Here is a 144,179-nt window from a genome sequence, read left to right as displayed (position 1 = left end):
TATCCCTTTAAGAGACCAAAGTCCAATACACACAACTAAACAGCTTGATCTGACAAAAGAATGTAGACCAGTTCTGAAATGGGTCTAAAGAAGACCTTGGTTACTCCGTCTTAACCTGTTAAGCCCCGAGCCTGTTTTTCAGGTCTCAGGCTCGAAAATGACATTCCCAGAACAAATGGCCATATCGTCCCTTCTAAAAGGGTTAAATTAATCTTTTTTCTCAAAGCAAGGTTACACCTGTGAGTTGGATGTAGAAGTGTCAGAATCAATATAGATGTTTTTATTTTAAAGTAAATTCAGATTAAATATAGTAAAAGAATGTCAATTATTGTGCCCGTCCAAAAAAAATGTATATAGTTTTATAGTGAAATCCACCCTTGAATGATGTGATAGTAGACTAAAAGCTTTATGAATCCAAACTACAACATATAATAAGTACCCTGTATCAAGATTGATGCAAAACAAGTGAAATTTGACCTTTTTAGAGAGATTTAGAAAAAAACACACTTCTGGGGTCATTTGGGTGCATTTCATCCCCTCGTTCGATTTTGATGATTGACATCTCTTTTTAACCGTTACAGCCAATAGAATTGAGGGTAAGTTCCTAAAATCCATCTAAAAATTACCCATTGGTGAATGAGTGCTGCGCAGACAGAATGCCCCGGAACCGGAAGCTGCGATACACTCTGGTGGCTACTATTAGCAGCTAATATAAAATCTCCGATTTTTACATAAAAATGGAATTATGGATTATCAATACTTTTTTCAAAGTGACAGACACATTGGATTAACCTTTGGATTAACCTTCAGCCGCGTTTTTATCGTTTTAATGCCATTGAACACAGCTTTTGATCAGAATAACAGCTAAGGTGATTTTGCTCCGTAATGCTACGTGTTGTGATGTCTGTGTTTGCTTCCCCTGTCGCGGGTTCTGACCGTTCAATGATGATACTATACCTATATAATCTGTGGAATCTCAGCTTTAATCTGATATCTTGTATGTGCAGTTACGATATGTATTAAGGGTATTTTTACCTTGAGTTCTGTGCTAAGTGCGTTAGCATTTTTTCGCTCAGGGGTCATTTAGACGCTTCTTATGAGACTTGTGTTTTTAAATATTAAGAAGCCTGAGACACAGTTTCGTGAAAATAAAAACTGCAGCCCCCTCCACCGGGGGCTCTCGGCCTTAACAGGTTTTAAGAGTTGCTGGATACAACATAGAGTACGGTATCTTGCGTTCTTGGAACTGCTTCTTCACCATATCAAACTTCCTACGCTGCTGAAGTACCTCCTGAGAAAGGTCCTGGAAGAAGGAGATTCTGTTGCCCTGCCATTCGACTCTCCTCTTGTCGCGGGCGGCCCGTAGAACGGCTTCTCTGGCGCTGAATCTCAGTAAGCGGACCAAAATGTGTCGGCTGCGCCGGTCATCCTTTTTCGGTCGAACACGATGTGCTCGCTCAAGTTCGAATCCCATATCCACTTCCAGGTCCAGCTTTTCAGCAAATATGCTAAGCACAAAAAAAAACATGTACAGTAGCAGCATTTTCTGGTATGCCCGTTATACGAACGTTATTCCGCCTCCCTGCATCTTCTAAGTATGTCACTTTATCTTGGAGCTTTTTCACGTGTGCTGCGGTGGAATATATGCTAGCACCTCGGCTGTTGCTAACGTCCTCTAGGTTAGAAATCCTGGCTTCAGCCTCCGACATCCTTCCTCCAAGCTTCTCCACCGTGCTCTGTAGTACTTCCAGGCCCATTTTCACACTGCTCACATCTGCTGCGATTCCTCTCAGGAGGCTGTTGATGCTTGAAAGTTCAGATTGTGTGTCGTCGGCACGTGTTGCCTGTCCGCCGCCTTGAGCTTCCATCTCTGTCGGGCTCTTCTTCGGATTCCTTCTTGTTCGAGGTGGATTTTGCTTCAGTTCCTGTCACATCCTGGCTTATACCACTATCTGAGACTATTTTAGTAGAGTTTGGTCCAGTTTTCTAACTGTGGCATGGGGGCAGAGTAGCTCAGCGGAGCAGAGCAAAGGGCTGAGCAGCCATGATGGTCACTCTCTTCACCGGAAGTCCATGAACATTTATTTTTAAAAACATTTTTGTTTTGAAATATATTGCAATCCTTAATCTTTCTATGTAACCCTGCAATCCCCTAAAGTACCCCTAGGGGTCCTCGCACCCCCACTTGGGAACCACTTACTGCTATCAAACCGTGACACACATTGAGCGCTGATAGAGAATCCCTGACCTTTCCTCTAGTGCCATCCTCAGGTCAAAATGTGAACTGCTGAAATAACACAGATTAAACCTGATGTTACCCTATGACCTTTCCTCCCTCTCCCCTGTATCCTAGATGTTTTTCAATTCTAGATATATATATATAGAATAGATTAGAGAATGTAATGTACAAAGGTTTATTGTTTTTTTTGCACTTGAAAAAAATACACCAAAATACCAATAATGAAGGAAGAAACAGGTAACCCACTGGGCTTATTTGAAGCCTCCATATTACTAATATTCAAATGTACATCAATATGGAGAATAATATAGATTAATATACTGTACAACAAAATAACAGATAGTAATGACAAAATAGTGTGTGTCTGATTCTCTGGATGTGTTTCCAGTGAGCAGAAGGAGGCCGCCATGCAGACCTGTGGGTACTCCTGCTCCCCCCTCAACGTGGTGGATCTCGTAGTGGACATCATGTTCATCGTAGACATCCTCATCAACTTCAGGACTACATATATGAACTTCAATGATGAGGTGAACAACCCCACCTGTGTGACCTCTGGCTGCTCAAAATGTAGCAATAATCCAAATCTAAAGTCACCACGAGTTCAAGTTCATGTTTAATTTATTAAAAGCTGTGTATATGTGCTTTCATAATAAGTTTTTACTATAAATTATTGTAGTGTTTGTTTTATATTTCATATTTTTAGTAAAATGCACATATGATGAACATGCTACAAAGGCTAAAACCTTTTCATAAAACGCAAATATAAAAATGTGCCAAACTTTTCAAATTGTAACTGTCACTGGAATTGAACCTGATATATAACCTGAAGTTTTATTGGCATATTATAACAATTGATTGCATGATTCCTTACGATATGAGTTTCTTGCAGCGTTTGGTTTATGCAGCGCTTTTAGTAAACGCTGCATACTTTTTGTCAAATTGGTGAAGATGTTTCTTCATTTGTGTTTTTGGCACATTTGTCTTTTTTTATTTGCTCCTAATTGAAATGTTTTGAGCCGCTGCATTGCGCTTGCACCGTACACATGATAATGAAAGGGTTACAAATATGCAAAGGAAAATGGTGTGACTACATTTTGCAACCCATCCCACTGAAAAACATGTATTGAAACCAAATAGCTGACCAGAGGTTTCTTTGTCCTTGAAAAAACCCAGAATTTTGCACCACAAATGAATAAAAAGCTCAAAATATGTGAAAAATAAATACTTCATTGATCCCTGGGAGATCCAATTCTGAATGTAAAATATCCATATTTATAAATTCATTTGACAAACTGGTTGGATTATGATTAGGATATGTGTGCTCTTGTTTAAACACGTGCGTCATGCTGTGTGTATGTGTGTGTGTGTGTGTGTGTGTGTGTGTGTGTGTGTGTCTCTGTCTGTCTGTTTGTCCTCTCCTCAGGTGGTGAGCCAGTCTTCTAAGATCGCAGTGTACTACTTCAAAGACTGGTTCCTCATCAACATGGTGGCCGCCATTCCCTTTGACCTCCTCATCCAACGCTCCGGAGAGGAGGTGGTTAGGGGAGGTGGAGAGGGAGAGGTAAGGAGGAGGGAGGGAGGGCGGGAGAGAAGATAGACATGTTAGGGAGGTTTGGGTAAAGACAGGGGTTGCAGGGAAACAAGGGGGGGAGAAAAGAGCTGCAGTAAAACTCACCTTACATTTTGCTCCAGTCACTGTGTCCCGCCCCTCACAGACCACCACTCTGATTGGCTTACTGAAGACAGCAAGGTTACTGTGATTGGTTCGTTTAGCCAGGAAGTTGGACCGTTACTCGGAGTACAGAGCAGCTGTCCTCTTCCTCCTCACATGCACCTTCGCCCTCATCGCCCACTGGCTGGCCTGCATCTGGTCAGTACTGGTGCAGTGTTTCCACTGTGACTGTAAACAGCTGTTATGTCCAAATCTGTCATGGTACCAGCAATGATCCAAGGATGGTTCTAGTACTAAGTAGTTGGCCAAATTAATCTGACCATATCTGCATTCCATTCATATGTCAGTAAAATCCTAAACAGTGCTAAATTAGGACATAAAATGTTGCAGAAGGAAAATTAAAGAAAAGTAAGAAGATAAAGGTAATAATAATAATAATAATAATAATAATAATAAATTAAACACAAATATTCATAATGAAGTTAAGAAGATAGGCACACATTTACAATCATCTATTTTATGTATTAAAATGTAATTGCCAACATTGGTAATATATTTCTCTGGACAGAAAGGATTTTAAACAATTGTAAAATAATGACTGAATATATTTTCTTTTTTCTTTTTCAAAAATGACATCTACACGTCTTGAGGTGTGACTGTGGCAGGATTTCACCATAAAATGACATTTCTATGTTTATGGTGGCTTTTGTTTTTTATTTATTTACAATGAAAGTATGTTTGTTGTGCTCAGATGGTCATAAAATCAGATGCAGTATTCCAGAGCTCCATATATCTTATATGTCAGATTTTCAGTCCAAGAAATGTTTCCCTCTGGTTTGTGTTCATTATCATATGTAATATTTTTGTGGGGATAAAAAATGGACAAAAAATGAGATTAATCTGCTAATGTATCACTTTGGCAGATTACTTTATTATAATATGATAAATTGTAGACCTTCCATTTGTCAAAACAATCTGGCCCCAGGCACGCCATCGGTAACGTGGAGCGCTCCACCTCTGCTGGGATTGGCTGGTTGGACAACCTAGGCCAGCAGCTGAGGAGGCCCTATAACGAGTCCGTCAGCGGCTCGGCCCCTCCATCAGAGACAAGTACGTCACCGCGCTGTACTTCACCTTCAGCAGTCTGACCAGCGTGGGCTTCGGGAACGTCTCCCCTAAAACCAACTCTGAGAAGATCTTCTCCATCTGCTGGTCGGAGCTGAGTGCTGCAAAATACTGTCTGGAAAACTAGTGAAGCTAAAGCAGCTTCTGAGGGCACAGCTAATGATTTAGACTTGAAGCTTACCGTAGTCAGTCACAGACAGGTTGAGGAGAGAGCCATTTATACAAAATGCTTTTCAGATCTTGAATCTCCTAATAAATTGTCTTGTCAGCTGGTCACTGATCTGTGAGCTGTGAAATAAAAACAGCGGATCCAGCATTACTTACTTACATCATGCTTCGTTTTGTCCTGGTGTTTGACTGAGGGTGTTCTCTTGGTCTGGACTGAGGGGAACACAAGTTGTTGCATTTTAGTTCTGGTCGTGCATTTGTTCACGCTGGCAGTTTAGAAACAAACCAAGAGGGGGAATCACTAGAGACAATTTAAATGGGATTACTCCAGCTGCAAGGGCACACTTAAGAACCCTCACTTCTGTTACGACTGGAGCACACAAAAACTGATACAGTAGGACCCAAATGCACGACTCCAGACAAAAGATGATTCAAAAAAGGTTTTTACTGTGGTGATAAGCAAGGTAATCCATTCTCAGGGTTCAAAACCGATCTGGCACTGAGCACAGGGAACACACAGAATATATACACAAACAAGGGACTCTACAGGTGACAAGGAGTCGAACTACCTGAAAAATGAGAAAGGAAATGGCAGACAACAAAAAGGGTAGCAGACACGGACTTAAACTAACCAGAGAAATAATATGAACAGATCTGCCGAGACACAACAACTTCTGATGATCAAACCTGATCTGTGCATTTCCATCACAGCCTCCCAGTTCCTCCCTGCCTTATTTGTCTACTTCACTCTTAGCTGTATTCAAGTTCCTGCTACTGCAAACGGATCCTTACTGCTTCCTCTGCCTTACACTAAAAGCTTCTCACTTTTATTTTAAATACGTTTCAGAAAATGCTAGTCCCCATGAAGTGGAGACTCATTAGTGGTGATGTTACACTCTGTGCTCGACCTGCATGTTAACCTTTTCTTACTGAGGATTAGCACAGTGTTTATGTTCTGAGAATATTGAATGAGAACACATAGGATCATATATATTTGTAAACAATGAGAAGGCTTTTTAAAATACATTAAGGGAGATTAACTTCATGCCACTTTCTTTGTATTTTGTTCTCCGTGCCATCATGTTTGAATAACATCTAAATGATGCCTGGTCTGCTCTCTTCCTCAGCTCTAATGTATGCCAGTATCTTTGGGAATGTGTCAGCCATTATCTAGCGGCTGTACTCCGGCACAGCACGCTACTACGCTCAGATGATGAGGGTCCGAGAGTTCATCTGCTTCCACCAGATCTCCAACCCTCTGAGGCAGCGTCTGGAGGAGCACTTCCAGCACGCCTGGTCCTACACCAACGGCATCGACATGAACGCTGTGAGTGTGGAGCGCTTTCCTGGGATCTCACTGGGATTGTTTTCAATATAGATTTGAGACAGGCTTGTTTGCAGAAAGTTTCCAAAATGATTATGCTGACTTTTGTTAAAAATGATTTTATATTGAAATGCGTCCTTTCTTTGTGTCCTCGTCCCAGGTTTTGAAAGGCTTCCCAGATTGTCTCCAGGCAGAAATGTGCCTCCACCTCAACAGGTCACTGCTGCAAAACTTTAAGATTTTCAAAGGTAATATTGTTTTATATTACAGATGAAAAGTAGATATTTTATTAACACAATAAAAGATTACCAATTTAAAAGGGGGCCTATTGTGCTTTTTGGGGTTTTCCCTTTCCTGTAGTGTGTTCTATAGGTTGTAGTGCATATGGTCTGCAAAGGCTAAAATCCCTGTGTTCCCTCCAGAGGGAGTTTCTCTCCCAAACACGCCTCCCCCTTGCTTGAAACGCCTCCATTGGACTCCTTTGTTTACTTCTGTAACTTAATGACTTCACTATGTAACACTCACGCTTCTATTGTCTTAAATGTCCGGTTAGGATGTATTAGGATGAAATCTAAAATGAAAATTGTAAATAAGCAATCTGTATGTAAAAAACCACCTGTATGTAAATTGTAAATAAGCCATCTGTATGTCAAATATGTCTTATATGTTGTTACGTTCCCTTCTAGATCTAGGGGGTACAAAGGGAAGTAACAACACACAAGGATGACCAAGCACGACAAAAGGAGAGAAACCCGATCTCTGAGTAACGAACAAGTCGTTTAATGAACACAACAGGAACACGGGCTCACCAGCCAACTTGCACAGAATAACACAGCATCAATATATATCACGGAGCTCCCCTCCTATCAATCGGCAAGACACAGGTCTGCACACATGCAGCCAGAGGAGGAAACAAGGAGAGACCACTGCAGTCCTCCTCCGGTCCTATATGGAGGCCCTGATTAGGAATTAGGAGCACCTGGGGAGAGGCTGCACCTGGGGACAATCAGGCTGCACCTGGGGAGTCAGAGGGAGAGAGAGAAAAACACACACACGACCACACAAACACTACGGCACGTAACACTTCCCCCATAAAACCAAACAAGTGTTTGGTCACAGTTACCAACAACACTCATTACATATTTCACAAGCATACTATTGGATGCTTGGAAGCTGCCACCTGCTGCTTCCAAGCCACACACTCCGCCACTAAATGACCAGGGTCAAGACAATAGAAACACAATCTCTAAATTTGGGAAGCACAGCAACTGGAAAAAAACCAGTAGCCAGTTCAGACTGGACATGGACATTGTGAAGATGTGCGGGCACAGAACCCATTTCAATACCTCTCACCACCATATTCGCATCACAGGCAGACTCAGCACTCAGGGGCAGGGCACCGGCAAGGATGAATGACTGTGAGCCACCACTGTCTCGCAACACCGTGACCTGCCGCTGGTCCTCCACCTTTCCTGACAGAGAGACAAAGGCAGTAGAGATGAACAGCTTAAAACACTCATCAGGCCCTTTGTTAACAGTGGCCCGTCCACTAGGACACACTGCTGTAACCAAACCCACCCCTTCTGGGCGCTTGCCATCCACTGTCTGCTTTCTCTTCCAAGCTGCACAGTCTGCCATCCTATGACCTGCTGAAGGGCAGTCACTTTCTGCTCATTCAGGTAGACTACCTTACGCTCCGGTACACAGTGTTTAAACTCCTCTAACATCATTAGCTCGCACACTGAAGCAATGTCATCCGCTTTACACGCTCTACACCACCTGTCAAAGAGGGCTTTCTTCTCCCTCGCGAAGTCCACGTACGTTTGGCCAGAAGTTTTCTTCAGGCCGCGAAAACGCTGCCTGTAGGCCTCAGGCACAAGCTCATATGCCCTGAGAATAGCACCTTTCACATTGTCATACACCAAACTATCCTCGACAGAAAGAGAAGAGCAAGCCTCTTGAGCCTTGCCGACTAGCTTGCACTGTAAAAGAATAGCCCACACCTCTTCTGGCCAGTGCAGAGCAGCAGCAATGCGCTCAAATGCACAAAAATAGACTTCCACCTCTGATTCACGAAACACAGGGACCAAAGAAATATGCCTGCTCACGTCAAAGGAAACAGCAGGACCAGAAGGTGTAACTGCGGGATCACCCACCACAGCTGCTTGGAGCTCTAGCTGACGCATCCGGACAGCAGTGTCTGCCTCCAGCTGCTGCTTCCTGATCTCCAGCTCCTGCTCCTGCTTCCTGATCTCCAGCTCCAGCTCCTGCTTCCTGATCTCCAGCTCCAGCTCCTGCTTCCTGATCTCCAGCTCCCTCCTGAGCTGAAAATCCCTATCTCGCTCCTCCCTCTCACACTGGAGACGAGCCATACGGACTTTTACCCTAGCATCTAATTTAGACCCCGTAGGTGAGGATCCTGCCGAGAACGAGCCAAACTGAGGTGTGGTGAAAAGTTTTGCCTGTTCCGTATCACTCTGAACACCAGGAGTAACACCAATGCGGCCTCCACCCTGAGATACTGCTGTTACAGCCCCGGCGACCGCGCCAGGAGATTCCACTAAAGTAGGCCGACTCAAAACCCCCTGTTCAACTAGTCCAGTTAGCAAAGTAGCCTTGAGTTCACTTTTAACAAGAGCAGAGGAGACAGAAACGTGATAATGGTCAGCCACTAACCGCAAATCAACCTTCCTACAGCAGTCTAGCTGACCCACAGTAGGACTGGCCACAAACTGCTCCAAAACAAAAGCCATCCTTAGCAACGGCTACTTACAAATATAGAGAGAGAAAAACACACACACGACCACACAAACACTACGGCACGTAACATATGTCTTAAATGATATGATGAATTGGAAATGGGGGACCCTGATGTAAACAAGACGAAAGTCTTTCTCTGGTCTTGCTCTGAGAGAGAAAGATGATTTTAAAAGTAAGCAAAATAAAGTCCGCCATATCGCGCAGAGTAAATTGCACAGACAGCAGTTAATTTACCGAAGACTAGAAATGGTTTGAAAACTTTTGTCACATAGTGATCGTCTTCTCAATAGAACATCTTTGATAATGTATTCTGGCCAATCAGAATCAAGATAACGGCGTGGTGTTGTTGCAGGAAGTCCCGACGGAGAATACTTTTGCGGTAGTACATCTCTATATACATCGATACAACATTACGTGTTGATAGAAATCAACACGTAATGAAATAAGACCCCACGGTTTGATGATTGATAGGTGTGTGGGCTGTCTTTCATTTTGACACACAGAACACTGGGGGCTATCCACCCTTATCCACAATGTAAAGTCATTCACAGCCTCTTCCTCTTCTCTCTGTGAGGAGCAGCAGGTTCAGCTTTCAGAACAAAGTAACACAAAACTAAAATGGCATTCATTTTTTTAAATATGTTGTGTAGTAATAGATGTATTTATTTTTCTTCTCAAGAGAGAACCAGAATGTGTATGTTGTGTTAGTATTTCAAAAAATCTCCTGGGGGAGAATCCCCTGCAGGGGTTGGGTTTTCAGCATGTTAACTCTTTCACTTGTGGGGAAATTGCAGGATTGGCTCCAGGTCACCCTTTTTATTTACTACAAGACAAATGTGCCTTTTTATTTCATACAGTTCAATTTGGATTGAGACAGGGAAATAATCTAAACCTCACGCGTGGCGTTTCACTGTCAAGGGGATGTAGCCTAACTGATGTCTTCTAATGTGCTGGCGCTGAGTTGCCATATTCCTTTCGTGAACCACTTCCTGATATCCATTGTTGCAGATAAATATAAATGATAATAGCCAAACTAACCTAGCAAGAGTAAAGTGACAGGTTGCTGTGCTGCATCTCACTCAAAACCCACACGACTCAACCCAGCGAAAAACCAGTCTCGCGCGCAGCCTTTCATTCAGAATTTCATAGCAAAATAAAAAAATGATATTAAACTAATCTTTCAACATAGTTTAAAACAAAAATAAATATTAGGACAAAGCCCTACAAATAACAACAATAAACATAATCAGTGGCGGCTCCAGAGTATTTGTGTTGGGTAATCTATGGTAGGGCTAACCCATGTATATAGTGCATGGTGGGGCTCAAGTCAGTATTTGCAATGTAATTAGGCTACGTTACCAACGAGCTAGCAAGCCAGCCAGGGACAAGGGAGGTTGGCAATCAATTATATTTTGAAGAGAAATTGACTCTCAAGCCGGCTCTCTCACAAACTCCTGCTCTGTGCGCAAGCAGACCGCTGCACACGCTCTCTGCCTCGCTCAATCTCTCTCTCTCTCCCTTTCTCTCCATCGCTCAACCTCACTCCACCTCTCCACCCTGTGTGCGCTCCTCAAGTTTGCCTGCGTGCTTGCCCAAGTTGGCAGAGCATTACAAATGTGCCACAAAACCAACCAATGGATGTAGCCTATAATAAGACCGTCAACAGCCTTATGGCAACCTAAACCCCCCCCCCCGTTGACAAATCTCGAGATTTCCCGGGAAATGTAAGTTTCGGGGTGGGCCCGCCCTGGTAAATCAAATGCCCGCCCAGAGACGTATGTCTGCCGCCGGGTCTGGTGCAGGTTATGGAAAGGAGAGAGACATGGAAAATGAATGTTGACAATGTCTTGTGATCATTTTAGCCTCTTCTGCATGTCCAGATCATTAATAGTAACAATCAACTGATTCTTATGCATTACACTTTCAAAATAATTGATGCTGACATTGTCAGCCTACTGACATGGTTTGAAATCAATATATTATCCAATTTGTGACCCCCCACAGGACTTAAAAAGCACCTAACTAGATCATGTAAATCCCAAAAATCTCGGGGGGTATACCCTGAACCCCCTTGGCATGTTTGGACCTCGGTATTTAGGAAATCCTGGATACGGCCCTGTCTGCTGTAACCCTTTAACAGGCAAGATGCATTCAAGGCAAGATGACTTAAACATTGTGTATACACCTCAACCTGCCTCTGTGTGTCTCACTGTGAATGTGTGTGTGTGTGGAGCAGATGCTTTCTCAGGAGTGTCCAACATCTTTACCTTCTGGGGGTCAGGGAGCAGAGAGGCCCACAGCCCCCCCACCTTGCCTCCTCAGCCCCCCACCTTGCCTCCTCAGCCCCCCTCCAGGAGTTAGAGAATAGGCTGGAGGCCCTGAACAGACAGATCAGCAGGTGAGCACCGTGATCATAGCTTTATATCTGAGTCAGATTTAAAGTCAAATACCAACCAAATAATTGCTAGAGTCTTTACTCTCCATGTAATCAGTACATCACTGTGTATTACTCTGTGTATGAGACAGAGTTTGTACAGAGAATTTAATTATTCTTATTTAGTTCAACTAGGGGACAAGCTCTCAGCTGCTATGAAGCTGTGATACTCTCTGGTGACCCGTTCCGCCGTGAAGGGAAGTTTTGCCCATGGAGGGTTGTCACAGAAAGGGCCGATTTTTGGTGCGCTCTTGTGTGAGCCCGCACTCCACCATAATGTCCCCTTTACCACTACGGTAAAGTGCATTAATTGGAGTCTTTGCTCTAGGCGTAGTGTGTTCCCTGAGAGTAATACGCCGGCCATAATGCCCCTGTACCCGCATCGCGCTCTGATAGCACTTCCTGCGGTTCATCCCTCATCTGCGCATGCCCACAGCTACCTCCTTTACAGGAGCTACAGCTGGGGCAGCGAGTGGGGAATTTGTACGGTTAACATTGTGTGTGAGTGTAGAATTGTGGAAACAAATGACACTCAGACTGGTTATGAACAAGACTTCATTTTAAAATAGGGAACATGTTCTTAGATATAAATACCTAATTTTGACACAATTAACACTTAGTTTCATGTCTTGTTACATAAGAAGAGATCATATTTGTTAAGTGTCATTATGGGAGAATAACTATTCTTAACTACTGCCTTATTAGGCCCATATTGAGCAGAGCATATTAAGACCAAAACTCATGTACAACAACTTCCTTACTTGCAACAAATAAGGACTAATTAGAGGGTTATTGAGGAAAAACTCTCAACTAATGGCTTATTACCTGTAGAATATGGTCATGTAGAATAAGGCATTAATAAGTGTTTATAATGACTAGTAAAGAGCCAATATACTGCTAATATGCATGTTAATTAACAACTAGTTGATGGTTAATTTGTGTACCTTAATATAAAGTGTTACCGAAAAAAGTGTTTCCAATCATAATAATATCTTTTCTTCACTCTTTAATGGAGGTAGAAATAGAAAACGAACAAAAAACACTAACCTTGTCATTGTAAATGCACTGCACTATTTCTGATTCATCCAAAAATCCCTCCAGCAATCATAATAATATAATCATCCAGGATCAAACGTGCACATCAGTGAATAAGAGTTTGTTCCTGCATGATTCACTGATGTGAACATAACGGATCTATACGCAGTCACAAAACATACAAACACTTTTAATGTATTATTATTTTTTAACCCATTGTAACGGTGTAACCACAATTGAAACCAAATTAGAGCAACCAGTAGTGACGTGTCGGTCGCGAACGAGCCGGCCCTTTTAAGTGAACGACGGGAGCCGGCTCGCGCCCACCAACGAGCCGTTAAGTTTTTATTTTATTTTTTGTTGAGTAATACTTAAGACATAATGATATGATGATCTCCGCGCTACAGCTGCTCCGTGCCTGCATGCAGCGACATGTAATATCCAAGGATTAGAGACTGTTGGATGCTGCTGTTTTGAGCATTGCAATATATTCATTTTCATTATGTTATTTATTTATGATTATTTTTAGGCTCAGCAAAGATTTGTTGTCAGTTTGTATAAGTGTTGCTATCTTCTTCTTTTTTTAGCGTGGTTCTACAATCAGAGAGTTACATGGGTCTGTACATGCAATGATTTAAGTGATATATGTGTACACATATAAATCATTAGTCAAAACAGGGCTACATGTTATTGAATTACAAAAGGTACATGTACAGTTGCAAGAAAAAGTATGTCAACCCTTTGGAACTACCTGGATTTCTGCATAAGTTGGTCATAAAATGTGTTCTGATCTTCCTCTAAGTCACAACAATAGACAAACACAGTCTGCTTAAACTAATACCACACAAACAATTATATGTTTTCATGTTTTTATTGAACACACCATGTAAACATTCACAGTGCAGGGTGGAACAAGTATGTGAACCCCTAGGCTAAAGACTTCTTCAAGAGCTAATTGGAGTCAGGAGTCAGCCAACCTGGAGTCCAATCAATGAGACGAGATTGGAGGTGTTGGTTAAAGCTGCCCTGCCCTATACAAAATACACACCAGTTTTGAATTTGCTATTCTTAAGAAGCATTGCCAGATGTGAACCATGACTCGCACAAAAGAGCTCTCAGAAGACCTACCATTAAGAATTGTTGACTTGCATAAAGCTGGAAAGGGTTACAAAAGTATCTCTGAAAGCTTGATGTTCATCAGTCCACGGTAAGACAAGTTGTCTATAAATGGAGAAAGTTCAGCACTGTTGCTACTCTCCCTAGGAGTGGCCGTCCTGTAAAGATGACTGCAAGAGCACAGCGCAGAATGCTCAATGAGGTGAAGAAGAATCCTAGAGTGTCAGCTAGATCAGTGGTTCCCAAACTTGTTGTGCCCAAGGCACACCAAAGGACAAGTAAACATCTCAAGGCACACCTATTGTGCAAAATAGCTCTTATAACACGTGTTATCACGCATATCATGTAAAATATCTGTAAATGTGCATAATTATTTACTAATGCCAAATAAAATGTGACAAGACAACTATATTACTCATGAAATATTTATTAACGAAATATTTCAGAAATTAATTTGAAACTTTATCAAATTAGGCTTCATCAAAGCAGCAACACACTCATTTAAACCAGACAGGTCACAACATTAAAAATGAGGCAAAGGAAACTCAGCAGAAATTCAGCACAGAGAACTGTCAATGCAAGGAAGCTGCATTGTCCATGGTGCTGAACTACACATTATAAATGTAACATTTCAGCAATCAGCATTGAAACATGTGCTATTGTAAATATTTTGCCGACTTACAAATTAGTGAGATACTGTGCCTGTCGGGGCGCGCAGAATTTTTTAATCCTTGGTGGCACTGAGGAGAGGGCCACTCGCAAGTCCTGTTCAACAGAGAGCCGTGACCTCCTGTTGTTCTTCATGTAAATCAGAGTAGAGAACGCCAACTCCAGAGATGGGGTCGTTACTAAAAAAAAGTAATATATTACATATTACTTTAAAAAAAAGTAATATATTAAACTACTTCGTTACTATCTACATAAAGTAACTCGTTACTTTACTCGCCGAGCACGTACGAACTGCGTATGCGTGAGTGGCAATAACTTTCCTTACCAGCAGGCGGCGGTAGTGTGTATTTGTCATTCAAAACAGACAACAACCGGAAGACAGAGAAGAAGAACAGACTTCGTGATATATCAACCCAGTCTCACGGCATTTCGTGTTCACCAACACGATTTTTAATCTATTGATTCGTGTTCACCAACACGATTTGCCCCTTTTTTTTTCGTGTTGCACAGCACGATTTTAAAAGCAATGTATTTCTACTGCCTGCAGCACGTCTTTTTCTCCGGTCGGGTCGAGGAAGACCGGAAGCTGTGTGGTTCATAAAAACATGTTCTTACTCAATATCAAGCCACAGTTATTGCTTTTATTTGAAATCGTATAATTTCGGACTTTTGTTGCCGTCTGTGAGGAAAATAAATGGGGCTCAGAGCCTCAGAATACTGAAATCTGTATTTTTTAATATTTTTTTCCTTCTAATTCGATATTCTTTTCAAAATAACACACTGTTATTTACTCACCAATAACACACAATTATCCTTGCTTTTATTTATTGGTTTAATTCCATAATCTCGGGCTTTTTTGGCATCCGTCAGGAACTGAATTTCAAAATAAAAATAACCGGAAACAGACGTAGGCCTATAAGGGACATTTCGAGCATCATTACGATTGTCAACATTTCTGAGTTTAGGATGGCCGAAGACACTACACTACCCATAATCCCCAGCTATCATTTAGGACTACAGTCCCCGTAAGGTTACGCAGAGCGTCAAACAGCTGTGTGAAATGGAACGAAACCACGCCAGACTATCCAAAACTGGAATCGAACGCCCCCCCAGAACTACACATGCTGGCTATTGTGTTTCGCAAAATGTTCTATGGGACGTCTCTACTGAACGTTTTCGTTTTCCCACAATTAGAAGTTGCCAGTATTAAACACATTGGTGTTATCAAATGTAAAACATATAATTAATAAATGGGTGAAAATCGCTTGTGTCCATAATGCACAGCATTAATACCCACATGACAGCTCATTGTTACTTTGTAATTCTACTCCACTACAATTCAGAGGTTAACCAGGTATTTTTACTCCACTGCATTTATTTGAGTTACTTTGCAGATTCTGATTAATTATGTGAAATATAAACAACCCTTAAATCAGACTTTAGTTACACCTGAGTAAAATTCAGGTAAGGTGATTGCCAAGTGCCAACAATCAGGAGAGATATTTGATAGTTGGTGCTTGAGAAGACTAAACATGTATCTGCAATTGACATGAATGGAAACGAGTAATAAAGTATATTCATTACTCGTTATTCTCTACTAATAGTTCATTCAAGACTGTATATTATGGCTATTTTGCACATCCCTTTCAAGATTTTCAAAGGTTTATTGACATATCATATACACAACTACGGTGTAGTTATGCAATGAATGAAAAACTTGGGTCACAGGTTCCTCAACAGTGCATTACAAGACATCTATCAATATGTGTGTACCTCCACCATTAAACTGTCATATTCTGCACATTTCTTATTCTATCTACATACATAAGAGTATAATTCATATGTATAATATCAGTTAAAATAAGTGCTTCAACATAGTTAACATTGCAGGAAAGCAATATATTAGACGTTAAGTACTTTCTCAGGCTTAATATTTATCTGTAGATAGATACCCCCAAAGTTGTTTTCTTATTTAAAAGAAGACCTTAATCTGTTATTTAATGTTTAAATAAAGGTTAATTCGTTTTTCTGTTTTGCACCTCCTCCTATTAATATCTTTGTACATTCTGCACTAAACTGTTTTATTGTAGAGATCACTTATAGTATCTTAATGATTTTTTATATTCTATATTTATACTTTCCCCCTATGAAAGTATGTACTCTTAATATTTTTTTAATCAAATAAAACACAATAATTCAATAACGTGCTTTAACCACTAAGCGGTACACACAGCCATAATAACTTTGTATTATTAGTGTAGGACACTTTTGTTTTCGTACAACATCTGAAGATGTGTAGTTTTATGCATGCTTTCACATAATTTTACAGCATATTGCTATACTATTTCAGACTTTACATTCTTACATTCAAAGAAAATCAGTAATATCTTTAAAAACTACAGTCCTTTTCTATCAGCTGTGCACCGTTATGGTGTAAATATAACCTATCTGTGAATTAGATCAAATGTAAAAGTCAGCCGAATTAGTGTTGATACTGCAAGGAGACGTATTGTGTGAAGAGAAATTGAAGATGTTGTTTAATTGTTGAATATATTTATGATCCACGTCACGTATTCAGTTTCGGCGGCATTTCTTCAGTTTTTCCAAAGGTCTTCTCATCAGGGCTCTATAAATAAAGAACTACGGCAGATCTGTAATATACAATGCAGCCGAACCGTGTATTACAATGCCGTTATGTGATGACTTTCAAAGAGAAAAGCAAGAGCGCTCGGAATTAAGTATTATTTTATTCTTTTAAAATGTTTTCCGGATTTTATATCATATAAACACCAAATCCCAGCATGCATTGCGGCTAAAACATCCAATAAGCGAGCTGAAAACCATAGCTGAGGATCTTGGGTAATCGCTCGAAATGCCTACGTCTGTTTCCGGTTATTTTTATTTTGAAATTCAGTTCCTGACGGACGCCAAAAAAGCCAGAGATTATGGAATTAAACCAATAAATAAAAGCAAGGATAATTGTGTGTTATTGGTGAGTAAATAACAGTGTGTTATTTTGAAAAGAATAACAAATTAGAAGGAAAAAAAGATTTAAAAAATACAGATTTCAGTATCCTGAGGCTCTGAGCCCCATTTATTTTCCTCACAGACGGCAACAAAAGTCCGAAATTATACGATTTTAAATAAAAGCAATAACTGTGGCTTGATATTGAGTAAGAACATGTTTTAATGAACCACACAGCTTCCGGTCTTCCTCGACCCGACCGGAGAAAAATACGTGCTGCATGCAGTAGAAATACATTGCTTTTAAAATCGTGCTGTGCAACACGAAAAAAAGGGGCAAATCGTGTTGGTGAACACGAATCAATAGATTAAAAATCGTGTTGGTGAACACGAAATGCCATGAGACTGGGTTGATATATATATATATAAACAAACAACAAATAGGTGTGCGTTAGCTTCACCTTAGCATGTGTTCTTTGCAGGTGTGTGTTGAGGTTTGACGTGGTGTTTCCAGCAGTGGATAACAGCTTCTGGCCTGGACACAGTTTGCACCTCACCGTCACATTCCTGTCTATTCTTCGGATGAACTCAAAGTAATGGGCATACCTCCACCCATCGAGAGTTATCGCTGACTCAGCCATGTTTATGCAGCACTGCACGTGGAGATGTGGATGCGCAAGTCGCGCAGATTACGTACATATAAACCTACAAAGTACTGACATAGTAAATAAAAAAATTATTTTTGTGTAGTTGTATATTGCAATAATAACGTATGGTTGTCACAAAATCCCACTTGCCTCACGGCACACCAGTGTGCCACGGCACACCGTTTGGGAACCACTGAGCTAGAGACTTAAAGAAATCTCTGGCACATGCTAACATCTCTGTTGACGAATCTACGATACGTAAAACACTGAACAAGAATGGAGTTCATGGGAGGACACCACGGAGGAAGCCACTGCTGTCCAGAAAAAACATTGCTGCACGTTTGAAGTTTGCAAAAGAGCACCTGGATGTTCCACAGCACTACTGGCAACATATTCTGTGGACAGATGAAACCAAAGTTGAGTTGTTTGGAAGGAACACACAACGCTATGTGTGGAGAATCCAAAGGGTTCACATACTTTTTCTTGCAACTGTATATTTCGCAGATAAACCTATTTACCCCTCCCCCTTAAAAACGGCTCTTTTGAACGGCTCTCGCAAAGGAGCGGAGCCATAAGATCCGGCTCCCTTCAAAGAACCATAATTCCCTAGCAACCAGATGAGAGTTTATGACTGACGTTAATCAGGTGGACAGAAACGCAAATGCAAAAGAATGCTGATGTTGCTACGAGTGTAGTCAAACCTGGTCGTCATTACAAACCCTCGTGGTGTTAACATGTCAATGCAGTTTGTTGCAGAAAAATAAGACTGCCCCCCCCCTTTCCCTCCTTTAGAGAGTGAGTGCATGCCACTGTCAGACAGTAGCATCCTCTGCAGTCGGCTGACACACTTCATTTCCATTGTGTGTGTCTGTGTTTGTGTCCGTGTGTATAATATATATATATATAAAAATAATAGTTGCCATAGTGACATTTTGACCAGCCAATCAAAGCTTTGTCTGCAGTGTGTGTGCAAGCACGTACACATTAAAAACACATCTATTTTATTTGTGCTCAGAATAGTGTAATAAAGCACATCTCTGTCTACCGCCCACCTCCCGTCTGTTTGGTCTCAAGGCTCTCCCTCGTGTTATTGCCATGGAAACTCGGCTAAGATTGTCGGGTTGCTGCAGTGAGAGAGCAGGAGGGCAGAGACAGAGGAGGTAAAATGAGGTAAAAACAGATAGAAAGTGTATTGTGAAGGTTGTTTTTATGTATTTTAAATCAACAAAGCTGTGAGTCTAAGTCACCATTATCCTGACTCTCCCTTTCTTTCACCGTCTATCTTTTCTTGAGGCTCTGTATTCAAGTCATCACTATCTCAGGTCCTCTCTAATCTCACTGTTAGAAATCACAAGTCTCTCCTCTCTCAACCTGCATCACCACCTCTGTCAATCAAGTGTAGACCACTCCCCCACCAAAGTCTTTAAAGCTCCGCCCTTCAGGCCAGTCACTCACTTCCTTCCCACCAGAGACTGAAGAACAAAGGAACTGTGAGTTGGCACATGGAGCTGAATTGTTTGTACTTAAATCAGTTGATGAAATGTGTAGCTTGACTTTAACAGACTGTTTTGTTTGTGTTAGATCTGCCTTCTCGATTCCCTTTGACCCATACCTATGTTGAAGAAAATAGTTTAATCCTGTGGATGCATGAAATGATATAAGTGGAATACTAAACCTTTGTCAACTATCATTTGAGAATAAAACGTTAAAACGACCTGCTGGATCCAGTGTTTAAATGTGCACACCAGTGGCAGATTTAGGATTGTAGGAGATCTGGGCCTCAAATCAAATCAAGTTTTATTTATATAGCACATTTTTAAAACGATTTTTGGTCGAGCCAAAGTGCTGTACATTTAATAATTACCTTACAGTAAGGACACTTTACAGCAAATACAACAGCACAGATTGTTCAGAATATCAGTATGAGAAAAACGACACCCTCTGTCCTTAGACCCTCACATCGTACAAGGAAAAACTTCCAGAGAAAACCCACAGTTTAAAGGGAACATGGGAGAAACCTCAGGGAGAGCAACAGAGGAGGGATCCCTCTCCCAGGACGGACAGACGTGCAACAGATGCCGTGTGTAAGAGATAATACATTAGACCGAATGTTTGGAAATGCATGTCTATAATATGAAGATGAATCCACGAAGATGTCAATGTATACATACTAACATATAAGGGTATACTTAGTGTGGTTACTCCATGTTTACTAGCTATAAAACATTAACGTTACATCACTCTTTTTCACTTCTTACTCAGTCAGCCAGAGTGCAGATATCACCATTAGATTCACAAACCTGAAACATCCATTTCTTCACTGCTGGTGATGACATTGTTGTCAGCAGCTGATACTGCTGATGATGCAGCTTGTGGCGCCTGCTTCGATGAAAATAACTTTCTAATATCCATAACTTTATACTTAAAACATTTTTTTTTAAGTGAAACATCCGGTGAAACACCCCCTAGCGCCGCCACTGGTGCACACCACATGGGATGTTCGATGACTCCAACAAATTATAGTTTCTTCACTCACGTCTCTGTCCCTCCCTGTCTGTTTCACTTATCTTCCCTTCCAAAAACCCCTTGTGATGTCGCACTGCTTCCACACACAGCATGGCTAAATATGTGTTTAGCCTCTTCAAAATGCTCACCCTCTAATGATGAGGAGTGATGCACGTTTTTTATGACCTAATGTTATTATAACTAGGTCTGATCCAGGCCCGGCTCCAGGATGAAATGACTGAGGGGGCTGTTAAGAAATCCGAGGGGGAGATTTTTATTTTTTTTCTCACAACAACGAAAAATACTGGCAAGTCCCCTGGTTTGTCTCTGGAGTCAAACTGCCATGAGAAAAATCAAATCAATGTTCCACAATCCGCCACTTTATCGTACAACAATGTAATACAAACCATTGAGGCATAATTCAGAGTTAAAAAATGTTGTTGATTCAGGACAAAAAACAGCTTAGTTGTAGAATACATCCTGCAGATGTTCTGGAACACATGGTCAGTGTTGTAACCTGGGGTCATTGGGTGTTTCAGGTCTCTCCTTCAACATGTTACCCTCTCACCCAGGCGGCCCAGCCGGGGTTGATCAGATCCAAGCTAGCGTCCCAGCATCATTGGCCCACAGATCTGCCCTCTTTATCCAAAAACTCCTGGTCCTTTGTGTGCTCTGTGAGTTCGAACAGGCCCAGCTGCTTGGTGGACTTCTGGTCAGAGCAGTGTTGAAGTTCTCCGGGCTGCTTACCTAGATCTACTTCCTGTTGGCAATCAGTGGTGGTGGTGAGGAGACCGGAATGAGTCCTCCGTTGTACCCGAGGCTTCTCCCTGACTCTGAAAAACGTGTTTTCGGCCTCTCGTGGCCCTTGCTGGTGCTGATGGCCGTGGTATTACTTGGCCAATTGTCTTCAGCACTTGGTCATGGTGCTAGCATTGGTGTGTGTCTCCAAGGGCTTTTGGGCAACTGCTGAGGAGGTGTCCCAGTGATCCACTTCCAGAACAATGTGGGTACCTCACTTTAGCCCCAGACGTGTAGGTTTGCAGGGCTTGGTTTATATCTGAATGGAAGCGACAATATATCTGAGTACTAGTAACAATAATTCTGAGTATGAGCATACAGTTCGAGCACAAGCGAAAATCTAAGCGCGAGCAGGGGCTATTTGAGTATGGAGGCATGGTTTTGGGGAAAAACATTAGAAAATCTGTACGTAAAGTCGAGTCTTGCTCTTAAACTGAAAATGACTCTCTTAAATAAGGACCGTCTTGCAAACTTAAGGCCCTCAAATGGTCAGTTGATGTTGTGCTTCATTGCTGTGAGATCCTTGAAGCTTTCTTTGTTAGTTGGTATGATTACCATCTTTTCCCAATCTATAAGTTTGCTTTCACTTATATGTACTAAATTATATTCAACATATCTCTATCAGGCTAATCAATGTACTATTAAAAAAACTCTTCCTTTGTCCTTTCTCTTTCTTTCTTATGCTCGCATATCTCTAAGCCTTTGAATCATGTTGACAGCTCTCCTGTCTATACAAGCAGAAACTCATCCAGGTGCCAGGGAAACAAAATGAAAAGGTACAAAGACACTGAGACGGACAGATTTGATATCAAATATTTATTTAGTTACAGAGAAACCACTGGAAAAGAGAAACGTAAGGATGTCTGTCATTATCATTACACTGTTGTACATGTCAAATGTAACAGCCCTCAACAATATGGTACACTAAAGTCACCCCAGTTCAAATGCAAAGCAATACTTCAGGTTGTTTTAAAAAAAAGTTCACATCTGTCCAGTCTGTGGAGTATGACTGTTGGCTCATGTGTCTAATTAGAAATAGCTAGCTAACAACGGGTTGATTTATGGTTTCACATGGATCTCAAAATCTGGTGTCCTGTGTGTGTCCATTGTCACTCTTCATAGTTCTACAATAAAGGTCAATATGGGTTGTAATAAGCTGCTTGTACAAACGTACTAGTATTGGTTATTGTGTAAAGCCAACAATGAAATACATGTACTGTACAACTGATTAAATTACACAGAATAGTGTGCACGTAAAAAGAGTAATTGAGAGGAAACCACACAGAAACGGAATGCCAATAATACTCAGAGAATATTTGTATAATGACTATTCGTCCCAAGTTTGAGTCATTCTGACGCTTTCCATGTATCTCTCTTCATTAATCCTGCTGATAGCTGCAGAGCACACTCACACAAATGTTTCCCACCATTTACTTATTTCTGAGTCAATGGTTCCTACAGCGATCAGCATAGTGTGTGTGTGTGTGTGTGTGTGTGTAGAAAAGTACATCTGGAGTTCCAAGATATTCACATAAAAACAACTTTTTTACATCCACTTTCTATTAACATGTTAGAAGTGTACCAAACAGACGTAAGGCCTGGGTTTAAGTTAAATTGTAATTACAGTAACATTTCTGTCTTCTTGCCGACTGAAGAAGAGATACAAATCTGATCAGTTTGAGTACTGATGGACTTGTGGTGGATTGGCTGAAAAATGTATTTTTCCACCGAGTGACCATCCAAAATATCATGCTGGGCTCACAAACAGGATATACTGATGGGTATAAAGATACAAATGTCTATGTACAGCATCATCATTAGAAACAGCTAGTAGCTTATGTCAACTGAAAATAAATGTTATAGAAAAAAGACAACATCAAACCTAAACATACTTCAAGAATCCAGTAAGAATCAGTTCCGTGTAATATTCTGTAACCATTCATTTTTAATCCATGACATTATATCAGAGCGCTGTTTTAGATTCCAGTAGCATGGTAACAGTCCACTGTCGTGATCATGTTAAGACATAGTGCCACACTGTGGGACATTTCTGCTTTCTTTCCAAGAGAACTGTTCAAGTGTATAATTCATACAAAAAAGTATCTTGTTATGAACAGAGTGACGTATTGTACTTTAGATGTGTTGCTAGGTGTATTTTTCAACCCTAGACATAGCCAGAGTAGCAGTCTTTATGCTAAGCTATCCACACCCTGACTCCTAGTCTTTGTGCATTGAGAATGATAGTTTCTGCTCATATTACTCTTTGCATTTTTTTAGAGTATTTTCCCAAATGTATACCTTTTTTCCCCACTTTTTTAGAGTGGTGCCGGAATGAGTCCTACATTCCAGAAATGTGTTAGCGTTTTACCACTGTCTGTTACCTTAAAAGCAAAAGTTGTTGGTTAGCAAAAGCTAAAGATATCGTCAACTTTTGTACTGAATAAAATATCTAAGAAACACCCCCAATTGCTTATTTGTGTTATAAAGACAGCTGTTGCTAACAAGTGACTAAATGAAACTACTTTACACTTTCTTTATAGCCTAACGTTAGCTTTTATATATGGCTATTGCATTACACCTCATAAATCATAAAGTGGTGTTAATATGTGGAGATTATCATGATGAAAAAAATCATAAACATGTGTTTTTCACGTATCTTACTTCCTGCAATATTCAAAAATCCAAACGCAAACTTACATGACTTTATGTTGAGTGAGCCCCTGTGATGCTAACTTCTGGGCTGGCCTACACAAATACATCACTGCACCACTCTATTATATATTTGTTCACATATACAGTATGATCAACTGCCGTCAGAGTGCTTCCTGTGGGCTGATCTGACCTGCTATACTCATTCACTTGCAGCAGAAAATGTCCATTATATTTGATCGCTGTTAGGATCCAGAATATTTCCGACATGGCTGCTAGTATGAGAGTTCCTTCTTGGCTGGCTAAAGGATTCACCGGCCATGCACCCGAATTAGTGCAGATGGTTGCCATGGCAATTAGCAACATATTTGAAAAGCAGATATAAAAAAAGTCTCTTTCACATACACTAATCCAAAAATCTGAATATATATCATATACATATATATATAAATATATATCATAAATATATCATATACATATATATATATATGATATAAATATATCATATATATATATATATCATATAAATAGAGACTCACTAAAAGAAAAAGACAACAATATGCGGTTATTACAAATATGACTTAAATATTATCCGTGGATCATTCACAGTCCGTCTGATATTTTTATAACAAACTTTCATCCGCTGGTTAAATCTATAAACATGTGTCGTAACAATAGGTAGTATGAGGGCTAGCTATGTAGCTGCTAGCATAACAAACAACACCAACCACTTTGTATGCAAGTGAGCTAATAAAGGTGCTACTCACATTCCCAAACTAAAGACTCATATTATTCATATACATATCATAGATCATCATTTAATATAATAGTATCAAGGGAGAAATAGAAATTTGAGTGTTAAGGCTGCTTGAGAGTTCCAGGGTTTACAAGATGAAGTTAATAATGCAGCTAGCTAAGCACATCATTAGCCTAGCCCATCATTAGAAGGCCTTCAGCGATAAATATCAGAATTTCAGTAAATATACATTTCTGTAATAGTTATACTACTAGAGGGACTTGCAAATGAAGCAAGTGGTTTCCACAGTAAACAGTGGTGGGACAGTGCAGTAATGACCAGGCGAGGAACAGTCTTCCAGTAAAGTGCTCATTCTCTAAGATGTTCTAAAATGTTCCTCCTGGTGCTCCGACCATATGTTAGCACACGGACAAGTTTATTTTCACAGGCTGAACCTCTTTGTCTTTATTCAAAACAGTTCTATTAGCGAAATCATGATTTTAAAATGACCAACAAAGGAACTGTGAAATAGTACCAAAGTCTCTTCTCATGTTGATAAACACAACAGAATACTAGATATATGAATTCACATGAGAACTACAGTAATATTAATAAATGGAGTCTAAGAATATAACACTGTCAGGTTATTCTGCCAATACATTGATTATTGATTGATTGCCATTCTTCATCAGTATTTCAAAAATGTTGTATATAGCATATCTTACAAGGCTCAGCATAGTCCCTCTTAAATAAATAGTGTCCATTAAACATACAGTATGTCTTTGTTGTTCTGGCTAAAAGCTCATGAAAGTATACTTAAAGGTACAGTTCTGAAACTGAGATAGTCACTTAAACAGGTTTCTACTGCATACACGTAACTGAAATAATAATCCACTGACATGCTTTCTTGAAATTAGAGTTTGAATACAAAGCACAATCCACAATATCTATCATATCAAAATATATTTCTCTATCTCCATCACAATACAAAGGGGATAACGCAACAATACGTGTTGTTATTTATTCTTACAGGGAGTGATTCATCACAGTATTCATGTTAAACATGTTGTGAACAGGAATAGGCCTCATCTACGAAATGTATGGTTGCACAAATTTAAAAAATAGTCGCCTCTAATGGGTTAGGGTTCCTTACATTCTTCTAGATTCTGTTAATAATAGCACATGTTTAGGCATAAATAGCAGCTTTGGTTAAGGTTTGGGTATGTGCAGAAAATTCAAACTGTTAAGTGATGAAAGGTGAAGCCAGGTTCCTCGTACATGTACATCTACCTGTTGTTTCAATATTACGTTTGACTCCTGTGCTAAACTTGTTGTGCTCCCACCAACCTCTGCTGCAGCAATATTGGTGGAAAACATCTAATAGTAATTTCCCTGAACGAAACTGCAATTTAAATTGCAAGCATAACAAGTGACTGCTCTGTTTTCTCTTTAATGTGGCTCCTACCTTCTACATCTTTTAAACCACTCCAAATATTCATAGCAGCTATGGCCTGTTCTCTCAAAACTCCCAGTTTAAGAAAATAACAACTGAACTGGTCACTAGCAGAATAAGCAAAAACAACTTCTTTAATCTTTTTCATTGAACATTTATTGCTGTGTCTCAATTAGGAAACTTCCCGTCACAGTGAAACATTTTTAAGTGCTTACATTTTGAACTAGTAGCATTGTCTCAAGTTGCACACAGCAGCTGTCCCCTCCCCAGAAGTGACGTCAATTGTTACTAGTTGCAATTACATTTTAACTAGTACAAATACCAATTTCTGATATCAATAATTCAATTTCAACTAGTTGAAATGCTAATTGTTGATATCAGAAATACAATTTGAACTAGTTCAAAATCCTTTTTTGATATCAGGAGTTAAATTGTTACGAGTTATAATTCAATTGTTATTTATAACTAGTTGAAATTGAATTCCTGATATCAAAAAAAGGATTTTGAGCTAGTTCAAATTGTATTTCTGATATCAACAATTGAATTAGTGATATCAGAAATTGTCATTTGAACTAGTTCAAATTCCAACTCCCATTGAAATGAATGAGAAAAACGATGCAAATCTCACTAGTTAAAATCGCATTTCTGATATCAAGAATTTGCATTCTAACTAGTTAAAATTATATTTTTTATATCAGAAATAAATATTATTGCTAGTAAGAATTGCATTTTTGATATCAAGAATTTGCATTCTTACTAGTATGAATAGATTTTTTGATATCCTCCAGAAATGAATAAAAGCTAAATGTTGCAGCCCTTGTAAAGCTGTCCTGACCCCATTCATTTTCAATGGAAATATACATTTTAGGCCATGTTCCTCGATTTAGGCTGATGGTAAGGGGCTCGACACTTACTGTAGACAATATTTTTGTCGAAAAAAGAGGGCTGTATTTGGTCCCATGTCATGCTTTTCCGGTTATTACCCGTCCCCTTGTGTGTTATGAAGGTTTTTATGCATGTAAACGGTCTGCAGAGTCAAAACCCTCAAAGTACACCCTGTAGGGAGTAAAACTCTAACACAGAAAATACCTCCCCAAAACCATGGATGTATAATAAGAACTGGATACAGCGTGGGAGGCGGGCCTCATTCATTCCTATGAGAGTTGCTCATTAGCGCATGATGATAAAATGGCCCAACTTTTGAGAGAGTGAAACGTCACAGATTACCCAGCATGCCTGAGAAGTACCCGTATGTGCACTCATAGAGCATGCGCAACTTTAACCAAAATGCTCGTTCACATCAAGCACGTCAATTTGCGTACACGTAACAGCACTGCGCGTTCATGACAGCATGGTAATGGATTGTTATTATGATGGATTTGATATTAACGAGGCGGCAGTTAGCAGCTAGCGGCTAGCTAGTAATTATGCTAATGTACACATCAATCGTTATGTACTTATATTACGCTGTAACAGGATCTAGTGATATCCAAGCAACAGAGCTTCATTTAGCATGAAATAATTATTGCACTGTATATATATATATATATATATATATATATATATATATATATATATATATATACAGTGCAATAAGCTTCTTAGTGCAATAATAACCTACAGGGATGTTAATCTAACGTCGGTAATATTAACTTTATTTAATACAACATTTACGGTACAAGATTTACATCATACAGCCCATGTAGTATAATATTTTACAAATGATGAATTACAGCAAACATGTGCAATATATCCATTATTACAGCTCCGTGGGCTGGCAGTAAGGCGAAATGGGTCCGTTGTTATTGTGCATCCATGGGTAAAGATAAACGCATGTAGTGCTGAACACGTAACATGAACATGCCGGGCGGCGCGGTCCCGTTGGTTAGATGCGCGTTCATAATGCAGAGGGAAATAACTCTCAGAATAACGTTATTAGCTAATGTTTACAACTTGAGGAACGAATGTTTTTAATAAGGGCTATACAAGTGTTCATACTGGGTAGTTTATTTAGTTTAAAAAACATTATCCAACGAGTTACAGACCACTCTTTCCAATGTAAGTCAATGGGAAAAAGTGTTTCCGGGCCCAGCAACCTAAAGGAAGTGTAGTACCGCCGTTTGGCCACCACGAATATTCTCATCAGACTCCGGCACACTTCCTGGGGGCTTGCCCAAAACGCCTCGTTGGAGATACATCATTGTCCATTGTTTACTTCCTGGGTATTGTGACGTAGGAATGGCCAGTAGCCACACCCAGAGCTATGACGCGATACGGTCATGCGTTACCCGGAACCAAATGGACCAATCCGTGGAGCCGTTACGTTACGTCCGCGGAGCCGTTACCTTAAGCCCCTGCTGATTGGTCCAAATTGACCAATCCACAGACTTCCTCACACACACACTCAGTGCAGGCAGCTCTGCTGATTTCTCCTCCCTGGCTGCAGGCTCATAACAGACAGTTGGGATCGTGGCGAAATTCTCTCTGCAGACCCATTCTCACAGCGTTTATCAACCTTTTTCTTACTCAATATCAAGCCACACTTATTGTTTTTACTACGGCTGTGACTTTGTGTGTGCTCAGGATGAGTTTGGCTGTGTTTCGCTGTGTATCACTAAACAAGGAAACCACACCTTCACGGAGCTCAGCGCGATTCACAACGTCCCGACCAATCAGAGCACACTGTGCTCACAGGGAGGGTGGGGGCTGGAGCTATAGAGTGGCGAAGTCCCTCCCCTTCCGGTGGACCTCCATGGGACCTTATTTCGAAAAATTATGTATTGAAGTCAATGGAGAGAGAAAAATTATCTTTCGATCCCGTTTCAATTGTGCCACGAATTACACATATGATGTTTGTCAATTTAAAAGATGATTTTGCAAGTCAAAAAAATTAAAATGTGTCGTAAAACTGTGAAGTAACACATTTGTTTGTGTGAAACGCTCAATGAACTACATCTCTGGTCTCGCAGAACAACACACGTCACCAAGATGGCCGTCACTACTGTCTTGTCAACAAAACGATTGACTACCCTCACTATCACCACAATGAAACACGTCCAGAAGAATGTCATGCAAAGCTGCCTGCCTGCCTGCCTTTGATTCTCTCTGAACTGCCTGGTCTTTTTAGTGTTTAATGTCAACCATTTGTGCAGATAGCATGAAGTAGAAAAGATCTGCGATCGCCGATGCTAGCGTTAGCATTTCTCCCCCGGGCTTAATTGTGTATTATAGAATGATCACACCGGTGTGACAGTACTCTTCAAAGGGTTCACGAAATATGACTACTACTCTTACTGTTTAACATTTTGGGTTACTTGATGTTACTTCATGTTAAGGCTAATAAAAATGACAAGGCAGTAATGCTAACTAACATGCTAGCTACTAGCTAGGTAGCTAGCTTGATCCAGCCACTCCTGGTCCTTTCATCAGACGGGAAGCGAAAGAACGAGCAAGACCCATTGCTCGTATGATAACAACCTGGTACTAAGCACACAGGCATCTTGTTAAAGTTATCTTATCTTAGCCAGCGCCATATAGATAGATTATATCTATATGGCGCTGATCTTAGCTATCTCTTAGTGGAGGAAAACGATTGTGACATCACTTACGCGACTCTGGGATTTGTAGTCTTTCTTGTTGCGTATTTTTCATAGTCATATATTTCAACAGTTTTACGACAAACTGACTTTTTTGACATGGAAATTATTTTTTAAGATTGACAAACATCATATGTGTAATTCGTGGCACAATTCAAACGGGATTGAAAGATAAGTTTTCTCTCTCCATTGACTTCAATACATTATTTTTCCGAAATAAGGTCCCATGGACCGGAAGTAGATGGGCGTGACTTCGCCACTCTATTGGAGCTCCAACGAGCCGTTAAAGGCAGAGAGTGAAATTCAGTGAATACACGTAGTGTATGCTGTATGATAAACCAATGTGAGTTTGGAAAATTGCACAATATAAATCTATTCTAGTAGACCTCAACAATGGAATTATGATCAGTGGAAATGGCCATGACATGGGACCTTTAAGATGGAACCGGGACTTTAGTTACTGCTTTGTAAGTTTGCCAAAATGGCACTTTGACGTCGACCAGCACCTGACTGGCCAGCAGAGATGGGGTCGTTACTAAAAAAAAGTAATATTACATATTACTTTAAAAATAAGTAATATATTACACTACTTTGTTACTCTCTACATAGAGTAACTCGTTACTTGACTAGTTACTTTACTCGTTACTTTACTCTCAGGGCCGGCCCGCCCCTCCCTACAGGCAGATCACGCAGACTGCCAAAGTTTCAAATGTTCTCTTTAGTTCAGTTTCCATTGTCGCATAAGACTGATCCAGATAGCTCCTGAATGCTTTCCTATCTGACCGTGGCTGTCCTCTGTTTCCTGCTATCTGTATTTATTTTGCGCAGTATATCTCTGAACGATGGTGATTCCACCGTGCAAATGGGCAACATGTCCTCTACTATGAAGGATGCTACAAGCCGGTCCTCCAAATTCTAATTGTTGTTGCTTCGGGGTCGGCGGTGGCACACTCACAACATCCTCACTCTGGGTTCGGGGGTCCTTAGCTATTAGCTTCACCTTAGCATGTGTTCTTTGCAGGTGCTTGTTGAGGTTTGACCACGTGGTGTTTACAGCAGTGGATAACAGCTTCTGGCCTGGACACAGTTTGCACCTCACCGTCACATTCCTGTCTATTCTTCGGACGAACTCAAAGTGATGGGCATACCTCCACCCCTCGAGAGTTATCGCTGACTCAGCCATGTTTATGCAGCACTGCACGTGGAGATGTGGACGCGCAGATTACGTACATATAAACCTGCGGCGGAAACCCCTCTTGTCTGTCAGTGTGATTATGACTGATTTTAGTAAGTAACGAAGTAACGCGTTTCGGGGCAATGTTAGTAACTGAAGTGTGATTACTGAATTATAAAGGTAGCGCGTTACACTACTCCGTTACCGACAAAAGTAATATTATTATAGTAATAATAATAATAGATTTATTTTGTTAGCGCTTTTACAGGTGCTCAAAGACGCTTTACAGATATAGTGAAAAGAAAAGAAAGAAACAACAAATAAATATATAGTAAAAGTCAGTAACGCGGCCATATATACTAGTAAAAAAGCCATGGTGTGGAGTAACAACCTAGGGATTTCCTTGAACCAGATTCTCCCTGGGGGGAATCTGGATCTGAATTTCCTTATCAGATCGGGTCCACGTTTCAATTAGAAAATCTGTAATTGTAAGCTGAAAAATGTGTCTGTCGGCCTGAATTGTCCCAAACAAATCAAACCGTGAACTACATCAATTATCCCTCTGGAGTCCGGATTAAGGGTACTTTGCCTCTTGAGATTCAGGCCATGTTTTTGCCACAGAGCAACTTTCATAGGAACAAACGGGCTCCCGCCTCCATTGCAGTATCTAGTTCTCTTAATACTTCCCTGGTAAGAAGTGTCCAGCACTTTTAGACCGGTATAGGTGCACCATCCGACTACTCATAGTGTATTCTGCTATACTTAGCATTGGGACACACTGATCCACTCAAAACAGCAAATGTAAGTACAGAAGTAACAGCTTTTTGAGACACAGCAATAGTGGCAATGGACAATAGTTTTATATTGACCAATCAGTGCTAAATTCTACATGTCATTTTAATGTGTTCATTATTTTTATAGTCCTTTACTCATGTAAAGTTATTCAGTAGCAACTGTCACATTCAACCATATACACACTTGATATATATTGGCTTGTTTAACTAAAATACTCAGAAATGTTACAATATAAATCTTTTCCACTCCTTACTCACTGTATTCTAATAAAACATATTAATACCATTCACATTAGCAGCAACATCATCATCTCCAGCAACCAAATTTCCTACATCTCCATCATGGCCCTTCACATACAAATGCTGGAACCAAAAAGACACAGATATATATAAATATGTACACATCTATAATAAATGTCCACTATATTCTGCTGACACTTTCATCAAGCTGCAGTATTTGTGCTTTCTTAAATTTGACAGGATCTTAATGTTCCTCCTGACTGCTGAGTGCCTGCAGTCCAACAGCAGCACAGAATCCTGCATGTGACTAGCCCACAGCCACACCTCGTTCCTTCAGATGGCACTTGGGCTCTAAGTTAAAGAGAGCATGTAAACACTGGGCGAAGGAAAGCATGAGTCCGGTAAATAGCTGTTTCTGGTAAACAGTTGATGTTTTTCTCCAACAAATATACATGGAGTAGAAATGTGAGAATATGCTTCACTCAATGTAGAAATTCAACATGCAAAATGGAAAAATCTAAAGTTACAACAGTTGTAATATTACACTGTGTACACTGTGTATAAGTAGTGTTAAGGGAAACAATCTAAAGAATTTGTGAAAGAAGTAATAATGTTATATAAATAAGATTGTTAGGGTAAAATAAAAAAGTCCTAAAAGTATGAAAATGTGTTATTTTCACAAGGCAGTTGTATTATTACAAGACAAGAAATCACAATTATTATGAAAAGGGGTTTTAAGATTTGAGAGATTGTGTATTGTATTTCGGGGGAATATAATTGTATAATTATTTTAATATTAATATGTATTGTAGTAAACAGGTTAGAATAGTCTTCATATTAAACTGAGGGTTGTTGAAGAACTACATTTATAGCTTTCAAGAACAAAGATCTTAGTCTTTCTTTCTAAATGACAATACTAACTTTTGAATATTACTAAAACCCTTTCTATTGACATAGAAAACCATTTCCTCACAATATCATCCCTTTTTCTGTTACTTTAATTGTAATACTGCAATGCTGGGGGACGTGGTGAAAATGAACCAAACTGAAAGTTCTTGTGTATGCTCTAAGTTGGTTCAGAAGACTCACATGCTGCATGTGTCAATGTACAGTACAGTTACTACACAGACAGTTTATACAGTGCACATCTATAACACACAGCATGTCAAAAACAGAGCGCTTGTTGAACTACTTTTAAACACAAGCTGTGTCCCATGTTATTGTTCTTCATCACAAACACAATACCACCAGGATATACTGTTATTACCAAAAAGGGACACCTTGTAGCCCAGACACAATTTTCATTGTGACTGTGGGTTTAGTTTCCACTGTGGCCACCCACATTCATATGTACAAATGTGCATACACAGCACATTTACAGGTTTGAATGCAAATATCCATCTGATGACATGTGGGATCAATGTAATGTTTATATATTAATATTGTCACCTGTGTACAGTATGACAAAAAGATGAGCGCTGCACTGTTGTTGAGCAATGGGACAGAGCTAAGCCAGTCGAAGGGTCAGCACTTTACTAAGCCCATTATCCTTGAGCCTAGGAAGCAAGTGTACTACATTTTTCACATTTACGAATAAAAAGTGACAAAAAGTAAACACGTTGAATCAAACTTACCCCTCTTGTGAGCAGCAATGCCAAGATTTATGTCGTATTTGCCGGTGGGAGATCCTGGGCCGAGCTAAATATGTTACTACTCAAAAAAAGGGGAAATATAACTTTTTGAAAATAGGTCCTGATCAGCTCACGTACGTCTCCTTTAAAGAAATAACGCATTTTCAGTCAGCAAGCTGCTGGGCGTCACAATTGGCCAAATATTGTGCCCTTATTAACCAGGTGACAGGTTGCAGTTGGGTCCTAAATGTTTTTGGTCATCCGATTCCCTAATAGCTGACCCTCGGTGGTGGACAGATTTAACCAAACTTGCTCTCATATTTGTTTAAATATTGTTCTGGTCAAGAAGGACATGTTTTAAATTCCAGGTTTAGGATATGATTTTAACAAAAAGTGTATCATTCTTTGTAGGCCAACCCCAGAGTAGGTGGTGGAGTGTGAGTTATTATGGGGCGGGGTAGGGTAGGGGGAGCCGTTGGGCTGGGACGCCCAAACATCCCCTGCAACTGCCTGCTGGGGTGGTTGGGATGGTTCGGGTGGATGGGGTTTTCTTGGAAACTTTGAAAGTTTTCCTGAAAAAGGCTTTCGTTGTCGAAACGGTTACTGTCATCACAGATACGGTGGTTATTGTGGAGGTCGGGTGTGGGCCCTCGATCTGGGACATGGATGATGTGGGAGCCACTCTTCCTCCTCAGGGTTGACTCACAACTCGAAGAGGCCACGGACTGGCAGTCCGATCCACCGTCGCTGCTGGCAGCCGTTCCATCCACCGGAGTGACTCTGATGGTGGTGATGGCCTGAGGGTGGGGATGGAAGGGAGGAGCAAAGCTTGCAGGGGGGGGGTATCGTCATGTTGGAGTTGGTAGAGTTGGGGCTAAAGTTGCCAGAGTTTGGGTTAAAGTTGCCCGAGTTTGGGTTGTAGTTGGCAGAGTTAGGGTTGAAGTTTACAGAATTGGGGTTAAAGTTGCCAGAATTAGGGTTGAAGTTTGCAGAGTTAGGGTTAAAATTGGCAGAGTTTGGGTTGAAGTTTGCAGAGTTGGGGTTAAAATTGGCAGAGTTTGGGTTGAAGTTTGCAGAGTTGGGGTTAAAATTGGCAGAGTTGGGGTTGAAGTTTGCAGAGTTGGGGTTAAAGTTTACAGAGTTGGGGTTAAAGTTTACAGAGTTGGGGTTAAAGTTGACAGAGTTAGGGTTAAAGTTAAGGTGAATGTTATTAAAGTTGGGATTGTTGGGGTTAAAATTGGGGTGCTGAAAGTTGTTGGGGTTATTTGGATGTAAGGGATGTAAAGGGTGTACAACATGGGGATGGTTTGTGTATACACCTTCTTCCCCCCCTTCTCCTATTCCTCCACCCCCTCCATCTCCTCCCCCATCACTTTCCATTTCGATTCCTGTCACGCTCCTCCGGCCGTCCACTGACCCTCCGTCCCTTAGCGAATCACAGCTGTCTGTGTGTCTGTTCAAGTCGTCGAGGGGGAACGGCGACTGGCGGAGGGATGGTCGTTGATCGGGTGGTTTCCATCGCCAGGAGCCACTTCCGTCCGTGCTCGGAGGTTTCACCACAGGTTTGTTTGATCTGGACTCTGGGTGGGCATCGATACGGACTATACTTCCACTTCTTTCTAAACCTCCTGACAGAACAAGACAAATAATCAATAACTCAATAATTATCATCTACTACTAACCCTTATGACAATCAATAATAGCAATGATAATCATGATCTTGATTGTTTAAATCCATAACTCAATGGAGTGTTCATTCATTAGGTCCCACTCGTTCTTCTACATCTAGAATATTAAATTACTTAGGTATATACTTTATTCCCAGCATACCATTGCTTGAGGCACAGAGCCAACATTGATATCCATTAATCATTGGTTTCTGGAAAAGTAAGTTGTTACCGCCAATACTTAATGCTGAACATTTTAATATTTCTTGTTAAGGCAAAAAACTAAAATTAACAATTTGTCAGTGTGTCTCAAATACTTAATGATTTTATGACCTTCACTAACCAAAAGAAGGCCTACTCCTGAGCTTCACATCCGCTCTTCATAAACATCAGGGGGAAGTCACAGAGAATATGTCCATATTTGACTATGTTTGATACATACACAATATGTAATATTACCAGACATATCATTGGTAGCTCTCTTAATCAAATGCAATCTGCCTTAAACGTAGACAACTTGCAGGATAATGGTGGCAGAAAAGTTACCTATTCAACCCCAATCATTTTTACAATTGAATTGAAATCACTCTTCTATTTAGTGTTATACTACTTTATGTTGTTCTGCAATAACAGAATCTAAAGTCAAAGATGGAGGGCTTTTAAGACTACCAATCTTCCCTGTGGTTGTCATGATTGGTAAGCATAACAATTATTGATGTCATAATGCTTCACATATAGTACTACCAGCAGTACATACCTCCTCCTCCCAATGCTCCAGTGGTGGAAGCCGGCGGTGATGGGTCCTGGTCTGTCAGGGCTCTGTATCGAACGGATCCCCCGTCCTCGGACCGAGGAGAGTACAGCAGACCCTGCTGTTTGGTTAAGGCTATCACCTGGAATTAGAGGTTGACTGAATTATACAGTTTAGGAAAGACATTTGGATATGGATAACAACAAATTGTAATACAAGTCTTTATCTTGAGATACTGTATTTCACCAGAGTTCCAGTATGTTTGAAATGTTTAAATTGGCTAGTGATCTTGGAGTCGCTGTAAGTGCAGACACACTACAAACCAACTGCAAAACACAAACTGTAGGATTAACAATTGGCAAACCAGCAGTGGATTAAAATTCGTATTCCCGAAGTTAATTTGCTCACCCGGTCAACAAGGAATAATGAATCTGTAATCCATTACCAACAGGATGTGGATTGCAAAATTGGTTTGTGGATTTAGGGTAAAATCACAATTCAGGAATCTAGAGGTTGCCTACCTCTAGATTCCTGGCCAGCAGCTTAAAAAGCTCTCAGAGAATCTTAGGACAATCGAGATATGACCGTTTAAAGGAAGAGCTGGTCCAGTACGACCTGTTAAGAGGTCACTCGGGATATAACACATGGGGCCCAACAAAGACGGAGAACAAAAAATAGTCCATTGAGGGTGTTGGTGCAAGCCACACAGAGCGGTAGGCCATGCAGGCACAATACCTACAAATCCTATATGTTTCTCTAGCCCTTCAAGAAACAGACCCTTGAGATTTATTGAGATTTATTGTCCAAGTCCCTAAAAAACTAAGTGCACAGATCACTTATCACGCCGGTACCGGTCCATGGGTCGGTACCGGTCCATGGGCCGCACAGAAAGATTGAATACAAAATATATTTTTTGAATATCAGTCCGAAGTCTAATGTTTAAGGAAGACAGGAAAGATATATTCCGGCCGTGATTGGGTAATACTTTCAACTAAGGACACAGCCGTAAGTGGTGTCTACATTGACAATAGTGGATTTGAGCACGCAAAAATGGCGCATGTGAAAGGCGCCTTATGGTTACTGCAAATGTTGGTTTTACTCAGAAAAATTGTGCACTACAGCCCTGTATACCCCCATACATTGAAGGCCGGTCCGTGAAAATATTGTCTTACATGAAACCGGTCCGTGGCGCAAAAAAGGTTGGGGACCGCTGACTTAGGAATTTCATGACGGCCATGGCCGCCGTTGCCCATCGGTCTGGCCGTGATGCCCCGAAAATAATTGTACGTCCTACGGCCACCATGGCCTGTGTGCCCCTCACACTGTTAAAATCTCGGAGTTTCTTTAAAAGCGTAAGAACAGTGGTCTGGTCTCTGAACTGCATTATGCTGCATCCACACCGGACGCGATGCGAATATTCGCATCGCTCTAATCGCTCTAGTTTCACCGCGGCTGTCAGCTTTGTTTACTCCTGTCATTCAAATAGGACGTGCTGGTGAGGGGGCGGGACTTATATCCATGTAAATACTGTGGTAGAAACCAACTACAGCAAAATGAACATATTTTATCGTTATTTAATTGTAATACACGTTTCAAAATGATGCCGAAGTAACCACATACTGATAACGGTTATAAGACACACACACACACACACACACACACACACACACACACACACACACACACACACACACACACACACACACACACACACACACACACACACACACCAAAGTATTGCTTGTTCATACAGTTGAATGTTTGACCTTCACTGTACACTGCTGAATGAATTATGTGCAGAGTTTGACCCTTGAAGGCTGTTTCTTCTGCTCTGAAATTGAATATATTTGTTACATATTAATATAGTTTTAGATTTTTAGATTTTATTTAGGATTTTTGAATTGGAGAAGTTGTAGATCGAAAATATACCAAACACTAATTATTCAAAGTAGAGTTTTTCATTTTATATACGGTAATACTAAGGGGGCATAGGCCTATATGATTATAATGTTAAACATTATTGATATTAAAAAAGTGATTTGTTTTCCATGTCATTCGTGTTTGCTTATCAGAAAGTGTTATTAAGCTATTTATTTGTAAGCTCCAAATACACATTTTTCCCTCAATGGCCTTTGTGCCCTGGCATGTGGCCTTTGTGCCCCAACAAAAAGGTGTGACACCAAAGGCCAAATGGCCTTGCCCCTAAATGACGAAATTCCAAGCCTGCTGGTAACAGTTTTACAAATTGCTCGTGTTACCGCCCTTACATGCTAAACTCTTATTGTACTTTTGGCAACGAGAATTCGAGACGGTTAACCAGGGGCGCCGTAAGGGGGTGAAAAGTTAGGACGATTCTAAGGGCCCGTGACTGACAGGGGCCCCAAACATTTTTAGAACATTAAGAAAAAATGTTTAAGTAACCTTTCATCAATCATCAATAATTAACATTAATATAACGTTATATTGATGATGTACTCAATAAACTTATGATTCATTTCACTTTTTTTCTTCCAAAAGTTAATTATCCAAAGCCTCTGTACACCCCCCTCTATTTACATGTAATGGTTTGGTCCTGCCTCCAAACGCTGTGTGGCACCACACTTTCTGGCAGAGAGTGAGAGCATGTGAGCAGGGATGCTAGTACTTACGTGTGAACCATGTCTCAACGACTCACAAAGTCAGGCTTTCAAAAAAGAAAATAAAGGAGAGAAAGACAAGAAAGAGGGACTAAAGGGCGACAGTATGTCACCCAGTTTTTCAAAGAAAAGGTGGGTGTGGTGGAAATGAGTCTGTTAGCTAAGCTTAGTCCATTGTAAATAATAATTGTAATGTTTTGCTGACATTAAGTACTGTTAATATCTTCACAGAAAATTCAGAGGTTTTTCATTTCACTCCTCTTTTAGCTGACATTTAATAAATGCAGGTACATTTTTAGCAGCTATTCATACTAAATCAGTTGTCCCTCCCCTGGTGCCAGGACCAACAGATCCATCTTTAGGCTCAGCAGCCCTGTCCCCCCATAAGGCTTTGCAGTCTTGCCATGCTGTCCATTGAAAGCCAGTTGGCTAGAAAGCTGGACTTCAAGGACTTGATCAGTGACTTTGCCTGTAAGAAGGCTAGGCGCTGGGCTCTTGGTGAGTAAGGCTGAGCCAGGGCTTGTAATAACTGTTAAAGGTCCCATCTCATGGCCATTTCTACTGATCATAATTCCATTGTTGAGGTCTACTGGAATAGATTTACATTGTTCAATGTTCCAAACTCACATTGGTTTCTCATACAGCACCTCTGTATAGTATGTGTATTCACTCTCTGTCCTAAACGGCTTGTTGGAGCTCCTGCCCCCCCCCCCCCCCCCCCCCCCCCCCCCCTGTGAGCCCAGTGTGCTCTGATTGGTCGGGACGTTGCGAGGCTCGCTGCTCAGTGAGCTGGCTTACTGGTGTGGTTTCCGGGTCAGCGAGACAGCGCGAAACTCATCCTGAGCACACACTCACAGCCGAAGTAAAAACAATAAGTGTGGCTTTATATTGAGTAAGAAAAAGGTTGATAAACAGAAAAAGCTACATAACACACAAGGGGACGGGTAATAACCGGAAAAGCATGACATGGGCCCTTTAAAGGGCAAGGCTATGGTAACGATATTGGATCACTACACACAAGATGCATGATGAGAAAAAGACTGAGAACAGGTGATATGCTCTGATTTAGCACCACCATCAGGCCTTTTCACTTCCATTTCCGTTTTGTTGTCCATTTACACTTTAATACCCGCTTATTTTGTAGTTGGTATGTATATTTAATAAAAAAATCTGCTGCTAATGTTATTTTTTTATAGCATTTTATAAATGATAATATTGGTGTTAATGTTCACTTTATTTTAATTTACGAGGTCATATATATTTAAGTTACATTTATTTTGATTTATGAATGTTCCATTCAAAAATGTTATTAAAAAGGCATGTTCACCATAAGACTATTGAGATCTATTGTCAGGAATGTTAGTTATATCAAATAGTGAATTCTACTGCAGTAGAATTTGCAGTCTGCACAGTGTTATATGTTCACCGCTCAGTGTCAGTAAATATTGTGCAGTTAGTATTGGACTACAAGATAGATGCAAGCCTGTACAGGTAGAGTTATTTAAAGCATACATGAGTGGGTTGGGTTCTGGAGATGTGGTTACAGCAATTGTGCTTGGTTGGCGTGGCCCAATGTGATATATTTTCATGGGGCCCAAAATCCCTGGCGGCGCCCCTGCGGCTAACATTTAACCACACCTTGGAGCCCTTCTCTCCGCCATCTCCGCCGTGTGTTGCTGCATGTAGCAGCCGCGTGTGTGTAAACTGCCCCGCCCCCTCGCACACAGACGGGGGAGAGAAATCTCTCGTCTGGATTGGAAAGATCGAAAATACATCATAGACGCATTTTGTAGTCTGATTGCATATTAGAAACGGAGTTGGCGAAACTAAAACTGCAATATAATGTTTTTGTAGCAATAATACATATTATGACATGTTTTTTTAATGTCTCCAGTACCGAAAAAAGAAAATACCGAGCCCCTTTAATACCGGGGCTCGGTACCCATCCCTACAAATATATCACTGCTGTAGCAGCATGATTTAAACAAATATATATTTACTGTTGTAAATCGTTACCTTTTAATGTGTGAATATCTATATATGGATCTATTTATGAGTATATATTTATATATAGGTACAGGTGTGTATATACACATGTATGTATTTATGTTTGATATATTTGTATTATTTGTGATGGCTAGAAACAGCATTTCTATATCTCTGTCACACAGAGGAATTGAAAATAAAGTTTACTGTTTTTGATATTCTATCTGCTGGTGCAGGCAGAAAGACATAACAAGAGGTAAAGTTGGTGAAAAGAAGAATGATGAACCTGCATAAGACGAGGCTGTCCTCCAGCACTGAGCGGCCTGCAGGGGATGGTGGTCTTCTCGGCCACTCTCATCCACTTCTCTCTCACTGACCCCCCACCGTCCATCATGCTGTCCTCTGACTCACTCTCCTGATCCCTGCTCATGACGTTTTCCTCCTCAGGAATGTGAACCAGCTGCGAGGACCCAGGCCGGGATTGGATAGACACTCTGGCCCCACCAGCCATTCCTGTGCTGCCGTTATGTTGCAGGTGATTATGATTGGTCATAGGAACAGAGCTTGCCGCTAGTTTCATGTACTGAGCTGGGATGTGGCCCCCAGCACGCAGCTCCGTCTCCTGACAGCTGATAAGTGAAGGCAGGTGTGTTCCAGCGCGGAGCTCCGCCTCCAGGCCCATGGCAGAAGGCTCAGAGGAGCAGCGCAGCTCCATGTTTCTCTGAGGAGAGGAGGAGGTGCAAGGTCTGATTCCATCCATTACCTGCAGGGACAGCTTCCTGTTGTCGTTTTTATTCTTCCATTGGCTGAGCAGCTGTTTGGATCTGGTTGAATCCATTGATGCGTGGATGGCGGCGTGACGACGTGGATTGCGACCCTCCTCCAATGAGGAGCCTCCGTGAGACCTAGAGAAAGGGGCAAACAAACTTCATGATCAATAACACAGAAAACAATTGCAGCATAGCTATTAAATTGAAGCGTCATAGCAGTGTGCTAACCACAACCATGTGAGTTCCACAGCAGGATGTTGTCAATTAGCAAAGCTTCTTTCTAGAGTAGTTAGCACTTGTGCCTAAGTGGCTGTACAATGTGTAAAGTGGGACCTGCAGTGTGGCAGAATGACAGTCATGATGAAATCCCTCCTGCCCATTTTCCCCAAGCCCCCAGGAAGTGCGCCGGACTCAGATGAAAATATTCGTTGTGGCCAAACAGCGGTACTACACTTCCGTTTGGTTGCCAGGCCCGGAAACACTTTTTCCCATTGACTTACATGGGGAAAGAGTGGTCTGTAAATCGTTGTATAATGTTTTTTAAACTAAATAAACTACCCAGTATGAACACTTGAATAGCCCTTATTAAAAACATTCGTTCCTCAAGTTGTAAAAATGTGCTAATAACGTTATTCTGAGAGTTATTTCCCTCGGCATTATGAACGCGCATCTAACCCATGGGACCGCGCTGCCCGGCACGTTCAAGTTACGTGTTCAGCACTACATGCGTTTATCTTTACGCATGGATGCACAATAAGAATGGACCATTTCGCCTTACTGCCACGGAGCTGTAATAATGGATATATTGCACATGTTTGCTGTAATTCATAATTTGTAAAATATTATACTACTTGGGCTGTATGATTAAATCTTGTATTAAATAAAGTTAATATTGGCTTCACGAGGCTTCCGGTATGGGGTGTGCTGAATAGACGCGTGCTCGGTTGGCTCTAACTTTCCCACTCTTATTTACCTTTTAAACCTCGTCCTTTTTCAACATAATTTGTTTTCAACGGCTTTATAAGCCAGTGTTAACTGCAAAGACCTCCGGCAATGTCGAAAGCAAAGGGAAAACAAGCTGAAAAGGACAAAGGGTCTCCAGCTCCGACTCCTAGCATTACTACAGCTTCGACTCCTAGCATAACTTTGGCTGACATTAGCTTGCTACTGGATGGACATAGAGCAGCTCTCACGGCTGATTTCAAATCCTCATTCGAGTCTCTGACATCTACCCTGGACAGCATACATTCCACTATCACAGACCACGGGGCAGCGTATACATTCTCTGGAAGCTAATGCTAATGAAGTCGACCAACGTCTCCAGCAACTTGAGGACGCATGCTCCGCTTTGAAGGGGGACAACGAGACACTCAAAACTAAGGTAGCAGATTTGGAGGGACGCAGCAGACGCCAAAATCTTCGGATTATTGGCCTACCTGAATCTATCGAAGGTCCCCGTCCATCTGCCTTCTTCTCTCAACTCCTCGTTGATATCCTCGGCACGTAGATTCTTGCTTCGCCCCCCGAGCTTGACCGAGCTCACCGGAGCCTCGCGCCCAAGCCTGCCCCAGGAGGGAGACCGAGACCTGTCATCCTGCGCTTCCACCTATTCCAAATTAAGGACCTAGTGATCCGTGAGGCCCGCAGGCAGGGTGAGCTGAACTACAAAGGCCATAAGATCCGCTTGTATGATGACTACAGCCCCGACGTGTTAAAGCAGCGCGCCGAGTACAGAAGCCCCATGGCTGAGCTGTACAAGCGTGGGTACAAGCCGGCTCTCCTCTTCCCAACCAAGCTGCGCATCACCCTGCCTAACGGGGACCGGACATGGCTCATGTCTGCTCCAGAGGCCGTCAAGTTTGTTCAGGACTTGAACATAGCTCCGTAAGCAAGCTAACTGTCATGTAGTTACTCTGTGTTATATAACTGCTCTAGATGTACTTTAACTGTCAATTCAGACGTACATTGATGCAGTCCTATTCTGCTGTTAGGTTAACATTGTCTTTTTAGGCATATGTCCGGCAGGTTGCTGTAATGGCAAGGCTTAAGAGCTCTAAATATCCTGTTAAACCAGATGCACATTTCTTGAAGTGCTGTGTTTGAGGTATTTAAAAAAGGTTACATTTTCACTGTTAAAGTTCAATCATACATTGTTGTGGGAATTGAGCGATAGAATTAAGAATTAAGGAAGTAGCAAGGTATGCTGATCACGGTATCAGAGTGTTTGTTGTTTGTTTTTGCAACAACTGTGCTGGGATCCGGGTTAAGGGGAGGGGTGGGGGGAGAATTGTTTGTCCAATGTTTTTTCAGTTAGGTTTTTTATTATATTGTTTATTTCATGTTATCTTATCCTTTGCCTGTGGGCTGCTTCTACACTTAATATACTAAACTCGGTCTCACGCCACACCTTTTCTCTCCCTGTTGCTTGTCAGCGGGAGAGAGGTGCCAGGTATGGGGACAGGGACATGCAGGTACACCACCTGCCCAGTATCATTGTATGCTAAACTCTAACTCCTTAACAGCACCAAGTGGTGCTTTAAGATTTACTAGTTGGAATGTCAGGGGCCTGAATTCTTCTGTGAAACGTAACAATGTGATTAACCATCTAAAACATTTAAACACAAAAATTGCCTTTTTGCGAGAAACCCACCTCCAACCATCAGACCATCTTCGCAGAGGGTGGGTGGGCCAGCTTTACCATTCTTCCTTTTCAAGTAAGGCCCGAGGCGTTGCAATTCTTGTTCATAAATATGTCCCATTCTCTGTGTCCAATGTTATATCAGACCCAAGTGGCCGTTTTATTATCGCAACTGGCAAAATATGTGGCCCGAATTTTGACAACGAGGACTTTTTCAGAAATGTTCTTTTCTCCATTCCTGACATAAATTCCAGCCAGCTCATTCTGGGAGGGGATTTTAACTGTTGTATTGATCCTTCACTTGACCGTTCATCTAACAAGCCCTCTGCCCCATCTAAATCTTCCAAAGTTATCCAACTGTTCATGGAGCAATACGCAGTCTCAGATGTCTGGCGCTTTTTTAATCCTAGTGCCAAGCCGTTCTCTTTCTTTTCTCCTGTTCATGGTACTTTCTCCCGAATTGATTTATTTCTTATTGATAACAAATTGCTCCCCTCTGTTAGCTCATGCTCATACAGCCCTATAGGTATATCGGACCACGCAACTGTCATTGTTGACATCTCTCTTCCTGGCAGGTCCTTGTCACGTTCTCCCTGGCGCTTCAATTCACTACTACTTTCTGACCCGGATTTTATCAAAACTATTAGGAATCGCATTGACCTTTTTATTTCCACTAATGTTAACCCGGCTGTATCTGCAGCAACAATTTGGGAAGCGTGCAAGGCCTATCTAAGAGGAGAAATAATATCCTATTGCGCTTACCAAAGAAAAATCAACACTGAGAAGAGTATCTGCCTTTCCAGGGCTTTATCGGATCTGCAGACAAGATGTGTAGACTCCCCCAGTGCAGGTATTCTCAAAGAATTATTGACAAAAAAGGCTGAATTTGACATTTTGGCCTCAGAAGAGGCAACAAAATCACTTTTAAAAACACGCCACAATTACTATGAATTCGGAGATAAACCGAGCAAAATACTTGCCCACCAAATTCGACAATCCTCTTCCTCTCAGCACATCACTCAAATTAATACTGCTGATGGAATATCTATTAATCCTCAAACCATTAATGACAAATTCAAGGACTTTTATAGTTAATTATATACTTCTGAGAGCTCATCTGATGAGACACAATATGACAACTTCTTTAGGTCCCTAAACATCCCCTCCATTGACCCTGAAACATCGTCTGGGTTAGATGAACCCTTCACAGTTAATGAAATCAAAGCTGCTCTAATGTCGATGCAGAGTGTGAAGTGTCCAGGCCCTGATGGCTTCCCTGCTGAATTTTTTTAAATGTTTTCTGATAAGTTAACCCCTCTATTGCTTAACATGTTTAATGAATCGTTTCAATCTGGCACACTTCCCCCTACGCTACGTCAGGCTACTATTTCTCTTATACTGAAAAAGGACAAGGATCCTCTTCTTTGTGGTCATTTCCGCCCTATATCTTTGCTTTGTGCTGACGTCAAGCTTTTAGCTAAGGTGCAAAACGTTTAGAATCTGTTCTGACTACTATCATCTCCACAGATCAAACAGGGTTTGTTAAAGACAGACACTCTTTTCACAATGTCAGACGGCTATTTGACATATTATATTCACCCTCTTCTCCTGATTCCCCGGAAATTATTATTTCAATGGACGCTGAGAAAGCTTTTGACCGGGTAGAATGGCCTTATTTATTTCACACATTGAGAAGATTTGGGTTTGGCGACACATTTATTTCATGAATTAGGTTTCTATACATCCCCCCTAGCTTGCGTCCGCACAAATAATGATTATTCTGATTATTTTCCCCTCAAGCGTGGAACTCGGCAGGGTTGTCCACTTTCTCCTCTTTTGTTTGCCATTGCCATTGAGCCGCTGGCGGTGGCCCTCAGGTTCAGTCAGATGCAGGGCATCTCAAGGGGGGGAGTTGAGCATAAACTCTCCTTGTATGCTGATGACCTTCTGCTATTCATCTCGGACCCAGACAAATCTATCCCTCCAGTATCGGCTGTGCTGAGGGAGTTTGGGCAGATTTCGGGTTATAAGTTACATTTTAACAAAAGTGAACTGCTTCCCATTAACGCTGCAGCTACAGCCTACCCCCTTTCAAAGTTACCGTTTAAGACATCTCTGGCAAGTTTTAAGTATCTGGGCTTTTGCATGACCAAGAGCTTCTCAGATTTGTTTAGGTGCAATTTCTCCACTCTGTTGGTTCGACTGACTCAAGACCTCCAACGTTGGTCTCTCCTACCTCTATCTCTGGCTGGCAGAATAAATTGCATTAAAATGAATGTGCTCCCCAAATTTCTATATCTTTTTCAGTGTCAGTTTTCATTCCGAGACATTTCTTCCATTCACTCGATCGCTCAATTTCTCAGTTTATATGGAACAAGAAAACACCCAGAATTCGAAAAAACATTCTTCAAAAAACCAAGGAAATGGATGGCTTAGCATTGCCTAACTTTTTATTTTACTATTGGGCCGCTAACATTCAAACTTTATTGTCCTGGCGTTGTATTTACAAACAACCTCCACCGTGGCTGCAGATTGAGGATGCCTCATGTGGCTCTTCTTCTCTGATGTCCCTCTTGTGCCTCCCCCTGACGTTACCATCCTCAAAATACTCCAAAAATATTGTAGTTCAAAACTGTCTCAAGATCTGGACTCAACTTAAACGGCACTTTGGGTTCCAGGGAATACCTCTACTGTCCCCTGTGCATTCCAATCCGCTGTTCACTCCCTCCATCACTGATGCTGCCTTTTCAATATGGGAGATCAATGGGATTGTGTCTGTAAAACAACTTTACATTGATGGAACATTTGCATCTTTTGATTAGCTGGCCCGTAAATTCAATCTACCCAAGTCCCACTTCTTTAGATATTTACAAGTCCGAGATTTTATTCGTAATCGTTTTCCAAGTTTCCCTGCTATTCCTCCTTCTACCTGGGTTGACACTATCTTAAGTATTAACCCTAACCTCAAGGGTACCATTTCAAAGCTATACAATACTCTTTTCACATGCCACCCTCTGCCCTCTGATAACTTTCGAACTAATTGGTCAGAGGACCTCAATATAGAGATAGGGACTGAGGTTTGGCAGTCTATTTTGAAACGTGTCCACACATCATCCATTTGTGCCCGCCACGGAGTTTTACAATGTAAAGTGGTCCATAGAGTGCACTGGTCCAAAAGTAAACTAGCTCGCATCTATCCTGGTACTGATCCTAACTGTGATAAATGTCACCTAGGGCCAGCTAATCTCGCCCACATGTTTTGGACTGGCCCCACCCTATCTCAGTTTTGGAAGTCTGTCTTTGACTCACTCTTAGCTATCACGTCTGTTACCATCCATCCCTCACCCTTAATTGGCCTGTTTGGTGTCTTACCCGTTAACCATTTACTGCCATCCTATTTCGCTGAACTTGTAGCTTTCCTCACATTGCTGGCTAGGCGCGTTATTTTGATGCATTGGAAGAGTCCTCGTCCCCCCTCTCATAGACATTGGATAAAGGATGGCCTATACTTTGTGAAATTGGAAAAAATTAAATACTGTATTAGGGACTCAGACTTGAAGTTCACAAAAATATGGCTACCCTTCTTAGAACATATTAAGTCCCTCCAGTTGGAGTCTGTCCCCATTGGCTGAGTCGCTGAGTCGCCCCCCCCCCCCCCCCCCTGTACCGCAACAGCTCACAGGTATGCTCACAAAATGTCTCGCAGGTTTTTATTTATTTTCTTCTTTTCCTTTTTTTTTTTTAATTTTTTTTTTATTATTATTATTTTTTATTTTTATTTCATTATTACATTATTGTCTAATTGTAACTGATGTATTGTTTCTTGGGGTTGATTTGTTAGAAATCGCAGAGGTAATGCATTGTATTGCTGCTGTCTTTGTGTATTGAAAATCGCAAAAATATATCATATATAAAAAAAATAAAGTTAATATTACCGACGTAGATTAACGTCCCTGTAGCCATCCATCCATCTTCTCCCGCTTATCCGTGGTCGGGTCGCGGGGGTAGCAGTTCCAGCAGAGAGCCCCAAACTTTCTTTTCCCTGGCGACATCAACCAGCTCTGACTGGGGGATCCCAAGGCGCTCCCAGGCTAGCGAAGATATATAATCCCTCCACCTGGTCCTAGGTCTACCCCTTGGTCTCTTCCCAGCTGGAGGTGCCTGGAACACCTCCCTAGGGAGGCGCCCAGGTGGCATCCTAACTAGGTGCCCGAACCACCTCAACTGGCTCCTTTCGACGCGAAGGAGGAGCGGCTCAACTCCGAGTCCCTCCCTGATGACCGAACTTCTCACCTTATCCCAAAGGGAGACACCAGCCACCCTGCGGAGAAAACCCATCTCGGCCGCTTGTATCCGCGATCTCGTTCTTTCGGTCATGACCCATCCTTCATGACCATAGGTGAGGGTAGGAACGAAAATGGCCCGGTAGACAGAGAGCTTTGCCTTCTGGCTCAGCTCCCTTTTCGTCACAACGGTGCGGTAAAGCGACTGCAGTACCGCTCCCGCTGCTCCGATTCTCCGGCCCATCTCACGCTCCATTGTTCCCTCACTCGAGAACAAGACCCCGAGATACTTGAACTCCTTCACTTGGGGTAAGGACTCATTCCCTACTTGAAGTGGACAGTCCATCGGTTTCCTGCTGAGAACCATGGCCTCAGATTTGGAGGTGCTGATCCTCATCCCAGCCGCTTCACACTCGGTTGCGAACCGATCCAGTGAGTGCTGAAGGTCGCAGACCGATGAAGCCATTAGAACCACATCATCTGCAAAAAGCAGTGGTGCAATCCTTAGTCCACCGAACTGCAGACCCCCTCCCCCACGACTACGCCTCGAAATCCGATCCATGTATATTACAAACAGGATTGGTGACAAAGCGCAGCCCTGGCGGAGGCCAACCCTGTGTCCGACTTACTGCCGAGGACCCGGACACAGCTCTCGCTTTGGGAGTACAGAGATTGGATGGCCCTGAGTAGAGACCCCCTCACCCCATACTCCCGCAGCACCTCCCACAGTAACTCCCTGGGAACTCGGTCATACGCCTTCTCCAAGTCTACAAAACACATGTAGACCGGATAAGCGTACTCCCAGGCCCCCTCCAGGATCCTTGCGAGAGTAAAAAGCTGATCCGTCGTTCCACGACCAGGACGGAATCCGCATTGTTCCTCCTCAATCTGAGGTTCGACAATCGGCCTGACCCTCCTTTCGAGTACCTTAGAGTAAACTTTCCCGGGGAGGCTGAGTAGTGTGATGCCTCTGTAATTGGCACACACCCTCTGATCCCCCTTTTTAAAAAGGGGAACCACCACCCCGGTCTGCCACTCCTTCGGTACTGTTTCCGACTTCCACGCAACGTTGATGAGACGTGTCAACCATGACAGTCCCTCAACACCCAGAGCCTTCAGCATTTCCGGGCGGATCTCATCCACCCCCGGGGCTTTGCCACTGTGGAGTTGTTTGACGACCTCAGTGACCTCCCCCCGGGAGATTGGTGTTGATCCCCCGTCATACTCCAGCTCTGCCTCTAACATAGAGGGCGGAGTTGTCGGGTTCAGGAGTTCCTCAAAGTGTTCCTTCCAACGCCCTAACACTCCATCAGTTGAGGTCAACAACGTCCCATCCTTACTGTACACAGCTTGGATGGTTCCCTGCTTCCCCCTCCTGAGGTGTCGAACAGTTTTCCAGAACAACTTTGGTGCCGCCCGAAAGTCCTTCTCCATGTCTTCTCCGAACTTCTCCCACACCCGCTGCTTTGCCTCGGCCACGGATGAGGCTGCTGCCCTTCGGGCCTGTCGGTACCTTGCAACTGCCTCGGGAGTCCCCCGGGATAACAAATCCCTGAAGGCCTCCTTCTTCAGTCGGACGGCTTCCCTGACCACCGGTGTCCACCAGGAGGTTCGAGGGTTACCGCCCCTTGAGGCACCTAGGACCTTGAGACCACAGCTCCCCGCCGCGGCTTCGGCAATAGAGGCTTTGAACACCGACCACTCTGGTTCAATGTCCCCAACCTCCACAGGAATGCCCGAAAAGCTCCGCCGGAGGTGTGAGTTGAAGGCCTCCTGAACTTGGGCCTCCTCCAGACGTTCCCAGTTCACCCGAACTACACGTTTGGGCTTACCAGGTCTATCCAGAGGCTTCCCCCGCCACTCGACCCAACTCACCACCAGATGGTGATCAGTTGACAACTCCGCCCCTCTCTTTACCCGAGTGTCCAAAACATACGGCCTCAGGTCCGATGATACGATAACGAAATCGATCATGGACCTTCTGCCTAGGGTGCTCTGGTACCACGTACACTTATGAGCATCCTTATGTTCGAACATGGTGTTTGTTATGGCCAATCCATGACTAGCACAGAAGTCCAGTAACAAAGCACCACTCCGGTTCAGATCAGGGGGGCCGTTCCTCCCAATCACGCCCCTCCAAGTGTCTCCATCATTGCCCACATGTGCGTTGAAGTCTCCCAGCAAGATTAAAGAGTCCCCTTCAGGAGCCCCATACAGGACTCTTTCCAGGGTCTCCAAGAAGGCTGTATACTCTGAACTGCTGTTGGGTGCATAAGCACACACAACAGTCAGAGTTTTCCCCTCCATAACCCGCAGGCGTAGGGAGGCGACCCTCTCGTCCACTGGGGTAAACTCCAACAACGAAGCACCTAACCGGGGACTTGTGAGTATCCCCACACCCGCCCGGCGCCTCACACCTTGAGCAACTCCGGAGAAGAATAGAGTCCAACCCCTATCCAGAAGTAAGGTTCCAGAGCCGACGCTGTGCGTAGAGGTGAGCCCAACCAGATCCAACTGGTAACGCTCCACCTCCCGCACAAGCTCCGGCTCCTTCCCCCCCAGAGAGGTGACGTTCCACGTCCCCAAAGCCAGCTTCTGTCGCCCGGGTCTGGTCCGTCGAGACCCTCCGCTTTCACTGCCACCCTTCTGGCAGCGCACCCGCACCCGCGTCCCTGTAGCTTCTTATTGTATTTGCAATATACCATTAAAGGAGTTGAACGTTGCTGTTTGCTATCACTATAATACCACGCAGGGATAAGCCAGAGTGTACAACCTTTGCATGTGGGCACAACACGTTTTGACCCAGATTAATTAGCTATACCATATGATATCGCCCGAGGATGTCGTCATACTTATAGATATATAAATATATATGTGTCAAAGCTCTAATCAAATTAACAGTTGGTTGTACTACAACATTTTAATCATCAGTTCTTCCTCATTTTCCTCGATTGTTCATATTTGGTTTATTAAAATAATGATATTGTTAAAAAATGTCTGCTATTATTATGAGTATTATTATTTGTATAATGCACTTTCTGCCTTCCTGTCATTAGGAGTTAGACATGTAATTTGATTAGAACCTTCATTAAACTGCTGGGACATTTCGCCAATACCTTTATATTGTCTACTCTTCACTTACTACTTCATGCGAGCATAACATGGTGAAAACAATCAGTCTAAATTAACAATCGGGACGGAAATGTTCGGATTTCCAAAGGGAGGTTCTGTGAATAAATTAAAAATCAAGAACCGAAATAATTGAACTATTCATATCTTAGACTGCACTGTAACTTTTATCTTTCAATGTTTATTTTATTAGCTTTTCTTTTTAATGACTGGTTTTAAATGCCATTTTCTTAATGTCTTTCATTTTTCGTTTATCTTTTACTGTTTTTAAATGCCTTTGTCTGAATGTCTTTCATTTTTGTAAAGCACCTTGAATTGCCTGGTGCTGAAAGGTGCTATATAAATAAACTTGCATTGCCTTGCCTTACTTGTCAGCATAGGTGGGCATTGATGTACAGAGCCGACAGAAGACCGTGTTTATATTGGCATCATATTGAGCGGTGCAGCCAGTGACGCATCCTAAAACCAGGAAGTAAGCTGCTGGTTCCCTCCACAAAAAGCAATGGGATTTCTCCACAGGGTTTTGGAAAATAGCTGGAAATAAGGTCTGTGGAAAACAAACCTGTTTGATAAATGCACGTTTTGTTCAGCCGGATAATCTCCACATGTCTACCCTACTTCTATAATTTTCTAATCGTAAATCTAATCGATAGATTATAAAAGGGTTTTAGGATGCGTCACTGCACCACTAGAAGCCAACTCCATCGATCAAGCTGGCTGTAACTTTCTCTCCCTCTTCTTCTCATGCTCCCTGTCACTCTCCTTTAACTCCTCCGGTGACTTTCTTTTATTTGAAGATTGTTTTTTGCCCGGCTACCGCTGGTATTAAAAACATTTGTAGCGAATGGTTAGGTGGCGCGATAGTCTGTAGTGAAGGAGCGCGCTCCCGCTCACGGGAGCCTGCTCGCGATGCGCTCCGCAGCAAACAGCTGTTTGCTTTTCACCCAACAAGACAACCGACTCACCACACGGAACGCTGTTGTAGCGTTGATAAACGAAACAATTTAACTACATTTCTAGTCAAAATACCAATACCACAGGACCATTTTTTTAAAGCAATATTTGTAGTGGCCCGAGCGGGCAAGTGGAAAGTAGCCTACGTTATGCTGGCCCGGGGTGTCGAAATAGTGCTTCCGGGCCAGCGGGCCATTTATAATGCCGAGCCCTGCCGGTTATCGGCCGGCCCACATCGTCCGACCGGCCCACTTCAGTACCGGCCCATCGGATTCGTCCCGATGGCCAGTCCGCCCCTGACAGTTATGGCGGCAAATCTGTCATAAATCGCGAGGGCATATGAGATCCACGCGAGCACAAGTCAAGCAGCCGCGGACGTATATTATTTTCGCGAGCACTGAACGGCACTCGCGGGAGAGCAATATTGAAGCCTGCACATGCATCACATGCGTCAATATTGCTCTCGCGCGAGTGCCGTTCAGTGCTCGCGAAAATAATATACGTCCGCGGCTGCTTGACTTGTGCTCGCGTGGATCTCATATGCCCTCGCGATTTATGACAGAGATTTGCCGCCATATTTGGCCGCTTCATAGAGCATATTTTCCTAAGTAGATTGATTAAAATAGCTTTTTTTAATATGAAATAAGGTATTTCCTAACACCTTAATGTAATTCTGAGGCTACTTCATATTTTTCTATATTCGATGCTTCCAGAATAAACTGTCATAAAAAGCCATGTCTGTCCTGCCTATAGACCTCTACAAGATTCCTGGGCTGCGTAAAGTGTAGTTGCTTTAATCATGGAACAATAAATAGCAAGCTAATTTTGTCTGTACTTAAAGTGGACCTATCATGCTATATTTGAAACATATATTGTAGGGCCATACCTATATAAAGTATATAAATATATATATTTTTTCAAAATACCAAACAGATCCTGCATTTTAGCCATGCCTCATTTCGCTCCATTTGTTCTTTCCAGCCCTGTTTTTGCAAGGGGCTGATTCTGTGAGCTGCAGCTGACCACGCCCCCCTGCAGGAGAGGGGAGTTGCCAGTTCCTTTGGCATTAGGGCAGGGATATCTAGATACTTTCCAAGGTTTGACATAATGAATTGTGCTACTTTTAAAGCAAGCAGCGATGTTTTCAAATCTGTTATCAAAAAGCTCGTCAAAAACGCTATCGAAGCAGTTCCTGCCGTTGCTACGTTAGTTCAAACAGTAACAACGGACTATTTTTCTTAGCGGATGCATGTCAATTTAAATCAATACATACAACTAGGGTTGGGTACCGAGAACCGGTTCCGGTTCGGAACCGGTTCCAACATTTCAATTCCAACGGCATCATTTAGAAATGTGAATTTCGGTTCCGCTTTTCGATGCCTGAGGAAATGTTTCTCGCCGCTCTCCGTAACCTACTGTATGACTGCAGCGGGGCGGGAAATGTAGCGTTGTACCTACACTTCCTACAGCGTAACCATGTTCTCCTAGGGCGCCAGATCTGTGGAGGCGCTGCGCTGACAGCTCTGGGAGGGAAACAAAAAGTTTTGACCGTTGGGGCTCATCCTAATTTTCGGCCTTGATGTAACAACATTCATAATTAAGTAAATGTAACACCCTTTTCATCCCGGTTACACTTTTCATTTGCCCTGTACGATGGGCGCTGTAAGTGATGAAAATGGGGGATGTTGGCTTATCTGGCGCCCGCAGCTCACAGCCAAAGTGCGAGTGAGCGTGGGAGCGAGGGAGAAAGGGAGGGTGCACCGGTACGCGCTGTTGTTATTAGCATCTGGTGCTAGCTGCTCTAACGGAAGAAGAAGATGTTTCTACAATGATGTGGAGGGAGAGTCCTCTCCAGTCAGACTGAGAGGCTGATAACTACAGCTCAGTGAGGTAACGGACTCTCAGTGTTTAGATAGTTCACTTTAGTCTTTATGAGTCTCAAACGTTTTGATCACAATTTATGTAAACACATATTTCCAAGGCACTCCTTTCTAATTATTGGGTTAAAACAGGTTTGAAATCATTCCAATGTATACTATAGGACAGTAAACCAGACATATCGTTTTAAACTGGAGAGATAACAAAATATGCATAAATAAAATTGTAAAATAAGATATGAATGAACAACAAAAATAAAACACGTTACATGTATTTTCTATTGGCTATGGGTTATTGGTTATGTTCACATACTTATTTAATTATTAAAATGTAAACCGATCTTTTTCATATGGGTGTTTAGAGTTGTACCCCCTAGATCTAGTCTCTAGTCATTCTGCTTAAAGTGTACCAGATTGAAGCATTTTACTTTAAAATGTTCAAACATTTCTTCCCGGTATGCCTGAGAAGGCAGATATACTTGTTTTTCTCAATAAGAACTATTCTTTAAAAGTTGGACTGTTGCACTGTTGTAGCTTCAGTGGTTCTCAGGTTACAGTTACATAGCAGTGAATATAAACAGACTGATTAATGTGAATATTACTGTAAACTAACCTGTGTAAAAGTTTCTCGAATAAATGTAATTTTTTTGGTGGAAGAAGCATGTATCATTTGTTTACCCTGCCCCTCAAAGAATCGGAATTGAGAACCGTTAAGAACCGGAATCGAAAAGTGGAATCGGAATCAGAATCGTGGAAATTCAAACGATACCCAACCCTACATACAACTATTTTCTAAATCCATAAAAGCATTTCAATTAATATTGGGAGTCATGTAATAAGCAGGATAATGTGCAGCGACGCGGTCATTATGGGGAAAAGAACACCGACAGGCTGATCAGGAGCCCGACGCGAAGCGGAGGGTTCTAGATCGGGATGAAGGTGGGCGGGACTAAGACGAGAGGATAGGTAGAGGAGGGGGATTATATAAATGGGAAACCTTCAGAGAATCAGCACTTTTGAAACGGGGCTGAAACAGAGGGGATTATGGGATGCTACAATGATCTGTTCGGTATTTCGAGCCAAACACTTCAGAGACATGTTTTATATCTGAGAGCTATAATATATTGATGAAAAAGAGTATAATAGGAGACCTTTAAATAGAATACCATCAGTGGCGGCTGGTGGAAAATATTTTAGGTGGGGCTGTGGAAATGGTGACCAAACAATACAGAAGGTCCAGTCTACAGAAGGTCCAGTTGTGATAGACACGGTTCGCCACTGAAATCAATCGATATACTTATCGGATATGCACAAACAAGCTTAGCTAACAAGCTGAAATTCCACAGATTCTAGAAATATAAGTATCATCACTGAGCGATCAGAACTCGCGACAGGGGAAGCAAATACAGACAACACACAACGTAGCTTTAGGTAGCAAAACACAGAGATATGCTCACCTTTTGCTGTTATTCTGATCAAAAACGAGAAAAACGCGGCTGAAGGTTAATCCATAGGTTAATCTAATGTGTCTGTCAGTTTAAAAAAATTATTGATAATCCATAATTCCATTTTTATGTCAAAAACGGAGTTTTCATAATAGCTGCTAATGATAGCTTCCAGAGTGTATGACAGCTTCCTGTGTTGTCTCCTTGGATACGAGTCCAAACAACTCACAGACTGCACCGGGCGCTGACGTAGGCGCCCTGTGATCATCAGATTTGACGACGCTGATTGGTTGAAATTATGTTTCGGCGGCATAGTTTAAAGATAGCAACAGTTGGCTTCTGCTGCACTTGCTGCACTCTCGTCTGGGCGCTGTGCATAGCGCCCAGACGAGAGAGGGTAATGATACACGGGCAAGGCCAGGCATGTGACTTATCAGTAACTTCAGACATCGTAACACAATTTTAAATGAGCTTTTATTGTAGATAATACATTTTACTGATACCAATTATATAATATTTACCTTGTTTTTAAAAAATAAAAAATATATTTTTTAAATATATTTTTTTTATTTTTTAATGTGGGAAGAGGGGGGGCGGCGCCCCTATGGGCCGGCCGCCACTGAATACCATGCTAAAATAAAAGGAAGTCCTCTGTCCCTGAAAAATAAGGCATATAGCAAAAAAGCCTTTACATATGGATAAGCATGTGGCAGTTAAACAGGAGATCTGCTGACCTTGGCAGGGTGCTGCTGCTGAAGGTCATCATGTTGTCGGTGGGGCCCATGGGGCTGGACGGGGTGATCACCTCCACGTCAGCACTGGCTCGCTTCATATTCATAGACGGCTCTCGGTAGGAGGCGCTCCGAGTCAGGATGTGCTCTGGTTGGTTGAGGGACAAAGTGTGGGAGGAGGTCCTCGTGATGATGGGCTCTGGTTGGCTGGGAGCCAGGGTGTGGTGACCTGTAAGTGGATAACAAGGAGAGTCACACTCCTAATGTCAAGGTTAAAAGGGGATTCTTTTACATGAATGTTCTCATCATTAAAAACATTTGATTGACCTTTTATCTATCTATTAGGGCTATTTTATATATGTTTTACAGAGTTTTTTCATCTTGAACACCAATCGAGGGTTCTCGCTCTTTCACATTCTGAAGGAGTTTCACCGCTCAGTCAGATAGCCGTAAAGTGATAAGGAAGATAAGCTTATGGAGATACATGTACAACACTTGCCAATAGTAACATCCAGGGTATACCCAGATGATCAGCTTAAACAATTGGGCTTTTCTGCCTTTGTTATGAGCAAAAACAAGCTTCTCCTCTAACGTCCACTCTGTTCTGAATGAAAGCAATTGAAAAAATAACCTGGTGCTTAAAGAAAAACTTAATATGAGGAAGAGACAATTGACAAGCTATGGTCTGCTTCCTGTTCCTTATGCGTGCACTTGTCTGTTCTTTGGTGTCATAAAGAGCTCATGAAGAAATAACGAATACAAATCATTATTTGTAGACTGCTATGTTCCACATAGAGCATGTTTTTGCAGTAGCACTCCTGATGGCTTTTGTTTTTACAACTCGTCTTTCCTAGAAGACTGAGCACTTTGCCCTATATTCCTCTTCCACAGAATAGATCTGGGCTACTCGCCATGTCATCAGGTTTTTCTACTTGGCCTCCTTTATCTCATTGGCTTCCTCTTCTTTCTGCACTGTTAATAAAACCTTTAGCTTTTATTTATTATGATTTATTATTAATGGCATATGTTGTATTCTACTCATCCCGACAATATATCTGTAATGCTGAGAGAAACCTGTCAGGCAGGGTGTTACCTTGGTGGCTGTTGCTATGTGCTGATTGGCTGACATTTGGTAAGGAGGAGAGGGGGGGCTCTCTGAGGGTCGGGGTAGGTGCTCGATTTCTAGACCGATCCTCACTCGGCTGGAAATTCCCCACAGCATACACACCCTGCATACAAGTACACACACAGAGGAGAATTCAGCAAAGAGGTTAGCACAACAAGTGATGTTGTTGACCGATGTAGAACCACACCACACAGATTGTGCTGGCAGAGTTTATTAAGTCAAGGAATTTAAATCAAATCAAAATTGGTTTGATAAACGATGGCATTTCAGTACAGAGCTGTAGTGAGACTTGGAGAAAGTGAGCTGCAGAAAATCTTTGGCTTCCACTCAACTCCATCACCTGACTAGAGAGGATTTTTTTAAAAAACACAAACTTTTTGGGTTTATCAAAAGTAAAACTGGTAATTAACACAGGAACACAGGATCGAAAATATTGGATTGGCAACGTATGTCTTGGTTCAGACATGGGAAAAACTCCCCCATTGACAGTTTTTTTTCCTACCTGTCACTATCATTACTTAGGCAAGGGATATATAATAAAAGGACAGTTAGCTGAGATTATTTTCAAATTGAATGTTAGCTAATATTATTAGTAGTGCTGTGCAACTGACATTACCTGGTCAGTGCAATGACTTTTTTTACATGTGCTACCTTTACAATTGAAGTGGTACTGGCCTCATGTGTTGTGAATGGATCAAGACGTTCCTACATCCACAACATGGTTAAACCATACACTTCAGTCAATCAGCCAATCAGCCAACCGGATCGCTACTTCCTCGCTTCTACTTCACTTTTAGTTGGACCCAGGTAACAGCTGTTTGCTATCCTGGCTCTCAAATGATTTAATGAGCTTTACATTGACATCAGGACGGCAGAAAGTCAACACATTTTCAACGCAGACTTAAAACCAACCTGTTTCCACTGCACCATGACCAATGTGACCAAAAGATATACTTGCAGGATTCTTGTTCTGTTCTGTGTTTGTATCTTTATGGTTTATTGCGCTTATAGTAAGTCACTCAAGATAAAAGCATCAGCTAAATTAAAAGTAATTTATAGTTTTTACAAAAGCACACACATCAAGACAATAGATGCCAGGTGCTGTGAAGAAGAACGTGTGAAAATACGGAAAAATATGAATCCGTGGGTGTTGCTCCCGATAAAATGTAATGAATTAGCAAATGGTGGAATGAGCTCCCCATTGAAATCAGGACAGCAGATAGCTTACACATCTTCCGGCGCTGACTGAAAACTCATCTCTTTCGACTCCACTTCGAGCGATAGAACTATTAACAAAGCACTTTTATACTAATAAAGGGCTGGCTTATCTAAAGCCAGTTGAGTAGCACTTGAAATGTTTTTGCTCTATGAAACCTGATGTACTTATATGATGCTGTTTTCTTCAAGTTGTTATCTTCTTGGTCGAACGCACTTCGTCGCTTTGGATAAAAGCGTCAGCTAAATGCAATGGCATGTAATTACCACCAGAGCTTCAAACTGAAGGAGGCTGCAGTCTTTTCAGTTGGACTCTGATGATAGATGATACGATGTCAAACAAAGAACCCTAAAATAGCCCGGTGCAGCCTGTACTGTGCACAATACTGTCTGCAGAGTTATCATCATCATACAACTGAAGATAATCAGAGGGATCATTTCCCCAGGTCAATTATACATTATACCGAGGTGCGCTACCTTTGCATAAATCATGGCTATCAAAGCATTGTCATTTGTTCCAGCTGAGCTCAAAACGTGCACAGACTTCCACTCTTTTTGCCAAGGTGAGAGAAAATGGATATTTAGCAATCAGTGCCAACAGTTTAAATGAACTTTAATATTCAAGTTGTATAAATGGTATTTATATTTTATAGATCTGTATTTTCGTCTGTTGTATAATTGTTATTGTGATAGACACTAAGTCATGTTTTAAGTGTTTTTTGATTGTCAAGTGTGTACGTATCCAAGGACTGCAGCTAAAGCCAGTGCTATAAGGCAAGGCATGGACATTTGATTTATATAGCACCTTTCAGTACGCGACAATTCAAAGTGCTTTACCAAATAAAAACAAAATACATTTAAGAATAAATACAGCATAAATACATTATGAAATGGCATTTAAAAACAGGCATAACAAAGCAAAGATAATGAAATCAAATAAATAAGCTAAAATCTGGCATCTTCTCTTTTTGAGATTAATGTATTTTATATTTTATGCAAGGTCCTTGTTGAATAAAAACCTAATAAATACAAATGTAGTATCAGGGAACTCCGCTGGAAAAATGCTTTAATTGAAGTTATTGATTCTGCATCAGCTGAAACCATATTCCAGAGCAGAGGAGGAGAAGGCATAACAACAAATATGTAGGCAGCTGAACAGGGCTGTGTGTGTGTGTGTGTGTGTGTGTGTGTGTGTGTGTGTGTGTGTGTGTGTGTGTGTGTGTGTGTGTGTGTGTGTGGTGTGTGTGGTGTGTGTGTGTGTGTGTGTGGGTGTGTGTGTGTGTGTGTGTGTGTGTGTGTGTGTGTGTGTGTGTGTGTGTGTGTGTGTGTGTGTGTGTGTGTGGGTGTGTGTGGTGTGTACTGGACATGTATCTGAGTGTGTGTGGGCTGTAGGGTGATGGTGAGTGGGAGACATCAGATATTCTGAGCCAACATCCACCAGTTTGAGTTGAACATCCATGTCTACTTTCAGCAAAGAGTTGTACTAAATAATACACTGAAATAATACAGAATTCATTTTTCTTCTACTGGGTTTTTTCTTCTGATGCTGCGTATGCTGTTCAGTCTGTAAAGCCTATTGAGGAACATGTGTCATTTGTTTAATTGGGCTATACTAATACATCTTGATTGATGACTAAAGCACATACTGTCAGTACTGACACAAACCTCAGCCGATCAGTCTCATATTTAATTTCTTTCTGGTCAAATTCACACATATAAGCACATGCCGTGCGTCTTCTTCGGATCTGCGTTTCTGCAGAAAGAACTGGTCCGCCTTGCCCGGTGTCTGTATCAGCACAACTTGCTAAACAAACAGTTAAATAACCATCTTAATGTCAGCATCTACTGTAATTCAGCAAACACGTGTTCAATAAAAGAGCCTGGCTCAAGTATTATTTCAAAGTAGCCCTATTATGCTTTTGGGGTTTTTCCCCTTTCCTGAAGAGTGTTATGACATCACTATGCAACACTTGTGCTTCTAATGGCTATAGCGCTCCAGGTTGGCCGTTTAACGGTACTCTTATCGGTTCTTTTGAAGAAAAAAAAAGATAAATTAACTAAACAAATTGGAAATAATGTGAACTTACAGAACTGTAAAAAACAAACAAAAAACAAGTATTTACTGCAAAAATACAGCGGTACAGAGCAACACAGGTGGGGCATACATGTATGCTGCAAAAGGCCTAACGGGTCTTCAATCTGGAGGAAGATTAAGTATGAAGGTAGATATGGTGCAAAATGCGAGAGCGTGTAAAACCTGATGTGAGCCAGTGGCGAACTGTGGCCATCACAACTGGACCTTCTGTAGACACACCCACCCCCCGCCGCCGCCCCCCTCCCCCACCCCCCCGCGGCATTATAATGTCCGTCTTTTCACTGAATTGTCGTCTTGAAAAGGGTACTCACAACAATTCCGCAACAACGTCATCTTCACCTGTTGCACTTGTCATTTCAACGTTAAAAACAATAAAATGGCATGAATTGCTTCGTCGCATTCATCTAGATCCTCTGTCTCGAGCCAGTGAACTAGCGGGCCTTCTAGAATACCCTGGAACCGAGGGAAACTCAGAAAGAATATGCCCATTGCCTACAAATCAATATATGATTGGTTGATCAAACTGTCAGTCCAAACGTACGCTCTCATTCAGTGCAACGGCCAGGGCATTCGATCAAGGATGTAGAATACCTTGGTTGAAGGATATTCTACCCAGAGACCCAGAACAAGATCTGATTGGTTGCTTTCTTTTCTAACACAAAACCACTGAAATGCGTAGTGCATGGTCCGAGAAGGACAAACAAATCAACGTAACACTGTAATATTACAGATCAACAACACAGATACGATTCTCATTTATTCATTTTATATACATTTTATTTATATAATTAAATCGATTTTTTGTTTGTTTTATCTGAGTGTTCCAGGGTATTCTCTGAATACCTTGAAGGCCCTGACGGTTCGCCACTGATGTGAGCGCTTGCAGAAAAAAAATCTGAGCTTGTGTGCATACATTTACACTTGTATAAAATATCCACGTAACTGTGAACCAAATGTACACTTGTATAAAATATCCACGTAACTGTGAACCAAATTTGAAGTCACAGAAGGAAAAAAAAAGTTTTGTAGCTTGTAGAAAAAAAATGAACTTAGTGATTAAATGTTCACTTGAAGACAAATACATATTTTTTAAATATATTTTCCATTACAACGGTAACTTGGTTATTACAACCTCTCAAATCAGTCATTACAACGTCACGAATCTGCTCTGTGGCAGTATAAATCGACGAATCTGCGGCCTTTACTTTTGCTACACTTCTTGCGATAAATGTGTCGCAAAAGTAATTTTCACCTGTAGATGTGGGGGAGGGAGGGGGGTTGGAGCGAAGGGGCGTAGCTATCAGAACGAGGAGGCTCGGGTCAGTCACACAGTCACAGCCACAGTCAGGTCGAACCGGATGACTGCGGGGCAAGCGGTTCGTGTCGCTACCAGTCCGCTGACATGGCACGTCAATCAACGGTAAGTTTTGCCCATTACTTGCCCAGTTTTACTTTGAGTATTATTATTGTGATTGAGGATTAAATCCGCTTTGAAGACCACCGTTTTATATCGTGCAGTTTAGCGGTAAAATAACGTCAGTCAGCCAGCTAACGCTAGCTTTGTTGAGTTTATGCTAGCTAAAGAAGTAGTGGTTGTAGTCTACAGCAGTAATTAATATATTATAGCCTACTGCTTTGGCACTAACGGTTGATAACCGTTTATGAAAATAAAACCAATTGAACTGTACTGAAATAATGACAAGTTGTATAATTGTCTTGGGCTCCTGCTGTGTTTTTAAAGCCTTTGTAAATTATCCATGCTATTTTCTATTTAGAACGAAGACTTCAGAATCTTAAAACCCCTTAATGTTTGTATGCAATTGTGCTAAATTAAACTCTGGAATCAAGCAAATATTAATATGTTTGCATGACATTAGTTATTTATATTTTGATATCACTTAACTATACGTTTAATACATTTAAGTCAAGCTAAGGTACATGTGATGGTAACTAGTTAGTGCTCTTACCTGTGAGGCCTCCTCCAAACAGCATAATAACCAGACTGTATCATTAAAACTAAGTACCAGTTCTAGATCCTTGACTTTAGACAAACAATTCAAAAGACAAAATGTATTTAAAGACCAATCTTTATTTGAATGTGCCTCTTAACCTGAGATATTAGTTATACAGTAATAGTATTGACAATCTAAAAAAACTGAGCAACTCAACAGTCAACTTTATGTTTCTTATTGTCTAGATCAGTGGTTCCCAAACTTTTTGTGCCCAAGGCACACCAAAGGACAAGTAAAAATCTCAAGGCACACCTATTGTGCAAAATAGCCCTTATAACACGTGTTATCACTCATATCATGTAAAATATCTGTAAATGTGCATAATTATTTACTAATGCCAAATCAAATGTGACAAAGACAACTATATTACTCATGAAATATTTATTAACTAAATATTTCAGAAGTTAATTTGAAACTTTACCAAATTAGGCTTCATCAAAGCAGCAACACACTCATTTAAACCAGACAGGTCACAACATTAAAAATTAGGCAAAGGAAACTCAGCAGAAATTCAGCACAGAGAACTGTCAATGCAAGGTAGCTGCATTGTCCATGGTCCTGAACTACAAATTATAAATGTAACATTTCAGCAATCAGCATTGAAACATGTGCTATTGTAAATATGTTTGCCGACTTACAAATTAGTGAGATACATGTGCCTGTCGGGGCGCGCAGAATGTTTTAATCCTTGGTGGCACTGAGGAGAGGGCCACTCGCAAGTCCTGTTCAACAGAGAGCCGTGACCTCCTGTTGTTCTTCATGTAAACCAGAGTAGAGAACGCCAACTCCAGAGATTGGGTCGTTATATATTACATATTACTTTTTAAAAAGTAATATATTACACTACTTCGTTACTATCTACATAAAGTAACTCGTTACTTTACTCGCCGAGCACGTACGAACTGCGCATGGGTGAGTGGCAATAACTTTCCTTACCAGTGGGCGGCGGTAGTGTGTATTTGTCATTCAAAACAGGCAACAACCGGAAGACAGAGAAGAAGAACAGACTCCGTGATATAAACAAAAAAGCACGTGTTCTTTGCAGGTGTTTGTTGAGGTTTGACGTGGTGTTTACAGCAGTGGATAACAGCTTCTGGCCTGGACACAGTTTGCACCTCACCGTCACATTCCTGTCTATTCTTCGGACAAACTCAAAATAATGGGCATACCTCCACTCCTCGAAAGTTATCGCTGACTCAGCCATGTTTATGCAGCACTGCACGTGGAGATGTGGACGTGCAAATCGCGCAGATTACGTACATATAAACCTACAAAGTACTGATATAGTACATTTAAAAATAATTATTTTTTTGTAGTTGTATATTGCAATAATAACGGTTGGTTGTCACAAAATCCCACGGCACACCCGGACTTGCCTCACGGCACACCAGTGTGCCGCGGCACACCGTTTGGGAACCACTGGTCTAAAGCATTTATTATTTTCATTTTCCCCCTCTCATATTCAGTGTGGACGGATTGAGACAGCGTGGCGTCCAGAGAGCTGCAGAGACTTCAGGGAGAAACCTCCGTGTGATGGACGTCCTGTCTGTTGGTTTGGAGAGGACTGAGGGTTTTTCCTCAGCGAGGAGGACCAGGCCTGATGGAGGAGCCCATGCTGGGCAAAGCTGATACCAACTGCACAGGCCTAGTCTGTCACTTTATTTGACTACATGTGTTTACTTATACATTTAATAGGTTTACACCTTCTGTCCATATGTGCTTTTTATTTAAAACATTTGATTAACTTTTGGTTCACATTTCAATAAATTGTATTTGTATTTGCACTCCTTTCGTCCATTATTCTTACTGAAAATGTTAGATTACACATTCACATCTGACTGAAGATTGGCCCCATTTATTTGTGATGTTGCAAACTCTGCGATACAAGGCACAAGTGATGTGAAGCTCATAAAGTGAGGCAAATAGAAATAATCAGCTGATGGAGTGTAGATGTGGAAATAGATGCATCCCATCAGCTGACTATGTTTTTCGCCACACTTTATAAGCCTGACTATAACCACCCCTTCTCTGAGGTGCAGGCAGCGTCACAAACAAATGATGGTCCTGATAGACTACACAAATATTTGGTGTGCAGATCTTTGTTTTCACAATAAAAAGTAGTTTCTTAGTGAATGTCCTGTACTGGTCTTAAAATCTCATAACATCAGCTTTTAATGTTCCTCTTGGATGTTCTTCTTGACCCTCAGAGAAGGAGAAAATGTCGTGTCTTTCAGGCATGTCCTTTCCTAAAAAAAAAAATCGTAGTATACCCCCCTGGCCTCAGAATAGACAGGAAACTATTCTTTTACCGTTCTGTTTTAATTTCACAATAAAGTTATAGTAATATTTAGTTTTGATATTATTGTTTTTTTATTAACTACTAGACCGCTGGGTCATGTTAAGACCATCTTTTCTGTGTTGCTGTGGGGTTTTTCCATCGCTTTTGTGTTACAAATATCAAAACAATAACAGAATATATCCGTCGTAAACTAAACCAGAAACAGCAGTATATTTTATTGTGTTAACACTGTAAACTTGACAGCTTTTTAACCCAAACCACCTACTGGTTAAAACACGTTATTACACGTTTAGAGTAATTGCAATGCAGGTAGATTGTGTTGCTTTTTAATGACTGTTTAAAAATGCCTTTTTCTTAATGTCTTTCATTTTTGTAAAGCACTTTTTAATGTGTTATATTTGATGAAAACATTTAAATATTAAGAGTACATACAAAATAGGGGGAAAGTAGAAGGTCAATGATATAAATATAGAATAGAAAATATCAAGAAGATACTGTAAGTGATCTCTAGAATAAAACAGTTTAGTGCCTGATAGGAGGATGTGCAAAACAGACAAACTACTAAGTCTTTATTTAAACATTAAAGAATACTTTAAGTTAAGGTCTTCTTTTAAATAAGAGAAAACTTTGGGGGTATCTATCTACATATAAATATTAAGCCTGACAAAGTACTTAACGTCTAATATATTGCTTTCCTGCAATATTAACTATGTTGAAGCACTTATTTTAACTGATATTATACATATGGATTATACTCTTATGTATGTAGATAGTATAAGAAATGTGCAGAATATGACAGTTTAATGGTGGAGGTACACACATATTGATAGATGTCTTGTAATAGACTGTTGAGGAACCTCTGACCCAAGTTTTTCATTCATTGCATAACTACACCATAGTTGTGTATATGATACGTCAATAAACCTTAGAACATCTTGAAATCTTGAAAGGGATGTGCAAAATAGCAATTATATACAGTTTATAATGAACTATTAGTAGAGAATAACGAGTAATGAATATACTTTATAGAGATCTGCAGATACATGTTTAGTCTTCTCAAGCACCAACTATCAAATATCTCTCCTGATTGTTGGCACTTGACAATCACCTTCCCTGCATTTTACTCAGGTGTAACTAAAGTCTGATTTAAGGGTTGTTTATATTTCACATCATTAATCAGAATCTGCAAAGTAACTCAAATAAATGTAGTGGAGTAAAAATACCAGGTTAACCTTAAAGAAAGCCCTCAGGATTATAAAAGACCCCATCACCCGAGCCACAAACTGTTCTGTCTGCTGCCGTCTGGCACAACAGCCGCATTCTAGGAGAGGATGTGGCTGTTGTGGAGGACTACAAGTACCTGGGAGTGCACTTATGGGCTGAACTGGAGGATCAACACTGACGCTGTGTACAAGAAGGGGATGAGCAGACTCTATTTTCTGAGGAAGCTGAGATCCTTCCACGTGTGCAGCAAGATGCTGGAGATCTTCTACCGGTCTGTTGTGGCCAGTGCACTCTTCTTTGCTGCGGTCTGTTGGGGGGGGGGGGGGCAGCATAAGAGCCGGTGACACCAGCAGGATCAATAAACTGATCAGGAAAGCTGGGTCTGTCATCGGCATCAAGCTGGACCCCTTTGAAGCTGTGGTGGAGAGGAGGACACTGAACAGGCTGTTGTCCATCATGGATAACCCCACCCATCCTCTCCACCTGCAGCTGGACAGTCAACGGAGCTCCTTCTCCAACAGACTGCTGCAGCTCCGCTGTCACAAGGACCGATACAGGGGGAGACGTTCGATTCCTGTTTTGAATAGTGTGCAGTCGATGGGTTTCATTCCATTTCAAAATGCTGTTTGACGCTCGGCGTAAACTTTGCGCACTACCACTCCAACATCCAATCACAGAGCTTGAGGACAAATCACGGGGTTTGTCAAGCAAAGCACATGGTGTAGTCCCAAACGATAGCTGAGGATTCTGGGTAGTGTAGTGTCTTCTGCCAGGTCCTCCTTAGCTATTAGCTTCACCTTAGCATGTGTTCTTTGCAGGTGCTTGTTGAGGTTTGACGTGGTGTTTACAGCAGTGGATAACAGCTTCTGGCCTGGACACAGTTTGCACCTCACCGTCACATTCCTGTCTATTCTTCGGAGGAACTCAAAATAATGGGCATACCTCCACCCCTCGAAAGTTATCGCTGTTGACTCAGCCATGTTTATGCAGCACTGCACGTGGACGCGCAAGTCGCGCAAAGTTACGTACATATAAACCTGCGGCGGAAATCCCTCTGGTCTGTCAAAGAGACTTTGTAACGCGTTACACCCAACTCTGCTCGGTACCCATCCCTACTCTACATACTGATATGAAGCTGAACATTTGCAGAATATGCCCTCTTTGATTCTATTCACATATGTACCACTCTTCTCACCTGACGCTGTCGTGTTTCTCATGAATAATAAATGAACAAAAAGAGAAAAGCAGTCCAGCGAGAGTGTCTACCTCCAGAGCAACTTCCACACGAAATGAGCAATGAGAAAAGGTTACAAAGTTACGTTGCTATGGATGCAGTTTCAACCCTCACATTTAATTAGCGATGATCATTTATAGTGCAACATCCCTCTGTGTCTTCACTATGACACGGCTACTCATATTTAGTTCAGAGCACAATGGCTCTTCATGACCTTCATTATCTGCTAAGTTATGAGATGCCTCCGCCTTGTTGGCAATATCAATGCAGTGGAAATGTGTATCTGTAAGAGTCACTGTAAATGTTCTGCTATTTAAGCTACACAAAAAACTTCCAACGAAACATCCTGTGAGGGTGTTACCAGATAAACGGCGATGGCAGCTCCCAGCAGCCAGCCGCAGTACACGTCCACAGGATGGTTCCTGAACTGGATGATCCTGGTGAGGCCGGCCAGGATGGCGAGCATGATGAAGGAGAAGACGAGCAGAGGCTTCAGCAGCTTGGCCGAGTCCGTCAACACCGCGTTGAAGTACATCTGAAACACACAACCAGCCCTCTGTTAAAGCTGATATAAGAAATGTATTCCTACACCTGTGATAGTCTGCTGAGAATGCTATTTTTCTTCATTTACATTTATTTAGATTTCTAAATATGTGGAAAAGACCTGTCTGCACCTTCTGTGGCCAGATGTTGAGAGAGTGTATAATAAGCACTTACTGAGATGTAGACCGCAGCGAAAGCAGCCAGAGTTGCATGCTGGGAGGGGAATGTCTTCCTTTAAAAAAAAGAAAATAAAACAGACACAATTATCATATTCAGACAGCTAAGGTCCATGTGAATATTCATCTGAAACATGGAGGTGACTTTCAAAGAAACGTGTGTGTGTGTGTGTGTGTGTGTGTGTGTGTGTGTGTGTGTGTGTGTGTGTGTGTGTGTGTGTGTGTGTGTGTGTGTGTGTGTGTGTGTGTGTGTGTGTGTGTGTGTGTGTGTGTGTGTCCTAGCAGGTGGTGTTTAATAGATGCAGTATCTGAAGGGTAAAAGCAGGGAAACAACTCTAATGTGTGTGTTTAGCTAAGATATAAAAAAAGTTGTATAGGTCATGCTGATACTGCAGTGTATGTCAATAACCATTTCTAGTTTGGTGCACTCAAGCTCTATTCAGTAAAGATTAGTATTGGGCATAACAAAGTAAATTAATGTGGCAGTGCTTAACTTTGTAACAAAACCCTAAGCAAAACAAAAAAATGGTGCTTAAAGTACCTGGGATATATTGTGCTGTTTTCAACGTGGTGTCAATTGGTATTAAGAATTTCACTTATATTGGCATTGAACTCTAAATTTGAGTTTATGACGTCTCTTGTCCCCACAGTTGAAGTGGCATTCGCAGTTTAGTGAGAGGAGAGCAGGCTTTTAGTCGAAGCATCATTCCTTTAGCACAGTGTTTCAAAAGCACTTGAGAGACTGTTAATGAGTGTTAGCATTGTGGAGCTGCTACAAATAATGGTTTAACTGTAGAGCCCCGTGCAGTATCTGTTGCTAGATATAGCGGATAACATTAACATGCACATTATTTGCGTAGATACACAATGTCTTGCTCAGTGTTGCTTAAAGACAGGCGGAGTCATGGGTCAAATCAACGCAGCCCATCTCCCACAGTCAGTGGCGGCGCCAGAGATTTTCTCTAGGGGTGCTGTGGGGTAGCTTGACGTTTCATAGAGGGTGCTCAACATTAAGGGTTTCCCATTAATGCACCAGCGCTACAGTTTCATTTTCTACTGCAACACTCCCCACACGCACACACAGTGTACCTGCGACTGTAACAATGAAGGCTCGATAATCAGCTCACGGCATATAGGTGTAAGCAGGGGTAAAGTGCTATTTTTATAAGTGGGGGGGGACCTAACCTCCTCTAGTGGGGTCTGAGGCCTGAGGGCATGCTTCCCCGGGAAGATTTTTTTTTAAATATTGAAGTTAAAAGCATCAATCTGGTGCACTTTGAGAGCAACATTAAGAGATCTATGGATACATCTCTCAACAACACCCATATGAAACAGAACTGTAAACAGATGTTCTATTTCTTTATAGATATTTTACAAATCACTCCCCTTTTAAAACAAACCGTTTGAGACCCACTGAGATAACTAGACTAAAGTTAACTATCTAAACACTGAGAGTCCTTTACTTCACCTGAGCTGAGGTTACCTGAGACTCTCCGTCTGACAGGAGAGAGTTCTCCCTCCACCTTGTTGTTGAAAAAGCTCCTTATATCCGTTAGCTTGGCTAGCTAGCACCAGATGCTAACCACAACGATCTCCAGTAGATACCCACCGGTGCGCGAGCTCTCGCTCGCGCGCACGCACACAAAATGGCTCGTGCCACACACACACAGAGCAGAGCTTGAATGAAACACAGAGATCCAGAAGTAAGCTACTTGTACTCACGAGGCTAGGCTATTATGTGCAGAATCCCTCTCGCTTTCAGGTGGTTTTGATTGAGTGTCCACACGTGGACGTTTAAGGACTAAAAAACGATAAATGTTTCACTTTGCTGTTAGCAAATCATTTGGCGCTCTAGCTAACAGGAAGTCACTCAAGTGTCACAAAGTCATTTAGCCTATGGGTAGGTCAAAAATTGAATGGGTGCTGGCCATTGGCCTAATCATATCACCTGTGTTGGCTTTATGTTTTTGGTCAAAAATGTGTTTTTTTCACATTTGCATTGATGTAATCAATAATGTTTCTAATTTAATAATAATAATAATAATAATAAAAACAAACTAAAAAAAAACACATATTTCTTGGGGCTGCTTAGGGGGTGCTTTGGCAATCCTGGGGGGGTGCTTCAGCACCCCCTAGCTCCCCCCTGGCGCCGCCCCTGCCCATAGTGTCCACCTTCAGTGGTATCTATAATTCAAACGTGCATCAGGCCACTATAGCAGCAGGTAATAAAGCTGTGCACCAGTGGCGAGCCGTGACTTTTATACTTAGGCCCTACACTTATGATACTAACACGTAATGTTCAGCAGGATAAACCCTTCATATTAACAACATTTTTACAATAGTTTAGGTTTAAATGCAATTACCAGAATTAAAGCAAATTGTAGGCTACGGCTAAAGGCGGCTAATGTTTGCCGTGATGATTTGTAACTTTGCAAACACATGTTAGCAGTATGATACTAACACGTTTGATTCAGCAGGATTATCTCCACATATTAACACCACTTTTATTATCATTAAAACTGTTTGGTGTGACGGCGTTTAGTAGTCTCATTTAGCCACTTGTTAGCACCCGCTGTTTTAAAGACACATCAAAGCCTTAGACATTCACCAGTGGGGTATTTAGTGACGTATTATATGTCATAGAACAAAACTGGAGAATCTTGTAAGCTTGTTCTAATCAAAGTCCCTATTTTGGGAATCTAACCAAAATCTCCTTCAAAAACTTCAACACGAGGGAACTGGAAGTGCTAAAATGCTCACTCATTTCCGGGTTTACCATTCCTAAACCACTCTATATATTTAGTTTATAATGTCATCATGGTAAAACATCCATCAGAGACAGTGATGACGTATACTGTAGTTTAAAGCTTTTTTCTACCTTTCATAACTTAATACCAATAAACCCACACGTCCTCTGACACTCTAGTTCCCTCCCACAGTGACACTGAGCCTCACCTCCCAGCATTGATGAGCCCAGGGTCTTGTCCAGAGCAGATGTCCTCCAGAATAAAAGCCTCATCACAGGTGGACATGTTAATGTGGGTCAGGTTGGGCTTACACACATCCAGCCAGTAGGGGGTGTGCTGCCCGGTGGACAGCTGGAGGATGTCCGTTATCAGCGCTGTCACACACAGGCCAAAGATATGGACACCTGTGGGAAGCAAAACATTTTACACTGCATTAGTACTATATATATATATATATATATATATATATATATATATATATATATATATGTATCTCTCTTAAGGAATGGGAGGCTTCAGCTATCTTGATAAACCAGTTCAACTCTCGGTCACGAAATGGTTTACGGCTGTGGGAACACTGGCTTCGAGGCCATTAAGGGTCAGACGCAAGTGATTCAGGGTGCCCAGCTGTTTAGTCTATCTCCCCAAATATGTTGTTTACTCTCTCTGAACTAGTTAAAACATGACATGGCAACCCACTAGGTGTCCCTTTCTATCAGCTCTGCACGGTTATGGTTTAAATACAGCCTATCTACCAATTGGATCAAATATAAAAGTCAGACGAATTAGTGTTGATACTGCAAGGAGACGTATTGTGTGAAAAGAAATGTAAGATGTTGTTTAATTACTGATATATTTATGATCCACGTCACGTTTTCAGTGTTTGCGGCAGTTCCTCATGTTTGTCTAGAAGTCTTCTCATCAGGGCTCTATAAATAAAGAACTACGGCAGATATGTAATATTTAATGCAGCCGAACCGTGTATTACAATGCCGGTATGTGATGACCTCCAAAGAGAAAAGCAAGCACACTCGGAATAAAGTATTATTTTATTTAAAAAAAATGTTTTCGGATTTCACATCGCATAAACACCAAATCCCAGCATGCATTGCGGCTAAACCCTCCAATCACCGAGCTGAGGATATTGCCTACGTCTGTTTCCGGTATTGCTTATGACGATGTGCTGTGAGATGTGAGACTGGGCTGGAGAATTGCACAGGGGAAAATAACGTATCGATGCCACAATTTTAGATGCAGATTTTGTTAAACTAATACGTTTGCGCTGTGGACCAACACTATACATTAACGGGGAAGAGGGTAGCAATAAAGTTAACACCATTAAACAGTTACACAACATAACAGAAATAATATCGATAGCAGCGTCCCTAGCAACCACCTTGGTAATGTTAGGATCTGTCTGTGTTGTAGTTTTGTATGTCTGGTTATGGGTATTTTCATCCTTGTATATTGTCTGGTCCTTCTTCCTGTGTTTTTCCTCCCGTCGTTAGTTTCCCTGCGTCTAGTTGTCTGATTGTTTTCACCTGTGGCCCTTGTGTTTCTCCTCCCCTGCCCGGATGTGTCTCGTCTTGTGATTACCCCTTCCTGTATTTAGTCTTGTCTCTTCCTGTGTTCAGTGTCGGTTCGTCTTGTGTTATGAGTAAACTGCGGTGAGTGTTCTGTTCTGTCTCTGATTATTGTAGCCTTGAAATAAAGGAATTATTTTGTCACTTAAATCTGCATTTGGGTCCTGCTTCCTGCACACCGTAACATTACGAACCGACCCACAATGGACCCAGCGGATTTTAATTTTGATTTGGACTTGTTATCCCTAGAGTACACTCTTCAGTGTCATTATGCTGAATGGAGTAGAACCTTGGCTACAAGGGACAAAGAGGCTGTCCTCAAAAAGGCACAAATGGAGGTGGACAACATGCCATGGTTGAGAGGCTCATTGCCTGAGTTTCTCAGAGTTTTCTCACGCAGACCTGAGTGCCAGTCTCCATTCTCTGACCCTTTCTTGGGATCCCGCCTGGCGTTTGGAGGTCCACGGAGCCTCCAAAAGACTTCTAAAAGACGCAAGGTCAGGAAGCCAGCTCGTACTCAGGTACCGGTCCTAGCAGCCATGGTTCCGGCTCCAGAGCCGGCCCATACAGCCATGTTTCCGGCTTCAGAACGGGATCTTACAGCCATGTTTCCGGTTTCAGAACGGGATCTTACAGCCATGTTTCCGGTTTCAGAACCGGACCTTACAGCCATGTTTCCGGCTCCAGAACCGGACCTTACAGCCATGTTTCCGGCTTCAGAACCGGACCTTACAGCCATGTTTCCGCCTTCAGAACCGGACCTTACAGCCATGTTTCCGGCTTCAGAACCGGACCTTACAGCCATGATTCTGGCTTCAATTCCGGCTCCAGACCCGGCCCATACAGCCATGTTTCCGGCTTCAGAACTGGATCATACAGCCATATTTCCGGCCATGGTTCCAGACCTAGTACAGTCCCCAGCAGCCATGGTTTCAGCCCCAGTTCTGGCCCGAGCAGCCACAGTCCCCTCTCCAGTTCCCTTCTCTAGTCCCTCCTCTAGCCCCTCCTCTAGTCCCCTCTGGAATCCCCTCTCGAGTCCCCTCTGGAGTTCCCTCCTCTAGTCCCTCCTCGAGTTCCCCTCTCGAGTACCCTCTCGAGTTCCCTTCTCTAGTTCCTCCTCTAGTCCCTCCTCTCTCCTCTAGTCCCCTCTGGAGTCCCCTCTCCAGTCCCCTCTGGAGTTCCCTCCTCTAGTCCCTCCTCTAGTCCCTCCTCAAGTCCCCTCTCAAGTCCCCTCTCGAGTTCCCTCCTCTAGTTCCTCCTCTAGTTCCTCCTCTAGTCCCTCCTCAAGTCCCCTCTCTAGTTCCCCTCTCGAGTCTCCTCTCGAGTTCCCTCTCGAGTTCCCCCTTGGTTCCCCTCTCGAGTTCCCCGTTGGTTCCCCTCTCGAGTCTCCTCTCGAGTCCCTACTTGAGTCACGTCTCAAGTTCCTACCCAATGTCCTGGTCCGTTGGAGGTTCCGCTGGGGGTCCTGCCAACTCCATGTCTGTCTCGTTGGAGGTCCCGCCGTCTACTCTCCTGCCGGGGGTCCTGCGAATTCCATGTCCAGTCCCGTTGGGGGTCCCGCCGACTGCCCTTCTGCCGGGGGTCCTGTCAACTCTGTGTCCTGTCCCGTTGGAGGTCCCGCCGACTGCCCTCCTGGCGGGGGTTCTGCCAACTCCTGGTCCTCTTCCATGGGGGATCCTGCCGAGGCCTGTCCCACCAGCGCCGGTTTCTGTCCGGCCGACACCGGGTTCTGCCCGGCCTCCTGAGAGCCGCGGTCTTCGCCCTCGAGCCCGGCCCCCTGAGTGCCGCGGTCCTCGCCCTCGGGCCCGGCCCCCTGACTCTTCCTGCCACTGCCTTCGCCCCTCCATAACCCCCTTTTCAAGCTCTGCCTTGCCCCTGGGCTGTCAGCCCAAGCCCGTCCTCCAGACCCCCTCCACCCACCCTGTTGGCCCTAGTTTTGTGTCCCTCCTCTGGTCCCCCTCCGCCCGCCCTGGTGGCCTGGTGGTGCGTCCCTCCTCCGGACCCCCTCCACCCACCCTGCTTGTGGTTTTGGACGTTTTGTGGTTTTGTTTTGGGACGTCTGGGATCCGTCCCTTGAGGGGGGGGTACTGTTAGGATCTGTCTGTGTTGTAGTTTTGTATGTCTGGTTATGGGTATTTTCATCCTTGTATATTGTCTGGTCCTTCTTCCTGTGTTTTTCCTCCCGTCGTTAGTTTCCCTGGTGTGTCTAGTTGTCTGATTGTTTTCACCTGTGGCCCTTGTGTTTCTCCTCCCCTGCCCGGCTGTGTCTCGTCTTGTGATTACCCCTTCCTGTATTTAGTCGTGTCTCTTCCTGTGTTCAGTGTCGGTTCGTCTTGTGTTGTGAGTAAACTGCGGTGAGTGTTCTGTTCTGTCTCTGAATATTGTAGCCTTGAAATAAAGGAATTATTTTGTCACTTAATCTGCATTTGGGGTCCTGCTTCCTGCACACCGTAACAGGTAACAATAAAAACGTTGAATGGACACATTTCCTGAAGTAATCTTCGTAATAAATAGCAAACTAAAGATCATGTGCGTCCACTGCACACATAATCTAAAATAACAACTCATATTTCTCGCATCAAATGACATCACAACGCATTTTAATGGCCAAACTAACCTTAAAATAGGCATTTTCCACCGAGAATAAAACGAAGGTCGGCCATGTTTTATTTGTATGCGGAGAGAAATGTGAAGATCACGTGACATAGACGCCAGCCATTGGAAATGAATGGTGAAAAAAAACGTAGGGATCTTACAATTTCAGAGACATTTTGTAGAAATACTACGTCCCAAGTTGTGGACCAACGTAGTTATTACACGTTTAGATGTGAGACTGTGTTGGGATATTGTGATCAGGATATCAAAAAATAACTCTATTTCCTAACAATAAAATAAATTAAAAAGGTCTAATCAGAATACTGCTACTGTATACTTTTAAAAATGTAGGATTACTAGCAGAAAGCTAAACAGAGCATAGCCTATAGTGTTTTTTGTAGGGCTGTCAGTCGATTAAAATATTTAATCGCGATTAATCGCATGATTTACCATAGTTAATCGCGATTAATCGCACATTTTTTATCTGTTCTAAATGTACCTTAAAGGAATATTTTTAAAGTTTTTAATACTCTTAACATATGAGTGGACACATATGCTTTATGCAAATGTTTATTATCATTTGAACAATGACAAATATTCTCATGAATATTAAACACAACAACCTCTGAATATTACAAATATTCGCCTCAATTCAACCTGAGGCTTATACTACGAAGCAGGATTTTCACTTAGCCGGCTAACTTCAGGGAAAACTCTGGGTTTCCGGTCCTACGAAGCTGGTTCTCTTTTTAGCAAGCTAGATCTCCATGGTAACTTATGCTTAGCGGCTAACCTGCTCCGGAGCAGGTTAGGTTGCAGGCTAAGAGATCAACTCAGTGAAAGCACTGCCTGCTGACCAATCAGAGCTCAGTGTGCGGAGTGTTAAGCGATCAAGTCATATTACAGGAGAAAGGAAATACAGAAAAGCTGCCGTTGCAGGAAAGACGGCCGGCAAAAATCACCGACTGTATGAACGTGAACATTAATAGAATATCACCTCCATCTTCAGAGCAATCTGACTATTATAACATTAGCGTTAAGAAAGCTTACTTAAATATCTGCCACACAGTGGCGGCCAGCCCATAGGGGCGCTAGGGGCGCCACCCCACCTCTTCCCACATACAACATTTAAATTAAAATTAAAATATATTTTAAAAAATATTTTATTTTTATTTTTAATAAACAAGGTAAATATTATATAATTGGTATCAGTAAAATGTATAATCTACAATAAAATCTCGTTTAAAATTGTGTTACGACGATGTCTAAAGTTACTGATAAGTCACATGTTTCCTGCCTGGCCTTGCCCATGTGTCATTACCTTTATATATACAGTCTATATATATATCTCGTCTGGGCGGTAAGAAAGGAGCCCTCAACCAGTGCAGCAGCAGCCACTAGCAGCTGACTGTTGCTATCTGTAAACTATGATGCCGAAACATAATTTCAGCCAATCAGCGTCGTCAAATCTGATGATCACCGGACGCCAATGTCAGCGCCCGGTCCAGTCTGTGAGTAGTTTGGACACTAGTGACTCATATCCGGTGGGGTGACGCAGTACGGCAGTAGTTGATGAGGATGGCTTCATGTGCAGGTGGAGTCTCCGGACCTCAGTCCCCGCTCAATTCCGTTCTAGAGCTAATCTCCAATCCTTTCTAAAGGAGAAGTTTGGGAGATAAACTGTTGCTTAAAGACCTTGGACCAGACCAACCCGATTTGTATATATCGCAGCAAGCTCGTGAAAAAGACAAAACGTATCAACGAGGCTTCTCACGTAGCTGGTACACCAGAAAGGCATGGCTAGCTGGATGCAAACAGGTAAATGCTGTCTTTTGTTTCCTATGCTTGCTCTTCAAACAGCCGGGGACAGATACGATCTGTTCAGAAACTAGACAAAAGTTAAACAAGTACAAACCACAGACTGTCTGTGTCATGGAGAATACAGTCGCTGGTTTATTTATGTCTGTATAGGCCGTTGTTGTGAGTGTGGACGGTCGGAACATATATAACATTAGCTTAGCCAAGCTCCATTTAGAAAACACGCATTTTAAAAGGGTTTTTCGCCTGCCGTCTGTCTGCAGACTTGTCAAAGCGTTAATTCATGGTTTTTACTAACCGGTATCAGTATGTTGTTACTTCGGCATCATTTTGAAACGTGTATTACAATTAAATCACGGTAAAATATGTTCATCTTGTTGTAGTTGTAGCCCCCTTGCCAGCGATTCTCTCTCTAGTTTAGCATACTCAGCCCGACTCAGCCTGGTTGTTCCTGGCCCTAGAACCACGATTTTATGGGGCCGGAAAAACTGTGAATTAGGACCCGTTAGCCGGTACTAGGCCAAGTGGAAACGCAACCAAAAACGGGCCCCGCATGGCTCGGCATGCTTAAAGCGAGCTCCACGCTGCAGTGGAAACGCGCCATTACATCACCAGAAGTCCTAATTTAAGAGGTCATTTCTCCCAAAAAAAAATGTTTTTACTCACTATATCAACAGCCCCACCAAAAATATTTTCCACCAGCCGCCACAACATAACGGATCAGAGTAACATTAAGTACAGTCCGCGGCATATCACATCATAATGTATCATATATTTCCTTATCTGAGTCAGCTGAGCCGTATCTGGCCGTGCAACACTCACAGTGTCACATACTGTATGCAGAAGTATTATTTTAAGCAACACATTAAGTTGACGAAACACTCGAGTCAAATGTAATGAAAGTCAGATGGTGTCTTAGACGGCAGTGATATCATAAACCTGTTAATGTACGCATTCAAACACTTGTTCTGTTACCAGCTGTATTCACCTTGCAGGTGCAGCTCTGTGGCTTTGATCCTGGATCAAGTGTTTAAGTCATGGATGTTTCAAGTTTAACTTCTTCATATGTCTAATATTATAGTTGACTTTTCATTCAGGAAGTATGACGCTGCGCTGTCAGTGCGCTTCTCCATGTTTGTGATTGGTCGAATGCTCCAGATACCACCCCTTTCATGTGAACGCACACCTAACTAGATAGGACACGGCTGGCTTGAGCGATCCACTTGATAACCCGCGTCGTAGTACCGTTTAGCGAGAGCGCATATGTTTTGGATTAGGCCAACCGGCTAACTCAAACATATCCAGGTTAGGTTGAACCAGCTTCGTAGTACAGGCCTCTGGAACCTCTCATTCAATAATACAAAGTGTGTGTGTGTGTGTGATGGATCGTTGGAGCTATGTGCAACTCAAGGCATATGCTCGAACGGGAGCTGCCTGGACGCTGCAATCATGTTGCGCGCACTATCCGAGCAGAGTGTGCTGACTTTTCATACAATGTCCCACTGTCTGGCTACCTGCATAAAGTCAAGTGCTCGGCGCAGTTGTGGCGAAATGTCGCTCCTCTGTTTTCATTTTAACAGCTCCTTATATCCGTTAGCGCAGCTAGCACCAGATGCTAACAACAACAATACACGTAAGGTCTTGCTCGCGCCACACATACACACACCCTCCCGGTCCTCCCGATGGCCAGTCAGGGCCTGCCGGTGAGCGTGGAAGTGTGGTTTGCCGCAAGCGGACGGCAGGAGCATCAGTTTGTAGATGGTATTTTAAACTTGATGCGCTCTGAAACTACGGGGCGGCCGAGGACAAAAAATACACATGCTTTTATACGGGTTAAAATAATTAGTGGCGTTAATTTTTGTTTGCGTTAACGCATTAACTTGACAGCCCTAGTTTTTTTGTAAAGGATCAGATGTTCTCTCTTCTCTGTAAGCATACTCTTCTGTAGGGCAGTGGTTCCCAACCTGGGGGGGGGGCGCCAAAGATCGCCAGGCCTCAGATGATTTGAGGCCAAATATCATACATTTTAGATTTTTAAATTTTTTTTAAAAGCAATACATGATTGTCACTAAAAGCCTTGTCTCTACATTACAATACAATCCAAAAAATAATTGATTAATTAATTTGAATAACAATTCAATTAGCTATTAAAGGCATAAAAAGACAGAAATGTATAATTTTTTCTTTAATAGAAATGTTTCTTCTGCGCGTAAAGTGTCCAAACCGGGCTTTTCTGGATAAGCGCATGTTTAAAACAGTCATTGTCCATGCCGGTTTCAGTTGGATTATTTGTCACAGTTGCTCCGATCAGATCGGTCTCCTCCATTTTGTAGATTATTTACGACTTTTGAATCCACATAAACACATCGGCAAAATCCGGCTTACTTTGAGCATGTGTTTTAAACAGTTTAATCCCTTTGTGAATTGTTTCCACTTCCGCCGTCCTTTCATTTCTTCATACAGCGGGAATCCAAATGAATGAATCCCGAGTCCAATAACCATCAAAGTCACTCCAATAATGCTCCTTAATTACGCTTTCATCCTCCTTTAACAAAATACATCATTCGTCCAGTTTGTGACAGTAGTTGTAGCATTTTGAGACTTTGAAACTTTAATTACCGCTGTTTCCCCCCCCCCCCCCCCTTGTGTGTGTGTGCGGGGGGGGGGGGGGACGCAACATCCAACAGGAGTCATTTGGGGGGGCTCTTGGGAAAAAAGGTTGGGAACCACTGCTGTCGGCTAATACTCTTAGAGTGAATCTATACGCCTACTGCCTGAATCTGCTTTATGGTTTTCACTTTCTTTGGTTCTTTTGTTCTGTTTTCATTCAGCAGGGGAACCTATATGTTCATAAAATAGTGTGTGTGAGCTTAACTGTGTGCATTAAAGTAAAACGGAGCATTTTCTGTCAGCTCAGATTGTATTTCTGCTTTTTTAAACTGCAGTATGTGCTCATGTGTTTCAGTGCTGCTGCCTGAATCTGCTGAGTGAAAGACAGCTTTCCCCATCAATAAAATCATTTCTGATCCTAAATATCTTGGTTTCTTCTTCTCTAAGGTTATATTGTCAGGCTTGGGGAGTAACCCCTTACTTGTTTAAACATAGTCGATGTTCTTAAAATGTGTAATAAAACAAAATGTTATCTTTACTTCGTAAAGGCAACATATTTGATGTTTGCTTTGTAAATGAAAAAAAATGGAAAAGTTAGGCGTACTGTCTGAATTTGCCCGGTGAAAGGCATGTTTTTCACTGAGAAAGACATTTTTGATACAGGGTTTCTTGTTTTCTAATGTCACATTGTTGCGTTTTCTTATTTTTTCCATTATCACAATACAATTAGTAAAAATCTCTTATTGATATTAATTTTCTATTGTTTTTATTTGCATCTCTGATATTGAGGCGTGTGGCGCAGTGGAGTAGTCCGTTGGTGCAGTCAGCATGTCGTTGTGTCCCTGAGACACTTCACCCCAAAATTGCTCCTGTGGGGATTGTCCACAGTATTGAGTATGTAAGTCGCTTTGGATAAAAGCGTGTAATGTAAATGAAAGTAGATATCAGGATACATTACTTTAATAGTGAGGTAAACAGATTACATTACTGATTACTTTTTTACAGGTAACTAGTAATTTTAACAGAAAACACTTTTAAAGTTATCCTCCCAACTCTGGTTCATTTCATTTCAAACCTTTATTTATACAGATAAAACCCATTGAGATCATTGATCTCTTTTTCAAGGGAGACCTGCTCAAGTAGTTCCACATGAAACATAAAAACATAAATAGAACAACAAAAAGTACATCATACAGCATCATTACAGGGATTACAATTTACAATAACTATCCACATGAGCAGGTACCAACAGCTTCCGATTGAGTAGCATCCAACCGAGCTTTAAAAACATTTAGTGGCACCAGATTGTTCAGTTTCCATTTAATTTGCAGACTATTCCAAGACAGAGGAGCTGCACATCTAAAAGCTGTCTTCCCTAAGACAGTCCTAGCAGTTGGCACATTTAATAAAACCACAGCATTCGATCTCAGGCAGTAGCCACTTACAATTCTCCGTGAGATCAGGGAGCAGATATAGGAGGGAAGTTTCCCTAACATGGCTTTGTATATAAAAAGGTACCAGAGCCTCCGTACAGTTAGTGAAAGCAAACCAGCCCTTGCATACAGGGTACAGTGATGGGTTAATGCTTTACAGTTTGTCACAAATCTCTGTGCACTGTGATACGCAGCATCTAACTTGACCAGGCAATTGGCAGGTGCATTCATATACATAAAATCACCATAGTCCAGCACAGGTCAAAAGGTCACAGTGACTAGCCTTTTCCTGGCCTCAAGCGAGAAACAGGACTTGTTCCTGTAGAAGAAACCCAGCCTAACCCTCAGCTTTTTAAGCAGGTTATTCCTTTTATTCCTTGCGTAGTTACAATATCTACAACAGGCTCTGGTGTCTTTTTAGCTTTAGAAAAGAGCATTACCTTGGTTTTCTCAACATTTAAAAGAAGCTGAGTCTGAATAATGTTAAAAACAGCCTGTAATTTAACACCAGCCTCCTTAATGGAGGGACCTGCACAGTACATCACGGTATCATCCGCATACAAATGTAAAGTAGCTTCATCCACATTTTCACCTAAACTGTTGATGTAGATAGAGAATAAAAGTGGACCTAAAACAGAACCTTGGGGAACACCATTAGTAATGTTCAACCACTCAGAAGACAGCCCATCAAAATGAACACATTGGGACCTTTCAGAGAGGTAGTTTACAAACCACCCCACTGCATGGCTGGACATGCCTATACTGGCTAGCCTCTGCTTTAAAATGTGATGATCGACGGTGTCAAACGCTTTTGAAAGGTAAATAGAGCTGCACAACTCTGCTTATCATCTAAAATACTCGCCACATCATTCACCACTTTCATTGTGGCAGTGATGGTGCTGTGTTGCTTTCTGAAGCCTGACTGATGTTTAGACAGGATATCATTTGTACATAAAAACACCTTTACCTGTTCACTCACTAAGCGTTCAAGAACCTTAGCCAGAACTGACACAAAATGCTCATTAAAGCAATTTAGCATAGTAGCCCTGTCCGATATAGTGCCAGATGCTGTGGTAATGCATGGAGGTAGCTCATTACGGATATCGCCGGTGGATAACTATTTAATGGCTTTCCAAAATGTTCCAGGATTATTCAGATTCTTTGTGGTTACTGACAGATAGTACTTTGATTTAGCACTTTTGATATGTGAAGTGAAGCTATTTCTTAGCTGCCTAAAACGCAGCCATTCTACCTCTGAGCCTGATTTCCTAGCCTTTGCCCAGGCCTTGTTTCTCTCATGAAGGAGACTGGACAGATTAGCAGAAAACCAAGGATTGTCTCGACCCTTCACTCTAAATTTACGCAGGGTTGCATGTCTATCAATGATCTCCATAAAACCAAAATAAGACCATGCGGTTTCTACATCAGCACACAGATCGATTTTACCCCAATCAAAATCAAACATGAACAAAACCCATCCATCCATCCATCTTCTCCCGCTTATCCGTGGTCGGGTCTCGGGGGTAGCAGTTCCAGTAGAGAGCCCCAAACTTTCTTTTCCCTGGCGACATCAACCAGCTATGACTGGGGGATCCCAAGGCGCTCCCAGGCCAACGAAGAGATATAATCCCTCCACCTGGTCCTAGGTCTACCCCTTGGTCTCTTCCCAGCTGGACGTGCCTGGAACACCTCCCTAGGGAGGCGCCCAGGTGGCATCCTAACTAGGTGCCCGAACCACCTCAACTGGCTCCTTTCGACGCGAAGGAGGAGCGGCTCAACTCCGAGTCCCTCCCGGATGACCGAACTTCTCACCTTATCCCTAAGGGAGACACCAGCCACCCTGCGGAGAAAACCCATCTCGGCCGCTTGTATCCGCGATCTCGTTCTTTCGGTCATGACCCATCCTTCATGACCATAGGTGAGGGTAGGAACGAAAATGGCCCGGTAGACAGAGAGCTTTGCCTTCTGGCTCAGCTCCCTTTTCGTCACAACGGTGCGGTAAAGCGACTGCAGTACCGCTCCCGCTGCTCCAATTCTCCGGCCCATCTCACGCTCCATTGTTCCCTCACTCGAGAACAAGACCCCGAGATACTTGAAGTCCTTCACTTGGGGTAAGGACTCATTCCCTACTTGGAGTGGACAGTCCATTGGTTTCCTGCTGAGAACCATAGCCTCAGATTTGGAGGTGCTGATCCTCATCCCAGCCGCTGCACACTCGGTTGCGAACCGATCCAGTGAGTGCTGAAGGTCGCAGACCGATAAAGCCATTAGAACCTCATCATCTGCAAAAAGCAGTGGTGCAATCCTTAGTCCACCGAACTGCAGACCCCCTCCCCCATGACTACGCCTCGAAATATGATCCATGTATATTACAAACAGGATTGGTGACAAAGCGCAGCCCTGGCGGAGGCCAACCCTCACCGGAAATGGGTCCGACTTACTGCCGAGGACCCGGACACAGCTCTCGCTTTGGGAGTACAGAGATTGGATGGCCCTGAGTAGAGACCCCTCACCCCATACTCCCGCAGCACCTCCCACAGTAACTCCCTGGGAACTCGGTCATACGCCTTCTCCAAGTCTACAAAACACATGTAGACCGGATAAGCGTACTCCCAGACCCCCTCCAGGATCCTTGCGAGAGTAAAAAGCTGATCCGTCGTTCCACGACCAGGACGGAATCCGCATTGTTCCTCCTCAATCTGAGGTTCGACAATCGGCCTGACCCTCCTTTCGAGTACCTTAGAGTAAACTTTCCCGGGGAGGCTGAGTAGTGTGATGCCTCTGTAATTGGTACACACCCTCTGATCCCCCTTTTTAAAAAGGGGAACCACCACCCCGGTCTGCCACTCCTTCGGTACTGTTTCCGACTTCCACGCAATGTTGATGAGACGTGTCAACCATGACAGTCCCTCAACACCCAGAGCCTTTAGTATTTCTGGGCGGAGCTCATCCACCCCCGGGGCTTTGCCACTGTGGAGTTGTTTGACGACCTCAGTGACCTCCCCCTGGGAGATTGGTGTTGATCCCCCGTCATACTCCAGCTCTGCCTCTAACATAGAGGGCGGAGTTGTCGGGTTCAGGAGTTCCTCAAAGTGTTCCTTCCAACGCCCTAACACTCCATCAGTTGAGGTCAACAACGTCCCATCCTTACTGTACACAGCTTGGATGGTTCCCTGCTTCCCCCTCCTGAGGTGTCGGACAGTTTTCCAGAACAACTTTGGTGCCACCCGAAAGTCCTTCTCCATGTCTTCTCCGAACTTCTCCCACACCCGCTGCTTTGCCTCGGCCACGGATGAGGCTGCTGCCCTTCGGGCCTGTTGGTACCTTGCAACTGCCTCGGGAGTCCCCCGGGATAACAAATCCCTGAAGGCCTCCTTCTTCAGTCGGACGGCTTCCCTGACCACCGGTGTCATCCAGGAGGTTCGAGGGTTACCGCCCCTTGAGGCACCTAGGACCTTGAGACCACAGCTCCCCGCCGCGGCTTCGGCAATAGAGGCTTTGAACACCGACCACTCTGGTTACATGTCCCCAACCTCCACAGGAATGCCCGAAAAGCTCCGCCGGAGGTGTGAGTTGAAGGCCTCCACAACTTGGGCCTCCTCCAGACGTTCCCAGTTCACCCGAACTACACGTTTGGGCTTACCAGGTCTATCCAGAGGCTTCCCCCGCCACTCGACCCAACTCACCACCAGATGGTGATCAGTTGACAACTCCGCCCCTCTCTTTACCCGAGTGTCCAAAACATACGGCCTCAGGTCCGATGATACGATAACAAAATCGATCATGGACCTTCTGCCTAGGGTGCTCTGGTACCACGTACACTTATGAGCATCCTTATGTTCGAACATGGTGTTTGTTATGGCCAATCCATGACTAGCACAGAAGTCCAGTAACAAACCACCACTCCGGTTCAGATCAGGGGGGCCGTTCCTCCCAATCACGCCTCTCCATCATTGCCCACATGTGCGTTGAAGTCTCCCAGCAAGATTAAAGAGTCCCCTTCAGGAGCCCCATACAGGACTCTTTCCAGGGTCTCCAAGAAGGCTGTATACTCTGAACTGCTGTTGGGTGCATAAGCGCACACACAACAGTAATAGTTTTCCCCCCCATAACCCGCAGGCGTAGAGAGGCGACCCTCTCGTCCACTGGGGTAAACTCCAACAACGAAGCACCCAACCGGGAACTTGTGAGTATCCCCACACCCGCCCGGCGCCTCACACCTTGAGCAACTCCGGAGAAGAATAGAGTCCAACCCCTATCCAGAAGTAAGGTTCCAGAGCCGACGCTGTGCGTAGAGGTGAGCCCAACCAGATCCAACTGGTAACGCTCCACCTCCCGCACAAGCTCCGGCTCCTTCCCCCCCAGAGAGGTGACGTTCCACGTCCCCAAAGCCAGCTTCTGTCGCCCGGGTCTGGTCCGTCGAGACCCTCCGCTTTCACTGCCACCCTTCTGGCAGCGCACCCGACCCCATCGCTGTTTCCCGTAGGTGGTGGGCCCGCGGGACGGAGAAGCGGAGGTGTTGCCCACGTTGCCTTTTCGGGCTGGGCCCGGCCGGGCTCTGTGGCAAGCCCGGCCACCAGACGCTCGCCGACGAGTCCTCCTTCTGAGCCTGGCTCCAGAAGGGGACCCCGGGCTTCCTCCGGGCCGGGTATCCTCACTTCCTGTGTCGTCTTTCATGAGGTCTTTTGAACCAATCTTAGTCAACAGGTCATGGTAGTGAGTTGAACAAAATCCTGCTCCACAAAATGTTTTTTGTCTCTCTTAATGATAATGCGAGGTTTAACCTTTTGGACCTTAGTGTCCCTAATTGTGGCTACAACACAGTGATCACTCAGATAATTTGCAAATACTCCCACAGATGAATATTTATGGGGAACATTAGTTAAAATTAGATCAATTAGGGAGGATGTATTAGGGGACTTAATGTTAGGGCGAGTAGGACTGTCAACAATCTGAGTAACATTTAAAGAGATACCAAGGTTTTTAAAATCCTCTGACACTGCAGTTAACCAACCTAGTCGGAAACAGTACCGAAGGAGTGGCAGACCGGGGTGGTGGTTCCCCTATTTAAAAAGGGGGATCAGAGGGTGTGTGCCAATTACAGAGGCATCACACTACTCAGCCTCCCCGGGAAAGTTTACTCTAAGGTACTCGAAAGGAGGGTCAGGCCGATTGTCGAACCTCAGATTGAGGAGGAACAATGCGGATTCCGTCCTGGTCGTGGAACGACGGATCAGCTTTTTACTCTCGCAAGGATCCTGGAGGGGGCCTGGGAGTACGCTTATCCGGTCTACATGTGTTTTGTAGACTTGGAGAAGGCGTATGACCGAGTTCCCAGGGAGTTACTGTGGGAGGTGCTGCGGGAGTATGGGGTGAGGGGGTCTCTACTCAGGGCCATCCAATCTCTGTACTCCCAAAGCGAGAGCTGTGTCCGGGTCCTCGGCAGTAAGTCGGACCCATTTCCGGTGAGGGTTGGCCTCCGCCAGGGCTGCGCTTTGTCACCAATCCTGTTTGTAATATACATGGATCGGATTTCGAGGCGTAGTCATGGGGGAGGGGGTCTGCAGTTCGGTGGACTAAGGATTGCACCACTGCTTTTTGCAGATGATGTGGTTCTAATGGCTTCATCGGTCTGCGACCTTCAGCACTCACTGGATCGGTTCGCAACCGAGTGTGAAGCGGCTGGGATGAGGATCAGCACCTCCAAATCTGAGGCCATGGTTCTCAGCAGGAAACCGATGGACTGTCCACTCCAGGTAGGGAATGAGTCCTTACCCCAAGTGAAGGAGTTCAAGTATCTCGGGGTCTTGTTCTCGAGTGAGGGAACAATGGAGCGTGAGATGGGCCGGAGAATCGGAGCAGCGGGAGCGGTACTGCAGTCGCTTTACCGCACCGTTGTGACGAAAAGGGAGCTGAGCCAGAAGGCAAAGCTCTCGGTCTTCCGGGCCATTTTCGTTCCTACCCTCACCTATGGTCATGAAGGATGGGTCATGACCGAAAGAACGAGATCGCGGATACAAGCGGCCGAGATGGGTTTTCTCCGCAGGGTGGCTGGTGTCTCCCTTAGGGATAAGGTGAGAAGTTCGGTCATCAGGGAGGGACTCGGAGTTGAGCCGCTCCTCCTTCGCGTCGAAAGGAGCCAGTTGAGGTGGTTCGGGCACCTAGTTAGGATGCCACCTGGGCGCCTCCCTAGGGAGGTGTTCCAGGCACGTCCAGCTGGGAAGAGACCAAGGGGTAGACCTAGGACCAGGTGGAGGGATTATATCTCTTCGCTGGCCTGGGAGCGCCTTGGGATCCCCCAGTCAGAGCTGGTTGATGTCGCCAGGGAAAAGAAAGTTTGGGGCTCTCTGTTGGAACTGCTACCCCCGCGACCCGACCACGGATAAGCGGGAGAAGATGGATGGATGGATGACACTGCAGTTAACCAGTCCCAGTTAAAATCTCCAAGTAGCACTATTTCCTTGTAGTCTAGTTGTGATAACATATTGCTAGTGAAGACAAGGAGTCTTTGACAGCTGAGGGGGGTCTGTAACAACTCACTACCATGACCTGTTGACCCTTTGCCACTTCTATATTTATGGCTAAAAATTCAAATTGCTTACTGATAGATTTGGAAACTAATGTGGATACACTGAACTTATTCTTAACATAAATGGCAACGCCACCACCTTTATTAGGCCGGTCGGTACGATACACAATATAACCATTTAAGGCAATGTCAGAGGCCAAAATATTTGTTTAGCCATGTTTCTGATAAAACAATGACGTCAGCGTCAGTCGAGCTCGCCCAGATGCGGACAAAATCTAGTTTACCTAACAGACTGCGCACATTCAAGAGGATGAAACCCAACCCAGACCTAGCTTTAAAATGAGCAGGAGTAGCGATCTGACTATTACTACTGGGCGGACCAGGGTTATTATCCAGTATCCACTCAAACTCATTTGTTACTGCAAACTGTTATTTGTGTTTTTGTGGCTCAGTTAGAAAACATGCATCTAAGCAGCTGTGTGTTTAACATGTGTCCTCCCACCTATGAAGCGTACAGCCCTGCGGATGTAGGAGTTGAAATTACAGCCTGCAGCGTTGATGTTGGCCTCCGTCTGAGTGGCTGCTGACCTCCGGGACAGATAGCAGTACAGAATGGCCTCTCCGATCAGAATCTGCACACAAAGACACAGAAAGGATGTTGGAAGGCAATAATAAATATTACTGGATCATTTATTGTTGCTGATATCTTACTGTCCCGACTCATAAGTGTGGGGATTTTTGTTTTGATGTGAGAAAAGGAAGAGATGTCAATCAAAAGGGAGACGACAAGATCATCTGCAACCTACGTCCTGCTTCAAAGGCAAAAAATGTTATTTAAACTTAATGGTGAAAAGCTGCAGCAAAATGAAGTTAAACACAATAAATTAAGGTAAACCATGTGTCTATCTGGTATAACAAGTGCATTTAGATGTTACTCTGCTTTATGTGCAATAACATTTCTTAGAAAACTAAGTTTCTGTAATTTGCATACATTTTACAGAGACTTGTTTCGCCAACAACAACAACAGTGTTCCGAGTGTTTCGAGCCAGGTCCCGGTAACTCACAGGACAATGCACCCAGCAGGAGCCTCCAGCAGACCCCCCCGCACGGTTCCCTCGTCCCTTGGAAGAGGCGGAGAGGTGGGTGTTTTTCATCTGATGGTGGACTACCGGGGAGAACGTCCTGCTCGGGAGCCAGGCTCAGAGTTAGTGGCAGTGGGTGCGGTGCACCTGCCTTTTACAGCAAGAGCACACGCTCGCCTCGGGGAGGGAGAAAAAGAGAAACAGAGGCCGCCGAAACAGCCAGAGCCCTGCCTCTCCCCACCTCTGCTGCTCACCCAAATCTACAGCTCCTCTACCACAACCATCAGCAACAAGTGGACATGGAGACCTACATGAACTACATGTTGCTAAATCCAACGCGGAGAATAAATAGAAGGGCAACCAGGTAACCATGGCAACCATGCTCGGGGGGTGTTATGTCTCGTAAAATCTGTTATGTTAATGTTTTTAGTTCAGTCTTGTATCCTGTTTTATTTTGTAGTAACCTTTCCTTCTTGTTGCAGATTACCTCACTTCCTCCCTTTGTGTGTCGACTACGCCCTAATTGTCTGCACCGGTTCCCCCTTAGCCTGCCTATATATAGATTCTGTCTCCCTTGTCTTGCTGCCAGTTCGTTTCGTCCCATGTGTCTGACTGCCAGCGTGAAGTCCATGTTTTTTCTGCTAAGAACCGAGTTTTGGAATTTACTTTATCTTTTGCATTTTTGATACTATGTTAACCTTTTCCTCGTAAGAGTGTTTTTGTTACCTTGACCTGTTACCTCTACGGAGAGCTCACAGTACCACTTTTTTCAGTAAAGACTTTATTTTGTACTTTGTTTGTCGAGTTGTGCTTTTGGGTTCATACTGGTTTGCCTAGCCGTGACAGTACGAACTGGCTAGTAAAATGGACCCAGCCGACTCAGAACAGCTGCAAGCTGCCCTTCGCTTTCAGGGAAAACGTTTTGAACGAACAGGAGGAGCAGATGTCTGCCATTCAGCAGGGAGTTAAGGATCTTGTTGGTAACCAAAAGGGTTTCGAGTCTTCCGTAACCACAAAAGTTAATCACCTGGCCGAGCAGATCCAGCGTATGCTTACTCACCTCGGGACAGCACCCTCACCCTAGCCTCCAGTGGCCTCTGGAGTGTCCCCAGCTTCTCCTGCAGCCCTGTTCGCCTCTTCAATCCGTCTGGCCCCTCCAGAGAAGTTTTCCGGGGAATCTGATGGCTGTCGTCCCTTCCTGGTGCAATGTGACCTACACTTTCAACACCAGCCTGCGGCGTTCCCCACGGAGCGGTCTAAGGTTGCTTTCCTGGTCTCTCACCTTACTGGACGGGTGGCAGCATGGACATCGGCCAAGTGGTCAAGGGACTCGCAAGTATGTGGTTCTCTTCAGATGTTCACTGACTCTTTAAGAAGGATTTTTGACCACACTTCTCCTGGCAGAGAGGCAGCCCGAGTTATATCCAAGCATAAACAAGGTAATCACACTGTTGCAGACTATGCCATTGAATTCCGCACCATAGCCGCAGATAGCGGCTGGAACTCATTAGCTCTTTTTGATGCCTTCCTCAATGGACTCTCTGACCCTGTTAAGGATCAGTTGGCTCCACTAGACCTACCCCCTGATCTAGACTCGGTAATTGCCATGACTATCAGGATTGATAATCGCCTTACTGAGAGAAGAAAGGAGAAACTCAGAGCTGTTTCCGCCAACGTCTACCACAGAGGACACTCCACCTCGCCTCCCTCATCTGAGAGATTCTTCCCTCGTCAAGCCCCACCATCATCACAGAGGACTGCATCCCCCAGCTCATCGGAGGAACCCATGCAGCTGGGACGTGCCAAGCTGTCAGCTGAGGAGCGGCGTCGCCGTCTTCTAGAGGGGTTGTGTTTCTACTGCGGACAACAAGGTCACATGCTACCAGCCTGTCAGCCAGCCACTAAAAGAGCAGGCTCACCAGGGAAGAGGAGGGCGCTGGTGAGCCGACTCTCTGCCTCTGGTTTCCCTTCTCGCGCCCAGGTACATGTTGCTACCATAACATTAACTCAAGGGCTATTAATTGATTCAGGGGCAGATGAGAGTCCGATGGACTGGGGGTTAGCTAATGAGTTAAAAGTCAAGACCGAACTGTTGAGACAGCCTCTACAGGCCAGCGCCTTGGACGGCAGATTGCTTTTCAAGATATCTCATAAGACTGAACCCTTAGAAATTGTCATTGATAATCATAGGGAACTCCTATCCTTTCACTTGTTTAACTCAGCTCAACACCCCGTCATATTGGTTTTTTCCTGGTTGAGGAAACACAATCCAAACATTGATTGGCGTTCTGGTAAGATTAAAGGGTGGGGGGAAGAATGCACTACTGATTGTCTCAGACAGGGGGAAAAGATAGCTGTTGGAGGGGCTTCTTGCAATAGTGTAAGGACTGTGTCGCCAGACATTGACCAGAAACCTGAACCTCCAGACTTGGGATTAGTACCTACCTGCTATCATCACCTTGGGGAAGCTTTTAGCAAGGCTAAAGCCATGACTGTTCCTCCTCATAGACCTTATGATTGTGCCATTGATTTGATCCCAGGAGTGCCTATACCTAAAGGGAGACTTTACTCAATCTCTGGTCCTGAAAGAGATTCCATGAAAGAATATATAGACGCTTCGCTAAAGTCAGTGCTTATTCGTCCCTCATCCTCCCCTGCTGGGGCGGGGTTTTTCTTTGTGGGGAAAAAGGACGGTTCCCTTATTGACTATTCCCCGTCAAACAACATCACAGTCAAGAATACATATCCTCTCCCACTCATGGTGTCAGCTTTCGAGCAGCTTCAAGCTGCAAAGATCTTCACCAAATTAGATCTTAGTAATGCATATCATCTGGTCAGAATTCGCCAAGGTGATGAATGGAAGACTGGTTTCAACACCCCCACAGGCCATTATGAGTATTTAGTTATGCCTTTTGGTCTCACCAATGCTCCTGCAGTTTTTCAAGCCCTTGTCAATGACGTTTTAAGAGACTGCTTGAATCGGTTTGTTTTTGTCTACCTCGACGACATTCTGATATACTCACCCGACAAAGACTCCCACATCCATCATGTACGCCAGGTTCTCCAGCTTCTCCTCAGGAATCAGTTATTTGTCAAGGCTGACAAATGTGATTTCCATGCTACTACTGTTTCATTCCTTGGTTTCATCATATCCCCGGGTCTTATTCAAATGGATCCTGCTAAGGTTAGTGCAGTAGCCCAGTGGAAGACTCCTGACAGCCGAAAGAAGGTCCAGCAGTTTTGGGGGTTTTCTAACTTCTATCGAAGATTTATCAGAAACTTCAGCGCTATTGCACTACCACTTCATGCTCTTACATCCCCTCAGGTTCCGTTTGTGTGGTCTACTCAGGCCGAGGAGGCTTTCACTCGGCTCAAAAGTATGTTCACCTCTGCCCCCATTCTAACTGTTCCTGACCCAAGCCGTCAGTTTGTGGTGGAGGTGGATGCCTCCAATTTAGGTGTAGGTGCTGTCCTGTCGCAGCGGTCGGAAGAGGACAACAAGATGCATCCCTGTGCTTTCCTCTCCAGAAAACTCTCGCCGGCTGAGCAGAACTACGATGTGGGAAACCGTGAGTTACTGGCTGTAAAAATAGCTCTGGAGGAGTGGCGGCATTGGTTAGAGGGGGCTCAGTTTCCATTCTTAGTATGGACAGATCATAATAATCTGGAATACATAAGAAAAGCTAAACGTTTGAACTCTCGTCAGGCTAGATGGACTTTATTTTTCAACCGCTTTAAATTTTACTTTGTCTTACAGGCCCCGGCACATGAAGCCCGATGCCCTGTCACGTCTATTTGACCCCGAGCCTATTGCCAAAGAGCCTGAAGCCATCCTGCCACTGAACCGTGTGGTTGGAGCGGTGACTTGGCAGATAGAAACAGAGGTGAAGCAAGCTAACGGTGAGAGCCCTGCACCTAGTTGTTGCCCGCAAAATCGTCTGTTTGGGCCTATTACCATGCGTTCACAGGTGATCCATTGGGCTCACACCTTGCTGCTCACTTGCCATCCAGGGGTTAAGAGAACAATGTTTTTCATCAAGCAACGTTTCTGGTGGCCATCAATGGAGCGAGAAGTTCGGGAGTATGTGGGGGCATGCCCTGTCTGTGCTCGGAATAAAACATCCTCCAGGGCGCCAATGGGGCTTCTCCGGCCACTCCCCATTCCCAGCCGGCCGTGATCTGAGATCTCTGTGGACTTCGTCACAGGTTTACCGGAGTCTAAAGGTAACACCACCATACTCACGGTGGTGGACCGTTTCTCGAAGATGGTACATTTTATTGCCTTGCCCAAGCTTCCCATCAGCCAAAGAGACGGCTGAAGTAATGATGAGTAACGTTTTTCGTGTTCATAGTTTTCCAAAAGACATTGTTTCAGACCACAGTTCATATTGCGGTTCTGGAAGGAGTTCTGTAACCTGATCGGAGCCACAGTCAGCCTCTCGTCCGGATACCATCCAGAGTCCAATGGCCAAACAGAAAGCCTGAACCAGGAGTTGGAGACGTGCCTTCGTTGTTTGGTCGCTCAGAACCCTTCTTCCTGGAGCAGATGCCTTACCTGGGTTGAATATGCCCGCAACTCGCTTCCCACCGCTGCTACCGGGTTAACCCCTTTCCAATGTGCCTCTGGCTACCAGCCACCTGTGTTCCCAGAGACTGAGAAGGAGGTCACGGCTCCCTCTGCCAACGCCCTGGTGAGGCGTTGTCGTCGCATCTGGAGTGCCACTCGCAAAGTACTTATGAGAAACTCTGAGCGAATGAAAAAGGCAGCAGATCAGAGGTGCAGACCAGCTCCCGTGTACAAGCCTGGCCAGAAGGTCTGGCCCTCGATGAAGGATCTTCCTCTTCACGTCGTCTCCCGAAAACTTGCACCAAGGTTTGTAGGTCCGTTTCCTGTGACAAAGGTTATTAATCCTGTGTCTGTCCGTTTGCGTCTTCCCAGGTCCCTGAGAGTCCACCCAACTTTTCATGTGGGAAGACTGAAACCAGCGTCTGTTGGCGGTACGCAAGAGAGGAAGAGGCAGACAATTCCTCGTTGACTGGGAGGGTTATGGGCCTGAAGAACGCTCATGGGTTCCATCAAGTTTTGTTGTGGGTCAGGAGCTTTTTGAAGATTTCTACCGACGCCATCCACAAGTGCCTGGGCCGTCAGGAGCCGTCCCTAGAAGGGGGGGTACTGTTATGTCTCGTGAAATCTGTTAAGTTAATGTTTTTAGTTCAGTCTTGTATCCTGTTTTATTTTGTAGTAACCTTTCCTTCTTGTTGCAGATTACCTCATTACTCCGCCCTAATTGTCTACACCTGTTCCCCCTTAGCCTGCCTATATATAGATTCTGTCTCTTGTCTTGTTGCCAGTTTGTTTCGTCCCATGTGCCAGACTGCCAGCGTGAAGTCCATCTTTTTTCTGCTAAGAGCTAGGAACCGAGTTTTGGAATTTACTTTATCCGTTGCATTTTTGATACTATGTTAACTTTTTCCTCATTAGGAGTGTTTTTTGTTACCTTAACCTGTTACCTCTACGGAGTGCCAATTTTCAGTAAAGACTTTTTTTTGTAATTTGTTTGGCGAGTCGAGCTTTTGGGTTCATACCAGAGATGGGGACTCGAGTTTGTGACTCGGACTCGAGTCGCACAAACAGAGACTTCAGACTTGACTTGGACTCCTGCTCAAAAGACTTCGGACTCGACTTGGACTCGTGTTTTGGGACTCGTGAACAATCATTGTGTTTTCTATTTTTGGCGTATTAAAGGTGGGGTAGGTAAGTTTGAGAAACCGGCTCGAGATCGCTAGAATTTGAAAATACACAACCGGAGAAAATCTGCCACTTCCTCACAGAGCCCCTCCTCCAACACACACGAACGCGCACATGACCAATGAGGGCACGAGATAAGTTTGTGCCCCGATGGAAGGCTGACAGGCAGGTAGGCCGTCCAGTTACTTTAGCCGGGCCGGCTAAAATAATTGGTCGTGCTTTTTACAGTATTACGGCTTCCACAGCTTATACATCCGTGTTCCACAGATGACATTTTGTTATGGATTTTTTGTCAAAGCACTTCAGATATTCATTGCTATCGGGATGTTAAGAGCATTCCATGGAATATAACAAAAAGTGTATCTCGAGCCGGTTTCTCAAACTTACCTACCCCACCTTTAACATTAACATTAACATCATGGTAACACCATGGCGACCGGTGGCACACCTGCAGCTGTACCGCTTGTAATTAGGTTCAACTATAAAAACTTCGAACAAAACGCCGGCGGCACCAACAAAAGGAGCGCACTATGCAAAGTCTGCAATACTAAAATCAAGGATGCTGGTGCAACAATGTCAAATGTCATCAGGCACTTGAAAACTCACCCGGAGAGGTCAGTCACATTAACGCATATGGACGGTTAGCAAACATGTTTAGCTCAGCATCAGCTATGTAATGTTAACTTAGCTTGCTACTAGCTTTGTAACTGAATATTTGAAAAGATGAGTGAATGTTTGCTTGTCACACTTGTTTGCGTTGAGTGGCGTTGACATCCCACTCTTGACATGACATAAAAAAGGTCGGTAATGTTAATCATTACGTTCCGCTGCCACCATCTACTGGCTAACATTAAACGTAGAAAAATAAATAGTTACATACATAAATACATCTGTCGGTTTATAGGCAGGTTACAGGTTTATTGTTGACCACGTAACGTTAATGTTACAGGTTTATCAGGTTACCATTACACTGGGTTTGAGTGAGAGGATAGAGGAATATGTTTATTTATAATAGACTTAAAAGATGTCATTAGAGACCCAGTGTAATTAAACAATACGGTTGCAGAGGTCAAATTTTAACATTTTTGTCCACTGGCCAAATGGCTAGCCTAGTGAATGTTGAAATGTTACCAGCCACTCAATAGATTGCCATTGTTATTTTTGGCTGGTGCGTGCAACATACAGCACCAGCCACTTGCATGATTTACCAGCATTTGGCTGGTAAATGGTGTTAATGGTAGATATCTCTTTTGAAACAGGTCATGTTTTAATATCACCAGTTCAGTATAATTCAGATAATATTGCAGCAATAGTTTTTTAGTTGCAAATGGCACAGAACAAATGTTTCCTTTTAAGTACTTTTAACACAGTTTCCCTGCGGGGGATTAATAAAGTATTTTTGATACTGATTTCTGATTCTGAAGTGTTTTGCTTATAAGTTGTTTGCATTTAGCTAAAGTGTGATGTTTTTCCTCATATTGCATTGCAATAGCCTGTTTAAAGTGATCATATAACAAACAACTAATCAGTACTGATACTGTATGCTAATAAATATAGGAGTGATAATAATACAGTAAATGCTTTGAATTTCTTAGATATAGCTGTGCAGTATTCTTAACAGACTGGATAGCAGCAGACAATATAAGGCTTATTACAACCAGAAGAGACATGAGACTTTTATTTTTTAGAGACTTGAGACTTGACTTGGACTCGTGACTAAAGACTTGAGACTTGACTTGGACTTGCAAAAAAAGACTTGTGAACATCTCTGGTTCATACTGGTTTGCCTAGCCGTGACAGGGGGTCTTCTTCGCTGCTTTTGGTGTATTTTGTGGCAGAAGTACAGCGCCAATTACAGGCCCGGCATATGTACTACAGCGTCTCCAGCGGGTCGAGCGGTTTCGTGTGGACGGAAGACTTTTTTGATATCGAATTGTGTTCGTTGTAGTTTTTGTCTCAGTGTAAACGGAGCCTAAAAGCATCTGCAGTCTCCGAAGCCTGATAAGGATGTGTGTGTACAAAATGCAACAAACTCTTACTGATATGTGCTGGGTCCAGGCTCAAGGGCGTATGGCACTCTCAACTCTTTCCAGGACATGCCGGGGCCCTGCCTGCCTATAGCTTTGCCGATATCTGTGTTGATAGGTAATAGATTAAGAGCGGTGAATCATCTTAAATACAGGAAGCGCTCAAACGTTTGTGTGAGTTTATCTAATTTAGCATTGATTCCATGTCAGCCACAGCTTGTTACAAAAAACATGACTGATAGTGTGTTTAACAAACTTAAACTAGCTTTATTAAATGTCAGGTCTTTGGCAGGAAAAACATTTTTAATCAATGATTTTATCACTGAGCACAATCTCGATTTTATGTTTTTAACAGAAACTTGGATTGAACAAAATAACAGTGCAGCTGTTCTTATCGAATCAACCCCTCCCAACTTTAGTTTTATGAGTCAGGAAAGAATGCATAAGAAAGGGGGTGGAGTTGCTATTCTGTTCAATGATTCCCTTCAATGCAGGAAGACAGCGTATGGAAACTTTGATTCTTTTGAATATGTGGCCCTTCAGCTGAAATGCTCCTCTCGAGCTCTGTTCCTAAATATCTATAGACCCCCCAAATACTGTGCAAGCTTTTTTGATGACTTTACTGAACTGCTGTCTATAGTGTGTATTGACTTTGACCGTCTAGTCATTGTTGATGATTTTAACATCCATGTTGACAACCCCCAGGACAGAGGGGCTAAAGAACTGTTTTGTGTTCTTGATAGCTATGGACTGACTCAGCATGTGACGGAGCCCACGCACAATAAGGGGCACACTCTGGACTTAATTATCTCAAAGGGTCTGAATATCTCTAAGGTTGTGGTGACTGATGTTGCACTCTCTGACCATTCCTGTGTTTTCTTTGAGAGCTCTATTTCTGTTCACAAAAATGTTCAAAAAGAGGTAACCACAAAGCAATATTTAACTGAAAACACTAGGGAAATGTTTACTCAGAATTTTTCTTCCACACTTGCCCCTGCTAACATCTCAGTAAATGAGCTAGTAGATCATTTTAATTCAAAATGTTTAAAATGTTATAGATGCCATTGCTCCAACTAAGGTAAAGGAAGTGACTGGGAAGAAAATATCTCCATGGAGAAAGGCCATGACCGTGAGAGCAGAAAAAAGACAGTGTCGAACAGCTGAACGTAGGTGGCGGAAAAACAAATCTCCAGGTTCACTTTGAAATCTATAAAGAGAGACTTGGCCTTTATAAATTTGGAATTGAAAAACGCACGACAATCGTTCTTCTCTGACATCATTACCAAAAACAACGCACGTGCCTTGTTTGCTACCGTCGACAGACTAACTAATCCCCCAGTGTCAGTAGCCTCTGAATTTCTATCCACCAGGGCGTGCAATGATTTTGCCTCCTTTTTCACTGACAAAATTCAGAAAATCAGACAAGCAGTCAGTGCCTCTGCATCAGGTACAACAAATGTGTTGTCTCTGTGTCCACTTAACATCAATTCAAACACCTTGACACAATTCCATCAGATTAATGATAAAAACCTAGAGGACATTATACAACTTCTGAAATCCTCCTCCTGCTGCCTTGATATTATTCCAACAGGATTTTTCAAAGATGTTTTGCCAGATCTACTTCATATAGTAAACAAATCTCTTCACTCAGGTATTTTTCCACAGGCCCTGAAAACTGCAGTCATTAAACCGCTCTTAAAAAAGAATAATGTAGATGCTATAGTAATGAACAATTACAGGCCCATATCAAACCTCCCATTTCTAGGTAAAATCATTGAGAAAGTTGTTTTTCGACAGTTGAGTAATTTCTTGCATTTAAATAACTGTTTCGATGTGTTCCAGTCAGGCTTTCGTCCAAACCACAGCACTGAGACTGCTCTTGTAAAGGTCTTTAATGACATCCACTTAAACACAGACAGTGGCAGAACTTCAGTGTTAGTATTATTAGATCTCAGTGCTGCGTTTGACACTGTTGACCACAGCATATTACTAGACCGACTGGAAAACTGGGTGGGACTTTCGGAAACAGTTCTAAATTGGTTTGAATCCTACTTAAAGGACAGAAAAAACTTTGTTTCTATAGGTAAATACACATCTGAGTTGACAAATATGACATGTGGGGTTCCTTAAGGCTCCATCTTGGGGCCTCTTCTCTTTAACATCTACATGCTACCACTGGCTCAGATAATGAAAAACAACAAAATAAGTTACCATAGCTATGCAGATGACACACAAATGTACGTAACAATTTCACCAGGAGACTATGCTCCAATTCAAACACTGAGTAAGTGCATTGAACAAATCAATGACTGGATGTGTCAGAACTTTCTCCAATTAAACAAAGATAAAACTGAGGTAATGGTTTTTGGAGCCAAGGCAGAACGTATAAAAGTTAGCGCTGAGCTTCAGTCTGCAATGTTCAAAACAACAGATAAAGCCAGAAATCTAGGCGTAGTCATGGACTCTGACCTGAGTTTCAACAGTCACATTAAAACAGTTACTAAATCAGCCTACTATCACCTAAAGAATATATCTAGGATTAAAAGACTAATGTCACAGCAGGATTTGGAAAAACTTGTCCATGCTTTTATCTTCAGTAGACTCGACTACTGCAATGGTGTCTTTACAGGTCTCACTAAAAAAATCTATTAGAAAGCTGCAGCTGATTCAGAACGCCGCTGCTCGAGTCCTCACTAACACTAAGAAAGTGGATCACATCACTCCTGTTCTGAAGTCTTTACACTGGCTTCCTGTGTGTCAAAGAATAGATTTCAAAATACTGCTGCTGGTTTATAAAGCACTGAATGGTTTAGGCCCAAAATACATTTCTGACCTCCTGCTAAATGATGAACCATCCAGATCTCTCAGGTCTTCAGGGACTGGTCAGCTTTCTGTCCCCAGAGTCAGAACTAAACATGGTAAAGCAGCGTTCAGTTATTATGCTCCAAATATCTGGAACAAACTCCCAGAAACCTGCAGGTCCGCTGCAACTCTGACTACTTTTAAATCCAGGCTGAAGACTTTTCTTTTTGTCGCTGCTTTTAAATTGAACTATTCACATCTTAGACTGCACTGTAACTTTTATCCATGTACTTTATTCTTTTAATGTTTATTTTATTAGCTTTTCTTATAAATGACTGATTTTAAATGCCATTTTCTTAATGTCTTTCATTTTTTGTAAAGCACTTTGAATTGCCTTGTGTTGAAAAGTGCTATATAAATAAACTTGCATTGCCTTAAAAGAGATCCAGCCAAACATCCTGCAGTGGAAAACATAAATAATAATAACATATTTTATTTGGAGGCTCATTTTTATAAAAATGTTTTACCAAAGGACTCATTGCAATTAATAAAAAAACTCTAAAAGGTTAAACTTGAAGTAAATGTTCGTTTTTTCTGAATCTTATCTGTTTCTTTTATGTATTAATGTGAGATGGTTGCCATCCTTAAAGGTCCCCTATTACGCAAAATCCCCTTTTTCATGTCTCTTCAACATCAACATGTGTCCCCTCTGTGTAAAGCGACTCTGAAAGTTTCAGGAACAAAGACCCCCTCTCTTTTTGTCCTGATCCATCTATATAAAAACCTGTCTGGAAATGAGCTGATCAGATTTTAGCCACTTTATGATGTCATGTTTTTTTGTGCTATGCAACCAATAGCCACTAATCAACCAAGGTAACCCCCCCCCCAAACCTTATCACCTGAATCTCCTCTTAGAGCACCATTGTGGGTTTTTTTCTCAGAGGGGCGTGGACAGCAGCAGCTCATTAGCATTTAAAGCTACAGACACAGAATCAGCACTTTTGGAACAGGGCTGAAACAGAGGGGATTATGGGATGCTGCAATGATCTGTTTGGTGTTTCAGCCAAACACTTCAGAGACATGTTCTGTATACATCTTGATACTTTGATTGAGGAATAAGTCACATGCTCCATGTACAACTTTGTTTATACATTGCACTTTTTGGGACATTTCCCTTCTTTTTTTAACTTCCTGCCTATTCACTTGCCAAATTGAATCTGGTGGAAACTCACTTGTAACAGAATCCCTTGAGTGGTAACACACAGATAATGGTGCACAAGTATTAGGCCCATGTGTTCTTGAAGATTTTAAAGTCCTGGACAATTGGGAAAAACTCCAGCATATTATTTGCACATCACACAGTTGCTGCATATTGTTTGGCTGCACATCCGTGATGTGAATCTCTCGTTCCACAACATCACAAAGGTTCTCTATAGGATTGAGACCTGGTAACTGTGGCCATTTGAGAACAGTGAATTAATTGTCATGTTCAAGAAACCAGTGTGAGATGAATTGAGCATTGTGACATGGTGTGTTATCCTGCTGGCATCAGAAGATGGGTACACTGTGGTCATAAAGGGATGGACATGGTCAGAAACAAAGAGAACTGCCAATCACTGGATATTTTCCCTCTTTCTGAGCATTCTCTGAAAACCCTAGAGATGGTTGTAGATCAGCAGTTTCTGAAATAGTCAGACCAGCACCTGGCACCAACAACCATGCCACGTTCAAAGTCACTTGTCCTCCCCTACCTACAATTATTTTACACATGTCTTTTGGGTCTTGTTTTAAGCTTAGAATAAGGACACTAGACAGGACATAGGGTTGGCAGGACCCCCGGCAGAAGAGTAGTCGGCGGGACTTGAGAGGGGACTCAAGAGGGGACTTGAAAGGGAACTCGAGAAGTGACTTGATCGGGGACTCGAGGGGGAACTGGAGAAGGGACTGGAGAGGGGACTCGAGAAGAGACTCGAGAGGGGACTTGAGAAGGAACTTGAGAGGAGACTTGAGAGGTGACTGGAGAGGTGACTGGAGAGGAGACTTGAGACGGTCGGTTCGCCGACAGAACACAGGGGGCTGGCATCGGCCGGAGAGCCAACAGGAGACGAGGGGCTGGCGTCGGCCGGTACGCCGACAGGACACAGGGAGCTGGCGTCGGCCGGAGAGCCAACAGGAGACGAGTGGCTGGAGTCGACCGATCCGCCGACAGGACACGGGGAGGTGGCGTCGGCCGGAGAGCCAGGACTGGAGCCAAAACCATGGCTGCTGGGGCCGGTTCTGGAGCCGGAACCATGGCTGTTGGGCACGGAACAGAAGCCTGGACCCTGGCTGTGTGAGCCAGGTAATGGAGCACGGAAGCATGGCTGTGTGGGCCGCTACTGGTGCACGGATCCATGGCTTTGTGGGCCGGTTCTGGAGCCGGAACCATGGCTGCTGGGGCCAGAACTGAGGCTGGAACCATGGCTGCTGGGGCCAGACCTGGGGCTGGAACCATGGCTGTGTGGGCCAGTACTGGAGCAGGCACCATGGCTGCTGGGCACGGAACCGGAACACGGAACCACGGCTGTGTGGGCCGGTCCTGGAGCCGGGCGCTCCCTTCCACCAATCAAAGCAGCAAGCCAAAAAAAAGGTACAATTCTGTAATCTACCTCAAATGGATCATCCGATGGGTCCATTTCTGGTTGGTTCATTCAGTTAGGGTTGAGTGAAGCAGGCAGGACCCAAATGCAGATTTAAACATAAAAAATACCTTTATTCTAAGGCAGTGGCGAGCCGTGACTTTTATACCTAGGCCCTCTGACCCCCCCCCTTCCCTCGAAAAAAAAGAAGAGATATTACGTCACAGCGTATACTTCAGTGGAATATCAAAACAGCGGCCCGGGGTGCAAAATGCATCAATGACAGCGACCCTCTACCACACAAAACAACACCAATATATATAAACACCTATCATGACAGGGCACCCACAGCCAAGTAACAATTGCAAATGAATTAAGTCGGCACGGCGGCCCACATTGAAAATGACTTAGGCCTACCTTTGATGATCAAATCACTTAAACACAAAGTCCATCCTCCTGTCCTTTTGGATGAAGCACTTGATGGCGGGTCATTCAGCTGATCCTTTGCCACTCCAGTTTATCATTGAACTCAATCTTGAAAATGACTCCGTTAATCATTTCGCAACGATGTCATCACTATCACTGAAGTGAGCCATCATGAACGAACTTATGCTAATCATAAATCTATCGATCATAAATCTATCGATTAGATTTATGATTCAAAAATAATAAAAGTAGGATAGACATGTGGATATTATCCGGCTGAACACAACGTGCATTTATCTAACAGGTTCGTTTTCCACAGACCTTATTTCGAGCTATTTTCCAAAATCCTCTGGAGAAATGCCACTGCTTTCTGTCGAGGGAATCCGAGCGCAGCTTACTTCCGGGTTTTAGGATGCGTCACTGCACCACTTGCATAGACCTCACAGCGGGCGGAACTTGTCATAAAGTCCGCGAAAATAAATCCCGCCCATTTAGAGGGAAGATATGATTGGTCAATTGTACTGTCATTTGACATTACTCTCTCGTTGAGTTACTATAGCTGGCCCTCTGTGAATGTAGAGAGGGACCAACAAGCTCTCCCGTCTTCACATAACTCGCAGAGACGGCATTTAACCATTCACATTCCAATAGAAACTGAACAGGCAGATTCGAAGGATTTATTTCTTTGGAAATATTATTTTAAATACAATTAAATCAAGTTATTTTGGTAAAACTAATGAAAAATGTAACAACATATAAAAAAAAATATTTAAAAAAAAAGGTTTTTTTCTTAATGTTTTCAAATATTATTTTTTAGAATATCTTCGGCCCTCACAGAGGGCCTTGAGGGCCCTGACGGCTCGCCACTGTTCTAAGGAAAGCGTCAGAAACAGAACACTACCCTGTGACACAGTCAAAGACAAACAATGAACCAACAAAGACAGACAGAAAAACCAGAACTTAAATACACACAAGACTAATCACACAAACAAGACAGGTGAGGAGGGAGGAGAAAACACAGGGGCACCAGGTGAACACAATCGGGTAATCAGGTAGGAGGGAAAACAGTCAGAAAGCGACAGGCAAGACAGGGGGTGAAGACCTTTCAAAATAAAACATGAAACCAAAAACAGAAAAAGACAAGACCAAACACAGACAGATCGTGACAATTGATAAGAAGAAAATTCTTTGTAGCCCTTGACAAATCTCTCAACATTTACTTGGAACAATAAACCTTCAAGAATTCGTAAGGCTTTTTTGCAAAGGCCAAAACAATCAGGAGGAATGACTTTACCTAACTTTGAGTATTACTACTGGGCAGCTAATATTCGTAGCATATTATTTTTGGAAAATGCCGTGAGACAACCAACAACCACCGTGGTTGGCTGCTGAAGCCTCATTCTGTAAACAATCTTCACTACCTGCTCTCTTGACATGCCCCACAACTGTGGATCTCTCTGCATATAAAAATAACCCAACACTTGGACATTCCCTTAGGATCTGGGTACAGTTTAGGAAAAAATGTGGACTTGTATTAATGCCCCTTTCAGCACCTATTGATCAACATCATTATTTTCCCCCATCACTGCAGGACCTTGCTTTTAACATTTGGGAGACAAAAGGTATTCAATCTTTTGGAGATGTATATATTGATGGTACTTTTGCCTCATTCACCCAGCTGAAACAGAAATATAACCTTAATAACAACCAATTTTTTAGATATTTGCAGGTTAGAAACTTTGCTCGAACTAATCTAGTTAATTTCCCTTATCCGCCGGATAAAACAATATTAGACCATATTTTGGATGTTAACCCACTCGTGTGGTTGCTCAAATATATAAGGACATTTCTCAACTTGACTGCCCCTCCTTATCTATAATTAAAGGCCTATGGGAAGAGGACTTACAATTACAATTGGATGAGGACACATGGGATTCAATTCTAAACAAAGTTCACTCCTTCTCTATCTGCGCACAGCATGGACTCCTACAGTTTAACATTCTTCATCGTCTACACTATACTAAAGCGAAATTAGCCAAGTTTTATCCTAATGTGAGCCCCATGTGTGCTAGGTGCAAGAATCAAGTAGGGAGTCTTATTCACACTTTTTGGACTTATTAAACTCTCTCAGAAGTGTTGGAAATTCCTCTCAATCTGTCTCTGCTGACAGCATTGTTTGGAGTTGTTGCTAGAGAAGCTCAACTTCCAAAATATAAATTAAATGCCATTGCTTTTGCATTGTTGATAGCTCGACGACTAATTATTCTTAAATGGAAGGATGAATCCCCACCCACCCATACTCACTGGATTAGAGACCTGTTGCAGTTTTTGCGTCTGGAGAAAATCCGGTCCACTCTGAAGGGATCTACTGATAGATTTGATAAGGCCTGGCAGCCATTGATCACACACGTAGAGAAGTGCAAGCTGGACTTAACTCTTTAAAGAAGATTGTGTATAGATTTGAGTGTTGCTGAATCTGGGCTACTACCATTTCTAAAGCAATATTGTACGTTTTGCATATATCTTGTCTTTTTGTTTGTCGTTTGCTTTGTATGTTTTTTTTTTAATTTAATTTTTGTGTCATTTGTGAGAACGTGTACACTTATCTCATTTACTCTGTTCTTTTCTCTTTCATGCTGGGGTAGGGGTGGGGGGTCTATTTGATCTGCTTTTTGGCAGTCTGGTTTAAATGTGCACTGTTGCATCTACAGTATGTATTTGACTGCTCAATGACATTCTGTATGATTTTTCTTTGGAATGAAAACTTTCAAAAATAAAGTGTTAAAAAAAACAAACACTGATGTTTGTAAATCCAGTTCATTATATATTAATAACATTCAATTTAAATCATTATTTTGAATGTATATGCTGACGGTAAAGATTTTGGTCTTGACCAGATTTTCCAGGTCAAAAAGGAGTGATTACAGGAAACCGTGGTGTAGAGGGGGGGGGGTATACTTACATTTTAATTTATAAATCTGAGTGATGCCTAAAATTGCCACTTGCAGGCACAGGATTGTCAATCAGCACTGCATCATTATTCAAATGTTAAAAAAGATGAGTCCAACCCTACTAAAATCCCATCTGGACTGCAATAACCTTCATGAACCTTTTCAATCTGGTTTCCGTACTCGCCACAGCACAGAATCTGCCCTACTCAAGGTCACCAACGACATTCTCCTCTCTGCTGACTCTGGTTCCCTCTCAATTCTCATTCTCCTTGACCTAACAGCCGCATTTGATACGCTCAACCATTCCATCCTCATCAACCACCTCCAGTCTTCCATTGGCATTACCGGTACTGCCCTCTCCTGCAGTACTGGTCCTCTCTCACGTCAACCAGGTCACAAAAAACGCTTTCTTCCATTTAAAGAACATCGCCCGCATCAGACCCTCCATCTCATCGACCGCTGCTGACACTCTGATTCATGCCTTCGTAACATCCCGACTGGATTACTGCAACAGCATACTTTTTGGATCACCTGCATTCACACTAAAACTTCAATATGTCCAAAACTCAGCTGCCTGCTTGCTCACCTCCACCCGACGCTCCGACCACATCACCCCTATCCTCCATGACCTCCACTGGCTTCCCATCAAACACCGCATTGATTTTAAAATATTTTCATTTCATTTCAAACCTTTATTTATCCAGGTGTATCCCATTGAGATCATTGATCTCTTTTTCAAGGGAGACCTGCTCAAGTAGGTTCCACATGAAACAGAAAAACAGAAACAGAACAACAAAAAGGACATCATACAGCATCATTAAAGGGATTTACCCTGAATGTACATAGCTATCCACATGAACAGGTACCAACAGCTTCCGATTGAGTAGCATCCAACCGAGCTTTAAAAACATTTAGTTGCACCAGATTGCTCAGTTTCCATTTAATTTGCAGACTATTCCAAGACAGAGGAGCTGCGCATCTAAAAGCTGTCTTCCCTAAGACAGTCCTAGCAGTTGGCACATTTAATAAAACCACAGCATTCGATCTCAGGCAGTAGCCACTTACAATTCGCCGTGAGATCATGGAGCAGATGTAGGATGGAAGTTTCCCTAACATGGCTTTATATATAAAAATGTACCAGTGACTGAGCCTCCGTACAGTTAGTGAAAGCAAACCAGCCCTTGCATATAGGGTACAGTGATAGGTTAATGCTTTAAGCCCCTGTCACACTGTCCCGAAATTGACACCCGATGGACACACGAATATGGAATTGTGAATTTCGCACGAAGATGGCCCCGAACCACACACGAAGGCAACATTTACATTACATTTAAGACATACAACTGCAATGAAAGGACCAAAAACAATTATGTTACAGTACTATGATACTGTACTGATATTTTCAGACTTTGTTCTTTACTTTATCCGTCGTTATATGTAGAAAATATTACGTTTTCTCCGTAATGTTGTTTCCATAACAACAACAACTTCCTGTCAACTGTCCTTCAAAATAATATATGATATCCTTTTTAGTTTCACAGAACACAAATTGGGTTATTTACATAATATATTTACATGATTTTGTTGTGCAATAAAACAACCCGATGGACACACGATAAAGGAAATGTTCAAATTCGGCTGTGATCGTAGCAACATCGGGCCATTCGTGAGGGCATCTTAAGCCTTCGTATGACCGCCGGTGGAGTTTCTCAGGCTCCGGCAGCAACTTCGTGAGCGGTGGCAAAATCTTTGGCATGCCAAAAAATTGCCGAAGGACCTTGCGAAGGTTCATTTTCGTGTTGAATTCGTGTGTCAATTGTGCCCTTCGTAAGGCCATCGTGAGGGCATCGTGTTATCATCGGTGCCATCGGGCATTCGCCCCGATCAGAGTGAGGGTGAATGCACCGATGATAACACGAAGATGACACGATTTGACAAGATGCCCTCACGAGTGCCTTACGAAGTTGCCGCTCACGAAGTTGCTGCCGGAGCCTGAGAAACTCCACCGGCGGTCATACGATGGCTTAGATGCCCTCACGAATGGCCCGATGTTGCTACGATCACAGCCGAATTTGAACATTTCCTTTATCGTGTGTCCATCGGGTGTCAATTTCGGGACAGTGTGACAGGGGCTTTACAGTTGGTCACAAATCTCAGTGCACTATACGCAGCATCTAACTTGACCAGGCAATTGGCAGGTGCATTCATATACATCAAATCACCATAGTCCAGCACATGTAAAAAGGTCACAGTGACTAGCCTTTTCCTGGCCTCAAGCGAGAAACAGGACTTGTTCCTGTAGAAGAAACCTAGCCTAACCCTCATCTTTTTAAGCAGGTTATTGACATGAAGTTTAAAAGTGAGACAATCATCAAGCCAGATACCAAGGTATTTGTAACAGGTAACCACTCGACATTTTCACCTAAACTATTGATGTAGATGGAGAATAAAAGTGGACCTAAAACAGAACCTTGAGGAACACCATTAGTAATGTTTAACCACTCAGAAGACAGCCCATCAAAATGAACACATTGGGACCTTTCAGAGAGGTAGTTCACAAACCACCCACTGCATGGCTGGATATGCCAATACTGAGTAGCCTCTGCTTTAAGATGCGATGATCGAAGGTATCAAATGCTTTGGACAGGTCAATAAATAGAGCTGCACAACTCTGCTTATTATCTAAAATACTCGCCACATCATTCACCACTTTCATTGTGGCAGTGATGGTGCTGTGTTGCTTTCTGACTGATGTTTAGACCGGATGTCATTTGTACATAAAAACACCTTTACCTGCTCACTCACTAGGCTTTCAAGAACCTTAGCCAGAACTGATCATTTAGAGATGGGCCTATAATTATTTAATAAAGTGGCCTCCCCACCTTTTAGTAGAGGCAGGACAAACGCTGACTTCCACAATTTTGGAATTGTGTTTGTATATTACTTTTCACTTTCAAAGCCCTCAACAACCTTGCCCCCCCTACGTCTGTGACCTCAACAAACGACACACCCCCACCCATCGCCTCAGGTCAGCTGAAGCTAACCTACTACAGCCCATCAGGACAAAGCTCCGGACCTGGGGTGACAGGGCCTTTGCTGCAGCCTCCCCCACACTCTGGAACCTCCTCCCCAGCCACGTCAGATCCGCCAACACTCTCACATCATTCAAACAATCCCTCAAAACTCACCTTTTCACTCTTGCCTTCAACTCCTAATCAACTAACCCCTCGCCCTGATTCCACCTAAGATATGTTTGAGGTCTTATCAAGAGTGTCCCAATCGTTTAGTTAATCTCCTTTTGACAAATGTATCAGAACAAACAATCAGATATCCTTTATTAGTTCCGCAGCGAGGAGAATTCACAGCAAAAGTGAACATGCGTTCGTATCTTGTTCCCAATTATTTAAGAAAACATATTCAAGGCATCGTTAAAACTTGTATCCCTTTTGTAAGACCCTATCTATAAATGTAAAGACTGGATTTCCTCTTTGAGTTTAGGGGTGTAAAAGAAACCATTTGACCCTTGCAATTTCAGCTGTGTAGAATATAACTTCACACTGGTAAAAAAATACACAAGTATTGTTTAGGCTGCAACAGATCTGATACAGATTTGAAAATAGTGTGACGTCAGTGACGAGGAGCTCCGCCTATATGGCCAACTCTCCACCAATCAGGGGAATGAGAGGTTGCCGTGGCATGGTAACAGCATGGTTGTCACTACCTGATCTGCCGCCCTGCCCTATCTGCAGTGCACATGTGCGAGATGGTCCGCCATATTGGACAACTCCGTACGGCAACCCAAGTAGGACAACATTGACACAGTGGCTTTTGGCAAAGCTCAAAAAGAAAATGAGAGAGAGATGAGTTATTGTTATTACAACGTGACTTCACTATTATTTAACAACTCTTTTTATTGGGTTCTTTTATTTGGGGTTAAGTACATTGTCAGAATAAGTGAGAAATGACTTTAACTTCTGTTAGACAGCTATATGCCATACATTTTTGCATACATTCACAGTAAATATTTATTCAGTATGATAGCTGTCAGATGTCTATGAGGTTACTTACAGTGGCGGTGGGAGCCGCGAAGGCCAAGCTGAAGAGCAGAGGCAGCGTGCAGACTTCCTGTCTGGGCAGGATGTAGGGCAGAGACAGACTGCGGTCATTACAGCTGTACCCAGAATGCACCGGCTGGAAAATATCCGTCAGCTCCAGGAAGTAGAGACTGACAACAGAAGAGGCCAGGATGGGGAGCTGCAGCAAAGAAACAAGAATAGAATAAAATAGTTTTAAAAGTCTTCATTTTTACATCAAAAGACAATCGTAGGACAATGAGTTAATGTTGTCAATGTGATGGAAATATCAATGAGCAGAGACACAGAAGCTGGAGACCGAGGACAAAGGGAAACAGAAAATGAACAAAACAAGCAAATTCAAGGGTGCAGACACATTGTACACATCTATTCTGAAGCATCAATTATTATCCTAAACAGGGCAAGCAATACAAAAAAATGTATCTAAAGATGAGTCATTCTGAAGGCTCCTCAAATCCCAGTCAATATCAAGCTGAAGACGGAGGTGTATCATCACTGCCTCCTTTTGTATATCAGCTATGGGAGGACAATGAATCTATTCAAATAAATGCTTATTCTAATAGATAAGAAAAACCTTATATAAAAATACTTGAGAATCAATATAATACATTCCTAAAACACATTACTTGCTACCAGGAATTTCCAAAGGAATTTTGTTTTAAATGTTATCTCAAAACATAGATATTCCCACTACAAAGCCATTGGAAACTGAAAAGCTAAGGTACATTTAGTAAAGGCTGAACTAGATGATGCCAGATTTCTTAAATGAAAACAGAATATGGACCTGGGTTACCCTGGTTACAGCTTTTATACACAAAGAACTGTGCTTGTGTACTGAATTTATTTTTGTGTGGAAAATAAAGAAACAATGCATTGAAACATTTCATATTTCCAAGGTGATTATAAAATCCTTCTTCTTTAGCTTTTAAAATCACTTTAATAGTTGTTCTTGCTGCTGGGTTGGTGTGTTTTCTCCGAGTCCCAGGGTCAGATCCATGGGTTGGAAATTATTGTTTTTCTATTACTAGATTTGCCAAAGTCAGACATTTGCCATATAATTCATCTGCATTAGGGTGGTCCTCAAAATTGAAAGTTGAAAGTCTAAGCTCCAACCCCCAGAATTCATTCTAGTCAAGAAAACTCTCCTGGCGAATTTTCTCCTCAATCTGACAACATTTACCCCTCCCTCATCAACCTTGAAGTTTAGCCTCAGTTGCAGCACCGTGCTGCTGGTGTGCACCCCAGCTTGATGAGGGGGAGGGGGGGTACATGTTGTCAGATTGAGGAGAAAATTCGCCAGGAGAGTTTTCTTGATTATCATAACAAATTCCGGTGGTTTGAGCTTAAAATAAATAAATTCGAAAATGTACATGGCACTAAGGACCAAAGGATTAAAGTTGCAGTAAATAGGGCTTTGGTATATTCAATGACGTTATTACAGTTTGTTAAAATGTACTCCAGGGTTACTGTTTGTAACTTCAACCAGCCGATAGAAGCCGCTCAGTGCACTGATTGCTTTTATATCACCATCTCACAGCTGGGTTAAAGGCTAAATGTGTTGTCCTTTGTTACTTTATGTGAAGACTGTTTTCACATGTTAATGTAGAACTTGGACAATATAACTAGAATTTATTACTATGCCATGATATTTGAAGTCCTTGACTAATACAGTTAAATGGAATCACACATGGCAGGGCTATTTTAAACTATGCTATGAGTTTTAACTAATGTTTTAACTAATGCTGTAAACGTGTGCCTTGTCTGTATTAATATTGAATTAACTTAACAAAAAAAAACTCAATCTGAAGAAGGGAGAAAGGTTTCTCAGTTTGTGCCATACATCTGAATTGAACACATGGACGTACCAAAAGGATTTATTAAATCACAAGTTTTGTCATGATCTTAGTTTTGGTTTCCTGTTTTATTTTGAAATGCCTTTTCTCCTTGTGTCTTGTCTTGTTTTACTTCCTGTCTTTGTGATTGGCTGGCTGTGTTCACTTGTTGCCTTAGTGTTTCATCCAGCCTTCTCCTGTGTCTTGTATTTGTCATTAGTCTTGTGGGTATATATACACCTGTCTCATAGAAGGTTTCTAATTCCTCTAACTCCCCTCCCCTCCACGACTCCCCTCCTCAACTCCTATCCTCGTGTCTTAGTCCCGCCCACAGGAGATGCGAGTGGAGGACTCGAGGAGGGGAACCGAGGAGAGAGGAGGGGAAGCAGCAGGCGGTTAGAGAAATGAGAACTCCTCTCCTCTGAGCGGTCATTTTAAAGAGACGTCCATTAATGATGACAGGAGGCACAGCAGCCCTCTGTCTGATGGACAGATGTGTTCATGACCACTTATATATTTACTTTGATTCATTCACAGTGCGGTATAATGAGACAATAACAGGCTACAGATGCGGACACACACATATTTAAATATATATAATTTCAGAAACAGACAAGTATGAGAGCACTTGGCAAGTATTAAAAGTAAGCAGAGGACACCAACCCAACTGATACCTGTCTGTCCGCCACACACACACACACACACACACACACACACACACACACACACACACACACACACACACACACACACACACACACACACACACACACACACACACACACACACACACACACACCACACACACACACACACACACACACACACACACACACACACACACACACACCACACACACACACACACACACACACACACACACACACACACACACACACACACACACACACACACACACACACACACACACACATCACACCCCACACACACACACACACACACACACACACCACACACACACACACACACACACACACACACACACACACACACACACACACACACACACACACACACACACACACACACACACACACACACACACACACACACACACACACACACACACACACACACACACACCACACACACACACACACACACACACACACACACACACACACACACACACACACACACACACAAAAATATTACCATGATTTCACAATATTTAGCTGTAATAGTTTACAATAAATTACTGTTTTACCACTTTACAGTCTTTACCTGTAATGTTCACAATATCACACTGTAATTTAGAATTTCACAGTGAAATCAATACAGGCACAGTTAATTACTGTGAATGTACAGGATCAATGATTACCAGGATTTCACAACATGTTACTGTATTATTTCATAGTAAAATACTGTATTCAGACCATCCTCTGTGATAACACAACACATTAAGTGATGTTCTTGCTTTTATCGCTCTTGCTTGGCTTTAAATACTAATTTATTTCTTTGGTGCAGGTTTTACTTAAATTGAAAGGGGCACCGCTGCATGTGCCTTAAAATAAATGAGGCAACATATAAATCTATGTAAAATTGAAATGGTTGTCTTGGCTTATTGTTTTCAGGTGCTTCCTGGGCATTAACCCTGAGACGGGCTCGAAAGCCAAAAAGAGGCATGGCAATTTAAACCCCCATGTCAGCACATTCTTCAGAAAAATTGTTGACTTTGAGTAGATGTCTGTGTAGACATGTGTTAAGTGCTCCCCTCCTTGTTTTCTGTCTCCCTGGCTCCGCCTCTGCCCAGGTGCACCTGGTCTGCCCCTGGCTCCGCCTCTGCCCAGGTGCACCTGGTCTGCCCCTGGCTCCGCCTCTGCCCAGGTGCACCTGGTCTGCCCCTGGCTCCGCCTCTGCCCAGGTGCACCTGGTCTGCCCCTGGCTCCGCCTCTGCCCAGGTGTTCGAAATTCCACTCAGCCGTGTGTATATATAAAGAGAAGCTGGAGGAGAAGGATGTCTCGCCTATCCTAACGCCGGAGACACTGTGCTTGGAATACCTCTTTGCCATTCTGAGCTGTAGGCCATATTTTTGCAGATGTGTTTATGTTTAGCCTGGAGGACCTGGTAGTCCAGTTTTTGCGGCTTTATTTTGTTTCCCATAGGGTTTATATTTGATTTTTGGTTAGGCGGGGGAGTTCTGGGTCCTACGGCCCATGGTGTGGCTGGCTCGGGTTCCCTCCTTCTGTTTGTTCCTTTTGGCCAGTCCTCCAGACCTCTTTTTGTTTCCCATTTCGCTTGTGTGAGCAAACGGCTGATTATCAATAAATGCTCGTTACCAAGTACCGGTTATTGCGTGTATTCTTTCATGTTGCGGGTCTCAGTACAAGCCACTACCGCGGATTAGAGGTTGGGGCCGTAACAACATTTCCAAGACACTGTAAAATGTACTTTGCACTTCAATGGAGTAATACAAAGTTAAAATGGGCATTTTCTTTGTTGATTGAGCTGATTGAATTATGGTACAATCCCAGTCAAATTTACAATATATTATCGTATTATTTAGATTTGTATATTTACAGTAAATTACTGGCTACTGTGTTGCATTACTTCTACAGTAATAGTGTGAACATACAGGTAATTACTGTAATTTATGTACAGCAAGGTACCATAATACCACAGCTCTGTACTGCTATATCACAGTAATTCCATGGGCATGGCAACTGTAAAGTCACAGTATTTAGTTGTACTTTTATTCTAATTAACTGTAAAATATATACAGTCAATTACTGTGAAATATTTACAGTCAATTACTGTGAAATCCATGCAACTATTAGCCAGTATTTTACTGTAATTTTACAGCCAAACATTTTACAGTGCACCTATACACTGTACCACACACACCTGCACACTGTACCACACACACTGTACCACATACACCTACACACTGTACCACACACACACACTGTACCACACACACACACCTACACACTGTACCACACACACACCTACGCACTGTACCACACACACCTACACACTGTACCACACACACACCTACACACTGTACCACACACACACACACCTACACACTGTACCACACACACAGACACCTACACACTGTACCACACACACACACCTACACACTGTACCACACACACACCTACACACTGTACCACACACACACCTACATACTGTACCACACACACACACCTACACACTGCACCACACACACCTACGCACTGTACCACACACACACACACACCTACACACTGTACCACACACACCTACAGCTCCTAAAGCATAATCAGGCTACAGCCATTGTGTATTTTATTATGTGAAGCACGAAATGGTCTTAGAAAAATATTGACTCTTTGTTTGTAGATATCTACTAAACTACAGCAAATAAAGAGAGTAGGCCTGTTATACTGAGTGATATATATTTTACACACTGCTCTGCTTTCTGCACGGACCTCACAGCTGTTCTCTCTGTAAACATCGCGTCGCGATGAAAGCAGTTACTAAAATAATATCCATGGGATGCATGCAGAGCTGTCATTGGCTGAGATCAGTCCGGCTGTGCGTCACGCCTCTTTGAAACATCACTGTTGCCGGAAATACATCCGCGGAGGACCCATCAGTGTATCCTCGGTTATAGCTCCTCCAGAGAGCCTCCTCGATCCTCGGTCCTCGAAGTGCATTTAGAGAAATGAGATGTCCTTCAACATGGCGCGCTGAAATCCATTTCCGGGTCACTACCGGAGGACCGAGGAGTCGAGGAGTCGAGGAGTCGAGGAGGGGGAATTAGAGAAATGAGAAACCTTCATAGTGTTCTCTGTCAGTTCATCATCAAGTTTCCCTGGTTGGGTTCAGTCTGTCGCAGTGCTATTTCCTGTCTGTATTATTCTGGATTTTCTTCATCCGCTCTCATGTTTCCTCCAAGTCTTCCCAGTTTGTTACTCGTATGTTTTTCTACTTTTGTTTTACCTTGCCTGCTCTTTCATTTGTATTGGTACGGCCTTTAACAATCTTTTAACTTTAACTTTTTGTTTAGGCTTTTATAACTGCCTCCTCTTGCTTTCTGCTTTTGGGTCCTGACTTCCTTCCCCGTGACAAGTATGGAGCCAGCCTTGGGTCAGTTAAATCAAGTGTGATGGTAACTTCAGATCTCTTGTGCTGCTCTTTCACATTAAAAGCATTCCTAGTGTTGCTCTTTGGCTTGACTTTCATTGCGACACAGCTGCCCCAGGAGCAAACCAAACAAATACAGATATTGAAGACTATTCTTATTCTATTTAAAATGATGGATATCAGGTTATTTTGGGTTTGAATACACCTGATTGACATACCAACATAATGACATTAATAGTAAAGTGATTACCGTTAGCAGCTGGTCCAATGTGTAATCCTCACCTTACATTAGTAACATCAGAGCAGCGACACCAACCATAATGAATCTGTCCCTCTTGAAGGTAAGCCCACCATAGTCTCAGAGTCCTGTGGGAAACTCTGAGTATTTCATGTTCCTTTTATTGCTCTTCCAGCAAGATTACAAATTGCATAATGATGTAGCTTCTCTAAACGTGGGTTGGAAGCTGCATCCTCGTGAATACATCTCTGCTGTTAAAATGATCAATTACATGATCTGCCTTTTCTCCTGAGGCGCACACATTTCTCACTCAAATTAGTTACATAAAGACCTGTTTCCACAGCCTGCAAACCAGGATTACCAAGCAGGGTTGCTAGAAGTTTGTCAAGATCCTAGGAATACACATTTACCAATTACTTTCTTTTGATTGCATGCAGTGGCGGCTGGTGCATTTGTCTCCAGGGGGTGCTCTACCAAAATGAAGGCAAACTTATACACAAACTCAAAACATATGTCATATTACAACGCAGGGCTAGCTCAAAGGCACACAGCACTTGATACAGTCTATTATTTTAGTGCCTGTTTTTGTCAACATCCTTATTATGCTTACAGATCCCTATCCTGTACCCTCATTGGACAGCTGTGTTTACTTTCCATGGCTAGTCGCATAGCATCATCCATGTGGACTCTAGTTTGTTCATGCTTTTTAGTTTTTTCTGATATGTGCTTTAAGTCACTCACATCTGTCTGGATCCATGCTGGGTCTGGTCCATAGACTGGTCTGATCCTGACGTTTTAATGAGGAAAAAACACTAGGAGCATGAATGACAAAATACTTAAAGAAGACGTGGCTCGAAGTTCTGCTTGGGAGTATTCCTGGATAGATAATGCTGGTGTTTGTCACAAGGAACGAAACGAACTGGCACAGGACAAAGGGAGACGAGGACAATAAATACACAAGGTAATGGGGAACAGGTGGAGACAATCAGGGGCGTGGTCGACAATCACAGGAGTAGGAGACACACAAGGAAAGGAGGTCAGAGTATCTGAAACGAGAGGGAAGGTTACTATTCAAAAATAAAGGGGAAAGTCACAAGACAAAGACAAAAACACTTGACCAAACTTAACATAATTTGCTGAACAAAACGTGCATTTATCAACAGGTTCGTTTTCCACAGACCTTATTTCAAGCTGTTTTCCAAAATCCTATGGAGAAATCCTGTTGCTTTTTTGTCGAGGGAACCAGCAGCTTACTTCCGGGTAAATACGTCATCCTTGCACCAGTCTATTGACTCTCGTTATAAGTGGTGCATGCGCAGTCCGCACCTCTTCAATGCAACAGATAGGAGCAGCTCGGGGCGCACCAAATTGCGCCCCGAGCAGCTGTTGACACCACCAACAACTAGGAGGCAGCAGGAGCGCCAGAGTGAGTGATTGACGTTTGAATGAGAGAGAGTGTAAACAAAACTAGATAGTGAATATGGAGAAGGAACATGATGTTTAATCACTTTAAGAAACACCCTTTGAGACGAGGACACTGGAGGGAAAGAGCTCGGACCTGATCAGCCGGACACAGGCAGGAGTTAAGGACAGAGGAAGGACGGAGGTATGTGCTCTTTTTCAAGGAGCTGGTTTAGCAAGAAGGCTACCTGTAGCAACACCAGTGCTGTATGTTGCTTCCCCTGCCTCCCTTTTAACCTCTTCAGCCCCAAGCCTGTTTTTCAGGTCTCAGGCTCGAAAATGACATTCCCAGAACAAATGACCATATCTTCCCTTCTAAAAGGGGAAAATTAATAATCTTTTTTCTCAAAGTAATGATAAACCTGTGAGTTGGATTTAGAAAAGTCAGAATCAATATAGATGTTTTTTATTTTAAAGAAAATTCAGATTGAACATAGTAAAAAACCGTGAATTATAGTGTCCGTCCAAACGTTATTTTTTACTTGTAGTGAAAACCACCCTTGGATGATTGATGCAAAACAAGTGACATTTGACCTTTTTAGAGAGGTTTAGCAAAAAAAACCTCCACCTCTGAGGTGATTTAGGTGGAAATGGGCGTTTTTGCCATTTCTCTGGAACCCATGATCTCTTTTGAACCGTTAGAGCCAATATTATCGAAGGGGAATTTCCACATACACACCAACGTTACCATTGAGAAGTGGGGGCTATGCGCACGCAGTTTGCCTAAAGCGAAACCTTCTTACGCTCTGAAATCTGAAAACTTAAAACTAGGTTTATTGCTGATGGATTATCAGAAATCATTTCAAAGGGACACAGACACATTGGATTAACCTATGGATTAACCTTCAGCAGCGTTTTTATCATTTGAATGCCATTGAAGACCACTTTTGATCAGACAACAACGAAGGTAAGACATATTGCCGTGTTTGCTACCTAATGCCACGTGTTGTGATGTCTGTTTTTGTTTCTCATTTCGCGAGTTCTTATCATGGAGTGATGATATAGATACTAGGGGTGTAACGGTACACGTACCCGTACCGAAATTATTCGGTACGGGCCCTTCGGTTCGGTACAGGTGTGTACCGAAGTGTACCGAAGTGTACCGAACGAATATAACGTTAAACGTAAACAATTGAGAACGTGAATAACTTTTTGGAAGTAATCTCAGGTGCTGCGTCGCAGCATTCAGAGTAATTTGCTCACATTGGATTCAACGCGTCATAGAGCGAGCAAGTCATTTCATTGGATGAGAGGCATAATATGAGAGCTGGTCAGAGGGATGCGTTCAAATGTAGTCAGTAATTTGAGGAACTATCAAAAATTAATGGCGAACGCAGATAAAGTTGAGCTCGAAAATCCTCCAGCATCATTGAAGTCTCCGGTTTGGGAACATTTTGGTTTCACAGTTACGTACAAGGATGACGGACAAAGACAGGTGGACCGAACCAAAGCTGTTTGTCGGCATTGTTCAACTAAAATTGGTTACGCGGCTGGCAATACATCAAACTTGCACACTCTTGAAAAGGCATCACCCGAACGTGAATATCACCGGTACCAAAAGAAAAAAGACTGAAGTGCAAACCCAACTCCCGCTAGCATGTAAGCCTCCACCACTCGCAGAGAGTTCAGACCGAGCCAAAGCTATTACAAACGCCAAATATCCTTATGTTGCCATGTTAGCAAAGCGCTACCTGGCTGTATCTGCTACCTCTGTTCCTAGCGAGAGGGTTTTTTCCACATCAGGAGACATTGTTAGTGCCAGCAGATCTGCCCTTTCGGCAAGCAATGTGGACAAGTTCATCTTTCTTTAAAAAAACATGAAAATACAATGACAAGCAAGTCCTAATGTCAAGCTGGCTGCTCAGGTACTAGTACAGTTCAAATACAGATTATTTCAGTTCATCGAAATGCTCCACCTTAATGTTCATTTTATTATATTTTGTATTTATTTGAGTGAATATTCACAGTTTAATAATAATTAAAAACCCAAAACTAATAGTTTATGTTTTGTGAGTACTAGTACAGTAAAGTTCAAATACAGATTATTTCAGTTCATCGAAATGCTGCACCTTAATGTTTATTTTATTATATTTTGTATTTATTTGAGTGAATACATTATTCACAGTTTAATAATAATAATAAAAAAATATATATATATGTTTTGTTTTGTGAAAAAAATTCTGCTGTACCGAAAACGTACCGAACCGAACCGTGACCAAAAAACCGAGGTACGTACCGAACCGAAATGTTTGTGAACCGTTACACCCCTAATAGATACCTATCGATTCTGTTTACTCTCACGATGCTAGTCAATGGGTTGGATTTGCATTTACGATAAGTAATAAAGGTTTAATGAGTGAGTTATGTGCTAACGGCGTTAGCATTTTTTTCGCTCAGGGCTAATTCAGAGAATCAGCGTTAGTCTTGTGTTTTTTTTTGCTAAAAATTGTTCATATTATCAGTTAGCTGAGTGTCCTCCCGTCACATGGATATGAAACATTCATAGTTTATTAAATATTAAGAAACCCTCAGACGCTGTTTCCTGAAGATGATGTGTTTTTTGGGGTTCAACAGGTTAACAGTTTGCAGGAGGCAGGTACTTGCTTTCAAGCAGAACAGGGCAAACAAACTTAGAGGAGTGTTTACGTGTTCGGTGTAATGACGTACAACGTCCTCCACAACTTCTGTAGTCCTATTCAGCGACTTGTTAACAACCATCGTTTTTCAGACACGTAAACTCTTCAGAAATCACCAGTGGGGTCACTGCTGATGGATTTAATGTCGTAGAACTAAACGTGATCCGTCTCTTCAATTTGTGTCAACCATAGACCTTATTTCCAGCTATTTTCCAAAATCCTATGGAGAAATCCCATTGACTCTGAGACGAGGGAACCGTTAGTGGTAAAATGCTGACTCACTTCCGGGTTTTAGGACTCGTCACCGCACCACTCTATTGGCAAAGATGTATGCGCCCCAAGCAGGAAACAAGTGACTTATCAGTAACTTTAGACATCGTAAAACAATTGTTATCGATATTGTGGGCCATAAACTAAAGTGTTGGACCAATATTGACCTGATAACATTACAAGATTACATTAGGGGTAGTTGATCAGTTATCACAAATGAGTCTTTTCTTTTGTAAAAGGCCTCCTTTACTTTGGTTTTACTCACCGCAGAGGCAGGCAAATTCAACTGCCACCCGCCAAATTTCAAACCCTGTGGCAATCCATCCCATAGTTGTCACAAATTTCACTCGAAACCATAAATGTCAAGTCAGTCAGTAAGTCAGTCGTCACCAAAGTCTCTTTACCCATTTATCCATTCAAGTGTTCAAGAGATTTCTGTGTGGACTAAATTGATGGACCCAGACACCCAGATGAAGGAGGCCAGCAGGCGCTTGGTGAGAGGGTTTGTGCTGATTGCACACAGGACAGGCGTTCACAAACTCCCGGGTGTCAGCTTCCAGCGTGGCCCACCAGAACCGTTGCAGGACCATCCCTCGGGTACGTTGAATCACAGGGTGGCAGGAAAGTCTAGAGCTGTGAGCCCACTGAAGCACCTCAGCCCTCAAAACTTGAGGCACAAACAACCGGTTGGGAGAACAAAAACTAGGACCGGGTTGGTCCACCAAAGCGGTTTTAACCCTCTCCTCAATCTCCCAAGCCAGGACGCCGATCACTCGAGGAGCAGTGAGAATAGTGTCCGGGATACCGCAGGTGTCTCGCCCCCCCGAACTGCCGGGACAGGGCGTCGGCCGGGCGGTAGGAGAGAAAAAAGTTAAACCGGGTGAAAAATAATGACCACCTGGCTTGCCGGGAATTAAGTATTTGTGCCAACCTGATATATTCCAGGTTCTTGTGGTCGATCTAAACCTGAAATGGTAGTTCTGTCCCCTCAAGCCAGTGGAGCCACTCCTCCAACGCCAACTTGACAGCTAGAAGCTCCCGGTTCGCCACGTCATAGTTTCTCTCCGCCGGACTCAATCTTCTCGAAAAGAAAGCACAGGGATGGAGCTTCTGGTTTTTACCAGAACGTTGCAACAGGATGGCCCCCACCCCTACGTCAGAGGCATCCACCTCCACCACCAACTGTCCAGCGGGGTCTGGTATTTGTAGGATAGGAGCTGACGTAAACCGGCCCATGAGGATCTGAAAAGCCTCCTCGGCTGCAGGGGACCATCGGAACGTCACTTTGGAAGAGGTCAGGGCGGTGAGGGGGGCGGCCACGGTGCTGTAGCCACGGATGAACCGTCTGTAAAAGTTTGCGAATCCCAGGAAACGCTGCAGCTTCTTCCGGGAATCAGGAACCCGCCGCGAGGTGACCACTGAAACCTTGGAGGGGTCCATCTCCACGCTCCCTTGTCCCACGATGTAGCCTAGAAAGGCGACCGAGGAAGTGTGAAATTCGCACTTCTCTGTTTTTACGAACAGCGACTTCTGCAGAAGCCTCTGGAGAACTGCCTGGACATGGTGGATGTGTTCTTTGAGATTCTTTGAAAAAATCTAAATTTCCAGATAGACAAACACATAACGATCCAACATGTCCCGGAGTACGTCGTTCACCAACGCCTGGAAAACAGCAGGGGCGTTGTTAAGTCCAAATGGCCTTGGAACGCTACCTGAAGCGAAGGTGTGTGGCTGCAGTGCAAACAATATGGAGCAGTTTGTGAGAAAGGGGCTGCAGCCCTCAGGCTCACCAGCGTAGCATTCCGGCGTTCCCACACGAGGCTCCGGAGCGTATCCAGTTGGAGTGGGTGCCGGAGCTGCGGGCGGAGCGACGGTAGCAGCCATCGTAGCAGCTAGCTGTTGTACAGTGGCGGCCATCTGCTGCATCTGGGCGGTTAGGTAAGCCAGCGTTTGTCCATGGGTTGAGGTTGCCTGGTGGGTCTCGGTAGCTAAGGTAGCTATCGTGACCTCCTGTCTTTGGATGGCATCCTCAACCCTCTCAAAGCGGTCTCTAGGAGACCCGGTGTTTTCTTGGTCCATTTCTGGCCGGATCATTCTGTCACGAACGAGCTGAGAACCAAAATGCAACACACGGGAGACCAGGGAAAGTCGGTAACCAGCTTTATTATAAATTGTTTCCAATCAAAAGTTCTGGTGTAAGACAAACCGGCAGACAGTAGGCAAAGGGCTGGTCTGGGACAGGCGAGGGTTCCAGGAGTAGGCAAGACGGGAGACGCAGGTACAGGCAGGGAGCAGGCGAGGCAGAATAGTCCGAGTACAGGCAGGGTCAGGAAACAGGCGAAGCAGGCTGGTCAGGGATAGGCAAGGTCGAAACCGGGAGAGCAATCTGGCAGGTAATGCTGGAAAGAACTGCATGCTGCGAAGCACGATCTGGCACTGAGGTGAGAGTGAAGGGGGCCTATATACTAGTGGAGCTGAAGGGTGCAACAGAGAGTGAGAGAGAAACAGAGTGTGACTACCAGGTGACTAAGACCCCGTTTACACGAGGACGATACGGGTTGTATCCGCATAGTTTATTTTGCGTATAGCCCTTTCGTTTACACGAGGCCGTAACAAAACGATAGAAACGGACCCCGCAAACGATAACGGGTCCCAAGGTGGATAGATCTGCAAACGGAACGCTCTGGGGGGGGGGCAAACGGCTCCGTGTGTACGCCTCTATACGATCATTTTCTGATAACGATGAAATAGCCCCGCCTCCCTCTCCCCACGTCTCCTGCTCAGAGATCAGCTGCTGGGCTGTCAGAAGAGGGGGGGGGGGAAAGAGAGGCTCCGTTTAGTATTCTTATATTATTATATAGAGTCGTTATCAATTAGTTTTAAAGCTCAATAAATAACAAAGAAGACCTCTGACCGGCACTTTTCAAATTGTGTCCGGAAGATTTAAACTTTAACGGACATATTGACCGGCGACATTTTTTTTTAACGGAAACTCTGCCGCACGGTTCCCTCGTCCCTTGGAACAGGCGGAGAGGTGGGTGTTAGGTGGGTGTTCTTCATCTGCTGGTGGACTACAGGAGAGATTTACAGCAGGAGCACACGCCGTCCACCGCAGAGAACAGAAGGGCAACCATGGCAAACATGCTCCGGGGTCTTCTTCGCTGCTTTTGGTGTATTTTGTGGCGGCAGCAGCGCCACTTACAGGCCCGGCATATGTACTACAGCGTTTCCAGCATTTCCAGCGGTCTCGCGTGAACGCACACGTTAAATTAATCGAATGCGTGTGAACGGAATACTTTTTTGAAAACGCATACGGTGCGTAAACGCAAATGTTTCCTTGTAAATGGGATGGCTGAGAAATGCTAATGCAGAAAATAGGTGAGTGAGGGAGCAGACTGTGACACACAGGAAATGTAAACTGCATCTACATAGAATAATAACATTATAAGGTTACACAAAAAAATGGAAGCTAGTGGTAAGCTACAAGCAGCCACCTGGATGTGTATTTTTGTTTTGGATTTTTGAAGGTAAAAAAAGCAGTAGATGTTGACAATTGAATCTGTAACACTAAATCCTCAGGCTTTAGCTTTAGATTAGCGTTGGTGACGAGAAGTCATGCAACTTTCATTTTGTTTGTTTAGCATAACATTAGCTATTAGCTTCTGGCTATTACATTAATGCTTAAACTATTATACATTTGGTGTTAGTGTCTGAAAATGATCCTGCTATAAAAAATGTTACTTTTATTCACGTGTGTTTGCCACATATTTAATTTTTTCTGCAATATTCCAAAATCCAACAGAAAAATCCCATTACTTTTGTCGAGGGAGCTCTTGTGATGCTAACTTCCGGCTCGGCCTACAGAAATACGCCATCGCTGCACCACTCCACATTCAATTATGATGTATCTGTAGCAGTGTATGTGTTGGTCAATAAGTAACAAGAAACAGAACTACCAAAGATATGTTTCAGGTTATTGAGTAAAACAGTGAATCACTTTTTTAAACCGTCAAATATCGATGTTGGTATATGCCTCAAAAATCCAGAGTTTGTTAGGCTCCTGTTAAAAGCTCAATGAATGATTTGGAAAATACACTCATAATCATCACAGATTAGCTAATGTTGAGCTTATAACTTTACTGACATCACTTACTGTATATAGGACTATAATAGTTTGACAGTTAAATTACTTTTTATCTTTTGTTCTATGTTCTAAGTGGCCATCTTGGTAGGCAGTGCGGAAAGCCTTCTATCATAAAGAGGGGAGATGAGATGAGGCATTGGTGGGTTTGGACCCAGGTGTACACAAAAGTGATGGAATGAGGGGTGTGAAACCCTGGCTAACTTCCCCCATCCTCTCAATTCTCCTTTGGTTTTTTTAATGTCAAGATCACAGCTATGTTTGATTCTAAGGCTGAACATAAAGATAACGTGTCCAGTATATTTGTTTCCTTCTCTTTAATGGCAGAGAGCAGTTAACACAGGAGTGTTTTTGGATCTCACTTTCAGAAAACAGGTTGCCACAGAAACCCAGTTTTTAGTACTGCAGATGCAAGCGCTTTTATGTGGGCCATAGACTCAATCAGTGAAATAAAGTCTGGCCTGGATAGCTTAATAGAGTTTGGTAGAGGAAGTGAATGATTTGGAGTGTGTCTGGAGACAGATACACAGTCAGGTCTTTAATATCCATCCCTACTGACAGTTTTCTGTCCTCTTGTGAACATTGTACCAAGTTATGCATAAAGCAGAGGAGGAGTAGGAACTGTGTGTCCTGAAATAAACATTCGGTGTACTGATCCTTTAACCAAATAAATGATTATGTGTTTATTTAATTAAGAAATGTCACATAAAATTACAAACCTGAAAACAGTTATCTCAGCTGCTAACATCAGTATCTATTAGAGACTCATAGTCAATTGAATCAGCCATGTCATTATAATCATAAATCATTATATATGAATCAACAACCGAATACTTAGATAACTAGCTTTAATTGCTAGATATACAAAAGACATATAAATGCGGTTTTAGCTTACAGGCTACATTCATTACATGGAAATAGTAAATGGAAGATGGGTACACAGTCTACACAGGATTCTAGCTTCTGTCCACTAGAGCTCAACTTGTAGTGACTTCAAAAAGTAGTGCAGGAATGAGTCAGAAAAACTGAAAAATAATTTAAATGTTACCACTTCCTGTTCCCTTGTATTGCAGTCAATGTTTTATATTGACATGTTATGGTTTGGATAACACACTGTGGCAGCGGGGTGTGGTGAGAGCACCAGATGCTGGAGGGATGGGAGGGGCTGATCAGAATCAGGGAATGAGTCACACAATAAAAGCCATGTTGTTGATTTTGTTTCTCGTTGGACTGTTTGATGCCCCGTGTTTTTTTCGTTGGCCTGTGATGAAATCTTTTTGCAAACACCCTTCATCTCCTTTGTTTTTGTCGCTGTTCAGGCTCACCCAGGGAGGGACACGGAAGGAGGTGAAGGGTGTTTGAAAAAAGGTTTAATTACAAGCCAACGAAAAACACGGCAACATAATAAAAACAGTCCAACAAGAAACAATATCGACAACATGGCTCGAGTACCTTCTCTTACTCGCAAAACAGAGTTCAAGTAACACTAAGGGACTGAACAAATAACACTGATCTGAATGGTCGTGTTAGTTTCTCCCTAAAGTGTCAAGCTATCCACACTGAGAAAGTGTTCAAATTATTTTAATTTAAACGTCATTTTATTAGGGAGTGCAATATATTGGTGTATTGGTGATGTTCTATGGAACTATGTGTATTTTGCCTGAAGTTTGAGGGTATATGTATACGGATATATTGTGTGTATGCAGAGGCTGTATGCTGCTTTGTCACCTTTGTTTTCTTCAATGCCCAACAAAAATATCTCCTAAGAGAGACAATTAGGCTAATCTCATCTTATTTCACCATTTGGCAATCGAAAAAGTGATTAAAGAGCAATTGATTTAAATGTTTACAGATTGTAGAGGCGTGTGGTGCAGTGGGTTGTGCGTTGGTGTTTGGATCCCACTGCAGTCAGCATGTCGTTGTGTCCCTGAGACACTTCACCCCAAAGTGCTCCTGTGGGGATTGTCCATAGTATTGAGTATGTAAGTCGCTTTGGATAAAAGCGTCTAACAATTGACATCATGTAATGTAATTGTCTGCCCGCCTGCCTGCATGCATGCATGCATGTTTCACTTGGACAGATCGCTTTTTTTCCTGGAAAAAGCCCTGTCCCAAAAAGCTAGCAGTCAGCAAATGACGAGTATACTCCAGCGTTGCTACAGGATCTCAGTATTTCATGGTTTGGATAAGTGGTTCTCGACAAAGCTGCAAGCAGCAACACTTGAGGCCAGCATGAGGCCTGCTCAGAACAGAAACATTTTAAAGGGGTACAGCAGGATTTAGGATAATAGACTAAGAAATCTACAATTACTACATGCGGGAGTAAATACTCCGGGGTGTCCGCATATCTGATGAAGTGAAGTCATGAAGAGACACGTAGTGATGATCATTTTGAAGACATATCAACTACAGCCTTAGTGGCCACTGTGCACACAGAGCAAAGAACGCTGCAGAGGGATGTTTTTCTCCTCTAAACGTCTCTAGCCTTGAACACACAGATGTAAAAATACACCCCATTCAGAGGGCCATGTTGCCTAGCAGCCAGTTGGTGGGTAGGATGGTGTGACAGTGTGTGAGATGGAAAATGTAGGAGACACAGAGCCGCTCTGTCAGGAAGAAAAAGGAGAAACACAATTATTATGATGGATTCAGAGTGTTTCTAAGCCGACACTACTGAGATGAAATGTTGTGTTCTCGTCAGACCTCACAATACAGTAGATTCTGGCAGAAGAAGCCATATTAAACTATCCTTAATGCACGCTGTTTACAGTTAACATGAAAATTGCAAGAATAGCATCAAATCTGCAAAAACGACGTGCCAAAAGGCTTTTCCTCATTAGTCATTCCTCTATTATTCAGTGTGCCAACCAAATAACATCAGCCTGGTCTATATAGCCCGGTGTGATCATGGATGGATGTTGTGTCTCCTTTTTTAAACTGGTCTGGAAACTTGAATGCATTGGACAACAAGCTGAAAACCTCTCCATCAACCAAACCCCTTCAGAATAACTGTAAAGATATTGTGGCACGATATTTTGTATATATATAAATATCCACTGGTTTGTAGTGTCTCTATGTTTCTCTGGCCTCCATTGCAGTGAACAAGCTGGATTCACATTCAGCTCAGACCACAGCCAATAAATAAGAGCGTTAGCTTTAAATACAGCAGTAAAAACAAGGAATTTAAATAACTGTAGTTAGGGTTAGGGTAGGGTATATGTTTCTTTGCTCTGTGTGTACTTTGGTTCCACTTTGGCTGCACCTCTCACCTGGTGATATGTTCAGGATGGTTGGCAGTTACGGCCCGTCCACACAGCGGCGTGCGTTGACGCTTGCCGGCGGGCGTGTCTGAAACTCGACCAACAACCAATCACATGAATCTCCCGCCCCCGGACACACAAGCAGCGGTTTGATTGGCTAGAGCTTGTACTGGCATATGATTCGATTGGCTGACGCTTCTGCCGAGGCTTCAAAAGTTGAACATTGCTCAACTTTTGCAGCGAGCCACGGCAGCAAAGCTCCGCTTCGCTTCCCACAATGCAGTTTGGCGAAAAGTGACGTCACCCCATTCAAAGTGAATGGTGAAGCTTTCAACGCACGCCGCTGTGTGGACGGGCCGTAAGGCACTGCTGCATCTAATGAAACATTTCCACTGCAGCGCGTAGCACGGTTTAAGCGTGCCGTGCCAAACCCGGACCGTTTTTTGTTGCGTTTCCACTAGGGGTAGTTCCGGCTAACGGGGGCTCGAGCTTAAGGACGTCCCGCCGTCCCGGTGCCAAAATAAATAGGGTCGGGGAGGATAAAAAATAATTACGACGAAGAGAGTTAAAATAAAAATACTACGAAAAGCGATGAAAATGAAACTGACTGCACGTTTTGTGTAGCACACAGTTATTAAACCTCCTTGTCAACATAAACACACACGCACAAAACATTTAGCAACCCGCGAAATACACACACACACACGCAGTACGTATACCGACAGCCAGCGGCACAGCTGCCCGCAAATTCCTGGCCCGCAAATGTGCGGGTATAGCTATGTACTGAGTGAGTGTGTGTCAGGGCTCGAGCTTAAGGACGTCCCGTCGTCCCGGGGCCGAAAAAAAAAGTGTCGGGGAGGATAGAAAATAATTTTGGGACGAATTTGGGACGAGAGTTAAAATAAAAATACCCTGCTAACTCTACTACAAACGGCGAAGAAAATGAAACCGACTGCACGTTTTGTGTAGCACACAGTTATTAAACCTCCTTGTCAACATAAACACACACACAAAACATTTAGAAACCCGTGAAATACACACACACACACACACACACACACACACACACACACGTAGCTACAGCTGTGCCGCTGGCTATCAGCTAGCCGCCCAGCTGGCTGTGCCCGCGAATTCCTGGTACGCAAATTCTCGGGTCTAGCTATGTAGCCTACTGAGTGTGTGTATTTCGCGGGTTGAGTGATGTACAATGGCATCCCGTGGAGGAATTCTGAAATGTTTTACCGTTACATCACAAAAACGCACAGCAGAACCAGACCCTGGAGCGCCGGCCTCTTTATTTACTTACTCTTCTTCATCCCCTATGGGTAATAAGGCTGAGATGAGAACTCTCCATCGTATTTAGTCCTTAGCAATATGATGCGCCTCTCCCCATGTAGGGATGGGTACCGAGCCCCGGTATTAAACGGGCCCCGGGCCGGAATTATTAAAGACAGTGGTAACGTTAAGCTCCGACGTTATCAGACTTTTTGTCGGTACTGGGGACATTTAAAAAATATATGTCATATGTATTATTGCTACATACACATTATATCGCAGTTTTAGTTTCACCAACTCCGTTTCTAATATGCAATAAGACTACAACATGCGTCTATGATGTATTTTCGAGCTTTCCAATCCAGACGAGGTCTCTCTCTCCCGTCTGTGTGCGAGGGGGCGGGGCAGTTTGTAAAGGTCTCCTGACTGTGTTACAGACTGTCATCCTGGTTAGCGGTTACTCTGGGTTCTGTCTTCAGGACAGTGTTGGATTTTTTTGTTAATTGGATGGGACATGATTGGATTCAATATTAGAGTCATTTTCTCGTTTGTGTGTTTGTTTATGTGATTGAATGATTTACTCAAATAAAAAGGTTGATGAATGATCATCTAATGATTTGTATGATGTTTTATTTATGTTAAAGGTCACTTTGAATGATTTTAAATAATGATAATGTAGAAAAACTAACATTTTAAATTCTGGACGGTCCACATTAATTTCGGGACGGCTTAGATTGTATTTCGGGACGGTTCCGGGAGGATGGGGAAAAAAGTTAGTCGAGAGCCCTGGTGTGTGTATTTCGCGGGTTGAGTGATGTATAATGATAATGGCATCCCGTGGTGGAATTCTGCAATTTTTTACCGTTACATCACGAAAACGCACAGCAGAACCAGACCCTGGAGCGCCGGCCTCTTTATTAACTTACTCCGCTTCCTGTCGCCCGAGGGGAGACGGGCGCAGTGTGTGCATGCTACCTGCTGGTTTAGAGCCGCGTACGTGTTTAACTCTGCTGGTCATAACTCATTATGAACCCAGAGCCACATGAGGAACAATCACGGACGCAGTTGTTGCTCATGATGATTCTCAATTGCTGTGCTTCAGTAACTGTGCTGGTTTGCTGAAGAAAAGAGGGAGCAGATTGCCGAGCCTCCTTCCTATTTATACCGGAAGGAAGCCCGAGGGTGGGGCCCACCTTGCGGGTGGGCGTGGACTACAAGTTTTCAGTGCTGCGCGGGGCGCAGGGGGATTACCCAATAGCGATAGCCTTAGAGGGCGAAGCCATATACGAAATAGAACAGGACGCGCTGGAGAGGGGGCGGGGCTTATATCCATATAAATACTGTGGTGGAAACCAACTACGACAAAATTAACCTATTTTACCGTGATTTAATTGTAATACACGTTTCAAAATGATGCCGAAGTAACTACATACTGATAACGGTTAGTAAAAACCAAGCTGTCAGGATTCAGACAGTATTGCACTTCATTTATTGTCTTGATTGATTCTGTTGGCTTGTAATTTATTTTATCATTAAGGTATTTATATTGTGTTTTTTTAAACAGATGTTCAGTTATGTTAAAGTCTTTGATTGCACTTCAAGTCTAAAGTTTACATTTTAATTGTTTGGCACTGACTTTTCCTCATTGAGGTTTTACTTAGTTATGTTGTACTCTCCTTTTCATGTGTATTGATGTTACATCACTGCTAGTGCTGCCTAAAGCAGAAAGTGCATTTTTATACTGAGAAACTGTGCCTTGAATATTTTTATTTTATTTAGCAAGAGAGTGCACTTCACTTGGTGAAGAAACCAGTGTTAACGTTAGTTGTGTAGTTGTTGTGTTGTGTAGGCCTACCTACTTGAACACTGAGGAAGCCATATCAACATTCCTGTTGAATTGTTCATTCAGGGATTCACTGCAGAATCAAAACCAGCTTGAAATGGTATTCTGGTCTGTGACTCCTTTTTATTTTAGTTTGTGTTACCTTGTAGGTGGTTGTATTGTTAAGTAACTTGACAAATAACCATAATAACCGACATGAAAAAATATCATGATCAATATCGTCTATCGTGATACTGCTTGAAAAATATCGTGATATTATATTTTTCAATATCGCCCACCCCTACCCCCCACCTAAAACAAGTTCACATGGATAGGATACTAAATAAATGTGCACGCTTTTTATATGGTGGCCTATGTCCACATGTTTCTGTTTTGGTGAAAGACAATAGACTTTACAGCATGTTTTTTTCAATTGAAGTTGCGTTGGTGTTTGTGTGTTGGTTGCTGACGGCAGTGTGTGCCCCCCCCGTGGTAAATGATTCCCACCCCATTCGATTTGTTCTAGAGCCGACCCTGTGTCCAATAGCCAGACACCCTTTTAGCCCCATAAGCCACAGCCACATGATTACATTACCCCACCAAAGTTGATCATTCTAAATAGAATATTGAAGGTGACTGAATGAACCCCTCATCTTAAGCTGCAGCGGGGGGGTCAGACACACGGCTATCCAGCGTTAAAGATCAAAGTGGGCCCTCTACAGGTATGAGTCATGTCATGAATATCTGCCCTTGTAAATTGTCCTGTGTAATCTGTCACACTGCTGTTGTTACAGGTTTACCTGTGCTGTAGCCACCATTACTGACAGATTTGTATTGCTGTTTTAACTGACAACTACTCTAATCTCATCACGTAGCTACGCATCCGCTGCGGAGGCTTCTCTCCAATTAAATTGGTAATAGCAAGTAAAACATTATGTGCTGAAACTTGAGGCTTTGAGCTTTCATACAAAGGAAAATCTATATCCACACAACTTCTCCATGTTACTATTTATATAAGCTTTTAAACTACTACAAATTCCTCCTTGACTTTAAAAGGGCACTTGACCAGTAGCCAAATGTCTGGTCACATTAAGTACTACTCAATGCTAGCTGTCTTCTTGGTCATTTTTGTCATATACAACCCAAATATAAGAATTCATAAATCTGAGTTAAACGATGTGGTTGTTAACCAGGCATATAGGATGATATGCTTTAACCCCAGAGTTTTTCCATACCTTTAACTAGAGATGGCTCCCTCTTTAATATCTGGTTAGTTCAGGGGTCGTCAACCCGCGGCTCTTTAAGCCCCCTGCTCTGGCTCCCTTGAGCTTAGACAAAAATAAGAAGGAAATAAAATAAAAGTATTTGTAGGACTATTTATATTTTGTTGCACGGTTAAAAATGTTTCGTATCTCCTATTTGTAGGTGATACTGTGACACATACATTTTTTTTTTAAACGGTTTTAATTAGGTCAACTAAAATATGCGTCACATCCTGCTACGGCCCCGCACCAGCGCCTTATCCTGCAGGCGAATAACCTTGATGAGCCAACTATGGATAAATCAAATAAAAGAAAAGTACCGGAAGAACACAGGATTGAATTCTGCGTGGACAGAGTTATCTGCTTTCACAGCAAACGATGCTGGCTTACCGGTATGTTTGATATGTAGAGAGAAGTTGTCAAAGGTGCTGCAGCCTTTACGTATTGAGGAACAACAAGGGAGAGGAAGACAGCTGACGATCTTCAGTCATCATTCAATCAGTTAACTCTTTCTAGGGTGCAGCTATATGTTTTATTTATTTCAAAGTGGGCCCATTTTAATTATATTCATTTTCTTCAAATGTGCAGAGGACTCCCCAAGTGCTGTGCTGATTTCTTTTAAAGTTGGCCTGTGTATGTTTTTGTATTCTCCTTATACTGTAAGAGTTATTTGTTTATTATTAGAGGTAAACAGTTTTCTATAATGTAATAAATAATAAATGCAAAAAAACTAGTTTTTGTCTATGATGTAACAATAAATACGACTTTATAAGCTATCAAATATGTTTTGCGGCTCCAGACAAAAAAGATTGGTGGAAAAGGGGGCAAAATGGCTCTTTTGGTCTAACAGGTTGCAGACCCCTGGGTTAGTTCATTGGACAGGATCTTTGTATCTATCCTTTTCGGATCAATTTAAATGGATTAGGCATAACATTTGTCTTGGAATGGTATATCAATATCACTTTTTACTGAATGTACTATGTTGCAAACTATATCAAATAACTATATAAAATAATGTCCATATGTATAATGTATAAAGTAATACACAGAAAAGGAAGCTCTACATACAGTTCATTTTTGTCCTTATCTGGACGGTCTAATAAAAAGTTGCATTATGGGAATTCAAGGATCAGTGTTGTTGGAGGTCAGCCTACAGTATAAAGGACTAAACCTTAGAAAACACAACTTCTGCTGCTTTAAGTGTGCCCATGATTTTGTAATTGTTCAGCAAACGTTGTGAAAAATGGGCAATGTGAACTTTAAAAATCAAATACATATTTGCCCAACATCAATCTAGGTTTGTGGTAGCTCAGACATGTGTTAGGTACTAGAGCTACTGTCTATTTGTTACAGTTTGACCTGTCAGTACATTTTTCAGTACACTGTTGGTCACAGCGAGACTAAACCAACTCAAAATGCAACACCTGATGATGCAAGTGGGGGCTAAGCAGCAGCAAGCAGGACTCCATACAGTCCCTGGACCTTTGATCAGTTCAATGTGGAAACCAGGAATAGCAAGTCCAACTCCAGAAACGCTGTGTTGGTGCTGCTCAGCCCCTGCAGGGTACAATTTGAATGTTTCTGGGCAAGAGGCTCAGAAATCTATTTTCCAAAAGCCACATTTTACTTAAAAATAACAACACAGACTAAAGTCAAATGCACGTAGTACTGTGCATGTGTAACTTTAAACAGTGAAGAACGAGATGGCTAACTCTTTAGCAACCTCCATCATTAGCTCTGGCATAAAAACAATGGGGCAAGTGCTTTTTTAGATGTAAGCGTCCCCTGGCAAGCGGGCAAGCCTTTTGTCAAGCCCTCACACCCCAGCTGCTTGTCACAGACTAGATACAGAATCCTCGGTTGGCGTTCACATTTCAATACTGGAACAAAGATTATTACAAAACAAACGTCATATAAATCGTGTTCGGGACAAATTTGAGCGATTTACTTTCATCAACCATAAATATTGTGTTTTACATCTGATTGCTTCAAGGCCTTTTGATATCCTCCACAGTAGGCATTTGAAAATATAATATTGCTGATCACCACTTTCATTGAATTCTGAGTGGTTCAGTCAACTTTTCTAGCACCTCTCATATTCCCTGTCAACTTGAGCACCAGAGGAAATGAATGGGTAACCCTAGATTATGTTCATCCATCAGATAGTACACAATCAAATTGATAACCATTTAATTTTGGAAGACATTTTCAGTGACTATTCCATAGTATATTCAGTTGTTCATATTGTAGTCTGAGACATTATTTACAGCCTAAAAGGGAGTTAAACAACATTTGGTGATGATTCATGTTTTTTGTTAAAAAAAATAGGGTAAAAAGGCTACTACCACTACTATGACCACCAACACTACTGTCACTAATAGTAAAAATGCCAATAATCATTTTTAAATGGTGAAAGGAACGCACATTGAGCCAATTGGAAGGCTGGTCCACAGTGTGGAGGCGTATGGACTAGGGGTGTAACGGTTCACAAACATTTCGGTTTGGTACGTACCTCGGTTTTTAGGTCACGGTTCGGTACATTTTCAGTACAGTGGAAAAAATTATCACAAAACATAAAATATTTGTTAGGGTTTTTTAATTATTATTAAATTGGGAATAATGTATTCACTCAATAAATACAAAATATAATAAAATACACATTAAGGTGCAGCATTTCGATGAACTGAAATAATCTGAATTGTACTGTACTAGTAGGCCTACTCACAAAACATAAAATATTGTGAGGAGGAACTTTAATGTATTGAACAAGCAGTATAATCTTTGCGTCCTGCATCCAAGAAATCATACTATCCTGAGGAGACTGCAGTGTCACTGGCTGCAGAAAGCACAGGGTAAACAGGGACGAGGGGAATACAGATCGTCAGTCTCACTGTTCTCAAACTGCATGGCTGTCTCCACCACAGGATTACAGCCTGGCCTCAATGTTAGGTGGCATCTCAATCTCAAGCATATACCCACAACTCCATATGTCTCCACATACTCCATCATTCGTTTAACCTGGCCAATCAGACAGCTCCATTTACACCTCTGCAGAATAACAACATTATAAAATAGATAGATAGATAGATCGATCGATCGATAGATAGATAGATAGATAGATAGATAGATAGATAGATAGATAGATAGATAGATGGATGGATAAATAGATAGATAGATAGATAGATAGATAGATAGATAGATAGATAGATAGATAGATAGATAGATAGATAGATAGATAGATAGATATTTCACCTCTACAAAATAAAAGCACGGCAGAAGAGTGACGCTGTCCTTGATCTCATTCCCGCCTTTCAGCCTCTCCTTGGCACGAGACATCACGAGTGGCTTGTGGTCTCTCCCGTTGCCGGGCGACAGGGAGCTGTACTTGATTCCCGTCGTAATTTTGGCGAGATTCCGACAGAGTCCGGTTCCCCCAAGTGCTTATCGGTGGACCTCCATAGCACAGAGCTGAGCTGTGGTGCCTAATGGGATTTGTCTGCAGCCGTCCCTATGCGTGTTTGGGGGCTTCAGAATGAGATGCTAGTGCAGAACTGGCCCTGTGTTCCCAGAAGCTGCGCCCTGTGAGCTGCCGTTAAGATCCATGTTGACAGTCCGCGGTTCAGAGGATTCACCCCAAGTTCCTCAGTGAGCTGCCCCGCTTTCTGCTCCGCTCTGCGCTGCTGCAGCAGGTGACCGCTGTTAAGACAGGCACTATGAACAGTATCATTTCCTGTCTAGGAAATTATACTGTCAAAATAAAACATTTCAGAATCTGAACTCAGAAACAGATTTATTGCCAAGTACACATACGAGGAATTCTCATTGGTGCATGCATTAACAAGGTAATAAGAAGATACATTGTAAGAAAAATACTAAAATAACTTCTATTTTTTGTAATTGTTTTATGTCTTATATAATGTTGCGTTGTTGAAGGAGCCTCAAAGAAATATTTACAGGAAATAAAGATATACAAAAAACATGGAAAATATTTGATATGACAAAATACTCGTTAAAATAAAATTGCATCTAATAAAATATGTGCAGTAGCCTATTGTTATACTTTCTTAGCACTATCTGCTATTCAGTCATTATTTCCGGTATTTTAATCTAATTTTAAACACCTGCTCAAACATTATTTATGGTGTGTAACTAATATTTCCAGAAAATATGTTTGTATTATTTTAACGATTGAATTGCACTACAAAAATAATAATAATATAATAATAATAATCCTTATATTTATTATAGCGCTTTATCAATGACTCTCAAAGCGCTTAATAACCACATCCGGTGTGTTACTGCCGATGTTCGCTAACTTGACGGAGATCAGCAGCAGGCTGCAGATGCCAGGCGGTGGAGAGCTACACTTGCTGACACTAAACCACATTTAGACATCACCTAATCTATTTTCAGTTTAACTTAGCCTACTTTTTAAGATCTACATGCCACACTGTAAAACCATTTATAATGCTGAAGTATAAAGTTCTGACATCAGGCATGATCTCTGTCATAAAGATAATCTTGATACTGTAGTGTGGATATGAGATAATAGGAACTGTGTTTCGATCTCAGACAATTTTATTTTCAGTATTTAAGAAAGATTAATGTGTCCATCAGGGGCATCGCCTGGACCTGAAAACATTCGGGGCTTAGCCCACAGTGGCTACAGTGGCATTGTCTACCCGCACACACAGTACACCCGCGACTGTTACAATGAAGGCTCGATATCAGCTCACGGCATATAGGCAGGGGTAAAGTGCTATTTTTTACGAGTGGGGGGCGGACCTCACCTCCTCTAGGGGGGTCCGGGGGGATGCTAAATATTGAAGTTAAAAGCTTCAATCTGGTGCACTTTGAGAGCAACATTAAGAGATCTATGGATACATCTCTCAACACATTACATTACTGTACATTTCATTTTAGCTGATGCTTTTATCCAAAGCGACTTACAATTACCAATTACAGGGACATTCTCCCTGGAGTAACTAAGGGCTAAGTGCCTTACTCAAGGGCACATTAGTGGTGGTGTTCCAGGCGGGAACAGGAACACCCATATGAAACAGAACTGTAAACAGATTTTCTTTTTCCTTATGGATATTTTACAAATCACTCTCCTTTTAAACTCTATTCTTGTTTTACTGCATAGTAGATTTCATAACTGTTTTTCCTTTATTCTCTTGTTTTTTTTTAAACTATAGCCTAATGATCTTATGAAGGTGTGCCGCGGAGATAATCTTTTGAATGATTTGTGACCAAACCGTTTGAGACCCACTGAGATAACTTATACTAAAGTTAACTATCTAAACACTCAGAGAGTCCTTTGTTTAGCTCACCTGAGCCTCTCAGTCTGAGAGGAGAGGACTCTCCTCCAGCTTGTTGTGGAAACAGCTCCTTATGTCGGTTAGTGCAGCTAACTAACCAGATGCTAACAACACGGTCCCTGCTGGCACCGGGTCCTCCCTCTCTCCCTCTCTCCCTCTCTCCCTCTCTCCCTCTCTCCCTCTCTCCCTCTCTCCCTCTCTCCCTCTCTCCCTCTCTCCCTCTCTCCCTCTCTCCCTCTCTCTCTATCACACTAAATGCGCTATCGCTACACACACACAGAGCCGAGCTTGAATGATACAGGCACACGTTTATTTCCATTCAATTCTCTGATTGGTCTCTGTTGCATTCACTGAACACGGGAAATTACAGTTCTGCCATCCTCTCTTGTGTCATGATGACACAAAGCCCCGAATGCCCAGGCCAGGTGACACCCCTGGTGTCCATTGTTAGCATTTGGTATAAGAAAGGACCATTTTATCTTTCCTCAGCTCCACTACTGAAAATCATTCTTTGTTAGTCTCTATTCTCTCAAATGAACCCTACACTTAACTACTACTACTACTACTACTACTACTGCTGCTACTACTACTACTACTACTACTACTACTACTACTACTACTACTACTACTACTACTACTACTACTACTGCTGCTGCTACTACTACTCTACTACTACTACTACTACTACTACTAGCCTACTACTACTACTACTACTACTACTACTACTACTACTACTACTACTACTACTACTGCTACTACTACTACTACTGCTGCTACTACTACTGCTGCTGCTACTACTACTACTACTACTACTACTACTACTACTACTACTACTACTACTGCTGCTGCTACTACTACTACTACTACTACTACTACTACTGCTGCTGCTACTACTACTACTACTGCTGCTACTACTACTACTAACTACTACTACTACTACAACTGCTGCTACTACTGCTGCTGCTGCTGCTGCTACTACTACTACTACTACTACTACTAGCCTACTACTAATACTACTACTACTGCTACTACTACTACTACTACTGCTGCTACTACTACTACTACTACAACTACTACTACTGCTACTACTACTACTGCTGCTACTACTACTACTACTAGCCTACTACTACTAGTACTACTACTACTACTGCTGCTACTACTACTACTACTACTACTACTACTACTACTACTACTGATGCTGCTACTACTACTACTACTACTACTACTACTACTACTACTACTACTACTACTACTACTACTACTACTACTAATACTACTACTTAAGCGCTTTGAGCACCAGGAAAAGCGCTTTATAAATGTAATGTATTATTATTATTATTATTATTATTACACTGTCTGATTAGCAAAATAAAATCAGCAGTTTATTTTGCATTCCCTTACCACCCACATTTCAATGAAAATATTAAGGGCTTGAATTTCAGAGACAGAGTGATTCCTCTTCTCAATATACAACCTTTGGGGGAAAGCCAAAACCGATCGATGGGCGTGACGTCACATGTGTGCTAAAAACCTAATTTCCGCACGGGTAGCGCGCATTAGTGTGTGTGAACGCCCCCTTGTAGCACAGAGGGTATAATATGTGGGGCACACAGCCTGCAGGACACGGACACATACCACTGAGCCATGTCATGGCCTGAGGCACTGCCTGCAATATGTTGTGTTTTGATAGACTGCCATCATATATGTCAGGGGTCGGCAACAGGCGGACCGTGGTCCGGATCCGGACCCAGATGCCGACCTATACGGACCCGGACCTATAATCAATATATTAATAGGGGATTTCAATTTTGATGGAGCGATTCTATTTTAACCGCCGACAGGGGGGCGAAAGAGACGAGTGAGCGATACAGGGAGAGAAACACAGAAGAAGAGACAAAAGAGAGATACAGGGAGAGAAACAAAGAAGAAGAGACGAGTGAGAGATACAGGGAGAGAAACACAGAAGAAGAGACGAGTGAGATACAGGGAGAAAAACAAAGAAGAAGAGACGAGAGAGAGATACAGGGAGAGAAACACAGAAGAAGAGACGAGAGAGCGATACAGGGAGAGAAACACAGAAGAAAATACGAGAGAGCGATACAGGGAGAGAAACAAAGAAGAAGAGACGAGAGAGCGATACAGGGAGAGAAACACAGAAGAAGAGACGAGAGAGAGATACAGGGAGAGAAACAAAGAAGAAGAGACGAGAGAGCGATACAGGGAGAGAAACACAGAAGAAGAGACGAGAGAGAGATACAGGGAGAGAAACACAGAAGAAGAGACGAGAGAGCGATACAGGGAGAGAAACACAGAAGAAGAGACGAGAGAGAGATACAGGGAGAGAAACAAAGAAGAAGAGACGAGAGAGCGATACAGGGAGAGAAACACAGAAGAAGAGACGAGAGAGAGATACAGGGAGAGAAACACAGAAGAAGAGATGAGAGCGCGGCAGATAGAAGCGGAGAGGAAAGTGAGTGAAGAGAATAATTAGCGATACAGGGAGAGAAGACGGAGAGGAGAGTGAACAGGCGTGTTAGCGGCAGACAGGGAGAGACACATAATGACACATGGCGCTCTCCAAGAAGAGGAAAGTGGACAGTGAGAACAGAGCTTTTAACCCTGAGTGGACTCATTCATGTTCATCCTGCCCACTGGGAGCATAGAACCAGTGTGTCTCATTTGTTCAGAGACCGTGGCGCTCATTAAAAGTGCCAAAACGCCACTATGAGACAAAACACTAAGTGTTTGACCAAACATTCCCTCAAGTCAGAACTGAGGTCACAAAAATAAGCAGTCTCAGAGCCTAATATGTTCAGTCCACCAGGATCAACATTACAACTAAATATGGTTCCAGGCTAACCAATGAGCACCTGCATGTGTATGAGAATGGCCCTGACACCATTTCAGCCCAGATGTAAACTCCTGGCAGGACAAGCTCCAGCTCAACTCTCACACTGAATAAAAAGTGAGAGAGGGACTGCAATATAAGAGGGAAATAAAGAGAAACTTTAACACTGTTCAATTGTTATGATGTGTACAGACTGATATTGTTCTATAATCGGCTGAAACTGTTAAGCCATGATGTGAAACGATTAACAAAGAAAAAGGGAAACTCAAGCTGCTGCTACACATTATTTTATTTATCTAAAATTAAGTACTTTTAAGATGCACATATTTTCAAAAGCTATTTTATTTATTTTCTCTATTTTATTTGTAAATGCAGCCCGAGAGGAACATTACACATATCCACAGTATTTACTGTATATCTGTACAGTTCAATGTTAATTGACAATACATATTGTTGTTTATGAATTGTACTTTTTGTATTTGATTGGCAGTCAGTTGTTGATTACATGCAGGCGTTGATAAAGCTACGGGTCACTTCAATATATATCACACTAATTCATGAAGCAACTTAGACATTTTGATGTTCCGGACCTTTGCATGGGGACATTTTCTCTAACTGGACCTCGTTGAATTTTAGTTGAATACCCCTGATATATGTGATCAGTCCATCAGTCAGCAGCGCCTGTACACTGGCATGGCAGAGAGGCAGTGTGAGGGGTAGTGGACTGTGGACCCTATGAGAAAATGTTGTTGGATATTAACTAAACTGCTAATTTAAAAGATAATTGTGAAAAAGAATGATTGTGTTTAGCCTATACAGTGTAATGTATTTTCTAAAAATGAGTAAATCAACTTCTCTGCCATGCTGCAACTGGAAGCCCATTTCTGCCTGAATAAAAACATATTCCCAATGAAGAACTACTACTACTACTAGCCTACTACTACTACTACTACTACTGCTACTACTACTACTACTACTACTACTGCTACTACTACTACTACTACTACTACTACTACTACTACTACTACTACTACTACTACTACTACTACTACTACTACTACTACTACTACTACTACTACTAGCCTACTACTACTGCTACTACTACTACTACTACTACTACTACTACTACTACTACTACTACTACTAGCCTACTACTACTACTACTACTACTACTACTAGCCTACTACTACTACTACTACTACTACTACTACTGCTACTACTACTACTACTGCTACTACTACTACTACTACTACTACTACTACTACTACTACTACTACTACTAGAAGAGACGAGAGAGAGATACAGGGAGAGAAACACAGAAGAAGAGATGAGAGCGCGGCAGATAGAAGCGGAGAGGAGAGTGAACAGGCGTGTTAGCGGCAGACAGGGAGAGACACATAATGACACATGGCGCTCTCCAAGAAGAGGAAAGTGGACAGTGAGAACAGAGCTTTTAACCCTGAGTGGACTCATTCATGTTCATCCTGCCCACTGGGAGCATAGAACCAGTGTGTCTCATTTGTTCAGAGACCGTGGCGCTCATTAAAAGTGCCAAAACGCCACTATGAGACAAAACACTAAGTGTTTGACCAAACATTCCCTCAAGTCAGAACTGAGGTCACAAAAAATAAGCAGTCTCAGAGCCCAATATGTTCAGTCCACCAGGATCAACATTACAACTAAATATGGTTCCAGGCTAACCAATGAGCACCTGCATGTGTATGAGAATGGCCCTGACACCATTTCAGCCCAGATTTAAACTCCTGGCAGGACAAGCTCCAGCTCAACTCTCACACTGAATAAAAAGTGAGAGAGGGACTGCAATATAAGAGGGAAATAAAGAGAAACTTTAACACTGTTCAATTGTTATGATGTGTACAGACTGATATTGTTCTATAATCGGCTGAAACTGTTAAGCCATGATGTGAAACGGTTAACAAAGAAAAAGGGAAACTCAAGCTGCTGCTACACATTATTTTATTTATCTAAAATTAAGCACTTTTAAGATGCACATATTTTCAAAAGCTATTTTATTTATTTTCTCTATTTTATTTGTAAATGCAGCCCGAGAGGAACATTACACATATCCACTGTATATCTGTACAGTCCAATGTTAATTGACAATAAATATTGTTGTTTATGAATTGTACTTTCTTTATTTGATTGGCAGTCAGTTGTTGATTACATGCAGGCGTTGATAAATCTACAGGTCACTTCAATATATATCACACTAATTCATGAAGCAACTTAGACATTTTGATGTTCCGGACCTTTGCATGGGGACATTTTCTCTAACTGGACCTCGTTGAATTTTAGTTGAATACCCCTGATATATGTGATCAGTCCATCAGTCAGCAGCGCCTGTACACTGGCATGGCAGAGAGGCAGTGTGAGGGGTAGTGGACTGTGGACCCTATGAGAAAATGTTGTTGGATATTAACTAAACTGCTAATTTAAAAGATAATTGTGAAAAATAATGATTGTGTTTAGCCTATACAGTGTAATGTATTTTCTAAAAATGAGTAAATCAACTTCTCTGCCATGCTGCAACTGGAAGCCCATTTCTGCCTGAATAAAAACATATTCCCAATGAAGAATAGTTTTTATGGTATGTATGACTTTTTATCTTATATTTCAGATTATTTTATTAAATATGTTGTTATATATTTTTACTTAAAGGTGGGGTAGGTAAGTTTGAGAAACCGGCTCGAGATACACTTTTTGTTATACTCCATGGAATGCTCTTAACATCTTGATAGCAATGAATATCTGAAGTGCTTTGACATCAAATCCATGAATAAATATCATCTGTGGAAGCCGTGGTGCTGTAAAAAGCACGACCAATCATCTGAGCCGGCCCGGCTAAAATAACAGGATGGCCTACCTGCCTGTCAGCCTTCCATCTGTACACAAACTTATCTCGTGCCCTCATTGGTCATGTGCGCGTTCGTGTGTGTTGGAGGAGGGACTCTGTGAAGAAGTGGCAGATTTTTTCAGGCTGTGTATTTTCAAATTCTAGCGCACTCGAGCTGGTTTCTCCAAAATGACCTACCCCACCTTTAAAGGTCACCTATTATGCAAAATCCACCTTTTTGTGTATTTTATACATAAACCAACAAGTCCTCCAACTCATACGACCAAATAGGTCGTTTGTTCAAGCGCTTAACACGACCTATAATCACGTTTTAAAGTTTTCGACCTCTAGTGCTCCCGTTGATTGCAAACGTTACGGAGGGTTGTTTATTCACAAATAGCCCTCTAAATTGTAGAATAATAATAATAATACATTACATTTATAAAGCGCTTTTCCTGGTGCTCAAAGTGCTTACAAGCAAGTAAAAACTAAAGATAACAACAAAAGTAGAAAGTGCTAAGCTAGGAGGAATAAGGGCAAGGGGTTAGTTGATTAGGAGTTGAAGGCAAGAGTGAAAAGGTGAGTTTTGAGGGATTGTTTGAATGATGTGAGAGTGTTGGCGGATCTGACGTGGCTGGGGAGGGAGTTCCAGAGGGAGGGGGGGCTGCAGCGAAGGCCCTGTCCCCCCAGGTCCGGAGTTTTGTCCTGATGGGCTGCAGTAGGTTAGCTTCAGCAGAGCTGAGGCAACGGGTGGGGGTGTGTCGTTGGATGAGGTCACAGAGGTAGGGGGGGGCAAGGTTGTTGAGGGCTTTGAAAGTGAAAAGTAATATTTTAAAGTCAATGCGGTGTTTGATGGGAAGCCAGTGGAGGTCATGGAGGATAGGGGTGATGTGGTCGGAGTGTCGGGTGGAGGTGAGCAAGCGGGCAGCTGAGTTTTGGACATATTGAAGTTTTTTTAGTGTGAATGCAGGTGATCCAAAAAGTATGCTGTTGCAGTAATCCAGTCGGGATGTTATAAAGGCATGGATCAGAGTTTCAGCAGCGGTCGATGAGAGGGAGGGTCTGATGCGGGCGATGTTCTTTAAATGGAAGAATAGGTTTTGTATGACCTGGTTGACGTGAGAGAGGAAAGTGAGGATGGGGTCGAGGATGATGTCAAGGTTACGGATGTGAGTGGAGGGGTCGCGGATGGAGCCATCAATGGTAAGAGAAAAATCGTGGGTTGAGCGGGTAAGTGAGTTTGGGCCAATGATTATAAGTTCCGATTTGTCACAGTTAAGTTTT

The 144,179-nt window shown here is 42.7% G+C and overlaps 1 protein-coding gene across 1 annotated transcript; it reads right to left on the bottom strand.

Moving 5' to 3' along the window:
- Positions 1-33,082: 33,082 nt before the first annotated feature.
- Positions 33,083-135,577, bottom strand: LOC117541601 (phospholipid phosphatase-related protein type 4-like). Its single transcript, XM_034208816.1, has 11 exons — positions 135,125-135,577; positions 109,560-109,745; positions 88,338-88,467; positions 71,476-71,671; positions 68,519-68,576; positions 68,163-68,336; positions 57,690-57,825; positions 56,600-56,825; positions 41,056-41,674; positions 36,154-36,289; positions 33,083-35,357 (listed from the first exon to the last, which is right to left on the bottom strand). Exons 1-11 carry the CDS (start codon positions 135,206-135,208, stop codon positions 34,432-34,434), a joined length of 2,871 nt encoding a protein of 956 aa, XP_034064707.1. The 5' UTR covers positions 135,209-135,577; the 3' UTR covers positions 33,083-34,431.
- Between the last annotated feature and the right edge of the window lie 8,602 nt (positions 135,578-144,179).

This window comes from Gymnodraco acuticeps, unplaced genomic scaffold (genome assembly GCF_902827175.1).
Source record: "Gymnodraco acuticeps unplaced genomic scaffold, fGymAcu1.1, whole genome shotgun sequence".
Classification (NCBI taxonomy): Eukaryota; Metazoa; Chordata; class Actinopteri; order Perciformes; family Bathydraconidae; genus Gymnodraco; species Gymnodraco acuticeps.
Note: the sequence above shows the minus strand (reverse complement) of the source record. Positions and strands in the feature narration are given on the sequence as shown.

Coding starts and splice junctions, on each gene's coding strand:
- LOC117541601 (XM_034208816.1), bottom strand. CDS start 135,208: ATGTCTCGTGCCAAGGAGAGGCTGAAAGGCGGGAATGAGATCAAGGAC. Junction 88,468..109,559: donor TCGCGGCTCCCACCGCCACT/GTAAGTAACCTC, acceptor CTTTGTGTGCAG/ATTCTGATCGGAGAGGCCAT. Junction 56,826..57,689: donor ACATAGCAACAGCCACCAAG/GTAACACCCTGC, acceptor ATCCACTTACAG/GTCACCACACCCTGGCTCCC.